A 127,643-nucleotide genomic window follows, 5' to 3' on the forward strand; every position below is an offset into this window, starting at 1 on the left:
GCCATCTTCAGTCCCTACAATACTGCAACACATAATCATATTTCTGGATGCATCACCATGCCACCCTCGGTCTCTACAATACTGCAACACATAATCATATTTCTGGATGCATCACCATGCCACCTTCAGTCCCTACAATACTGCAACACATATTCATATTTCTGGATGCATCACCATGCCAACCTCGGTCTCTACAATACTGCAACACATAATAATATTTCTGGATGCATCACCATGCCACCTTCAGTCCCTACAATACTGCAACACATAATCATATTTCTGGATGCATCACCATGCCACCTTCAGTCTCTACAATACTGCAACACATAATCATATTTCTGGATGCATCACCATGCCACCTTCAGTCCCTACAATACTGCAACACATAATCATATTTCTGGATGCATCACCATGCCACCTTCAGTCCCTACAATACTGCAACACATAATCATATTTCTGGATGCATCACCATGCCACCCTCGGTCTCTACAATACTGCAACACATAATAATATTTCTGGAGGCATCACCTTGCCACCCTCGGTCTCTACAATACTGCAACACATAATAATATTTCTGGAGGCATCACCTTGCCACCCTCGGTCTCTACAATACTGCAACACATAATCATATTTCTGGATGCATCACCTTGCCACCCTCAGTCTCTACAATACTGCAACACATAATAATATTTCTGGATGCATCACCTTGCCACCCTCAGTCTCTACAATACTGCAACACATAATCATATTTCTGGATGCATCACCATGCCACCCTCGGTCTCTACAATACTGCAACACATAATCATATTTCTGGATGCATCACCATGCCACCCTCGGTCTCTAAAATACTGCAACACATAATCATATTTCTGGATGCATCACCATGCCACCCTCGGTCTCTACAATACTGCAACACATAATCATATTTCTGGATGCATCACCATGCCACCCTCGGTCTCTACAATACTGCAACACATAATCATATTTCTGGATGCATCACCATGCCACCCTCGGTCTCTACAATACTGCAACACATAATCATATTTCTGGATGCATCACCATGCCACCCTCGGTCTCTACAATACTGCAACACATAATCATATTTCTGGATGCATCACCATGCCACCCTCAGTCTCTACAATACTGCAACACATAATCATATTTCTGGATGCATCACCATGCCACCCTCGGTCCCTACAATACTGCAACACATAATCATATTTCTGGATGCATCACCATGCCACCCTCGGTCTCTAAAATACTGCAACACATAATCATATTTCTGGATGCATCACCATGCCACCCTCGGTCTCTACAATACTGCAACACTCTGAATACAGTGGAATTCACTATTTGATGCAAGACTGACAACCCTTATAAGAAATGTGCTGAAGGCCATCTTTTACAGTCTAAATGTAATTTTAATGGTCAAATTCTTGAATGGAAAATTCTCTTAACATTAATGAACAACTTAAAATAAATATAACTTAAATATACATTAACCTCTTCAATTAAAATAAATGAACACAATCATCTATTGAATGATATAACAAACAAAAGAATCAAATTAGCAGCAGATTTTGTACATAACCAACTAGAAAATAAGCAGCTGTAAAAGTGGAAATGGAAAAGGCCTGATGGTGACGCTAGAGGAAAGGTCAGAGGAAAGGTCAAGTGTTCACCAAATCAATAGGTTTCTTCCACTTGGAGTGATGATTGTGCACAACAAATTCTATGGAAATCCAGCCATTACTTTGAGATATATCTGGTTCTCAGTCTGTTCTCAGTCTGTTCTCAATCTTGTTCCCGGCCCGTGTGTAGTGATCCAATATCCATAGCCATTATAACAGTTATCAGTGGCCCTTGCTCATCCTTACTCAACAAGAGCCCAGTGCCGAGCCTTCTTGCTAGCGAAGTCACTGATCAGCTTGTTTTTCAACATCCTGACTTTGTCTGTCTCTTTCTGTGCCCCTCCTCTCATTTGCTCCATCCTCATCATCTGCATTGGTACTGCCGGGCGCTGTCTTTCACCTCTTCCTCCACTTCCACACACTTCCCTGAAAAAACTGTATCACTTGAAGAGGGTCCTGGCTCTGTAGAGTGTACATGACGCATATGATAATATGTCCTATAATATAATGCCATTTGTAATAACATTATAACCACATTTTCAGTTACTACCATTTTGGTGACTTAAATGATCTGCATGCACCACGGGAAAAAAATGAAACAGCACTGAATCCCGCAGAATATTGACCCAAATTACCTGCAGTTGCGTATTACCACCACTAAATGTCAGTAAATGACCAACATAATTAGTGTTTTAATTCTTATCGTAAAGGGTGGAATCATTCCCACGGATCCCCTGCAATTTTGTCAAATGCCATGTCATTCAACACAATGCTGCTCACCTCCTTCTTCATTTGGGAGTAGGGCTGGTTCAGGGGTTATGGGGAGGGGGAGACAGGGGCTGCTGAGCCTGAAGCTGCATCTGTTGGGCCTGGCACCAGGCAGGGGCAGGGACAACTGATTTAGCATGAAAAGCTTGCTAAAAGTTTGCCTGCATTGATTAAATGTCGGCTGAAAGAGGAGTGAAATGGGAACACAGAATTTTCTGTGAAGATATTATGTAACTAATGTCATGGGAGCAAATGTAGCCTATTTCACTATGGACTAAGCTAACAGGTTAATTTCGACCACTCACGAACTACACCCACCTTCCTTTGTGAAAAATAGAGTGAAATACTGTGTCCTTTTCTCTCTCCTTTCTTGTCTTTCTTTTTTAAGCACACAGCCAAGACAACGCAGGAGTGGCTTCGGGACATGTATCTGAATGTCCTTGAGTGGCCCAGCCAGAGCCCGGACTTGAACCTGGAGAGACCTGGAAATAGCTGTGGAAATAGCTGTGCAGCGATGCTCCCCATCCAACCTGACAGCGCTTGAGAGGATCTGCAGAGAAGAATGGGAGAAACTCCCCAAATACAGGTGTGCCAAGCTTGTAGCGTCTTACCCAAGAAGACTTGGGGCTGTGTTTGCTGCCAAAGATGCTTCAACAAAGTACTGAATAATTCTGAATACTTCAATAAATGTAATATGTCCGTTTAATTATTTGATACATTTTCAAAAATGTCTAAAAACCTGTTTTTGCCTTGATATTATGTGGTATTGTGTGTAGATTGATGAGGGAGAAAAAACAACAACAATTTAATACATTTTAGAATAAGTCTCTAACATAACAAAATGTGGGAAAACTCAAGGGGCCTGAATATTTTCTCGAATGCACTGTGTACTGTACAGCCTAACACAATATCCACAGCCAGCAGACTCACTGCAATAAGAACATTACATAATGGATTACAACAATTACATAGAAATGATCAGACATTACATCTATTAACAAACAGCTCCTGATAACAACCTTTGGAGAGGAGCCCACATCGTGTTCTAACCCCTGGATCAGGTCGAGAGGGAGTCGTGACACATCCTAGCCTGAAAACAGGCCCCCACACTGGGCATGAGTCACTCCCCCTCCCCCCTCCAAGGACTGGATGACTTACAGACTCAGACAGATAAACAAGCAGCAAATAAAAAGACCGAATGCACACAGACTGTGCCACTGCCAAGCATCAGCTTCTGTCAAGAGTAGTACTTGGTTCAGTACTGATTTAAGAGGAAGCTGGGCATTCCTCTGTTATGGAATATGTCTGTCCTTTATAGGCACTCAATGAATGGCCCTTTTCTTGTATTATACACTTAGTCTAGATAAAATATGATCTCATGAAAATTGATTACTCTTGATGTTATTATTGGATTTGATATTATTTGATATATAAAAATAGGAAAGGATTAAAGGAGAAATCACAGCGCCGACTGTGCCGAAATGTCCTGATACTAACTGCCCTCATATTTATTGCTCTCACTCTCATTCTCTCTCTCTCTCTCTCTCTCTCTCTCTCTCTCTCTCTCTCTCTCTCTCTCTCTCTCTCAAATAAATCACACTGCTGTCGTTTAGTTTGACTGGAGGCTTAATGCACTTTTAGCCTAATGCCATTCGGCGCCAGGTTCTCACTGTTTTCTCTCCCTGCAGCAGCCCGGAGTGTTCGACATGATTGTCTATCTCCTCCCCCCCTGCCACTCCCTGCATTAGCTCCTGGCAGACAGCCTTCTCAAGGCCATAGCTCTCAACTCAGGCCCCTCCATCTCCACTTCTCTGTCCAGGCTGCTGCAGATAACAGCTAGGAGAATGGTCCGATTACGACCAATAACAGTGGAACACATTCAAGTTCGAAGCTATCAGATAGATAAGTCACTCTGCCAGAGGTACTGCACGTGGACAAGAAAATAGGATGAGCTCATAGCACCGCAAAGTCCGTCCATTTTCGGTGGAACTGATACAGTATTTCAACAACAAGCCACAGGTAAAGGCGTAGAATTCATTTCATCCACGCCCGTTTTCTCCTTCACATTACATTGGAGATGCCTAGCTGTTCATTAAAAGTCAATATTGCAGAGCACAAAAAGGGCAACAAGGACCCTCCGGATAGGATGAGTGATAAAATAAACAGATGCATAAATGGATGATTGTATGATCAGAGGGACAAAGGACTGATGAAGTGAAAGTAGGGGTATAATTCTATCAGCGAGGTGGACGGTGCAACGTTTTGGCAGCTGCCACCTGGGATGCAAGGTTGCTGGGAAATGTTTGATTGTGTTTAAAGCTGCGGTTCTGCAGAAGTAGGACACATTCATTTAAGTCAATTACAGCCCGCCTGCTGCCTGTCTGCACCAAACAGAGAGGAGTAGGAGGAAGGAGGAGAGACGAGGGAGGGAGTAGGGAGAGAGGAGACAGTGGGCGGGATCCTAACCTTAAACAGCTATAAAATAGTTGACCAGGTCAGGTGGCACCAGCTCTCTTTGTAGTACCAGTCTATTATCATATGTTATCATCATCTGTCACGCACTGTTAAACTTGAAGTCATAGCGATGGTAAACAATGAGATCCGCCATCTGCCAGTGTTCCACCTCTTCTACTCCCACACAGCCAACCCTTTCGACATCCGCTCTCCATGCACCTGTTTGTGGTGATGCTTCCACCTCTAGCAACACGTAGGATGGAATAGGAACAACTATTTCAACTATTTCAACACTCAAATCTCCTCCGGTAGCAGTTGACACAAGGCTGTAACGTAACAAAATGTGGAAAAGGTCATGGGGTCTGAATAAATCCCGAAAGCACTGTACACAAGAGTGTGCAAAACATGTTCTTTCCATGACATAGACTGACAAGGTGAATCCAGGTGATTCCTTATTGATGCCACCTGTTAAATCCACGTCAAGCAGTGTAGACGAAAGGGGAGGAGTCGGGTTAAAGAAAGATTGTGAAGCCTTGAGACAATTGAGACATGGATTGAATATGTTTGCCATTCAGAAGGTGAATGGGCAAGACAAAATACTGAAGTGCCTTTGAATGAGGTATTGTAGTGGGTGTCAGGCACACCGGTTTCTGTCGAGAACTGCGACTCTGCTGGGTTGTCCACACACAACAGTTTCCCATGTGCATCAAGAATGGTCCACCACCCAAAGAACATTCAGCCAACTTGACACAAATGTGGAAAGCATTGGAATCAACATGGGCCAGCGGCCCTGTGGAACGCTTTCGACACCTTGTTGAGTTGGAGATCTTCTGAGGGCAAAAGAGGGTGCAGCTCAATATTAGGAAGGTGTTGCTAGGCAATAGGATAGATAATAAAAAGTAACAGCAGCGTATGTGATGAGTCAAAAGTGTTGGGGCAAAAAGTGTAACGCAGATAGTTTAGGTAGCTGTCGGTTAACGATTTAACTAGCTATTTAGCAGTCTTATGGCTTTGGGGGTAGAAGCTGTTCAGGGTTCTGTTGGTTCCAAACTTGTCTACAACTTGCCTATGACTTGGGTGGCTGGAGTCTTAAACAATTTTTAGGGCCATCCGTTGACACCACCTGGTATAGAGGTCCTGCTATAGGGTTTTGAATGTAAGTCCCTGTCTCACCGTGTGAGTCTGACTGAATGAGACAAATTACCCGGAGATCCAGTCTATCTCATTATCGGTTCAACACATGAAGAGGAAGCTGTAGAAGGGCTTTCAAAAGGAGCAGGGGAAGTTCCCCGAGACGACGCTCTGGTTGCTCGAGGCTCGATAGTTGTTGGATTGCGTCCCCGTTCCCACAGCTCCGGCGGGTCAAAAGACTGGGATGTGTAGCGCACGGACACTCATTCAACTGGATGTGCCTATGGGCTGGGATGGGCTGATGTAGGCTAAATAGCATGAGGCATCGTCCATGTACAGTGCCTCAGAAAGTATTCATACACCTTGACTTATTCCATATTTTGTTGTGTTACAGCCTGAATTTAAAAAAAAAATGATCTCACCCTTTAATGACAAAGTGAAAACATGTTTTTCAAAATCTTTTCAAAATGTATTGGAAATTAAATACAGAAAAATCGCATTTACAGAAGTATTCAAACCTGTTGAGTCAATACATGTTAGAATCAAATTTGGCAGCGATTATAGCTGTGAGTCTTTTCTGGGTCGGCCTCTAAGAGCTTTGCACACCTGGATTATACAATATTTGACCATTATTCTGTTCTTCAAGCTCTGCAAAGTTGGTTGTTGATCATTGTTTGGCAGCCATTGTCACGCCCTGACCTTAGAGAGACTTTTTATTTCTCTATTTGTTTAGGTCAGGGTGTGATTTGGGTGGGCATTCTAGTTTGTCTATTTCTTTGTTGGTTCCCAATCAGAGGCAGCTGTCTATCGTTGTCTCTGATTGGGGATCATACTTAGGCAGCCCTTTTCCCACCTTCAGTTGTAGGATCTTGTTTGTGTGTAGTTGCGTTCTGCACTGCATATAGCGGTACGTTCGGTTTGCATTTTTTGTTGGTTTTTTGCTATCATTTAAAATAGAAGTATAATGTACGCCTACCACGCTGCACCTTGGTCTCCTTCTAACAATGGACGTAACAGCCATTTGCAAGTCTTGTCTCAGATTTTCAAGCCTATTTACTAAAACTGTAACTAGGCCACTCAGGAACATTCAATGTCATGTTGGTAAGCAACTCCAGTGTATATTTGGCCTTGTGTTTAAGGTTATTGTCCTGCTGAAAGGTGAATTTGTCTCCCAGTGTCTGTTGTAAAGCAGACTGAAACAGGTTTTCCTCTAGGATTTTGCTTGTGCTTAGCTCTAATCTGATTATTTTGATCATAAACTCCCTAGTCCTTTCCGATGACAACCATACCCATAACATGATGCAGCCACCACCAGGCTTAAAAATATGAAGAGTGGTACTCCGTGACGTGTTGGATTGTCTCTAAACATAACTTTGTCGTGAATACAAAGTGTTAATTCTTTTGCAGTTCTACTTTTTGCAAACAGGATGCATGTTTTGGACTATTTTGTATTCTGTACAGGCTTCCTCCTTTTCACTCTGTCATTTAGGTTAGTATTGTATTCTGTACAGGCTTCCTCCTTTTCACTGTGTCATTTAGATTAGTATTGTGGCGTAACTACAATGTTGTCGATCCATCCTCAGTTTTCTCCTATCACAACCATTAAACTATTTCACTGTTTTTTAAAGTCACCATTAGCCTCGTGTTGAAATCCCTGAGTGGTTTCCTTCTCTCCCTGAGTTATGAAGGACGCTTGTATCTTTGTAGCGACTGAGTGTATTGATACGCCTTCCAAAGTGTAATTAATAACTTCACCATGCTCGTGGGGATATTTAATGTTTGCTTTTATTTTTACCCATCTGCCAATAGGTGGCCTTCTTTGAGAGGCATTGGAAGACCTCCTTGTTCTTTGTGGTTGAATCTGTGTTTGAAATTCACTGCTCGACTTGAGGGACCTTGTATGTGTGGGGTACAGAGATGAGGTAGTTACTGTACTCAAATCACGTTAAAACACTATTATTGCACACAGAGTGAGCCCATGCAACTTATTACCTGACTGGTTAAGCATAGTTTACTCCTGAACTTATTTAAGCTTGCCATAGCAAAGGGATTGAATACTTATTGACTCAAGACATTTCAGCTTTTCATTTTTTTATTAATTTGTAAAAAAAAAAGAAAGTGAAACTAAATTCCAGTTTTACATTATGGGGTATTGTGCGTAGGCCAGTGACACAATCAAAATGTTGTCCATTTTAAATTCAGGCTGGAAAAAGTCAAGGTGTGAATACTTTCATAAGGTACTGTGCTTTCTCCTATTGGGCCTACTCACGAGAGCTATGGCTGCAGGATTTGTGTGGATGTAGTTACAGGCAGAAGGGTGTTAATCTAAAACGAATGCCAATAGGGATGGATGTTAAGCTGCAGAACAGAATTATTAACACACACACACACACACACACACGTACACACAAATTGAGATTTATATGCCAGACCCTGATTTCAGCCCCCTCTCTGTGTGTGTGGGTTTCTGGGTGTGATTTGGTGCCCCACTAGCCACGATTAAGACCTCTCAAAGCCAGCATTACCAGCACCAGTTTGAACCCCTGTTTGTCCTTAAGAGCATGTGAGGATCCGACTCCTAAGTCCTAATGTAACAGTATAACTTTAGACCGTCCCCTCGCCCAGACCCGGGCGCGAACCAGGGACCCTCTGCACACATCAGTCACCCACGAAGCATCGTTACCCATCACTCCACAAAAGCCACGACCCTTGCAGAGCAAGGGGAACCACTACTTCAAGGTCTCAGAGCAAGTGACGTCACTGCTATAACTAGCTAGCTAGCCGTTTCACATCCGTTACACTAATGCCACAACATCGTTCTGCTTGCCAAATATTCACAGGCATTCCTCTTCTCACAGCAGGCCTCTAGCGAGGTTAGACCAGGGGCAGCAGGCCATCCTGGGTGACAATGGTTGTTTCCCAAATGGCACCCTATTACCTATGGGCCCTCGTCAGAAATAGTGCACCGTGAAGGGAATATAGTGCCTTTTGGGACACATCCTAGGTAGTGCATCCGGCGTAATAAAGGGATGCTTGTTGAAACGCTGTGAGAATAACGATAACATGAAGGGCTATGTGCAGGGAAGGATCTCCTTCACACTGGTTGGTGTGGCGACCCAGTCAGGTTTTTTTATAGACTGGTGTAAAATGCATTATGTAGGCCCTACATCACTACTGCGGCGGGTGCAGACTGCAGATTGAAGTCATGTTGAAATTCAGTCCAAATGTATTCCTGAAAGTAGAAGCATGAACAAAACTGCCCAAATGAATTTCTAGGTAGCGTCTCTTAGTTGGAACCTGAAGCTCACCACAGCAGATGTCATTTTCACTGTATTTCCTCATTTCCGTGTGAAGGAATTCAAACCATTCCGAACGAACAGAAGGTAGAAAACCGAGAAGCTTTGATATCAGTGCAGGAAGTTGCTCTGCTCACGTTTGAGTGAATCGCTTGATCCTTATTAAAAGGGTGATCCGTCCCTCTCCCTTCTCTCTAAATTCCCGAATCTGGATCGAGGTGAGTTGTCTCACACCAAATGAGTACAGTATCTGATAGCATTGCTATGGAATCTCCATGAAAGCACATCTGGCATCTGCAGTGCACTCTTCCGTAACAAGGTCAGAGCAGAGCCTCTCTACCCTCTGATGAATTTAGTGGAGATTTATTTGGACCAGCAGGACGGGGCCAATTCCAACTCTGTTCTTATGGGCTAAATCCAAATCCACTCCACCTCCCTCTGCTACACACTGTGTTACCAATGGATTACCAGCACTAACATAGAGCTCCGCTCTTCCGTCTATGAAATGAGTTAAATTGGAGGCTGACAATCACAGGATTTCCTAAAGTGCTCAGGCTTGAGTCAAGTGCAGTAGGCATGGCTCCAAGGGCTCTGCACTGCGACTGACTGACCCTGTCCTCCTCTCGACAATGTGTGTCCATGGGTTTGTTGGTTATCTAGTGAAAAGTTGTTGGGATCAGAGCAAAAAGACGACTTTCCTTTGTAACCCGTGGACTGCACACAGATGCACCCACTGATGTTTATTCACAACAATTTGTCTGCATGACAACATAAGGCAAAGTCACGTTGTGTGCTTGAATGTATGTATTTTCATCACACTTTACATCATTCTCTGCAGTAAGACGTTTCGTTTACAAAAGTTGTATATACATTTAGAAAATAGTGCACGAGACACACATACTCACAAATACACACAGACATGTGAGACTTCCATAAACATATTTTTTTTGCGGAAGTGTATAGACATGGTAATTGGCACATCTGAGAACAAGCTTTGTCGAGAGTTTATTTTTTATTTTTTGCATAATTTTCCTATTTTTCAAAAAGACCAATCAAAACAGGCACATTTGCAGATGCAGGCAGCTTCAGCAGGGAAGGTACTAATAACAGAGGATGAAAGTCTACTCAGCTCCAGGCCAGACTAATAGACTGTAGAGTAGGTCTACTCAGCTCCAGGCCAGACTAATAGACTGTAGTGTAGGTCTACTCAGCTCCAGGCCAGACTAATAGACTGTAGAGTAGGTCTACTCAGCTCCAGGCCAGACTAATAGACTGTAGTGTAGGTCTACTCAGCTCCAGGCCAGACTAATAGACTGTAGAGTAGGTCTACTCAGCTACAGGCCAGACTAATAGACTGTAGAGTAGGTCTACTCCGCTCCAGGCCAGACTAATAGACTGTAGAGTAGGTCTACTCAGCTCCAGGCCAGACTAATAGACTGTAGAGTAGGTCTACTCCGCTCCAGACCAGACTAATACAAAATATCCCTTTACTGTATAAACCCCTGAACTAGGGATCCAGCTCCTTCAGCGCTTCACACACACAGCTCTCGTCATGAAAACACAATCAATCCTAAAGTAAAAATATAGAAAAACATTTGCTCTCACTGAGAATGTGTCTATGATTCCCCCCCCCCACCCAAACAAATCACATGTAGTGTAAAGCAAATACATAATTTAGTGCAAATAGCAATAGATGAATCACTTTGGAATACTACGTTGAGTGTGAGAAACTACAATGCAGAATGACCAATCTAAAATATATCAGTAATGTCTTCAATAAGACGTAGACATCCAGGTAACTAAATGTAGCAGGATACTGTAGAAGGAAAAAACAAAACATGAAAAGCTTGACCCTGAACAATGGGGACAACTACTGGCTATGACAAGTGCTATATTCAGCTCACTCTTCATTCAATAAGGCTGCGTTTAAGGCAGTTCAAAAAATCTGGTCATTTTGACCAACAACATCAGATCTTTTCACACCAGATATTTTTTCAAAAGATAAAAAATATCTGATTTGAGCTGCCAGTCTAAACACAGCCTAATGGACACAAATAAGAACATTTGAAATAAAAACATGTTTAAAAAAAAAAAAAATTACAAATCTTGTTCTTGTATTGCAGAACACGATAAAAGACCATGATCAGATGAACGGAACGTTTCAAAAGTAAACCATGGATTTGTAGTGAACAAAATCCTCTTTTGGTGGAGTCAGTTATTGAAGTGAATCCCTGTGAAGTCAATGCATGTTGGACTCCAAATCGTTCTGAATCATAAAGCTGACTTTGAGAATGGATTCCAGAAGAACATATTTAAAAACCCTGCTGTCAAGTCCCTTGTAGTTGTGTCATTAAACCATGAAGGACTCCAGTCCAAGAACGACTGTAAACCATGAATGACTCCAGATGCCCTAGACAGTACATAGCATCTATCCAAACATCCTGATGCAAAGGAAAAGTTCTACACAATTCAACAGAAATACAGTGAGAGGATGTACCAATACCCAGAGTTACTAGAAGTCAGTGACTTCTCAATTTGATCTTTAGCCATGTTTGTGCGATTACCCCCCCCACCTTCCCTGTAGCCTTCCCTCCTCTCTCTGAAGTGCTGATCTAGGATCAGGTCTCCCCTTTTTAGTCATGATTTAAGAAGGCAAAAAATGATCCTAGATCAGCATTTCTGCTCGGAGACGCATTGTGAGTACGGGCCAATGTCTCCAGACGTTATTGAGGTTCTCATATGGGTCTCCTGTCATCTGCAGGTTTGAAGTAAGGGTTATCATATGGGTCTCCTCTCATCTGCAGGTTTGAAGTAAGGGTTCTCGTGGCCCTGCACCAGGTAGGAGTAGCGAGACGGGTTCTTCCCCTTGAACGTGTTCATGCTGTCTGAGGTCAGGTCATACGACCCGGTCTGAAACATTGACAGGCGGGAATGTCAGAGATCGCGCTGGACACACACACACACACACACACACACACACAGATACATGCAGACCCACACACAAAACGCACAAATCAAACAGCAACGTACATGAAATTAAGTTGACAAAACTGACCATTCATGAACGCTTTGTGTTCCTGGTACATTTTGAACTGTTGAAACCCAATAGGAATGATTTTCCTCCTACAACAAGTGGATCACATAAAGCTACTGGGAGCTATTGACTGTTCCGTCAAGCGTTCATGAAGTTTCACTCTTTCCCATCACAAAGGACAGGGTAGGTTTAGTCAAATCGTCCAGCAGAGGTTATAGGCTTGATTAGTTACGGAGAGGGAAAGCAAAGCATGATTAGACTTAGAACCTTACCTTCTTCCCCCGTTTAGGCAGGATGTGGAATCCCTAAAGCAACACACTGGGAGTCAGGCAAGGAAGGGAGGGAGCACATACATGCTAACTAACTAGCCAACATCAACACTAGAAGAACGCTACACTCTCCACCACGACGGCTACAGTTACGGAGCAAAAAAAGCAAATCAAATGGTACGTACGATTCTGGCGCGTTTTAATATAGGAGTTAAATAACAAGTAGCAACACAGCATTTTAAGGAGACAAAAACCTCTTAAATATGTTACACAAGACAAATGAGATCTTTGAGTTAGCGCATTAGGTTTCCAGAGGACAACAGCAGGGAGAGGAAAGCAGACAGGACAATTTACAATTTGGGGAAATGTACAAGCAGGAGGTTTATCTCGTCTCCATACGGTCTAGAATCCACTGGGTCAGAAGAACACAGGATTAATCACAGGTGACTCACCGCTCCGTTGGTGTGGGGCTTCATGTCGACCAGGTTGTGTGTGCTGCCCCCCTCGGTCATCTCCATGGGGGCTGAAGCCCAGTTGGTGCTGGCCCGGGGGATGGGGGTGATGCCCTGGGAGGTGGACCAGGGGCCCCGGAAGTCCTCCACAGGGTACGGGCTGCTGAACTCTGCTGAAGGCTTCTTCACCGACTGCGACCGGTACCTCCGAGACACACAGATAGGACAATGTAAATGCACAGCCCTATATCGGTAAGTCTCTCTGATGATACATTGTGGCGAGACGCCAATATTTTGTAGGGTGGGTGTTGAGCCAGGGGTGCAGCTAACACTTGACGGAGTAATGGTTAGAGGAGGGTGGTAGACCTCTGATGAGGGGCTGCATGAATGGAGGTTAGGGCTTGGCAGGAGAGGAAAGAAGGGAGAGAAGAGAAGATAGAGGAGTGGATGGATGGAGAGGAGAGGACAGAGAGGAGTGGATGGATGGAGAGGAGAGGACAGAGAGGAGAGAATGGAGGGAGAGGATGGAGAGGAGAGGAGGTAGAAGATGGTGAGGAGAGAAGCGAGAGGAGGGGGGAGGGAGAGGACGGAGAGGAGAGGAGGGAGACGACAGAGAGGAGGGAGAGAGAGGACGGGGAGGGGAGAAGGGAAAGGACGGAAATGAGAAAGGGGAAAGAGAGGACAAAGAGGAGAGAAGGGAGAGGAGAGGAGGGAGAGAGATGACGGAGAGGAGGGGGGAAGGAGAGGACGGAGAGGAGAGAAGGGAAAGGACGGAAAGGAGAAAGGGAGAAGAGGAGGGATAGGAGAGGAAAGAGAGGACAAAGAGGAGAGAAGGGAGAGGAGAGGACGGAGAGGACGGAGAGGAGAGAAGGGAGAGGAGGGAGAGGATGGAGAGGAGGGAGAAGATGGAGAGGAGGGAGAAGATGGAGAGGAAGGGAGAGGAGGGAGAGGAGAGACGGGACAGGAGAGAAGGCAGTTATATTCTTACCAGCAGCAGTATGCAAGCAGGCCCAGCAGCATGATGAGGAGGACTCCCCCCAGTACACAGGCAATGACCACCACTGCCAACAGAGCCGCTACACAGAGAGAGATACACACATGAACAAACTTCAGATAACAAGGAAATACAAACACCACACTAACTTTTATCACATCTCTGGACCCATTTGGTTCAGTAAGAGGAACTTTAGTCCAACTTACAGTCAGTGCAGTTGAATCCAGCGTAGCCAAACGCGCATCTGGAATAGAACAATAATAGCAAACATGATACACATTTCATATAATCTAACCACAATACATTGTTTTAGGTGACAGTAGTTCCTGGTGCAATTACAGGGTAAAGGCACAAGGGGGCGCTAGTTACTTGCAGCTATCTACGATGCTTCAATGCATCCACAGCAGGGGAACTATGCCTGACTCAACTAAACAAATAAGAGATTCAATTCAAATACTCACGGCACACATGTGTCTCCCTCTGACCTTTGACCACTGGGACAGGCTATGGAGAAAGAGGAAACATAGGTGAGAGACAGCCATAGAATTACATACAGACCATGTGAATTATCGGATCTCTGACAGTGACGTCACAGTTTCACAGAGAGGAACTAACATGGGAACACTGTGATCTTAACAGCCGCTCTGTGTACTGTGGCGCCACTATCACCGGAGGGATTAGGTGAAGCTCACCAACGTTTGCTCAATACATTTGCACAATCAACCAACATAATAAACACTTGCTCTTAGAGAAGTTGATATATGGTGTAACATCAGTAAGTACAATTTTTAGATTATGTGTAGTTTAACAATGGCGCTGTGGGGAGCAGAGTCATCTATGTTTAGTAGTTCTCCCCAACCCATAACTTCGCTGCTGGACAAAACTAATCCAGCCCCTGGCTCGGCAGATAGTGACCATGATTCTTCAGCTGGTTTCCAGGGCAACGGCCCCTTTGCAGACGAATACATTAAAGAGATATCGTGTGCCATGGGATCAGAGTGGAGAAACGTCGACACAGCACTTGACCCTCTCTCTCTCTCTCTCTCTCTCTCTCTCTCTCTCTCTCTCTCTCTCTCTCTCTCTCTCTCTCTCTCTCTCTCTCTCTCTCTCTCTCTCTCTCTCTCTCTCTCTCTCTCTCTCTCTCTCTCAATTCAATTTCAATTTTAATTTAAGGGCTTTAGTGGCATGGGAAACATATGTTAACATTGCCAAAGCAAGTGAACTAGATAGTAGACAAAAGTGAAATAAACAATACAATTTTACTGTGAACATTACACTCACAAAAAGTTCCAAAATAGTAAAGACATTACAAATGTCATATTATGTGTAAGTAGTTAAATTACAAAGGGAAAAATAAATAAACATAAATATGGGTATTATTTACAATGGTGTTTGTTCTTCACTGGTTGCCCTTTTCTTGTGGCACAAATCACAAATTTCACAAATCTTGGTGCTGTGATGGCACGCTGTTGTATTTCACCCAATAGATATGGGAGTTTATCAAAATTGGGTTTGTTTTTCAAATTCTTTGTGGATCTGTTTAATCTGAGGAAAACATGTGTCTCTAATATGGTCATCCATTTGGCAGGAGGTTAGGAAGTGCAGCTCACTTTCCACCTCATTTTGTGTGCAGCGTGCAAATAGCCTTGTCTTCTCTTGAGCCGCATTTTCTCAATAGCAAGGCTATGCTCACTGAGTGTACATAGTCAAAGCTTTCCTTAAGTTTGGGTCAGTCACAGTGGTCAGGTATTCTGCCATGGTGTACTCTGTTTATGGCCAACTAGCATTCAACTAGTTTTTCTGAATTATTTCCAATGTGTCAAGTAATTATCTTTTTGTTTTCTCATGATTTGGTTGGGTCTAATTGTGTTGCTGTCCTGGGGCTCTGTGGGGTCTGTTATGTGTTTTCTCTCACACGCACGCACGCACGCACGCACACACAAAAGTATTTAAATGAACGCAAATGCATTCTTTTGATGCTAACTTTCCCATTTTGTTCACTCTGATGCTAAGCCAAGTGCGCTTAACCTTGCTCTTGAGTCTGTCTGTGTCTATTTGTATCTCCTTTAGTATTTTCTCTCCATCAAATGGAATGTGTTCAGCAGCTCCATTATACAGTAGCGAAGCTGTTATCGTGTGTCTTGTGTAACATTTCAATGCACTCTGTACGTACAACCACAAAGACTCTCCCAAAACACATGATCACCGACTCCTATCTTGAAGGACCTTTCAATGAGCATAGAACCACTGGAGACAGGTTTGTACTCACCTGTGCAGCTTTGGTTTGAGTAGAAGCTGTTGATGTAGCCAGCCTTACAGGAGCATCTGGTCACTCCATCTTCTTTGTACTCGCACGTGGTAGAGCGGACCTCACACGGTTGGGGGGTCTGATCACATAGGTCAGTGGCTGGAGAAAGGATGGGGACACACCAGTCAGGATAGTGACACTGTGCGACGGTACTTCATGTTTTATGGGACTTTCTTTAATGGCTACAAAGTACGAGAATGTCAGTATTTTTGTCTGTCAATCAATCAATCAATCAATTAATCAATCAAATGTATTTATACAGCCCTTCTTACATCAGCTGATGTCACAAAGTGCTGTACAGAAACCCAGCCTAAAAGCCTCCCCCAAAAACAGCGAGCAATGCAGGTGTAGAAACCCTGTTGTTTGGCATTACATTCTCCTCCGGTACAATAAAGTACGTGTCTATTTATTATTTTCTATGAATATAAAGTATGGTTCAAGCTCTCAGGTAGTAAGAATCTCCCTGCTGGCCACTCCTTCTACACAGGGTGAAGCAGCAAGGCACAGTGCCCACCGTTAAATGTAGCTCTCTGCAGTATGGTCCCACAGGTCGTCCCACAGGCTTGTATGGCTTTCTCTATAGCGGCATTGGTCGAAGTCCGGGTGGCACTGGAGCCTAGTTTAAACACGTTGTTCACGGTCGCGATCACACTGCCTCGCCTGTAAAAAAAACATACATAGTTACCATAACAAGCCAGCTGATAAAATGCATGGTCAAACCTATGTCCTGGTCGTCACAACAAGTCCCACTGGGCACACACTGGTTGAATCAACGTTGTTTCCACGTTGTCTCACTGGAAGTACGCTGAGCCAACGTGGAAAAGATGTTGAAATTACGTCTGGCACGGTGAGCTATACATTGGATAACAACCATTCTTGACAATGTGGCGTAGAATCCTACCGAAGCAGCACAACATCAGTTTGGCTGTATCCAGACTCGTTTTCCAAGGCTCTTCTCAGCTAAAAACAAGATAAGAGAGGATTATTGTCCCACTCCGTCGCTCTGAGAGGAGAATACACTGTAACTACTGGGCTTTGTGACTCAAGGACCTACTGCCTCTGAGATCCTGGCTGCTGTTTGCTGAAATATCCCTGATGACCGGTTGCTCATTTCAGCCTGAAATGTCTGGTTGAGATGCAGGTCTCCAGAGAAGACTTGGGCTGAAAAGGAAGGGGGAAAAAGGAGTCAAAAAAGGAGTCCTCATCATCACCACTTATCCCCAGCACCCTTATAATCCCCAGCATCATCCCCATCGTCGTTTTCGTTATAACACTAACGACTAGCACTAACCTTGTACACAGCGGCCCTCTAAGAGAAAGGTCCCAGACATACACTGGCAGGTGCCGTTGAGACAGATGCTATCATACGGACAGGGAGAGGAGGGACACACTATGGAGATGGGTGGAGGCAGGGATGTGGTAGCAGTGATGGCTGACTCTGGCTGGGTGGTGATTCCACCGGTAGGGGAGGTGGAGGTGTGGAAAGGAGGAAGTGGGCTCTCACTAGTTTTGCTAGTTGGTTGCCCAGGGGTTTCTGTGGTAAAAAAAAAAGAAGAAGGAAAGAAGACATAACAAAGATCAAATTGGAAAGTAAGTTTCAACATTGATTAACATCTCACAGTGAAGATAATATCTTTGTTTTTAATCAGTTTGCGGCATTATATTTAGTCCTCCTTCAGACACAACACAGATCCAATCATGTTTACAACATTTGACACGGACAATTACATTTTAAAGCATACCTCCTGTAGGTGTGATGGTGGGTGAGGGGGCAGGGGTGATGGTGGAGGTGTCTACGGGGGCAGCAGTGCTGCTGCCTGGGGTTTGGGTTGAGCCTGGAGAGGGTGGGCTGGAGGAAGAGCCGGAGGTGGGGGGCAAAGCTGGAGTGCCAGCTGTGGTTGTAGAATCGGTAGTCCCCTCTGTTCCAGTGGTTTTGTCTGTATGAGGGCTCCCTGTAATGGTAGCGGTGGGGGATGAGGACGTGGAGCCATCGGTCACTGGAAGAGCGGTCTCAGGACCCCTTGTAGTGGCGGAGAGGGGTATTGAAGACAGGGTACTACCCTCAGTTGCTGGGAGAGAGGTCTGACCAGTTGGTGGGATGGTGGACTTTGTGATCCTTGAACCTGTGGTCTCACTGTCTTTGGTACCTGTATCTGTGGTAGCTGTGTTGATAGCTGTTGTTTCATGTGTGCCTGTCTCTGTGGTACCTGTATCTGTGGTAGCTGTGTTGATAACTGTTGTTTCATGTGTACCTGTATCTGTGGTAGCTGTGTTGATAGCTGTTGTTTCATGTGTACCTGTATATGTGGTAGCTGTGTTGATAGCTGTTGTTTCATGTGTACCTGTATCTGTGGTAGCTGTGTTGATAGCTGTTGTTTCATGTGTACCTGTGGTAGCTGTGTTGATAGCTGTTGTTTCATGTGTACCTGTATCTATGGTAGCTGTGTTGATAGCTGTTGTTTCATGTGTACCTGTATCTGTGGTAGCTGTGTTGATAGCTGTTGTTTCATGTGTACCTGTATCTGTGGTATCTGTGTTGATAGCTGTTGTTTCATGTGTACCTGTATCTGTGGTATCTGTGTTGATAGCTGTTGTTTCATGTGTACCTGTATCTATGGTAGCTGTGTTGATAGCTGTTGTTTCATGTGTACCTGTATCAGTGGTAGCTGTGTCGATAGCTGTTGTTTCATGTGTACCTGTATCTGTGGTAGCTGTGTTGATAGCTGTTGTTTCATGTGTACCTGTATCTGTGTTGATAGCTGTTGTTTCATGTGTACCTGTATCTGTGGTAGCTGTGTCGATAGCTGTTGTTTCATGTGTACCTGTATCTGTGGTTGCTGTGTCGATAGCTGTTGTTTCATGTGTACCTGTATATGTGGTAGCTGTGTTGATAGCTGTTGTTTCATGTGTACCTGTATCTGTGGTAGCTGTGTTGATAACTGTTGTTTCATGTGTACCTGTATCTATGGTAGCTGTGTTGATAGCTGTTGTTTCATGTGTACCTGTATCAGTGGTAGCTGTGTTGATAGCTGTTGTTTCATGTGTACCTGTATCTGTGGTAGCTGTGTTGATAGCTGTTGTTTCATGTGTACCTGTATCTGTGTTGATAGCTGTTGTTTCATGTGTACCTGTATCTGTGGCAGCTGTGTCGATAGCTGTTGTTTCATGTGTACCTGTATCTGTGGTAGCTGTGTTGATAGCTGTTGTTTCATGTGTACCTGTATCTGTGGTAGCTGTGTTGATAGCTGTTGTTTCATGTGTACCTGTATCTGTGGTAGCTGTGTTGATAGCCGTTGTTTCATGTGTGCCTGTCTCTGTGGTACCTGTATCTGTGGTAGCTGTGTTGATAGCTGTTGTTTCATGTGTACCTGTATCTGTGGTAGCTGTGTTGATAACTGTTGTTTCATGTGTACCTGTATCTGTGGTAGCTGTGTTGATAGCTGTTGTTTCATGTGTACCTGTATCTGTGGTAGCTGTGTTGATAGCTGTTGTTTCATGTGTACCTGTATCTGTGGTAGCTGTGTTGATAGCTGTTGTTTCATGTGTACCTGTGGTAGCTGTGTCGATTGCTGTTGTTTCATGTGTACCTGTATCTGTGGTAGCTGTGTTGATAGCCGTTGTTTCATGTGTGCCTGTCTCTGTGGTACCTGTATCTGTGGTAGCTGTGTTGATTGCTGTTGTTTCATGTGTACCTGTATCTGTGGTAGCTGTGTTGATAACTGTTGTTTCATGTGTACCTGTATCTGTGGTAGCTGTGTTGATAGCTGTTGTTTCATGTGTACCTGTATCTGTGGTAGCTGTGTTGATAGCTGTTGTTTCATGTGTACCTGTATCTCTGGTAGCTGTGTTGATAACTGTTGTTTCATGTGTGCCTGTCTCTGTGGTACCTGTATCTGTGGTAGCTGTGTATCTGTGTTGATAGCTGTTGTTTCATGTGCCTGTCTCTGTGGTACCTGTATCTGTGGTATCTGTGTTGATAGCTGTTGTTTCATGTGTACCTGTATCTGTGGCAGCTGTGTTGATTGCTGTTGTTTCATGTGTGCCTGTCTCTGTGGTACCTGTATCTGTGGTAGCTGTGTTGATAGCTGTTGTTTCATGTGTACCTGTATCTGTGGTAGCTGTGTTGAAGCTGTTGTTTCATGTGTACCTGTATCTGTGGTAGCTGTGTTGATAGCTGTTGTTTGCCTGTCTCTGTGGTACCTGTATCTGTGGTAGCTGTGTTGATAGCTGTTGTTTCATGTGTACCTGTATCTGTGGTAGCTGTGTTGATAACTGTTGTTTCATGTGTACCTGTATCTGTGGTAGCTGTGTCGATAGCTATTGTTTCATGTGTACCTGTATCTGTGGTAGCTGTGTTGATTGCTGTTTCATGGTACCTGTATCTGTGGTAGCTGTGTTGATAGCTGTTGTTTCATGTGTACCTGTAGCTGTGTTGATAGCTGTTGTTTCATGGTACCTGTATCTGTGGTAGCTGTGTTGATAGCCGTTGTTTCATGTGTGCCTGTCTCTGTGGTACCTGTATCTGTGGTAGCTGTGGATTGCTGTTGTTTCATGTGTACCTGTATCTATGGTAGCTGTGTTGATAACTGTTGTTTCATGTGTACCTGTATCTGTGGTAGCTGTGTTGATAGCTGTTGTTTCATGTGTACCTGTATCTCTGGTAGCTGTGTTGATAACTGTTGTTTCATGTGTGCCTGTCTCTGTGGTACCTGTATCTGTGGTACCTGTATCTGTGGTATCTGTGTTGATAGCTGTTGTTTCATGTGTGCCTGTCTCTGTGGTACCTGTATCTGTGGTATCTGTGTTGATAGCTGTTGTTTCATGTGTACCTGTATCTGTGGTAGCTGTGTTGATAACTGTTGTTTCATGTGTGCCTGTCTCTGTGGTACCTGTATCTGTGGTATCTGTGTTGATAGGTGTTGTTTCATGTGTGCCTGTCTCTGTGGTACCTGTATCTGTGGTATCTGTGTTGATAGCTGTTGTTTCATGTGTACCTGTATCTGTGGTAGCTGTGTTGATAGCTGTTGTTTCATGTGTACCTGTATCTGTGGTAGCTGTGTTGATAGCTGTTGTTTCATGTGTACCTGTATCTGTGGTAGCTGTGTTGATAGCTGTTGTTTCATGTGTACCTGTATCTGTGGTAGCTGTGTTGATAGCTGTTGTTTCATGTGTACCTGTATCTGTGGTAGCTGTGTTGATAGCTGTTGTTTCATGTGTACCTGTATCTGTGGTAGCTGTGTTGATAGCTGTTGTTTCATGTGTACCTGTATCTGTGGTAGCTGTGTTGATAGCTGTTGTTTCATGTGTACCTGTATCAGTGGTACTGCTGGTTGGGATAATGTCTGCAGTTGTGTTTGACTCTGTGGGGACATCAGCTGAGGTACGGCCTGTATGTTCCATGGTAGACGTAGAGTCACCTCTGCTAAGGGCAGGTGTGGTGGTGGGTGTTGTCATGTCACTGTCTGTAGACGGACTGTCTTTTTCGGTCGACTCAGGGGAAGTGACAGTGTACGCTGTGGTCTTGTGGGAGGAAGTCAACCTTGCTGTGCTGACCGACGAGGTAGTTCTTGTTTCCATCGCAGTGGTGCCGACTGCTCTCTTAGACTCTGTCGTATCAGAAGTGGAGGTCAGGTCTGTTGTCGTAGAGACCTCTTCAGTTTTAGAGATGGCCGCTGTTGTGGGTGAGGTGCCATCATTGCTCGGGAGGACAGTTGAGGGGTCCTGGGTGGTGATGGTGGCTCTGTCTGTGGTGGTGGAGCTGGGTTCAGTAGAGTCTGGGGTATTTGTGGATAAGAGGGTGGTGGATCTATCTCCTGGGGTCATGGATGTATCTGTGAGCCCAGGACTGTCATGTGTGCCAGGAGCGGTGTTGTTGGACTCTACCCCTACAGAAAAAGACACCACTGCAAACATACAGAAAGTCATGAGCTGAGCTTCATGTGCCCCATACACACACTGTAAAACACCCAAAACGTGCAATACTGAAACAGACCTGTTTATGTTAAGGTCAAAGGTTAGGGAGTCAAAGACTGTGGTCTCAACCAGAAGTCATAAACCTTGGCCAGTTACTCTTCTGGTGTACACCCCCCCCCGATAATCAGGGGTGATTTAGATCTGAGACTGATGAGTGAATTTAACTACCAGGTAGAAACCAAAAAAAATCAGAAGTGTTTGGGCCCTCCAGATAATAAATGGAATAGCCCTGGTTTACAGCATACGTTCCAATGCCACTTGGGCGATCTGCAAAAGCACTGGAATCCAAACACCAAAAGTGTTCCGTGTTTGAGCTCCGTGATGAAAACTCATTGTGGCATTTGCTTTAGCGTTCCCTGAGCTCACCATTCCAGTTGTGTCACAGAGACGTGCAAAGGTGGGTGACGTCATAAGCGTGACAAAAGACAAGCACACGATCGTCCCCTTACTGACGTACCTCAAATGCCACTGACTGCATCACGCAATAAACAGGTCAGCGTTGTGTCTAGCCAAGTCTATTACCCGTCTCTTCGAAGAGGACTCAGCGTCTTACTTATCTTAGCATGTTGTGGTGACGCCTGTCCACGGCACTGTTAAACCCAACCTGCTCTGGTCTCTTTCTGTTTGGAGGAGAACACAGGCAGCTTCACAGCAGCTTGAGGGGCAGCACACCCAGCAGGGGGCCTTTGATAGGGTACTGCCTCGGCCTGCTTACCCCGAGCCGCGGAGCTTGGACCTCATCTGTATGCGTTGGCTGAGTACATTCAACCTCCTTTTCCTATTTTCTCCTCCAGCTAGAGTAGAGAGGGAACACACGTACAACAGGGGGCCCCATCCCAAATGGCACCCCTATTCCCTACATAGTGCACTACTTTTGGCTCTGGTCAATATAGGGTGCCATTTGGGATGCAGTGGTTGCCTACGGCCTTATACAAACCCTGTGTTGCTCCTACCATACCAGGAAGCAGAGGTGCCGGAGGAAGTGGGGAGGGACCAAGACTAATATCTGATTCGGTGTGTGATTCAATTATTTTCCAGGAACACGCCAGAGTGTACATTGCATTGTGTGACCTAATGTCTCTGTAGCTCGGTAACCAAAACCCATTTACAGATGAAGAATGACCAAAGAGCACACACACCTGTCAAGGCCGAACGTAACGTCCATCCGTATTTGAGATAGAGAACACACTTGTATCCACATAGACTCTTTCACCACACACGCACGCAAGCGCACGAGCACGCACACACACACACACGCTGTGGTATGAGGGAGTGGATTGAATAAATACAGAGCTATCTGATATGAAATGCTTTTATGATCACATTTTATTGGTTATGACGATAACAAGGCGAGGTGACCGAAACCAGGAAGCGGCTCCCGAAACTAGACCAGTGTGTGACCAATGCTGCAAAACACCGACGTAGTTTACAGTACTGTAGCAATCTGTGAGCAACTCATGTAGATTACGAATGAAAGAAGATAGCCCCAAGGTTCTTGGTTGATTACCAGAGATAAAAACACAAGATTGAATTATCCCATTTTGTCCACAGTGCAAGACACGAGAAGTCAACAAGAAGTCAACAGTATGTTCCTATAATGAGATTTCTGTCAGTTATGCCCATCCCGCTATCTTCATACGATTATATGATGACATAGCTATGAGTAAGAGTCTTCCCCCTTCATATTGTACATCCTGGGTGTATCACCACAGTGTGTCACAGTACACTTTAATCTCTTGGTAAGCAAATGAAGACATTCTGCCCCTTGGTTAGATTCCTTCGCATAGATTTGCCAGTGGACCTTGGCGATGCAGACATGCCTGAGAGGATGTGTTGTGCTCAGACCAGCGTCTTAGCAGAAACCTGATAAAAAACACACAATGATGAAACCTAGCAATGTGGTTTCTAACTAAACATCTGGCAACCTAATATATGGTCCATTGTACTGGGAAACAACCATACAGATTCCAAACATAGGACATCTCCCTGGCAACCTGAGCAAAGAGCAGGCGGAGCCTAGATCATCCAGTGTGATCCTGGACAAGGCAGGCCAATTGACTTCCTCTCTAAGATGTATCAATGCCAAGCGCAAACACGTACAGTAGTGTAACGTGTAAATGGGTGTCAAAGCAGACGGTGGCGACAGAAAGCAGGCCCTGCCCCACAACACAACTACTGGGAAGTGAACGTCGAATTTAGCATCTCCACACAGTCAGCAGTTAGCCCACTACTTCCTGCTATTCTCCACCCAACACACAGACCTTTCTGGTAGGTCGGAGGTGTCGGTTAAACGCCACAAAAATTGATTTTGCACCCTCTACGTCAGCCTTTCTTAAAGTAGGGGTCGCGACCCAGAGTGGTCTAATTGCAGGAAATTAGCTGTAAAACTAAAAAACGTTTTTCTCTCTGCCCCATTGCAAAATGAGCAGAATTGCATGAAATGTTTTATAAAATTGCTTAAATGTCCTCTCCGCCCCATGGCATGATTTGTAGAATTGCAGAAAACTTGCTTTTAAACCATGACATTTTCTATACGCCCCATGGCAAAATTTGAAATGACTGAACACTGAATTTATCATTTGGGAACCAGGCTGAAAAAGTTTAAGAACCCTTACTCTAAGTCATGAGCTATGCAAATCTGTTGTGAGAGGTGAGAACAGTTGAGAACTATTGAAAACCGTTGAGAACTATTGATAACAGCTGAGAACAGTTGAGAACGATTGAGAAGACACTGGATGTCGAATCAACAACAAACCTCTATCAAAATGATACTGGGTGTAAAATCAACAGATACGCACTATTACAATCCTTTCTAAAAACACCATTAGTAAATCTAGCCACATCCCCAATACTGCTGCCATGCAAACAGCCATACAAAGGACACCATGATATCCAAGGCAACAGAGTGGAAACAGATGGTAAATTGGTAAGTTAAAGTAATGACAGAGATATCTGATCACTTCTCTCTCAGCACTGCAACGTTGACAAAACCGCCACGATGGTGTGTGTGTTGTGTGTGTGGTTGTGCGTGCGTGTTCGTGATGGCCTTTACAGAGTCCCCCCTCTCATTCAAATGCTTCTGTCTTGGAAAAGTTTCATCTCTCTTGAAAACAATCGCCGACGAAAATGAGTAGATATAGCTACTGGGGAGCCTTGATGGCGTCATAAAATAACCCCTGCCCATCTGACACTGGACTAAGGGGGAAGCTCCGGAACTAAGGCACAATTCCCCAGGCAAGAATATCACGCCTGACACACACACACACACGCACATATGAACCCGCACCACACACACACAGGTTTTCATCAAACACGCACACAGAGGCTATCCTGTGTCTTCCAGAGTCCTCTGAGGATTGTGTCCCTGAGTACAATACTTCCACCACGGGGGATTCAGATTCAGAGTGTTCACAGTAATAGTCACATGTACAGGGTTGCTGGTGTGGTTGCAGGGTTCAGTGAAAATCTTAGGCTTCGAGCTCCAACATGCGGGACTAAGTGAAATGAAAGAATGAAAATGGCAATGAAAAAACACAATAGAAATAGCATCATATACGTAATGACAGCTGTGTCAGTGATGAATAAATACTTGGTGTGGAGGCAGAGTTAAGACTGTTGAGGGGGTGGGGCGGATTGACCATAAGGGGAGCAGCATGGCCATTGAGGGGACCAAGTGAAATAAAAAACAATAACAATTAGAATTTTAAAAAAGTTCATTGATGGTGATGGGTGATGTTTCCCAGTGTCATGAGCAACGTAAAACTAAACTGGCGAGGGGAAGTCTTGTGTTTGAAATAGCACTGCCAACAGAGGAGGCTGGTGGGAGGAGCTATAGGAGGATGGCTCATTCATTCCATTGCTGGAATTACATTTACATTTAAGTCATTTAGCAGACGCTCTTATCCAGAGCGACTTACAAATTGGTGCATTCACCTTATTCACCTTGGAATGGAAGAAATGGAACAGTATCAAATACATCAAACATGTTCAACTCCGTTCCATTAACTCCATTCCAGCCTCGTCGGCCTGCCATTTCGTTTCAAGTTCCACGTTCTTTTTTATTACATTTTTTACCTTCTTTAACATCAGGACCGGCACGTTGTCCAACTACCACTCCTTTGAAACTTTATCTTCACTAACTTAATACCAGGAACTACTGGTAATGTTGTATTGAATAAAGCATATCAAACCAGAAGGGACACTGTACAGGTAGGGTAGAGTACAGTACAATGTATATTATGTATAAGGTATATTGCAGTACAGTATAGTGTATATTATGTATAAGATATATTGCAGTACAGTATAGTGTATATTATGGATAAGGTTTATTGCAGTACAGTATAGTGTATATTATGTATAAGGTATATTGCAGTAGAGTATAGTCTATATTATGTATAAGGTATATTGCAGTACAGTATAGTGTATATTATGTATAAGGTATATTGCAGTACAGTATAGTGTATATTATGGATAAGGTTTATTGCAGTACAGTATAGTGTATATTATGTATAAGGTATATTGCAGTACAGTATAGTGTATATTATGTATAAGGTATATTGCAGTACAGTATAGTGTATATTATGTATAAGGTTTATTGCAGGACAGTCCGAAGCCCTCTTTTAGGTATTAACCTTGTGTGACAGCCAGATAATCTCAGGCAGACACAATGAGATGATGGGGTTAAATCAGACCACACAGGGGTCAAAGGACACCGATGGGACTTCACCATAGGGGACCACACACTCAGGAAGAGCTCATATTTTTGTAAAGTGGTTTGAGACTTGCGAAATGCACTGCAAATAAAGCGTGACTTAAAACACCGACAAAATGGTTCCGTTTGGGTTGGGCCAGATTCACATCAAGTCACTGCGACGGGGTATACATTAGTGTCATACAGCGCGTCACACCCACAGTGAACTGAACACCGACGGACTCACAAACAGAATGAACGAAACATGGTCACAGTCTGTTACCCTGCCACACCCCCACACTCCCCTTCCCACACAGGAAGAAAAGGGAACAGCGTCGAGAGGAGGCTGAGCAATGTGGGAGTGTGTCTGTTGCCAGGAGACATCTGTTACCAGCTGTCAAAGTTCTGATGGCCACACTACAAATCACTGAGGGAGCGAGACAAAGAGAGAGAGAGAGAGAAAAGGGGGAGAGAGAAGAGGGAAAGAGGGACAGAGAGAGAGAGAGTGAGTGAGAAGGAGAAAGAGACTACACGCCGATGACGCTCGTCTTTCACACAGCGCCACACTTCACAGGCTTTCTTTTCATGTGGCACAATGTTACCTCTGTGAAGTGCCCCTTTATGAACTCAACCGACAGCCAGATAAACAATTACCTTGCTACCTGTTGCCCCTCAAACCCAACCCCCACAGACTCTACTCTGTAATGTACTTCTTAGCTAATATGTGTCCCAAATTGAGAACAGTCCATGACTAGGGTGGCTGAAGTCTTTGACAATTTTTAGGGCCTTCCTCTGACACCGCCTGATATAGAGGTCCTGGATGGCAGGAAGCTTGTCCCCAGTGATGTACTCGGCCGTACACACTACCCTATGTAGTGCCTTGTGGTCGGAGGCCGAGCAGTTGCCATACCAGGCAGTGATGCAACCATGCTCTTGTTGGTGCAGCTGTAGAATCTTTTTGAGGATCTGAGGACCCATGCCAAATCTTTTCAGTTTCCTTAGGAGGAATAGGCTTTGTCGTGCCCTCTTCACAACTTTCTTGGTGTGCTTGGACCATTTTAGTTTGCTGGTGATATGGAAGCCAAGGAACTTGAAGCTCTCAACCTGTTCCACTACAGCCCCGTCGATGAGAATGGGGGCGTGCTCGGTCCTCCTTTTCCTGTAGTCCACGATCATCTCCTTTGTCTTGATCACGTTGAGTCATGACGGTTCCTGCATCCAGTACACACTTTCAGTCACTTGGAGTTGCCACGGAAACATGCCCAGTTTACGGCTGGGAATTAGCGAAACGCTTTCCTGAAATAGTTTTTTTTCATCACATCTACCAGCACTGTGAGAAACACAGACCTGATAACGGAATGCTCACGGAAAAACAGAGAAAGAAAGAAAGAAAGAAAGAAAGAAAGAAAGAAAGAAAGAAAGAAAAAATAAAGAAAACAAGAGAGACAAAGATAGAAAGAAATATGGGCCATCAAGTTAGCGACTGAACCCACAGAGACTGAAAACGAAAGGATTTTCTAATTAGCGTCACCACAGTAATGTGACGTCCCTTCAGAGTTGATTACTGTCTTCTAGTCTGTCTGTCCATGCTGTTCACTGTTACAAATTCGATACTAATAGTCACTAATATACTAACAGTCACTAATAGTGCTCACAAATGACATATCCAACATTCTGAAACGATAGGGGGTGTAATAGCATGTATAACATCTCAGTACTTAACAAAACATGTAAAAAACTATATGTACATGACCTAGGACTAGTAATGTAGGACTTCAGTCCATGCTAATTAGAAGTACCTGGTACAGGCCTCAGAGCCGGCTAATGAGGTGGACATTTCTAACATACTGCTTTATGAACTGGTGGTGCAATGCTTGTAGGGGCTCTGTAGGGAATGTTCCCCTTCTTACATCAGACGCACGCATGCACGCACGCACGCACGCACGCACGCACTCACGCACACACACACACACACACACACACACACACACACACACACACACACACACACACACACACACACACACACACACACACACACACACACACACACACACACACACACACACACACACACACACACACACACACACACACAGTAGCAGCAAGCAGGCCAGCTTCCTTCAGCTTCCCCTGGTGTAGGGAGTCTATCTGCCCTTGGGGCCCTGTCCATTTCTCTGTTACCACGGCTGCCACATCAAAGCCCGGCAGCTGACGCCAGTTCACCAGGGGTGACCCTATCTCATGGAAATGAGGAGGAGCTTTGATTTTCACCTCTTACGGACCAACCGCAGCCATATCCCTGTGTCTGCTATTCTCTTTCAATCACCCCCCCCTTTCTCTCTCTCATTGAAAAGGTGCCTCATACAGATAATGGTTCTTTCTGAAACCTCTTCCCTCGGATATGGGGATATAAACCTTCTATTGAACCGCCGCGTTTCTTCGTCCTTCTGCTTAGTCTGGCGTTTGTCAAGCAACTTTGGGTCCTTGAAAAGCGCTATAAAAATACCATTCACTATTATTAAGGTTGCTGATGCCGCTGCAATGTCTCTGTGACAAAGATTCCTCACATAGTAATAAACGCTGCTTGGGGGACAGATTCCTAATTAGTCTAATCAAGCTGAACATGTCCATGGTCAATGAGAATGGTTCTCTCGCACTACATTTATCCAATATCATGATGATGATGATGTCTGCTGTGCACAGTTGCTCATGGGAAAGTTGCTTGTGACAATGTATACCACATTTTACATTCAAATCAACAGGACAATATCCATGTGCATTGTCATAACTGGGTATATGTGCATTGTCATAACTGGGTGTATGTGCATTGTCATAACTGGGTATATGTGCATTGTCATAACTGGGTATAGGTGCATTGTCATAACTGGGTATATGTGCATTGTCATAACTGGGTATATGTGCATTGTCATAACTGGGTATAGGTGCATTGTCATAACTGGGTATATGTGCATTGTCATAACTGGGTATAGGTGCATTGTCATAACTGGGTATAGGTGCATTGTCATAACTGGGTATATGTGCATTGTCATAACTGGGTATAGGTGCATTGTCATAACTGGGTATAGGTGCATTGTCATAACTGGGTGTATGTGCATTGTCATAACTGGGTATAGGTGCATTGTCATAACTGGGTATAGGTGCATTGTCATAACTGGGTATATGTGCATTGTCATAACTGGGTATATGTGCATTGTCATAACTGGGTATATGTGCATTGTCATAACTGGGTATATGTGCATTGTCATAACTGGGTATAGGTGCATTGTCATAACAGGGTATATGTGCATTGTCATAACTGGGTATAGGTGCATTGTCATAACTGGGTGTATGTGCATTGTCATAACTGGGTATAGGTGCATTGTCATAACTGGGTATAGGTGCATTGTCATAACTGGGTATATGTGCATTGTCATAACTGGGTATATGTGCATTGTCATAACTGGGTGTATGTGCATTGTCATAACTGGGTATATGTGCATTGTCATAACTGGGTATAGGTGCATTGTCATAACTGGGTATATGTGCATTGTCATAACTGGGTATATGTGCATTGTCATAACTGGGTATATGTGCATTGTCATAACTGGGTATATGTGCATTGTCATAACTGGGTATAGGTGCATTGTCATAACTGGGTATAGGTGCATTGTCATAACAGGGTATATGTGCATTGTCATAACTGGGTATATGTGCATTGTCATAACTGGGTATATGAGCATCGTCATAACTGGGTGTATGTGCATCGTCATAACTGGGTATAGGTGCATTGTCATAACTGGGTATAGGTGCATTGTCATAACTGGGTATAGGTGCATTGTCATAACTGGGTGTATGTGCATTGTCATAACTGGGTATAGGTGCATTGTCATAACTGGGTATAGGTGCATTGTCATAACTGGGTATAGGTGCATTGTCATAACTGGGTATATGTGCATTGTCATAACTGGGTATATGTGCATTGTCATAACTGGGTATAGGTGCATTGTCATAACTGGGTATATGTGCATTGTCATAACTGGGTATATGTGCATTGTCATAACTGGGTATATGTGCATTGTCATAACTGGGTATATGTGCATTGTCATAACTGGGTATATGTGCATTGTCATAACTGGGTATATGTGCATTGTCATAACTGGGTAAGGCAGGTAGCCTGGCGGGTTTGAGCGCTGGGCCAGTAACCGAAAGGTTGGAGGATTGAATCCGAACCCGAGCCGACAAGGTAAAAATCTGTCGTTCTTCCCCGAGCAAGATAGTTAACACACTGTTCCCCGGGCGCCAAAGATGTAGATGTCGATTAAGGCAGCCCCCCGCACCTCTCTGATTCAGAGGGGTTGGGTTAAAAGCGGAAAACACATTTCAGTTGGATGAATTCAGCTGTACAACTGACGAGGTACAGTATGCCCTTTCTCTAAAGGTCTTGTATTGTTTGTCTGTGAGATTACATCGAGGGAATCAACAGGTTTCCTAATTCCCGAAAGATAATTTCACGCTGTTCTCAAATCAAAGTTAATTTGTTGCGTACACCGATTAGCAGATGCTAAAGCAGGTGCAGCTAAATGCTTTTGTTTAAAAGTCCGACAGTGCAGTAAATGTCTAACAGTACAATACTAATACAGAATTATAAAGTGAGGGGTTCGAGCCCTGAATGCTGATTGGCTGACAGCCGTGGTATATCGGACCGTATACCATATGGGTATGACAAAACATTTATTTTTACTGCTCGGATTACATTGGTAACCAGTGTATAATAGCAATAACGCACCTCGGGGGCTTGTGATATATGGCCAATATAACACGGCTAACTCCGCGATGCGTTGTGCCTATGAACAGCCCTTAGCCGTGGTATATTGGCCATATACCACTCCTCCTTGGGCCTTATTGCTTAAATACTCCCCGTAGTCTTCCTGTGCCTTGCCTGTCTGGGGTAGGGCCTGCCTGACACAAACAAATAAACAAACAAACAAACAAAACACACACCACTCACAGACACAAAGACACACACACTGACAGAAGAAAGGCAGTAACAGTATTTGCCAACATCGGGCACCACAGCAGGACTCAGGGTGGCACGGAAGGACACACAGAGCACAGTACTACTTTCTATATTAGGGAAAGATCAGAAGGTTTAAGTTGCAGTCATTGGTTTATTCTCTTGTCTTTTTATTCATCGTTTATTTATTTACATGCTTTTCCCCCTTGGTCTCTCTCTCAGTGACCTCTCTACCTTCAGCTTGACCCGTGCCTTGCCCTAGTTGTAAAACTTAAGGGGAGGGGAGTTGTGTGTGTCTACGTCCCCCTCCTTATATCAGCACAGAGGGCTCGTCCAGCCTTGACTATCTGTAGGTAACATATGGTTCTCTGGAGCAGCAAGCACTCCTCGCTCACTGGGCACCCTCCTCGCTCACATATCATATCCTATTAAAGCTCGGCCGGCACATGCTTTCCAATTACAGAGTGAGATTTACAGCCCCGGAGAGAAGCCCTAATCCAACTCAGCGAGAGGGAGGAAAGAGGAGGGGAGAGAGGTGACAAGATGAAAGACAAGATGAAAGAAAAAAGAAGAAGAAGAAGCAAGAGTGTCTATGAAAAGGGGAGGGCAGGCAGCAAGAGAGAGAGAGATCATGGGTAAAGTCTGAGCGGCATAGTGAGGGGAAAGGAGAGGTCTCAGACAGTCTCCACTGAAAATACTCTATGCATTAGCAATATAAGAGGAGGGGGAGGGGGGTCATTTTTGGACAATGATGTAATCCGGGTACTTTAAATGATTTACAACCCGATGGTGGTTCGACTTTCTGGAACTGGCTTAGGATCCGTTTGCACTTTGACACACAGAGAGCGAGACACTAACGAACCCATGTCACACTCATCGTACCCCTTTACTCTGACCTCGGCATAGTGATCACTCGTTGATATCTGGGCTTCATCACACTTAAAAGGGAGGACTGATGAATGTGTGTGTGTGTGTGTCCTCGCTCAGTCCACCCCATCCATCACCTCCCGTAAAGACCCTGCATGCTCTGCACATATAATATCATGACTAACCACCAAAACTATGAAGCTTCTGACATGAATAATGTATGTGGTCAGAGAGGAAAGAGACAGGGTTAAGAAGAGGAGGAGAAGAGACACTGAACATGCCCCCCTCCTCTTTGAGAGATTTCTTATCGGGGGCACACACACACACGCTGGACGATGGCGTCCATGGCGCCAGACTCAGGGGAAGAGGTGATCGAACCCTCAGGAGATCCTTCATCTGTATCTTTTTACTGCTGACTGCCTGCCTGCCGCGCACACACACACACACACACACACACACACACACACACACACACACACACACACACACACACACACACACACACACACACACACACACACACACACACACACACACACACTCAGTCATGCTTCTTGTACAAGCCTCCTTCAGTTCAGAGCCTAGCTCTCTCCCTGAGTTGCAGAGTCCTTAAACACATGACAAGTGATTGAACTATAAAAACAGCCTGCAGGGACCAGGGGACCTAACAAGGACCGAGCCACATGACAGTGTCTCCTCTCAGGCCTCTGGTGGTAACCTTTGACCTTAAATATGTCCTTCCCTATAAGGGCAGGGATAGGCAACTTTGATGGAGGTGAGGGCCACAAAAAATCTGAACTCATCATGAGGTCCTAACGTTTTGGGGGCCCTAAGCGGTTTTGCCATGGGGCGCAGAGAAGATTTTGTAATGTTATAACTCATTTCATGCAATTCTACTCATTTTGCAAAGGGACGCTGAACACGCTTACAGTTTTCCAGCCTATTTCCTGGAATTGTACACATTTTCTAATAGGGTGGAGAGAACTGTTTGCCGTCTTTTAATATGATATCTGAATGAGAGTGACTAACAAAATCAATGGGGGCCCCCTGGTCGGAAAACCAATGGGGGCCCCCTGGTCGGAAAACCAATGGGGGCACCCTGGTCGGAAAACCAATGGGGGCCCCCTGGTCGGAAAATCAATGGGGGCCCCCTGGTCGGAAAACCAATGGGGGCCCCCTGGTTGGTAATTCGCCCATGATACTAAAGGTTTAGATAGCTGGATGCTAGACTAACTTACCAATCTAAAAAATGTTAGCTGACATTGGCTATTTGAGTGATTGTCAGGGAGAAAAACTGCTGATGCACAACCAAATTTCCAAATTGCACTTTGTGTATTCTACTATTTTAACTCGCAACAGTAAGTTGAGATCCCGACTCAGTACCTAAAAAATACAAATAAAAATGTATCCGTGGGCCAACAAAAGGGGGCATGCGGGGCCACCAGTTGCCCATCCCTGCTATAGTTGGCAAAGTGATGAAGCAACCCCAGAGCAGCCCTAATTAAGAGACCGCGACCAATATAATCAACTTCCATATAGGGCAGCAGGGCTAAGCAACAGCATTGCTGAGCCTGTAGGCTCATTAAGGTTCCACAGTACACTTCAACAGTGTTGCAGGCTGAAAGAGTATAGAAGAGAGATTCTCTGAATGGTTAAGATGTGTGTCGCAGGGACTTTTTACACTATCCCCCATCCCTGACTCACACCCAGTCAGAGAGCATTAGAACCAATGACTCAGTCTTCAGTAAGCCTTGGCCTCTATTTGGAGATTTTTGGGGAACCTCCTGCTAAGAGTCTAAGATAGCTACTAGTTTTTAAGTATTAGTACTGTATATATGAAAAGATATCCATCAGAGCCTTCTTAAGTAATGGTTTCTTACCTTACATAATAATGGATACAATAAAACATACACTATATATACAAAAGTATGTGGACAGCCCTTCAAATTAGTTGATTCGGCTATTTCAGTCACACCCATAGCTGACAGGTGTTTAAATTCTGGCACACAGACACGCAATCTTCATAGACAAACATTGGCATTAGAATTGTCTTACTGAAGAGCTCAGTGACTGTCATAGGATGCCACCTTTCCAACAAGTCAGTTCTTCAAATGTCTGCCCTGCTAAAGGTGGCCCGGTCAACTGTAAGTATTGTTATTGTGAAGTGGAAACGTCTAGGAGAAACAACGGCTCAGCAATGAAGTAGTAGGCCAGAATGGGATCCGAATGGGATCAGAATGGGATCAGAATGGGATCCGAATGGGATAGCTGAGTGCTGAAGCACGTAGCGCGTAACAATTGTCTGTCCTCGGTCACAATATTCACTAGCAAGTTCCAAACTGCCTCTTGGAAGCAATGTCAGCACAAAAACTGTTAGTCGTGAGCTTCTTGAAATGGGTTTCCGTGGCCAAGCAGCCGCACACAAGCCTGAGATCACAATGCACAATGCCAATTGTCGGCTGATGTGGTGTAAAACTCGCCGCCATTGGACTCAGTGGAAACGCGTTCTCTGGAGTGATGAATCACACTTCACCATCTGGCATTCCGATGGACAAATCTGGGTTTGGCGGATGCCAGGGGAAATGCTACCTGTCCCAATGCATAGTGCCAATGTAAAGTTTGGTGGAAGAGGAATAATGGTCTGGGGCTGGTTTTCATGGTTCGGGTTAGGTCCCTTAGTTCCAGTGAAGGGAAATCTTAACGCTACAGGATACAAGGGCATTCTAGACGATTCTGGAATGAGATGTTCGAGGAGCAGGTGTCCACATACTTTTGGTAATGTAGTGTGTTTGAAAATGTAACTTAAGTGACTCTAGGGTAGGCTAGTGATGGTAAATATAGCCTAGTTTGGTTTAGTTTAGTTTAGCCTAATAATCTCCACTGCATTGCTATCCATTTGGCAGCTTTAATGTTATTACATCGTTATTCCAGTGACATTGCAAACTTATGGGAACAAAAGTATAAACATAGCCTATGGCAATGGATAGGCTAAAATGGGCAACGATTGGAGATTGATTTAAATACCCTACAGAACTCAGGATTTTCCATCTATATCCTACACGAAATGGCACCTGCTTTGAGAAGTGTATTTGGAACAATATTCCACAGAATGATCCATAGGTACAAGTTTCAACAACAAGACATTATTATCCTATAAAACATTGAAATGGAGCTTACCTGTGACAACAATCCATAGGAGGATGAAAAGCTGATGAGAAAATAATATCATGTTCACTCTGTGTAACGTTTCGTCCGAGTTCAGATAATCAAGAGCAACAAGAACAGCGGTGAAGTAACGGTCCTACTGGAGACGCAATAACTAACTCCCCTCGTCTGTCCGTGTCTGCCACAGGTGGGTCTCTCTTTGAGCCCGTTTAGAGGTCTCAGCCCTATTAAATGCTTAGTCCCTCCTCATGGGGCGGGCTCTGCTGCCTCCCTTCAACAAGCTCGGTCAATGACAGTCCTGAGTGTCCGCTCGCCAATACCGGGAAAGTAGATAAGGTGAGTTGCGCACAAGACCTCGGCCTGTGCTATTTTTGGCATAGTCTGGCATTGGCGATTATTTTATGTGCTTTTATATTACAGTATTGGAACTATTCAACAAACACTCACTTTTGGACATTGTTTGCAAGTAAAACTTATATGATGACAAATCAAGTATAAAAACGTTTTATAAGACCTGCACTAATGTCCCCATCTGAAGGAAACGTTTCGATAAGTTGAAGCCTGCTACATTTTACATAGAGGACTTGTTCATACAAACTGGGCAATTGAGCTGTAATGAATACACATTTGCGAGTCTTTATGAGCTATAACCTACTGTAGGATAATGTTCCCGTTGGGAGGATTTTATGGCTGTATCTGATCAGATAGCATTTCCATCACAACACGTGGCATTTGTTTGCATCTGGCAAGATCAACCCAATGTATAAACATTTATATGGTTCCTGGACAATGGCATTTCTAACTTTTATGCATTCAAATGTATGTGAATGGTCCTCTTAGGCAAAATGTAGAGGCATTGTAATGGTCTACTGAATAGACAGAGGCAAATGATGGACAATACACAAAAGGTGCTATCTAGAGTGTTCTCTGGCTGTCCCCATAGGAGAAACCATTTGAATAATTATTTTTGGTTCCAGGTATAACCCGTTTGTGTTCCATGTAGAACCAACCCTCTGTGGAAAGGGTTCTACATGGAACTCAAAAGGGTTCTACCTAGAACCATAAGGGCTCTCTCTACCTGGGACCAAAAATAATTATTCAAAAAGGGTTCCCCTATGGGGACAGCTGAAGAACCGTGTTGGAACACTTTTTTTCTGAGTGTACCTAACCTTTTCTATAATTGAATCAAATTAGCTTGAGGTGTTCTTGCTCTGCGGGTTTTATTGATCTGAAGACGTCGGGCATTTGACAGCACAAAAACTGTCTCAAAGGGTAACATATTCATTAATACGCACATATTTGATCTCAACACTAAACTTTCAGATGCGTCAAGTGCTTGCCTCTTGTCGTCAGATATTTGAGGAGTGCCAAGGAAAACACACATCACACCTGTAGGCTAGCCTATGCAGTATCCCCAATAGATGAACGACAACCAGAGACATCTTGCTTAATTCATGAAAGTCACTCCGTGATAGGTATATCTGTCTGACAATGCCATTTTAATCGTTCCTTAGAGTTCTGTGATTATTACAGGTGAATTAATTTAATTAATTTAATTGTCTGGATTTTATTGTTTGTGGCGGTGTTAAGACAAAATAATCTCCAATCAAAACCACCAATTGGGCCATTTATGTGCAGGCCTAGGCTAGCCTGCATAAAAATCATATCCAGTTGACCAGTTTTTTAAAAAACTCTCAAATTCAACATAAAGCTTGGGTTGTGTCTTATAAGGGGTTGCACCCTGGTCTCATAGACTAGACGTCAACGGGGTTTATGTGGCTTAGGCTTTACAGTGATTCAAATCGTGGGCACCAGCCGAGAGAGAACAAGAGACGGAATGCCATGCCACGGTGCACTTGACTGGCGGGCCTTGGGGTAATTACACACACTTAGATATTCAAACAAATAAAGCAATATTGCGCAACACTCTTCAGTGTTTTCCCTTCGTCAGTGACGGCCAGTCACCGCGCGCATGTAAAGCAGCAATGAGATTCAGTCCCTTGGGTAACCTGGCAGAGGTCATGGTTGGTATGAGTACAACATTGCTAGACTGCTGGCATCTCTTTGGGATTCTCTCAGTTCCCATCGGTTTTCAGTCGTCTTCTCATCAGACTGTTGCATAATGGTGTTTTCTCTCCATGTGATAGCCTACAGGACTTGTTCTCGGATGTATGTTCCACTTCTATTTTCATCGGTGGTCTTAATGCAAGCATTGGTCCAGTCATAAGTTGCATATTCTTTGTGATGAGTCAGCCTGGTCTCATAGACTAGAAGTAACATATTAAACATAAATACGAAATACAGAAATTAGTATGATAGTGTAACGACCCTGGGTTTATGAGCGCGGAAATCGACTCTGCCGCACGAGCGTGCTTTTGTGGCACACGCGCTGGACTTCGGGGTTCGAGACCTGCTCCCTGCCCTGTTTCATTACAATATGTTACAATTGGTATGGTTACATAAGACAGAAGGTTACTTCAAGTGGAACTGACAGCATTTCAACCACTTTGCAGATATGACACAAACAACAAAAAATGACACTTGTCATAATATCAGTCAAAAATATAAAATTCCCAGTTTATGCTTCAAAACCAACTTGATAAGAGGTTTTAAAAATAGATTATATTTGACTCAAAATTCCATGACAAAAAATATTACTCTCACGTTGTAAATCCCAGCTGGCCTGGTACATTGCTTGCTGCCGCCACCCATTCGGTTTCAATGACTCAATATTTTGAACAAAAACAGACGACTGTCTGTAACTAAGGCTGGAAATGTCAATACAATCAAACTAGCAAGGGGCAATGATCACAAGTCAGTCATAACGTAGCCAAAAGGCTTGCGCACGTGTCAAACAAGGCCTGCGTGTTGAATAGGACACACAAGCGAGTATAAATGAGTCAACAGTTGAGTCAACGGCTTTATGAAATTACAGCCTGATGCGCTCGCATCGCTGAATTCAACTTCAATTGCGCTGCTTCCGTGTGGCCCGTTTACAGTGTGCAGCGGAGGGATAGTGTATAGACACATGCCAAATTCCTAGCGACTAGGCTACTAAAATGTTGCAGTCTTGCTTCGGTTTTTAAAGCTTGACAATGAATAACCAAAAACAAAACACCATGCAAAGGAGAAACATGTAGGCCTATTGGAGCAACGTTTGGGCAGTAGTCTACGCTGGCTAATCAGCTACCTGTACATGTTCATATTATGCACATCTGCAAGCATAGCAGCAAGGCTGGATAAATATCATTGATGTCTTCTTCTGTTTTATTATGTTAAAATGCTATATACAGCATCTTAAGTGGACATTATAAAAGGGACATCTTTTATTCTAATAAAACAATGGTCACTTTGGGTCGCAGTAGCGCGTAAAAAAATGACCTGCGAATTCGTTGTTTTTTCAATACTGAGTTTTCCCCCTCTTTTCCCCCTCATTGGCTACAACTAGAGATGCAGGTGTTATTCGGTTAGTTAGCAAGAAAAGTTAATCACTTTGCCAGCTAGCTAGCTATGCTGAACTTGAATGACTATTATCCAGAGTTAGCACATATCTTAGTTGTCAGTCAAATGCATTCAACTGAGGGAGAGAGCCTACCTTTTTATGGTTGTTTGATCAATACAATTGTGAAGTTCCAAAATGTAAGAGGACCCCCATGGTATTTACATATTCACAGAAATCCATTCAGGTGTATTTTGTGTCTTTTGGCGAATGCGTTTTAATGATCTAAAGTTGTGCTACTGCCGGTAAACACACAGTCCAGTTCAAAGATAATGAGGACAGGCCTGTCTGGCAGTAGAACACAGGCCCACCGTAGCTCTGACTGGCGATGGCGCCAGTCCTGGACAAGACAGATGTTTTTATTAGATTGTATTTACTTCACTGTTAATTCATTGTCCAAACACACGGCCACTTTGCTATAGAATTTGTTGGATCTTTTTTAACAGCTTTTAATTTCCTTAAAACCGGTCAAACTGATTGGTCATTTGGAAACCTTCCCTAGTCTGTAAACGTCCTCAATTACTGATGTCAACTATACTGAAAAGAAGAAAACCAAAAAATAAAAAAATATATATATATGCAACATGTAACAGTTTCATACATTTTACTGAGTTATATTTCATATAAGGAAATCAGTCAATTTAAATAAATTCATTAGGCTCTAATTTATGGATTTCACAAGACTGGGAAAGTGCACAGCCATGGGTGGCACTGGGAGGATAGGGTCACCCACTGGGGAGCCAGCCAGGCCCAGCCAATCAGAATGATTTTTCCCCCATAAAAGGGCATTATTACAGACAGAAATAGTCCTCAGCACCTCCCTCAAACGATCCCGCAGGTGAAGAAGCCAGATGTGGAGGTCCTGGGCTGAGGTTGTTACTGCAAAATTCTCTAAAATGATATTGGAGGCGGCTTATGATTGAGAATTCAATTTTAATTTCTCTGACAAAAGCTCTGGTGGGCATTCCTGCAGTCAGCATTCCATTTGCGTGCTCCCTCAAAACATGAGACATCAGTGGTATTGTGCTGTGTGACCAAAGTGGACATTGTAGAGTGGCCTTTTATTGTCCTCATCGCAAAGGTGCACATGTGTAAGCAATGATCATGCTGTTTAATCAGCTTCTTGATATGCCACACCTGTCAGGTGGATGGATTATCTTGGCAAAGGAGAAATGCTCACTAACAGGAATGTAAACAAATTTGTGTACAAAATTAGAGAAAAATACGCTTTTTTGTGCATGTGGAACATTTCTGGAATCTTTTACTTCAACTCATGACACATGGGACCAACACTTTACATGTTGTGTTTATATTTTTGTACAGTATAGATTGTTGATGATGCATTGGTCCGTCTATAAATGTATGACATTCTTGTGAGCAAGGCTTTGCTTAGTATTCTAGACAATCATCGAGCACTGACAGAAGAGAAGCTGCATGCATCTAATTATAGACAGGTTTACTAACACACAGCCTTCAAATAGTTGAAAAAGATAAGCAGAAAACTATGTAAATGAGGCTTTAAAATATTTTTTTCTTCCCCTGCACCACCTGTCTTTCCGCCGTCCCTGAGTAATGTACGCAGGTAGCCTTCATGAAAACACAAATCACTAGTTGTGTTTATGCCACATTAAAAAGGTAGACTAATACATTTAAAAAAAAGTTAAATGACAAACCTCTTCTATTAGGCCCATGGAGATCCTATTAAATGAATAGAGATTCACGTGGGTTCCCGTGTGGCTCAGTTGGTCGAGAATGGCACTTGAAACGCCAGGGTTGTGGTTTTAAATCCCAATGGGGACCAATATTAAAATGTATGCACTCACTACTATTAAGTCACTCTGAATAAGTGTGACTGTTAAATGACTAAAATGTAAAAATAAAAGATTCTATGATTAGGCCAATAAAAAAAAGTGTGTGCAGACATCCAGTAGGAGGTCCCTGTACTGGGAATAAATTAACTCTACTTTCACCCATGTCCATACAAATGTAACATATCATACTAATTTCAGTGTCCCGGATTTACATTTACTAGGTTACTTCTACCCCAGAGTCCAGGTTGGATGTGTCCCTTTCCATAAACAAGGGAGGCCTCTAATATATCCATATATGATGTCTCAAACCGATTGAGCAAACCTTCCCAGAACAATGGTGATTTTCTTTTGTATTTTCAAATACGCTTGTCCGTTTTAAAATAAATTGGCTATGTTGAGTTGAAGAACAGAATGTACAATGAAAGCACAGACCTCAAAATGACCCAATCTCAAATTATTTGTGTAGCCAACTATAAAGTTAGTTAAAAACTATAAAGTTAGTAGAAAGATTGTAAAGTGCTGTAAACTCTCGGATTACAAAACATTTCACGTAACTCATGACTAATTATCAAGGAAGTCATTACTCAGAAATGGGGTCAATAAAATGTACCACTATGTCATTGTGTTTTCCCAAGGAGTGGTCAATATTTTTTTTTTTTTTTTTTTTACATTTGTCATACTGAGATACCATAATGCACTGACTATTTGAAGAATACCCATTAGTTTGGCATCCAAGCCTTAAAGCTGACTGGTATGCATGAAACAACAAAACTCAACCCCTCAATACTTAGTTGAGGATAAGAATGACCTAGAGTATTTATTTTTTATTTAACTAGGCAAGTCAGTTAAGAACAAATTCTTATTTACAACGGCCTAGGAACAGCGGGTTAACTGCCTTGTTCAGGGGCAGATCAACAGATTTTTTTTTTATCTTGTCAGCTCGGGAATTCAATCTAGCAACCTTTTGGTTACTGGCCCAACACTCTAACCAACTCGGCTACCCGAGTAGCCTGGTTTCCAGATCTGTTTGTGCTTTTGCCAACTCCTCGGCCGTATGGTGTGAAAACAATCTTCAGGAGCTGTCTAAAGCACAACGAGGTCTGGCGACAAGACTAGAGCTAGACACAGATCTATCTATACTATAGGGGAACGTCTCACTGTTCTATATTTGGGAGGTGTGCTGCCCAAATAACGGCCGTCCCGAGTTCCGACTAAGTGCTTGTGATAAAAGTTATTTTCCGAAAGTTATTGATTCTCTGTAGCGAAGTTATGCTCTCTCGTGTAGTATTTGGACGTATTTTATGTTGGTTCATTCAGGAGTAATATCATTTTGGGGAAAATTGTAATATAATTCCGGCTAAATGATTTTGATTTATCAGGGGGTGCTGCAGCAACTCTACTTCACGCGGCCGTGTTTGCCATATAGTACTTGTTTTCGGATGCACAGTATCACACGGCATGGATGACGGACATCCACAAATGAATACATACCATACGAAATGTAACACATCATACTAAATGGAGTATATCGGATTTACATCTATTCCTGAATCCAGGTTGGATGAGACCCCTTCCCTGAACAAGTCGGGCCTGTAATATAGAACACATCCATGCGTGATGTCTCAAACTGATTGCACAAAGCTTCCAGAACAATGGCAATTTTCAGAGTGGCATTGTAGAGTGGCCTTTTATTGTCCTCATCGCAAGGTGCACATGTGTAAGCAATGACCATGCTGTTTAATCAGCTTCTTGATATGCCACACCTGTCAGGTGGATGGATTATCTTGGCAAAGGAGAAATGCTCACTAATGCTCGCAATTTTCTTTTGATGTTCTCTTTGGAGTTTCAAATTCGCGTGCCGATTTTAGAATCAATTGGCTGCGTTGAGTTGAAGAACAGAATGTACAATGAAAGTCCTCGAAATGACCCAATACGAAAATATTGTGTAGCCAAGCAACTGTAAAGGTAAATAAAAAAGATGGTCAATATAGCTGGCAGGACTGTTATTATTTGCTCTACGTGTGCTATTGAGATGATAAAGGATCGGTGTGGTCCAGCAGGCAAATAGAGTTGATGACCACAGGATAGCTATTTGAAGGTGGTCAGCTAACCATACTGTATCTAAGTCTTTCCACAGTAAATGACTGATAGTGTTACCATTTTGTTACACTTTCAGTAAGTGTAATGTGGAAAGACCCATCTGTGCTTACGCATCGTTTGGCTAGACAATAAGTTGGAAAAACAAATGTGCTGCCTTGCACCCAGGCTACAATACTGAAGAATCCATGATGCAAAACAAAAGCTGCCAACTTTTTCAGACATCTGCCATAATTAATATAGAACTGTCACAAAACAGACCAAAAAAAATGTTATATATATATATATATATATATGTTTTAAATTAGATAAATTGACTACTTAATGACACCCTCTTGATAGCTCATAACAAAGCACAAGGAACTGCTCTCTCAGTTTATAGCATTTACCATAACTCATGACTAATTACCAAGTCAGACTCAGAAATGGAGTCAATCAAATGTACTATTACGTCAGTGTGTTTTCCCAAGGAGTGCTAAATTGTTTTTTTGAATTTGCGATACTGAGATACCATAATGTACTGACTATTTGAATAACACACATTAGTTTGGCATCCAAGTCTTAAAAGCCTACTGGTAGGCATTAAACAACAAAACTCAACCCCTCAATACTTAGTTGAGGATAAGAATGAGCTATAGTCTGGTTTCCAGGTCGGTTTGTGCTTTTGCCAACTCCTCGGCCGTATGGTGTGAAAACCATCTTCAGGAGTCGTCTAAAGCACAACGAGATCTGGCCACCAGACGAGAGCTAGACACACCCACATGCATCTATAGGTGAACGTCTCATTGAAAAGATCCAAGATTCAGCAGGTCTGACCATCATGTATCTGGGATGTCTGTCAGTCAGTTTTAGGACGACAAATGGGGTCCAACCAGAGTCGAAGGTCTCAATCTACATTTGGGCAAAATGTCCTTGAATCTCACGTACTGTTACCACCCCCAAACCAACACCAGTTCCAGTCCTGGCTGAGGAGCCTTCAGCTCCAGACAAGCTCAGCTCTGGCCTTGGTCAGTATGAATGGAGATCAACTCCCTCTCTCATTATTGTTTTACTACTCAATATCTCCTATACATGTAGCCTTTCTCCAACACATCCCAGATGTTGAGGGATGTGTAGGAGAACTCTGCTGAGTTATCTAGTGCTTTGATGAGAAGAGAGAAACAAGTTGATGAAGCCTAAAAGAGAGAAAGAGAACTGGCAAAACAGTGTTTAGAGGCCAAGGTTAAGTCCGTGCTTGGCCTCTTGATGACCAGCCAAGAACACCTCCTTGACATTCCACTCGGCACAAGCTGGGAGTCAACCCCATTGATTTGAGCTTTAATACAAACGTGTGTGTAAATTATATATTTTCCCTTGTTGCTGCACCCCTATTGGGCATATGGTTGTCTTCCTGTACGTTTCCATTATGACAGGAAATGGGTAACGCGACTGCTTCCACATATCAGTGGGAGTATGATAGGATGACAAAGCCCAGTGACGAAACCACGTATCATGTCTGATGTATTATACACTGTTCATCCAAACGCGCTCACCTGATACAACTAACACAGACATACAGTAACATTGGGGAAAGGAATTGACTAAAACCTGGATTCCTGGCCATAAATCAATGTCAATGAACAAGGCACTCCTTCATGTAGATATAAAGCAGAAACCTTTTTATCAAAATTGGCTACATATTCTTTCACGAGGGTGTAACGAAAGACAAACACATAGGCCAATGCCTGGCAACAACAATAGATATGAAATTGATTACATTACTGCTAAACACTGGTTTTGGCTAGTAATTCAATAGACAGAAGTAGGTCATTCACTCAGGTCATAAAAATTCATAAAAACACTCCAATTTGTAAGTCGCTCTGGATAAGAGCGTCTGCTAAATGACTTAAATGTAATGTTAAATGTACATCTGGAGGCTAATCAAAATGTCAATTATCAAATACATCACCACTACAATGGCAACATTAACAGAAATCAACACAAACTCCTACATGTAAATGCATAGAAATGGAATACATGGCAATGTCTGATTTTAACCTGGGGAAGCACTTTAATTCCTCGAACAGTGCCCGAAGAGGAACTGACAAAGGTGTCAACTCACCAGTGCATAACCATGGGAGAGTGCAGAGCTTTTGAAAGTAGGCTTCCTTGTGGGAACCTCTACTAACAACGCCAACATGATTGTTATTTTGTGTAGAGGACGATGCACAGTGTGGGTTGACTCATAACCAGCTATTTAGGGTCATGAAATATTGTGTGGATGAAGGGCGGGTGGGTGGCAGGTTCAATAAAGTAATATAAATCCCTAAATGTATAGCCTAAGTATTGTGTGATTTATATCTATAGGCTACATTTGTTTTTATTGTATTATTTTTAGGCTGTCATTAGGGTCATTAAAAAAATAAAGACTCTGCATGGTCAATCTGACATATGCAGTGGCCGTACAGCATTTACTGTGATGCAGCCTATGCAGAAGTCAGAGCATTAAGAGCCAATTTAAGCTTGATCTGAAAATGTGGTCAGAGACTCCGTATGGAGGGAGGGATGCAATTGCAGATCCTCCAGAGACATACAGAGGTCAAAATGAGCTCTGTACCGCATCACTGCGCCTCCCAAATTTTGCAACAGCGCAGAGGGCTCTGTATAACTCTTGCGTTGACATGATTGGCTGACGGTAGGAGGGGGTGGGAGGTCCTGTAAAACACCTTCACAACAGCTCTGCGCTGCTCTGTGAAGTGCAAGAAGTAGGAATGCCCTGCCAATGCAGATGTCGGATTGACCACGCAGCGCCTTTAAACGAGGAGTTTGTGTTTATACAGGACCTCCCGCCCCGACCTACCATCAACCAATCATGTCAATGCAGAGCTATACGGAGCCCTCCCCATTGTTACAAAATTTGGGGGTGCATGGCGATGTGGTATGGAGCTCGCCTTGGCCTCAGAAAGCCTCCGGATGCTCCGCATCTGCGTGATACCCTCTGTATGGAGCTTCCGGAATGCATTTCCAGAGCAAGCATAAATTGGTATTAACTTCACATGAGCCAAATAGCCTTTACACGCCAATCGCCAAATGTTGAATGGCAGAAAAAAATGAAGGTTCATCCACTGAGGCAAAAAGGACAATGAGATGAATTCATTAACAGAAAAGCTGCGAAACGATGAGTTGAAAAGAAAGAGAAAGGAGGGCCAGGAAAGTCATGTTTGAGAAAGATTTGGTGAAGTGGTAAAAGATGATAGCAGTACTGGCTTTGTTATGTGTGATGATTGTGAGGCGCTATACAAATTCCACAGTAGCAAGACGGGGACTTCAAATACGGCCTACGGCACGTCAAGGGAACTGTAGACTACTGTTCAGATTAGTTGAAATCTGGACACCGACTGTAGGTCTACATAACCTTACTATTAACTCAGAATTAAGCACTTATTGCAGTAAAATGATACACCAAATGTAACATTTTTTAAAATCAGGAATCAAGGTAAGACCCAGATGCAGACTGTCGAAATAACAATGTTTATTGTAGCAACCAGGCAGGCAAAGACAGGCAGGAGTAGAAAATCCAGGTTAAGGCTAAGGTACGGGATGGCAGGTGGATTCAGGGTCAGGGACGGGCAGAGTAGTCAGGCAGGCGTGTACAGGGTCAGGACAGTCAACGGTCAAAACCAGTAGGAAGAGGAAAGAGGCTGGGAAACGATAGGAGGAGCTTTCAGGAAAACCGTTGGTTAGCTTGAACGTAAAACTTGAACTGGCAACAAACAGACAGAGAGCACAGGTGTGAATACACAGGGGATAATAGGGAAGAGCGGCCACACCTGGAGGGTGGTGGAGACAAGCACAAAGACAAGTGAAACAGATCAGGGCGGGTCAATTTTGACTTGGGAACCGGAGTGGATAAATATTTATTTCCTTCAGCATTTTGAGAGAATGTGAATGCACAGTTAGTACCTCTACAGATGTCCCTATCTTGATCAGTATCATAAAAGCTGATAGTATTTGGTCAAACTGATGCAATTTAGAAATTTCACAGAAAATATTTCCTGTTTTTTGGGGGGAGCATTTTCTCCCCTGTGCCTAAATGTCTTTGCTTCATGAAAGAAGCAGAGATGACAGAGATAACCTTATCGAAGTCGACTAGGTTGAAGCATTCATTCTATCGATTTATGACATTCTGGTGAGCAAGGGTTTATTTCGTTTTCATGGGCAACTTCCACTGAGTGAACAAAACATTAAGCCCTTTCCATGGCAGACTGATCAGGTGAAAACTATGATCCCTTATTGATGTCACTTGTTAAATCCACTTCAAATCAGTGTAGATGAAGGGGAGGAGACAGGTTAACAAAGGCAAGACAAACGATTTAAGTGCCTTTGAATGGGGTATGGTAGTAAGTGCCAGGCGCACTGGTTTGTGTCGAGAACTGCAAAGCTGCTGTGTTTTTTCACGCCAAACAGTTTCCTGTTTGTATCAAGAATGATCCACCACCCGAAGGACGCCCTGCCAATTTGACACAACTGTGGGAAGCATTGGAGACATGGGTCAGTATCCCTGTGGAACACTCAACACATTGTGAGTCCACACCCCGACAAATTGAGGCTGTTCTGAGGGCAAAAGGGAGGGGGGTGCAACTCAATATTAGGAAAGCGTTCTTAGTGTTTTGTACACTCAGTGTATAATGACAAGAGAAGCTGCATGTATCCAATTATAGACAGTTGACTAAGAAATCGATAGAACCTTGTATTCCCCAAGCTATATCTGAAAAAAGGTGGATTCTGAGAATTGGCTTTAATGTTCTGAACCGTGATCGGTTTGAATGGCATCAGCAATTTTCTTGTATTCTTTTGAACTTAACATGAATTGGGGTATTGAATACTATATTTAGAGCACGTTGCACTGTGAATGAGGAAATATATGACTGTTTCTCCCTCGAGTTGTGTGAGAAACCACACGCCTGCTCCGTAAATGCACATGAGAACTATGCACATTTATCCAAACAACATGGGAGAAATCGGACTCTTGCGCTGACATGTCAGGACTGTTCACTTGGTACTTAACCATGTCTCTGGACTTCACACATCTACTGAAATATGGTGTTAAAGACTGGTGACTATGGATTGTCGTTCAAATGCAATCTATAAATCCAAAAGTCGTAACCCCCGATCTAGACTGGCCATATCTAGTTGTTTCTACTGTCTGGAAATGTGCAATCTAACCCAGGTCCTGACATTCTTACCCCTGCCAAATTAAATAGTCAGAGAGGCCTAAAGTTTCTGCATTTGGATGTAAAAAGTCTTCTGCCGAAGCTTGATTTTGTGAATATATGGATAAAAACTACCGACCCTGACGTATTTATGCTTTCTAAAATCTGGCTCGAAAAATATATTACAGACAGAAATATTGGCAGAAATAGTTAATGTTTTTTCGTACAGATCGTAAATCTAAAAGGTGGTGGTGTTGCTGTATACGTAGAAGACAAATTCTCGGCAGGCGTTCTGACTTCTGTTACTAAACCTAAGCAATTTGAATGATCCGTCTTTGAACCTAAACCTTGGCTCATCTTATTGTTGTATCTTGTTGTTATCGACCATCTGCTACTGCTGGCTCTCTGGATTGTAATTTTAATTTTATCACAGAATGTCAAAAGTTTGTCCTGATTATCTGAACAGGAGAATGTCAAGTTCTGAGTTTGTCCTGAGTGTCCAATAAACCCTCTGATTGATTTGATCTGAATCTTATGGTATTTTTGCAAATGGCTGGATTTACATTTAACATCAGCTCTGATCAACTCAAAGCATTCTATGACATCCATACCTGCATCTAATCTTTTAAGGGGGAGAAGGATTACTTTACTATCAGATTGTCAACAGTGGAACGAGGTGAGGGAGTTTGTTCCACCATAAACCCTTTTGATTGATTTTGACAGGCCAGAGGTGGATACTCAGTGCCCTTGTTTTTTAATCAGAGCCTTATGGTATAGGCAAGCACCATTTTGCAAATGACATAGCCAGTGATCACTGTGCTGGGAATTGATCACTGTGCTATTGCCTGTGTGAGAGATGGTAAAATTCCTAAGCAATCTCCATGTGTCATTACGAAAAGAAACTGGAAGCGGTTTGATATTCAAGTTTTTTTTTTATACATGATGTATCTAGCATTGAATTGAATGGAATTCATCCCTGATGTTAAACCAGCCTTTTCTTACTTCCACAATGCATTCCAAAATGTATGCAAAAGGCACGCCCCAAATGCAGGATTAAGGGCAGAGAGAACCCTTGCTTTACTGAGGAATTTACTAAAATCATAAGGGAACGAAATGCTATGTGGGCTAAAGCAAGAGGGACTGGTTCGGTGGATGACTGGATGGCTTTTAAACGTCTTCGAAATATGGGTGTGGCTATGACCCGTAAATTGAAAGCAGACCACTATCTGAAATCTACATCGGATAATTGAAATAATTTTGGCAAGTAGTGAAAGGTTTGGAGTGCAAAAAAAGATACACAGCTTCCCAAACAATTGTTGGTAGACACACAGATTGTCAGTTACAAACTCCATTCTGAAAGCCTTAAATCAGCATTTTCTAGATGCAGGCAGTTTATTTAAAAAAGTTCAAAAGGTATAATTGAGCCCCCTATAAATTTACCTGACACCCCTTTGCCAGGTTCTCCTTTTCATCCTTCTGTTTCAGACGTGTGTAAAGCCTTGAAATAAATTGATAGAAAAAAAATCCCCTGGCGATCTAGACCCCCGCTTCCTACACCTAGCTGCAGACATCATTGCTCCCCCTTAACATTTTTAACCTCACACTTCATGTTAAGGAAATCCAAGTTATGGAAATCTGCTTATGTACAGTGGGGCAAAAATGTATTTAGTCAGCCACCAATTGTACAAGTTCTCCAACTTAAAAATATGAGAGAGGCCTGTAATTTTCATCATAGGTACACTTCAACTATGAAAGACAAAATGAGGGAAAAAAAATCCAGAAAACCACATTGTAGGATTTTTAATGAATTTATTTGCAAATTATGGTGGAAAATAATTATTTGGTCACCTACAAACAAGCAAGATTTCTGGCTCTCACAGACCTGTAACTTCTTATTTAAGAGGCTCCTCTGTCCTCCACTCATTACCTGTATTAATGGCACCTGTTTGAACTTGTTATCAGTATAAAAAGACACCTGTCCACAACCTCAAACAGTCACACTCCAAACTCCACTATGGCCAAGACCAAAGTGCTGTCAAAGGACACCAGAAACAAAATAGTAGACCTGCACCAGGCTGGGAAGACTGAATCTGCAATAGGTTTAGCAGCTTGGTTTGAAGAAATCAACTTTGGGAGCAATTATTAGGAAATGGAAGACATACAAGACCACTGATAATCTCCCTCGATCTAGGGCTCCACGCAAGATCTCACCCCATGGGGTCAAAATGATCACAAGAATGGTAAGCAAAAATCCCAGAACCACACGGGGGGACCTAGTGAATGACCTGCAGAGAGCTGGGACCAAAGTAACAAAGCCTACCATCAGTAACACACTACGCCGCCAGGGACTCAAATCCTGCAGTGCCAGACATGTCCCCCTGCTTAAGCCAGTACATGTCCAGGCCCGTCTGAAGTTTGCTAGAGAGCATTTGGATGATCCAGAAGAAGATTGGGAGAATGTCATATGGTCAGATGAAACAAAAATATAACTTCTTGGTAAAAACTCAACTCGTCGTGTTTGGAGGACAAAGAATGCTGAGTTGCATCCAAAGAACACCATACCTACTGTGAAGCATGGGGTGGAAACATCATGGGGGCTGTTTTTCTGCAAAGGGACCAGGATGACTGATTCCGACTGTAAAGGAAAGAATGAATGGGGCCATGTATCGTGAGATTTTGAGTGAAAACCTCCTTCCATCAGCAAGGGCATTGAAGATAAAACGTGGCTGGGTCTTTCAGCATGACAATGATCCCAAACACACCGCCCGGGCAACGAAGGAGTGGCTTCGTAAGAAGCATTTCAAGGTCCTGGAGTGGCCTAGCCAGTCTCCAGATCTCAACCCCATAGAAAATCTTTGGAGGGAGTTGAAAGTCCGTGTTTCCCAGCAACAGCCCCAAAACATCACTGCTATAGAGGAGATTTGCATGGAGGAATGGGCCAAAATACCAGCAACAGTGTGTGAAAACCTTGTCAAACGTTTTCTGTAAGACTTCACCTCTGTCATTGCCAACAAAGGGTATATAACAAAGTATTGAGATAAACTTTTGTTCTTGACCAAATACTTATTTTCCACCATCATTTGCAAATAAATTCATTAAAAATCCACCAATGTGATTTTCTGGATTGTTTCTTCTCATTTTGTCTGGAACAGTTGAAGTGTACCTATGATGAAAATTACAGGCCTCTCATCTTTTTAAGTGGGAGAACTTGCACAATTGGTGGCTGACCAAATACTTTTTTTGCCCCACTACTGCCTCTCTTGAAAGGTCCTTCGCTACTTGACTAATCGACACACATCAAAATTGTCTCTACTGTCTAAGGTATTGGAGTCCTTAGTTTGTAGGCAGCTGAAGGCCTACCTCCAAGAAAACATCTTAAATGGAATGCAATCAGGTTTTAGGTCTGGCCACCACTGTTTCAGCAATTTTGAAGGTTTTAAATGACATCCACTGTGCTCTTGACAAGAAGTTACATTGTGTGTCTGTCTTCATTGAGTTGTCGAAGGCATTTGACACCGTGAACCATGCTGTTAGTGCAAAGCCTAAAATGTAGAATTACTGGGCATGCTCTAGATTGGTTTATAAATTACCTATCAAATCGTACACAATGTGTAATGGCGGATGGTTAGAAATCTGAGTCCATAGAGTTGTGCTCAGGTGTTCCGCAAGGTTCTATTTTGGGCCCACTGTTGTTCATTTTGTATATCAACAACATTGGGGAAAATATTGAAACGGCGCATGTTCATTTTTATAACATAATACCACAGAATATGTATGATTTAAAGCTGGTTCTGAATTCAGGTAAAACAAAATGCATGGTATTTTCAAATGCCAGACATGTCATTGCGACATTGACTGGACATACTACAGAGCAAGTCAAAGTGTACAAATATTTGGGTGTGTGGGTTGATAAGCTGAGATTCACTGTGTATGTAGAGAACTTGATAAGGAAGCTCAAACTGAGAATACGTTTTTATTACCGGCATAAGGCTGTTTTTTCTCTGGAGACCAGGAAGGAGCTGGTATGATGTACATTACTGGCGGTTTTAGATTTTAGTGATGTTATATACACTGCTCAAAACAATAAAGGGAACACTTAAACAACACAATGTAACTCCAAGTCAATCACATTTCTGTGAAATCAAACTGTCCACTTAGGAAGCAACACTGATTGCCAATAAATTTCACATGCTGTTGCGCAAATGGAATAGACAACAGGTGGAAATTATAGGCAATTAGCAAGACACCCCCAATAAAGGAGTGGTTCTGCAGGTGGGGACCACAGACCACTTCTCAGTTCCTATGCTTCCTGGCTGATGTTTTGGTCACTTTTGAATGCTGGCGGTGCTTTCACTCTAGTGGTAGCATGAGACGGAGTCTACAACCCACACAAGTGTCTCAGGTAGTACAGCTCATCCAGGATGGCACATCAATACCAGCTGTGGCAAGAAGGTTTGCTGTGTCTGTCAGTGTAGTGTCCAGAGCATGGAGGCGCTACCAGGAGACAGACCAGTACACCAGGAGATGTGGAGGAGGCCAACAACCCAGCAGCAGGACCGCTACCTCCACCTTTGTGTAAGGAGGAGCAGGAGGAGCACTGCCAGAGCCCTGCAAAATGACCTCCAGCAGGCCACAAATGTGCATGTGTCTGCTCAAACGGTCAGAAACAGACTCCATGAGGGTGGTATGAGGGCCCGACGTCCACAGGTGGGGGTTGTGCTTACAGCCCAACACCGTGCAGGATGTTTGGCATTTGCCAGAGAACACCAATATTGGCAAATTCGCCACTGGCGCCCTGTGCTCTTCACAGATGAAAGCAGGTTCACACTGAGCACGTGACAGACGTGACAGTCTGGAGACGCCGTGGAGAATGTTCTGCTGCCTGCAACATCCTCCAGCATGACCGGTTTGGCGGTGGGTCAGTCATGGTGTCATTTCTTTGGGGGGCCGCACAGCCCTCCATGTGCTCGCCAGAGGTAGCCTGACTGCCATTAGGTACCAAGATAAGATCCTCAGACCCCTTGTGAGACCATATGCTGGTGCAGTTGGCCCTGGTTTCATCCGAATGCAAGACAATTTAAACTTTTTTATAAAGGCCATCACATCAAAGTTGGATCAGCCTGTAGTGTGGTTTTCCACTTTAATTTTGAGCGTGACTCCAAATCCAGACCTAAATTTGATTTCCATTGATAATGTGTGATTTTGTTGTCAGCACATTCAACTATGTAAAGAATAAAGTATTTAATAAGAATATTTCATTCATTCAGATCTAGGATGTGTTATTTTAGTGTTCCCTTTATTCTTTTGAGCAGTGTAATATATATATATATATATATATAAATATATATATATATATGCAGGCCTCACCCACTACAGAGAGCACTTGATTCAGAATATCATGTGGCCCTCAGGTTCATTATGAATTTAAAAAAATGTCTTAACATGTGATCTCTACAGTGCTGTTTGCTGGTCGTCACTGACCTGTAGGTTTCAACACGGGTATATACTGATTTAAAATGCCATTTTATATCTGTTATGTTTTAATCAGGTCAGTAAATACATATGAATTACAGTCCCTTTCTCATTTGCTTTGAACAGTACCAAGAATTAGAACAAGTCATGGTAGAAATAGTTTTAGTTACTCAGCCCCGTGGTCCTGGAATTCTCTCTTGAACATATCAAAACTTTAATCTAGTCTCATTGGTGGAGTTTAAACACTTGATTGATGTAAATATCATAGAAGTGTAATTGTCTTTAGGACAGCTGATTTTTTAATCAAGACATGTGTTTAACGTAATATATAATTGTACTGTATGTGTGTCTATAGTTTTGTTTAATGTTGTTAGTGTATGTAAGTTGTTCTGAAATTTTGTTCCCCCTGCTGTTATTGGACCAGGTATTTTGTGAAAAAGAGATGTTCTCAATGAGAAAAACCTGTATAAATAAAGTTTAAGTTTAAAAAATATATATTAGGTAGAGACCATTGCACAGAACAAGGGTGTCAATAACTCATTCAACAAAAATGCTGATAGAACCTTCTAGTCCCAAGTTTAAAAAAATAGCCTACCAAAATGTCAGAAATAAACTTGGCAAAAAATTAAACGTCCTCTCACTGTCAACTGCGTTTATTTTCAGCAAACTTAACATGTGTAAATATTTGTATGACCATAACAAGATTCAACAACTGAGATGTAAATTGAACAAATTCCACAGACATGTGACTAACATAAATTGAATGTGTCACTGAACAAAAAGGGGCGGGGGGGAGGGAGTTTAAAAGTAACCGTATCTGGTTAAGCGCTGCAGTGCATCTCATGGACTGCACCAGATTTGCCAGTTCTTGCTGTGAGATGTTACCCCACTCTTCCACAAAGGCACCTGCAATTTTACAGACATTTCTGGGGGGAATGGCCCTAGCCTTCACCCTCTGATCCAACAGGTGAGATCCGGGCTCGTCGCTGGCAAATGGCAGAACACTGACATTCCTGTCTTGCAGGAAATCACTCACAGAACAAGCAGTATGGCTAGTGGCATTGTCATGCTGGAGGGTCATGTCAGGATGAGCCCGCACTGCGTTGAGATTGCTTGCAATGACAAGCTCAGTCCGATAATGTGGTGACTCACCGCCCCAGACCATGATGGACCCTCCACCTCCAAATCAATCCCACTCCAGAGTACAGACCTCGGTGTAACGCTCATTTCTTCGACGATAAAACATGAATCCGACCATCACCCCTGGTGAGACAAAACCGCGACTCGTCAGTGAAGAGAACTTTTGCCAGTCCTGTCTGGTCCAGTGACGGTGGGTTTGTGCCCAGAAATCTCAATTAAAATTACTCAAACATACAAGTATTTTATACCATTTTAAAGATAATCTTGTTAATCCCACCACAGTGTCCGATTTCAAATAGGCTTTACAGCGAAAGCACCACAAATGATTGTTAGGTCAGAGCCAAGCCACAGAAAAATACATTTTTCCAGCCAAAGAGTCACAAAAAGCAGAAATAGAGATAATTAATCACTAACCTTTGATGATCTTCATCAGATGACTCATAGGACTTCATGTTACACAATACATGTATGTTTTGTTCGGTAAAGTTCATATTTATATCAAAAATTCTCAGTATACATTGGCGCGTTACGTTCAGTAGTTCCAAATACATCCGGTGACTTTGCAGAGAGCCACATCAATTTACAGAAATACTAATTATAAATGTTGATGAAAATACAAGTGTTACACATGGAAATATAGATATACTTCTCCTTAATGCAACCGCTGTCAGATTTCAAAAAAGCTTTACGGAAAAAGCAAACCATGCAATAATCTGAATACAGCGCTCAGACAAACAAATACATGTATCCGCCATGCTGGAGTCAATGTCAGAAATAACAAATATTCACTTACCTTTGATGGTCTTGATCAGAATGCACTCCCAGGAATCCCATCTATAGGATGTTAACATAAATCTTCAACAATATTCCTACAGGAGAATTCCTTTGTCTTCAGAAAAGCAAAGGAACGGGAGATACTTCATGTGAAATGCGTGTGACCAGCGCGTGACTGCTGCCAGACCTCTGACTCAATCCCCTCTCATTCGGCCCCACTTCACAGTAGAAGCCTCAAACAAGTTTCTAAAGACGGTTGACATTAGTGGAAGCCTTAGGAAGTGCAAAATGACCAATATCCCACTGTATCTTCGATAGGGACGGAGTTGAAAATCGACCAACCTCAGATTTCCCAATTCCTGGTTGGATTTTTCTCTCAGGTTTTTGCCTGCTATATGAGTTCTGTTTTACTCACACACATCATTCAAACAGTTTTAGAAACTTCAGAGTGTTTTCGATCCAAATAATATGCATATACTAGCAACTGGGACTGAGGAGCAGGCAGTTTACTCTGGGCACCTTATTCATCCAAGCTACTCAATACTGCCCCCCAGCCATAAGAAGTTAATATCGACCGCTCCACAGGTGCATGTTCATTAATTGTTTATGGTTAATTGAACAAGCATGGGAAACAGTGTTTAAACCCTTTCCAATGAAGATCTGTGAAGTTATTTGGATTTTTACAAATTATCTTTGATAAACAGGGTCTTGAAAAAGGGCCTTTTTCTTTGTTGTTGTCGAGTTTACATCTACATTAGGCAACAAACCAAAGAAATCCCGCACCCCCTCTCAAAAAAATACAAAATAATTCCACCGTCTGACTGTAGCCTACAATATATTTTCTATATTTGCAGGTTAGGGTCAGGGCATCAGATTTTCGCAAAGGGTTATTAGCAGTTGCGGGCGGGTGAACAAACAGTTGACCCACACCTCATGGACTTCGTGTAAAACACCATTAGAACAAACCACTTGTTTAAGTGTCAAACCAAAATCAACAAAATCGTGATAACAGCATTTATTGTTTTTCCCTAATCCATTATAAATTCATTGGACAGGTACAGCCCTGCAAATCATTACAAGAATCTGAAACAAAATAAGAGGGAAGATAACCTCAGCTACAAATTTGGTGTGCTGACAAAAAAAAGAGCTCTACAAAAAAAGTTATGCGAATAATAATCTGGGGCAAGATTTAGATGTAGTGTTCTGTAAATTATTTTGTAAACAATAGGCATACAATATAGGAAGTAACAAATGTTACCTTGGAGACAATGAGTTGAACTGTAGACTGCAACACTGGCTGGCATGATTAGGCATTTACAGAACCCTAAAGCAATAATATACCCTCCTTGTCCAATAAATGTCATTAACACAATGTTTTAAAATAGCCACATCCGACAGCATCTCTGCTCCATACATCCAACCTTTTGTCCTGTCCCTGCTTGTGTGTTGAGATAACGAGGTATAGAAAAAGGTCAATGTCCTTATTGTTCACCTCTCAGCCACCTATCCAATAAAAACAGAGCATGGTTGTAGTGGTCAGTCATTGTTCCCTATGATATTGCAACATTACTGAATCATGAAACATGACTGAATGACTGCAAGACAAAAAAGGGGCATAAGGAAATAAAAGGATAAATAAAAATAGAATATATATATTTAAAAAAAAGAAAGAAGTGTGACAGCATTTCTAGCACAAAAGGCCAGTTGTTGCTATGGAAGAAAATGCAATTGTTTGATTTACAAAAGTACATCAAATAAATTAAAGATTCATTTTAGGACCGCAAGAAATTACATAATCAAACAATGCATTAGACACATGCACAGAGAAATGTACATTCCATTTAGACAATGTGTACATCCACAATGGCACCCTATTCTTCTATGGGCCCTGGTCAAAAGTAGTGCACTTTATAGAGTGCCATTTGGGACGCACTGAATTTATTTGTAGACAACATTTTCCAGGACTAGGCACCCCCATTCCCCATAAAATACCATTATGGTAGTGCCAGCACACCAGAAATGTCTAATGCTTTGGGTTTGTTATAGGTATATGGGTTATATTTAATCACATGATCACTTCCTTACATGGTTTCCAGGCTGTCTCAGTAACAGGGGAAGAAATATTCAGCCACTTTTATACACTTAACTTTAAATTGAAATAGTAAAGCAAAGATGCTAAACAGAGTGGTGAATTACTTAACACGTTCACTCTCAATTTCACCGTTAATACATTTCCTTAAAACACCCCCCTCCCCCATAATGACCTAAACATGATAACATCCAGGAGATAATGCTAATAAAATAAAAACTCCCCAGGCCCAAACCACCCCCCCTCCCATAAGAGACCATGTCATCCAAACTTAGGGCATCCCTTCCCCTAACAACCCATTGCTCAAGATTCATTCAACCCCACATCTGCATACGGTAGTAACCCCAACCAAATAAACACATCTCTTTAGAAAGCAAGTCAGTTTGTTTCAAAATGTCTTCCATGATCTTATGGGGTAGTTTAGTTTATTCAATGAATTAAATGGCTCAAAGTGCTAATCGGACTCTTTTAAGGAAAGAAAATAATTGAAGAGGAAGTAGAGGGGAGAAATATGAGGAAGGCCATTCCACAGCTGTCCAACAGCAACCTCTATTGGCCAAGGAATAGAGTCACTATGTTCTCCTCAAACTAACAAGGAAAACAATTTATACCCCCACCCCAATTCCTCTACCTCACCTGGCAGTTCCCCAGAATGATTATAGCTGTTATTATACATGTATATATTGTTATAAATATATATGGCCCTTATTGAAAGAAAACATGAGTTTCACATTAACAAGAAAGTACCATAATCTCTATATAGCTAAGTGGAAAGTGTTCTCAGTGTAAGTGAGCTGGCAGCAGCCTCCATTATTTGTTGCACTCATCAACCAAGGTATAAAACACAAGAAATAACCACACAAAGCATCCTCTTTGTAGTTGCAAATTTACACCTCTAAAATGAGTGCTCACTGCACTATACAATTTCCTCCGTTTACACTTTTTCCTGAGTAATACTTATCCTTGTAACAGACAATATCATTATTTATTTTTTGCTATTTCAGTTCTGGGCTATTTCCTGCCACCATCATTGTTATTCTCATTATTATGCTAGCTACAATTGTAAAGTTGATTGCTAAAACCCTTAAGCTCATGGGAGAAAAAAAACAAGTTCATTGCTACTCTGTTTGCTTTTCAAAAAAATGTACTTTTCATTCTAACGATTAACGAGCAGACCAAAAATGACAAGAAAAACAGACTAAATACATAGATATTTACTTTAAAAATATATCTTAAAAAATTGCATTTGAATAGTCCTTGAAGACCAGTCCTGGGGAGAGGGTTGAGGCATACACATAGCGGCAGTGTAATAATAATAATTAAAACTTCACTTAATAAAAATAAGAATAAAATAGGAGCACTCATTTTTTTTTAGAAAATAAAATAAAAAAATGGACAAAACACGAAACTCCAACAGAATGCTGTCCCCTCCCAGGCCCTTATCTGTAGCTTTGGCTTGTTGGGGTTTTGGAACCTGTACTTACTGCCTCATTGACGTCGGCTAACAAACTAGTATACCCTGAGAATTCGGAGACCGGTGTCCTTATCCTGTGGTCCACCTCCCCGCAAGAGTCAGCGCCGTACGACAAGGCGCCGCGGCCGGCCGACTTGAACTGGGATCCAAAGGCCTGGGCAAAGTTCTCGATCGTGTAGGAGCCCTTAGAGGGGTCCAGAGAAGCCAGGTTCTGCAAGTCCTTCTGGCTGCCCAGGTCAGACGGGTTGATCTGGTAGGAGGAGGGGGAAGAGGAGGAGTGTTGCTTCTCCATCTGGTCGGTGAGCTCCTGAGAAGGGGTAAGCTGCTGGTGGGTGGCAGGCTCCAGGCTGTTTAGGTGGAAGCTGTGCTGCGGAGAGGAGTCTGACAGCATTGCAAAGTGGGACTTTGGCACGGAGGAGGGCAGGGTGGGAGAGGCCACCGGCTGGCTGAAGCCACACTCCAGAGGGGACGTAGTGTACATGTGCTTGTCTGTAAAGAGTGGGTTGCGTTGGTGGGTGCTGGTGAAGGGCCCTGTAGCTGGGGGCACGGGGCCCAGGGGGAAGCCTGTGTTGTGGCTGGTGCGTTCCAGGGCCTGCAGCAAGAAGCGGGAGTACTCGTGCATAATGACCGTCTTGTCTCCAGACGGGCTGGGAGAGTCTGCATCGTGGCTCAGGTCAGAGCCATCTGCTGAGACAGGGTGCAGCGCCACGTGCTGGTCACTGAGGTCAAAGTGCACGTCGTGGTGCGAGCTGTCTGGTTTCTGGGTGTAGTGGTCCAGCAGGCTCTGCAGTACCTCGTCAGGGATCCCCGACCTGTCGTGCTTGTCCACGCCCATGGGGGAGGAGTCGAGCAGACTCAGGGGCGAGTCGCTGTCCATCACACCTGAGACCACCCCCTGGATAACCGACTGCTGGGATGACAGGTGACCAACGTTGACCTCATAATCGTTGGTGCTGCTCTCTGCCACCCCGGCCCCTGATGCTGCACTGTTGGCCGCGTTAAGGTAGCGTCTCTTCTTGAGGAACTGCATGGCATCATCATAGTTGCTGCTGGTGGGACCCGATTTGGCCTCAGAGCCCTGCATGAGGCCCATCCCGACCATCCCCACACCCTCACCCTGCTCCATAGTGCCCTGCTTGGCCTGCCCCAAGCCCCCCTGGTCCAGGGCCTTACGGTTGGCCTTCTTGAAGGCCATCTTAGGGGCTCGGCTTTGATGCTCGTGGTGCATACTGGGCCCTGGCGGAGTGGAAGAGGACACAGTGTGATTCTCCACGCTGTAGTCATGGAGACTGTACCCTCCCGACGGCGCCCCGTGGATGTGTGCTCCGCCCAGCCCTCCTGCTTCAACCGGTCCAGCCGCTTTCTTCCTCTTGCGCTCCCCCCCCTCAGAGTTTTTGGACTTGCCCCTCTTCCGGACCGAGGCCCCAGTGTTTCCCTGAGTGATTCCGTAGCTGCCCTGCCCCATGTCCTCACAGCCCAGGTCCAACATCCCGGGCTCCAGACCCTTCTTTATGGCTTCTCCACAGGTTCGCTTGTGCTTGAGTAATCGGTCTGTCCTAGAAAAAAACTGCAGGGCAGAGAGACCATAAGTAGGGTACAGATTGTAAACAGCAGAATGGGATAGACACGAATACACTTCCATCCCGAGAAATATAACTTGTCAGGTCATGCCTCATGCCATAATGGAAGTGGGCATATTAGGATGCATTGTCCCCGAGGGGACATTTGTTTCAGCCATTCAAAAGTGCTGCTGCTTCCACAGGTTAAAAACAGACATGCATCATAACCACTCCCCTCCCAACACACACGTCAACCTATTTCAGTAGATTTCTCATGTGGAGGTCACTACCTGTTGGCAGGTCTCACATCTGTATGGCTTTTCTCCACTGTGGGTCCTCTTGTGTCTCTCCATGTGGTATTTCTGAATGAAGCGCATGTTACACTGGTCACAGCAAAAAGGCTTCTCTCCTGTCATGGGAAACATCACAGAAGATCTAAAGAAAAATAACCATCTACAAAACATAGGTTTGCTCATTGTGTCATCGAACTATTGGTGCACAAAGGTAATTGACTGTTTGCCTCTCACGTGTCATTAGTGTGCTTGACATGTGTGTGGGATGTATGACATGCCACTCACCACTGTGGATCTTCTCGTGCCGCTGTAGTAGGTACTTCTGGATGAAACTCATGTTACACTGGCTGCACCTGAACGGCCTCTCACCTAAGGCACCACCACAGCCACACAGTCATGTTTACTAAGTTAAATCCTCTGTGTCTGCCTAGTCTATTCAAAACTAATACTGCACTGGTTTAATTTCAAGGTTTCCTACAGTGACTTTGTGAAAAACTAGGTTTTTCTAACCACACAATCTATTCCAAAATTTTCTGGAGATATTTTTGCTTTTATACTCTAGTGAGAAACTAACCGAGACCACACTGAATGCTAGAAATGAACAGACATTTTGATCAGTGGCCTAGGTACCCGTGTGAATGAGGACCTCCCATAACAATCATCTCGTCTGTCTATTAAATTCAACACAAATACTGAACTTCTTTCATTTGTGAAAGTGAAAAATGTTCCCTCAAGACATAATTTTTCAATTAAAAAACAAACATATTAAAAATTAGCCTAATAGATCAGTCAGTAGGGTCCTGGGTACCTGTGTGGATGAGGACATGTCTGCGCAGGTGGTATGAGCTCCTGAAGGATGCGCTGCAGTGCTCACAGATGTGGAGCTTCCCGTTGGGCCACATGCTGCCTCCATCTGCATCCAGCATCATTGATTGCTTTTGGACAAAATAAGGTCAATTCAACTAACAAATGCAATTTAATTTATTTAATGCATGATCGTTTCACTGAAGATAGAAACTAAGTTCAGGGGGAAAAAAAGTACTTTGATGTAATGGATCCTAAACTATTGAAAAATGAATTATATCTAAATCAAGATAACTTAGGATGCATATCAAACACATACAACTTGAATAGAAAGGACAGTTCACACACCTTAGGCTCTCCACGTTTCCTCCGGGGCTTGCTCTCTTCACCATTTGACCTTCGACCTCGCTTTCCTGAGGACTCCTTTCCTAACCGACTCGGCAGCTGGATGACAAAAGGGAGGCGCAGAGTGAGCACTTGAGAGAATGGGAAGGGCCTAGTTCAGTCATATAGCCGACATATTGCATGTGTACACAAGACAAAAACAGACTCAACGCAGCATTTCGTGAAAGCTCATTTCAGCCATTGCAGAAGGCTGCCTTGGGGAAGTGCCAGAAGGTAGAGTAATAAACCACATATTTATGGCTCCCCCTGTGCATCTCTCCAGACAGTTAAGCAGTCCTTCAAATGGGAGAGCTGCTGTTAATTTAGGATGCATATCAAAATGGCCTATATAAAGGGAATAGGGTGTAATTTGAGACACACATAGAATCCCATAGAAAAGGCCTAGGCTTATTAACTAGCAACTCAAGTGTAAATACAGACTCATTAATATTCAGCATGTTCACCCACTATGAAGAGCAATCTTCAAACAAAAGGGTCTGTGGTTTAGGAAAGGGACACTGGGATTTCAATTACACTTCCCAACACCATATGGATACTAAGAACATGGCTGTCTGGAATGGCATCCTATTTCCTATATAGTGCACTAATTTTGACCAACGGCCTATGGGCCCTTGTCAAAAGTCGGACACAGCCTATGAGTGTGGATGGGTGCATGTGAAAGACGACGGAGCTCTCAAATATCAACCAATCATTGTATTAGATCAGGGGAAAGGCTAGCCAAAACAAACCCGTCTCATTTCCGCAACACAACGAGCGCAGGATCAGTGGGCTCAAAATGTCTGCAAGCTCACATGCATGTCATTATCCTGAAAATAATAGCACCATTTGGGGTGCTCCGACTGCACTCCAAATGAAACTACTCATAATTTTAGTAGGGAATCAGCTTTTTGAGTGGAGAAAAATGATTGTCTCCTCAGTAATATAATCATACATGTGTATAGATAACGCAGTTAAATAAAAGGTTAAATAAATAAAACATCTCAAAGTTAATGTAATGTATTCTCTAAGATGTCCTTGGATAAACTAATAAACCATATTTAGTGAGCAGGAAATGATATGTCTAGCTTTTCAATGAGCATGCCAAGTGCTGCCTAGTAAACCTCTGGAGTCTGGCTATTGTTAGGCAGAGAGAGAGAGAGCATGTGTGTGTGTAAAGACAATGTGTGAGTGCAAGCTCAAACAAGACGACTGTGTCCTTGCCAAGACGTTTCCATTCACACGGAGGCCCAATCTCAATCATTTTGAGAGGGACATATTTTGCATTTGATGCCTTATATTTAGGTTACCATTACTAAATCCTCCCTCTCTGCTGCCCCCACCCTTTCACACATTCACTCAATCCATCCATCAGTCTTTGGTGAGATTGGCCATGTTACAAGCCCACACCCCAAAAGACAGGTGGACATCTGATCAACCAAACCTCCGGAGTAATTATTATTATTTATTTTTTTACTAATTGTAATGCTGCAGTAAATTAGACATTTCAATGGAGAACATCTTATTTTTTAACATAACAAAAGAGGGAAATTTGGTGTGGGTCAAGGCCAGACACCATAGGCTGAAATTATATTTTTGCATTTACCTATCAATTTTGAGATTTTTTGGTATTTTGGGACATTTAATTTGATTCTTTTTCAGAAATGTACATGTCAAACTAAACTCAGCAAAAAAATAAGCATTCCTTTATCAGGATCCTGACTTTCAAAAATCCTATTAACTTCAGATATTCATTGTAAAGGGTTTAAACACTGTTTCCCATGCTTGTTCAATGAACCATAGACAATTAATGAACATGCACCTGTGGAACAGTCGTTAAAACACTAACAGCTTACAGATGGTAGGCAATTAAGGTCACAGTTCTGAAAACTTAGGACACTAAAGAGGCCTTGCTACTGACTCTGAAAAACACCCAAAGAAAGATGCCCAGGGTCCCTGCTAATCTGTGTGAATGTGCCTTGGGCATGCTGCACGGAGGCATGAGGATTGCAGATGTGGCCAGGGCAATAAATTGCAATGTCCGTACAGCGAGAGACCTAAGACAGAGCTACAGGGAGACCGGACGGCCACTGATCATCCTTGCAGTGGCAGACTACGTGAAACAACACCCGAACAGGATCGGTTCATCCGAACATCACACCTGCGGGACAGGTACAGGATGGCAACAACAACTGCCCGGGTTACACCAGGAATGAACAAACCCTCCATCAGCACTCAGACTGTCCGCAATAGGCTGAGAGAGGCTGGACTGGGTGCTTGTAGGTCTGTTGTAAGGTAGGTCCTCACCAGACATCACCGGCAACAACGTTGCCTATGGGCAAAAACCCACCGTCACTGGACCAGACAGGACGGTCAAAAAGTGAGTTGCGGCTTTGTCTCACCAGAAGTGATGGTCGGATTCGCATTTATCGTCGAAGGAATGAGCGTTACACCGAGGCCTGTACTCTGGAGCGGGATCGATTTGGAGGCGGAGGGTCCGTCATGGTCTGGGCCGGTGTGTCACAGCATCATCGGACTGAGCTTGTTGTCATTGCAGGCAATCTCAAAGCTGTGTGTTACAGGGAAGACATCCTCCTCCCTCATGTGGTACCCTTCCTGCAGGCTCATCCTGACATGACCCTCCAGCATGACAATGCCACCAGCCATACTGCTCGATCCGTGCATGATTTCCTGCAAGACAGAAATGTCAGTGTTCTGCCATGGCCAGCGAAGAGCCCGGATCTCAATCCCACGGAGCACGTCTGGGACCTGTTGGATTGGATGGTGAGGGCTAGGGCCATTCCCTCCAGAAATGTCCGGGAACTTGCAGGTGCCTTGGTGGAAGAGTGGGGTAACATCTCACAGCAAGAACTGGCAAATCTGGGACAGTCCATGAGGAGATGCACTGCAGTACGTAATGCAGCTGGTGGCCACACTAGATACTGTTACTTTTGACCCCCCCCCTTTTGTCTGTTGTTGAATCTTGTTATGTTCATACAAATATTTACACGTTAAGTTTGCTGAAAATAAACGCAGTTGACAGTGAGAGGACATTTCTTTTTTTGCTGAATTTAGATAAATGTATATTTTCTTTAGTTTATCATACTAGTCATCAACATAATTCATTTTAACCACTTTAAAATGCACATAATCATTTCAAAGCTCACTACATTGAATTACACAATTTAAAAGTACATTTCATAGAGAATGTTACAAACTGGTCTATTTAGTAACTTACTTTGGAGATGGTGATTGGGTCTAAATAGGCATTTGACAGCCTAATTTCACTGTACTTTTCTTCAACTGCCATTTACTGAAAGTCAGACCCTTCCCACACGCCAACCAACTAATTTTCCTCAGCTTCAGAAGCATCTGGCTTCACCAAATTCTGTATGGTTATGCTTAGGTACAGACTTGCCCAGAGGAATTTTTTTCTTCTGGGTAAGATCTTGTTGGGAAACATTTGCCAAAAAAGCTTTTTACCTACATCTATGTCTTTAGTATTTTACAGATAGAAAGATGAAAAAAGTATTTACCCACAATTTGCTCTGGACAAGTCCGGTCATGGAGTGTTAAAATGAAACCAAAATATTTAGGCTGACTTCATCCAGTGTCCAGAAAAATGTATTTGCGTAATATGCAATCATGTGCATATTTAATGATATATTGCCCAATTTGCATATTTAAATAAAATATGTATGAAAATGTGTAATACCAAAAAGTCATTTGTCTACATACAACCGGTAAAGGTTGTATATAAATCAGATTTTTTAATTAATTAAAAAAAAATCCCTATTATGGTGTGGTGCCTTGCCTTGAATTCTCTGGTTTAAAATAACATTACAGTCAGGTTTTCCCAGACACAGATTAAGTTTAGTCCTGGACTAAAAAGCTATTTCAATGGAGAATCTCTGTTGAGAAGGCTTTTTAATACACAACTAGGCTTTGTGTGTGTGGGAAACCAGCCCTCTAAGTATTGATGTGTCAGAAGGCCTTACGTTGCCTAGGCTAAGGTCATGCACCAGCAGATTCTGGTGGTTGCCCATGGACACCTCCAGGAGCTCGGTGCTCTTCCCCGGGCCTCCAGGGTACAGCGGCTGACGGTAGTCATGTTCTGTCATCTTCTCCTGCTTGATGTCCATAGCATGGACATAGTCCCCCACCCCGCCATACTCCACCAGGCCGCCCACCCCAGCCATGCTGCAGTCTGGAGAGTCCCGCTCCTTCTTCAGGATCATCTCGTGAGGGCCTGGCAGGTCCTGCATAACAGACTGGGTGGCCAGCCGGGTGAAGCTGGTCACTGGGGGCAGGTGACTGAACATGATCATGCCAGGGGAGAAGTTGGAGTCCATGCTCCCATTGGAGCGCAGGAAGTCATTACCTAGTTTGTCTTGAATGATGCTCATGATGAACTTGGTGGTGGGCAGGTTCAACTAATGGGAGCCAACCGGAACCATCCTGGGAAAGAAAGAGCAGATGCTGAAGTACAATGCAACTTTATTGTCCATACGTTATAGCGAACGGAAATGTGTATTCTGCTCTAAAAATGTGTTTCTCCCACCAGATAGCACAGACACAGTTGAGGTGAGAGCAGGGTGAAGCTGCAGTGCAGCACTCCTGGATGAGTGGAAAAGAAACATTAACATCTGGGTGGCCTTTCCATCAGTGATATATGATGGTTTGTTTTTGGTTTACATGTGCTGCTGACACCAACTCACATGAAATAAATGAACTGTCCAGACAGACATTGACTGGATGGGCAGCATTCTTACAATGGGCTGTCCCTGAGGAATCAGTTTCATGCCCGCTGATCTCCCAATCAAGTGCTTAGCCAGATTAATAATAAGGGTTTGTGGGTCAACAACAAACAGCCACGGTCTGGAGTCTGACTTGTGTGAATTATGGTACCTTAAAAACAGGCTATTTTTTTTAAAAGTCTTCAGTCAACCTCAGATGTAGTTGAATTAACCTGGGTAAAAGGTATAGACTATAATATGTTAAACTCTGACGTCCTATGAGAGAGCGGAATAAACCTGAAGCGGCGTGTTAATCTGTCATCCTATTTGAGGACTAGGCTAATTAACTAAAAAAAAGGCACCAGTCCAGTTAGGTTATACAGGTAAATGGTAAATGGAAGGTCCATTTCTGTATTTTAATCTGTCACTACAGGTCGTCATCATCATAGGACACCCATCAAACATGGGCTTTAAAGTTAAAGAACCAAGCAAGAGTAGCCAGTACTAGCCACTGAAATACTATCAAGAAACAAAATAAAACTGATAACATGGGTATACTGCAAAACGTTGGCTGTTTAATATACTTGTCTATAGCTACAGGAAGATTAGGTTGATCTCACAAAATTAACACTTTTCTAAATGACCATCATAACATGACATTTGAGATGACTGAGGTTAGTCATGTCTCAGCTGCTGTGCTATTTTACAAATGTAACGAGGAATGACAGAGGATTCCAAAAGGCAAAATCAAAATGGAGTTTTTGAAATAAGAAGAACATCATCCAAACCAGTGCATCACCTCGAGGAAGATATCAGTGTCACTGATAGCTTAACTCGGTGAAATAGCGATAACAAAATATAAGCAGCAATTTCATAATTTAACATTGTCCAGACTACCATTACCTAGCCAGTTTATTGTATTCAATTGAATTCCTTTACAATAGTGTGTTTTCATTGCTAAACACAGTTAATTTGAATAGCTTCAGATTTCACGTGTAACTTAATCGTATCTCTGAACTTCATTGTCTCCACCAGCATAGCTACTAGCCTAGCTCGATTGCAATTGCATTGGATGAAACTTGCTAGCATGCTGATACCAAATAAAGCTAACAGCTAGCTAACAGATGCATATGTAACATGCTACAGTAAAATGGTATCTATTGTAAGAAAGCGTTAGTTGAAAATTAAAACTAATTCAGTGGTAAAAAAAAAAAGAAAAAAGTAATGACGTAGACGGCAAATCGGTTCCCAGTGCTAAACTGTGATTTATTCATGGTGTGTCACTCACTTGGGCTAGAAAGACCGCTAGCTAGCTACTGCTAACGTCTGGCTAGCCACCAAGCAATTAGCCATTTGGCTAACCAGCCTGCCAGGCCCTTTGTGATGCAGGATCATGCAATAATTAGCTAATATGGCCATCAGCAGAGAACAGTAATACTCGGTAAAAATTAAATTCAGACCATAGAATGAATTTAATATTACACCAACCATGTGAGGATCTGCCGTTCTCGCCTGACGTAGTCCTACATCGATTCCAAGGTATGGAATTAATTCTAAAATAATTTTGATTGACAAACTTGCGTGTCGGCGTATGCACGCGCAAGAGATTTTAGACAACACGGTGTGTCGTCATTCGTCAACATATTGTGAGCGCTTCGTTTTCATTTTCCGGTTCTGAAATACATAATATCTGGCTAACTAATTAAACCAGTTGATATAAACTACTTGAACCTCTAATAGGCATTGGGTGAGGACTGAAATAAACCATAACCGAGCATACGTGCGACGTACCCATAACAAATGGCCCATGCAACTCAAGCGAACAATTGATGATGCTCGGCTCCAGCAACGGTATGCTATCTAGCTTTGCGCTTTGTTGTCTGTCCCACACTCTTGCCTGAGTTTCACATATTTAAACTCGCCCAAAATATATATTTCCTTTTGTCTTACCAGTACATGACCACCAATAGCTCTTTCGGCTGGTTTATTTCACCTTTGGTCGTCCGTTTCAATCTTTAGAGCCCAAACATTGTTCTCCCGCAGTGGCTGTATTCCTTCATTTTGTCTCAGCGCGGTGAATTATGGGTACAGCGGACGGGTCCTGCGAAGAGTCACAGACAGACTCTTGATCCGGGAGCACTGGACCGGGAATTAACACGCAGTGCGGGGACATATGCGTTAACATTTTGAACGACATTGTTGCCTACGTACACCAAATTCAACAGAAATATAAGTGTCATTTGCATAACTGAAGGTGCTGTGCCATTTCATTAATTGTATGTTTGTTAGCATAATTGATAGGCCTAATGCCTTTTAACTACCTAAACCAGACTAATAATCAGATTAAATTTAGAATACAAAAATTGAATGTTATGAAAACGCTATTATCAGTTTATAAAAGGGTGTGTGATTGGTTGTAGTTGCATATGTGTAAATCAAATATGCAAGACACTGAAATAATAATGTGCAATGTTCCAGGACACCCATTGATTATTGTAGAATATTACATGCCTTGGGAATTTAGTACAACTGTCTATCATAAACCAACATCTTAGGTTGCATTACTCCATTCGTTGTTTATCCTATGTTCTACCAAACAAAATGGTAGGGTCAGGCTTTTGAAATTACAGATTGGGAATGTAACATTTAGGGTAGACTATGCATCCACAATATCTAATGAGTTATTTCCTGAAACCTAGGTAAAAAGAAGTCTGACAGTGTGAATAATGGTTTCTTAAAATTATGTTCCAGCCTTGAGGATATTTTGCCTCCCTCATTGTGTACACGTTTCAAAACTGTGACTGTCCCCCTGGGTCCCAATTACTGAAGAAATAGGACACCTCACCAGCTCTTAAAAGTGTACATTGACAGAGCTATGCTATTCAATGATACTGTGCTGCATGAATATTGTGGCATATATAGCACAAAGTAAATACATTCCTGAAATACCTTCGGACTAATTAGTCACAATGGTCAAGTCTCCTGTGAAGAGAGCGACCCTTAAAAACAAGTCAAATAAAATAAGAAAAGAGAATGAGAGAGGGAACAAGAATAGCCTACTAACAACAAACGTCGAACGAGCCAAGGGAGGAACAATCATTAGAGACATTTTCTGAAGTGATGCAGAATCTCTGAATTGGATATGAATAAGAGCCACATTCATTCACATGTGTGAATGAATGTGTATATATATCTCACCACCACTCATCAGACTTTATCCCCCGTTTCCTCTGGTCTCAGCTGCACTTCTAATTGCCTGTGTTAACAACCCAATTAATTCAGAGGAGAGCATAATTGAAATGGAGACGGTATGAGTTAATGCAGAGGGTCAGTGGGCTGCCTTTTCATGTGTGCCCCACTGCCCCCCCCCCGTCTTCTTAATATATTCCCGATAACAACTCATAATGCTGACAGCAGCTGTATATGTCAAATCACTTCTCATCTCAAAGCGTTTAAATATAGGACTTCTCTAATCATCAAATTCAGCAGTGTGACACAATGCTAGGCTGGGGTGCATATGGCTGCTGTGCAGAGATCTATGGGATGATCAGAGAATAGATGGTGAGAATGTACATTTATGGCCATAGATTAAACATTCCTCTCCATTAAACAGAAAATTCATCATTCATGCATAGCAAGACACCTCTTTTAACAGTATTAACATACGCTACGACCACATACTGATATTATATTGGGATTAAGACCAGTGGTCTAGTGGAGGATAACCACATGTAAATGCAGTTTACCCACCTTTTTTATGCTCAACAGTTTACCCAACCTTTGCGGAAGAATGCATTGAAAGATACAGGAAGCTTTACTTTTCAGATTTCACCCACCTAATATTTTAACACTAAATCTCTGAGAGGAGGATGTTACTTGGACACCTATACACCATTTCAAATATTCCAAATGCGTCCACTAATTCCATCTCTGTGTTGGTGCATTTTGTTCTACTTGATTCTAATTATATTGTATTGAATTTAGCCTCTCTCCCTCCAGACAGAAGATCTTGGCTGGCAGCCCGGTGGACTGTCTCCTGCTCTCTGGCTGACTACTTCTGGCTAATGTTTTTCTCACTCACTCACTCACTCACTCACTCACTCACTCACTCACTCACTCACTCACTCACTCACTCACTCACTCACTCACTCACTCACTCACTCACTCACTCACTCACACACACACACAACACACACACACACACACACACACACACACACACACACACACACACACACACACACACACACACACACACACACACACACACACACACACACACACACACACAGGACCACAATCTTTGAAAAAAGGGTTCCAAAAGGGTCCTTTGGCTGTCCCCATATGGGAACCCTTTTTGGCTCCAGACAGAACCCTCTGTGGAGAGGGTCCTACATGGAACCCAAAAGGGTTATCAGTGGTGTAAAGTATTTAAGTAAAAATTCATGTTTTTGACTACTTTTACTTTGATCTTGTACTCCATACATTTTCCTTTACACCCAAAAGTACTCGTTACATTTTGAATGCTTAGCAGGACAGAAATATGGTCCATTTCACGCACTTATCAACAGAACATCCCTGGTCATCCCTACTGCCTCTGATCTGGTGGGCTCACTAAACACACATTTCATTTGTAAAAGATGTCTGAATGTTGGAGTGTTACTCTGGCTATCCTTACATTTAAAAAACAAGAACATTTTGCTGTCTGGTTTGCTTAATATAAGGAATTTGAAATTATTTATACTTTTACTTTTGATATTTTTAGTAATTACATTTACTTTTGATTCTAAAGTATATTTTAAACCAAATACTTTTAGACTTAAACTCAGGTAGAATTTTTTTAATGTTCTAATGAGGTAGCTTTTCTTTTACTCAAGTATGACAATTCTGTACTTTTTCCACCACTGAAGGTCATACCTGGAACCACAAAGGGTTCTTCAAAGGGTTATTTTATGGGGACAGGCAAATAACCCTTTCAGGTTCTAGCACCTTCTTTTCGAATAGTTTAGTTGCAGGGATTTTATCATTGTATTGTCAGTTCGAGTGTAGATAAAGATCAGCTTTCCATCACTGTCTCCTTCCAGCCCAGCGGTTAAGTTAAGGTTGTGGTTGGGACAGAAAGGCATCAGAGGCTTCACCACCACTGCACCCCCAGGTAAACCAATCCTCTCTCTGTGCAGAGGAGACTGAGGAGAGAGCTCGTCTGTACACTGCAAGCTGTTCTTGACTACCAAGGATGAACAGGTCTGTAGGGTGGCCTAGTCCCCCCAAGTGACTCTTTACACTGTATGCAAGTATTTCCTTTGTGTTGTCTTAGATTTCCTTCTTTGTGTTGCTCTTGACGTCCCCCATTCTGTCACACCTCTATGAAGCAGAGGTTCAGTTGTCTTTACATTCTGTAGATCTAATAGCTGATTGGAGGTTAACTTTACAGTAATACTATTGGTCAACAACTCAGATTTTGAATCCAAACAACTCAGATGTTATAAAGGGGTCTTGGATTCATTGTCTCCTTTTCTTTGTTCCTGATCTGCGCTTTTGAGATACACTCTTCTCTCTTGTCCTTCCCTAGGACTCTTGGGGGCATGGCCTTTCAGGCAATGACTTCTCTCTCTCTCTCTCGCTCTCTCTCCCCCTCTCTGATCATGCCTAGAATAATGCCTTGTAATGGTTGTTAATGCTTTGTAACTTAATTAAGCTTCATGCATTGTAAAATGTATCGTTCATTTTACAATGATATTAAATCTATTTGCCTTTAGAATTATATTCTCAGACCTTTCTTGACCTTTCTATTACTGTAACTCATCAATAGTCTCTTGCACATTGCTAAATCATCTTAATGGAGTCAGATATTCAGTTTAATAGACTTTGTTAACATACAAATAACGTAGTTCTATCACTTATATATACACAGTTGAAGTCGGAAGTTTACATACACCTTAGCTAAATACATTTACATTTACATTACATTTAAGTCATTTAGCAGACGCTCTTATCCAGAGCGACTTACAAATTGGTGCATTCACCTTATGACATCCAGTGGAACAGCCACTTTACAATAGTGCATCTAAATCTTTTAAGGGGGGGGGGGGGAGAAGGATTACTTTATCCTATCCTAGGTATTCCTTAAAGAGGTGGGGTTTCAGGTGTCTCCGGAAGGTGGTGATTGACTCCGCTGTCCTGGCGTCGTGAGGGAGTGTGTTCCACCATTGGGGAACCAGAGCAGCGAACAGTTTTGACTGGGCTGAGTGGGAACTGTACTTCCTCAGTGGTAGGGAGGCGAGCAGGCCAGAGGTGGATGAACGCAGTGATTTAAACTCAGTTTTTCACAATTCCTGACATTACATGTTTTTATTTTATTATTATTTTATTTTATTTTAGATTTTTCCTTTATTTAACTAGGCAAGTCAGTTAAGAACAAATTCTTATTTTCGATGACGGCTTGGGAACAGTGGCTTAACTGCCTTGTTCAGAGGCAGAACGACAGATTTGTACCTTGTCAGCTCGGGACATTTAATCCTAAAAAAAATCCCTGTTTTAGGGCAGTTAGGATCACCACTTTATTTTAAGAATGCGAAATGTCAGAATAATAGTAGAGAGAATGATTTATTTCAGCTTTTATTTCTTTCATCACATTCCCAGTGGGTCAGAAATCTACATACACTCAATTTTAGTATTTGGTAGCATTGCCTTTCAATTGTTTAACTTGGATCAAATGTTTCGGGTAGCCTTCCACAATCTTCCCACAATAAGTTGGGTCAATTTTGGCCCATTCCTCCTGACAGAGCTGGTGTAACTGAGTCAGGTTTGTAAGGCCTCCTTGCTCTCACGCGCTTTTTCCGTTCTGCACATACATTTTTCTATAGGATTGAGTTCAGGGCTGTCACGACTCCTATCGAAGGTGGCTCCCCTTCCTGTTCGGGTGGCGTTCGGCGATCGTCGTCACCGGCCTACTAGCTGCCACTGATCACTTTTCCCCCTTTTCTGTTTATTGGTTGCACCTGTGTTTAGTTTAGGCTAATTGGTTGGGCTTTATTTACCAGCCGGCCCGCCTGCTGGTTGTGAGGGATTATTTCAGTGTACATGTGTACACGGCTGTATGTCACGGTTGTCCGTGTGCTTGGATTTTTGCTGGACTTTTTAAGTCCCCTGTGCGACCAAGCTTTAACTTCCTGACTGATGTCTTGAGATGTTACTTCAATATATCCACATAATTTTCCTCCTTCATGATGCCATCTATTTTGTGAAGTGCACCAGTTCCACCTGCAGCAAAGTACCCCCACAATGTGATGCTACCACCTCCGTGCTTCACGGTTGAGATGGTGTTCTTTGGCTTGCAGGCATCCCCCTTTTTCCTCTAAACATAACAATGGTCATTATGGCCAAACAGTTCTATTTTTGTTTCATCAGTCCAGAGGACATTTATCCAAAAAGTACGATCTTTGTCCCCATGTGCAGTTGCAAACCGTGGTCTGGCTTTTTTATGGAGGTTTTGGAGCAGTGGTTTCTTCCTTGCTGAGCGGCCTTTCAGGTTATGTTAATATAGGATTAGTTTTACTGTGGATATAGATACTTTTGAACCTGTTTCCCTCCAGCATCTTCACAAGGTCCTTTGCTGTTGTTCTGGGATTGATTTGCACTTTTCGCACCAATGTACGTTCATCTCTAGGAGACAGAACGCGTCTCCTTCCTGAGCGGTATGACGGCTGCGTGGTCCCATGGTATTTATACTTGGGTACTATTGTTTGTACAGATGAATTATAAGTGAAATAATCTGTCTGTAAACAATTGTTGGAAAAATTACTTGTGTCATGCACAAAGTAGATGTCCTAACCAACTTGCCAAAACTATAGTTTGTTAATTAACAAGAAATTTGTGGGGTGGTTGAAAATAGTTTTAATGACTCCAACCTAAGTGTATGTAAACTTCCGACTTCAACTGTAATATCATATGATAAGTATTATCCCACTATAGGTTCGACTAGGACAGCAGGAAAACAAATCTCACATAATCTATGTCCCAAATGACACCTTCTGGTCCTTCTGACCAGAGCACTAGTGCATTAAATATTGAATAGGGTGCCATTTTGGGACTCAGACATCATTACCTCAACTGGTATTTAAGGCAACTTGCTGGGTCACTTGACAAACTGCACATAGATGGTTATCAATTCTCTTTACTCATCTATAATTCAGGGCATTGCATTACTATGTCTTTCCTCAGTCTCCCTTCCTCTGTTCCGTTGTCTCTCCTCCCCCCAGATCCACCCAACACGAGAGACGATCCGCACAAAATACAATTTCTGAATATCACATTACATTCTTTGTCTATTATTGGAAGCCAAGGAGAGAGGGATGATTGACAGGCCAGGCTGAGTGGCTGGCCTTGATTTGCAAAACTAAGCTCCTCATTGAGGAGTCAAACAACAAGAGTCAAACAACAAGATAGGAAATCTCAACATGGCTGTTAAGACATTTTGAAAGGCTTTGATATTTTTTCTCTTGATATTTCAGAAATGATGATTGCGTTGACGATTTAAAAAATAATATGTTCAAGTATTTCATCAATAACCATTTTAGATGTGTGTCTACATTATTGCGGTATCTCTTCTTCTACAATATAATATTATATTGGGATTAAGACCAGTGGTCTAGTGGAGGATAACCACATGTAAATGCAGTTTACCCACCTTTTTTATGCTCAACAGTTTACCCAACCGTTGCGGAAGAATGCATTGTAAGATACAGGAAGCTTTACTTTTCAGATTTCACCCACCTAATATTTTAACACTAAATCTCTGAGAGGAGGATGTTACTTGGACACCTATACACCATTTCAAATATTCCAAATGCGTCCACTAATTCCATCTCTGTGTTGGTTCATTTTGTTCTACTTGATTCTAATTATATTGTATTGAATTTAGCCTCTCTCCCTCCAGACAGAAGATCTTGGCTGGCAGCCCGGTGGACTGTCTCCTGCTCTCTGGCTGACTACTTCTGGCTAATGTTCTCTCTCTCTCTCTCTCTCTCTCTCTCTCTCTCTCTCTCTCTCTCTCTCTCTCTCTCTCTCTCTCTCTCTCAGGGCTTTATTGGCAAGGGAAACATGTGTTAACATTGCCAAAGCAAGTGAGGTAGATAATATATAAAGTGAAATAAACAATAAAAATTAACAGTAAACATTACACATACAGAAGTCTCAAAACAATAAAGACATTACAAATGTCATATTATATGTATACAGTGTTTTAACAATGTACAAATGGTTAAAGGACACAAGATAAAATAAATAAGCATAAATATGGGTTGTATTTACAATGGTGTTTGTTCTTCATTGGTTGCCCTTTTCTCGTGGCAACAGGTCACAAATCTTGCTGCTGTGATGGCACACTGTGGAATTTCACCCAGTAGATATGGGAGTTTATCAAAATTGGATTTGTTTTCGAATTCTTTGTGGATCTGTAATCTGAGGGAAATATGTCTCTCTAATATGGTCATACATTGGGCAGGAGGTTAGGAAGTGCAGCTCAGTTTCCACCTCATTTTGTGGGCAGTGAGCACATAGTCTTCTCTTGAGAGCCATGTCTGCCTACGGCGGCCTTTCTCAATAGCAAGGCTATGCTCACTGAGTCTGTTCATAGTCAAAGCTTTCCTTAATTTTGGGTCAGTCACAGTGGTCAGGTATTCTGCCGCTGTGTACTGTCTGTTTAGGGCCAAATAGCATTCTAGTTTGCTCTGTTTTTTTGTTCATTCTTTCCAATGTCAAGTAATTATCTTTTTGTTTTCTCATGATTTGTTTGGGTCTAATTGTGCTGCTGTCCTGGGGCTATGTAGGCTATGTAAGTCTTGGTTGGTGAGCGGACCCCAGACCTCCACCATAAAGGGCAATGGGCTCTATGACTCTCTCTCTCTCTCCCATATAAACACATTGAATAACACATTCATAAAAGGCCCAAAAAATTAAAATAAAATAATAAGCAACAAGGTTTTGAAGTGTCTGTCCTATATCTGAGAGATATAAGAAAAAAATGGAATGTTTGGTCACGTTATTTTTGGCACATTTAACCCCCTATGCACTTTTTGTAATTTCTACAGCCCAGTACTGGGTTAACTTCAGATGACTCCCCTGAAGATTGTGTGTGTAGTAGAGCAAAACAACTGACACCTTTGTGTTCGCGAGAGTCTCCTTTTGATATTGGTGACATATGTTTGTAGCTCCAAAAGTTTGGTCTGGACAATCTGTTTTGTGAGAAGACCTCTTCGAAATATTGATTTGTAGCTCGGTAGCTCACGGTTTGGGTTTTACAGTCGATTTCATTATGATTTTCTTGTCCGGATCCTTTCATGTGTAAAAAAAAAAAAGCCCCATGTTATGGAATGGGCGCAAACTACACATAAAACACTAAACAAAAATGGTGTTCATGGGAGGACACCACCGAAGAAGCCACGGTTGTCCTAAAAAAACATTGTTGCACGTCTGAAGTTTGCAAAAGTGCACCTGGACTTATTCTGTGGACACAACTACAGTTGAGTTGTTTGCAAGGAACACACACCACTATGTGTGGAGAAAAAAAGGCACAGCACACCAACACCCAAAACTTATGCCAACTGTAAAGTATGGTGGAGGGAGCATCATGGTTTTGGGGTGCTTTGCTGCCTCAGGACCTGGACAGCTTGCTATCGTCGACAGAAAAATGAATTCCCAAGTTTATCAAGACATTTTTCAGGAGAATATAAGGCTATCTGTCTGCCAATTGAAGCTCAACAGAAGTTGGGTGATGCAACAGGACAACGACCCAAAACACAAGTAAATCAACAACAGAATGCCTTCAACAGAGGTAAATACACCTTCTGGAGTGGCCCAGTCAGAGTCCTGACCTCAACCCAATTGAGATGCTGCTGTGGCATGACCTCAAGAGAGCGGTTCACACCAGACATCCCAAGAATATTGCTGAACTGAAAGAGTTTTGTAAAGAGGAATGGTCCAAAATTCTTCCTGATAGTTGTGCAGGTCTGATCCGCAGAAAGCTACAGAAAGCGTTTGGTTGAGGTTATTGCTGTCATAGGAGGGTCAACCAGTTATTAAATCCAAGGGTTCACATACTTTTCCCACCCTACACTGTGAATGTTTACACAGTGTGTTCAAGAGACATGAAAATGTATAATCGTTTGTGTGTTATTAGTTTAAGCAGACTGTGTTTGTCTATTGTTGTGACTTAGATGAAGATCAGATCAAATTTTATGACCAATTTATGCAGAACTCCAGGTAATTCCAAAGTGTTCACATACTTTGTCTTGACACTGTATACAATATTCAAAATGACGTCACTCTAGGGGGGCTATAAAGGCTGGTTCAGTTCAGTTCAATATTCATGACACACACACGGAGCTGGTGGAAGCAAAACTTCCCATTATATTCATCTGCTATATAATTTCTGATGGATGCTTTTAATACAGTTTTCAACGGGCCTATCAATGAAAACAATACATCTGCAAAGAATCCATATAACTTCTTTATTTGATACCTCCCTCACTATAATTTAGAGCAAGAGAGAAAATTACACCAGTCAATCTTGTGATACTCTGTTCCAGAGGAAAGTAATAAACATTTCATCTAATAAGGTCCAACTCGTTCATTTTAAACTGTATTTCCTGCCAGTTGCTGATACAGTATATTTGACAATGACTCAATACTCTTATTTCAACATACAGTACCAGTCAAAAGTTTGGACACAGCTACTCATTCAAGGGTTTTTCTTTGTTTGACTATTTTCTACAATGTAGAATAATAGTGAAAAGATCGAAACTATGAAATCACACATGGAATCATGTAGTAACCAAAAAAGTGGTCAACAAATCAAAATATATTTTAGATTCTTCAAAGAAGCCACCCTTTGCCTTGATTACAGCTTTGCACACTCTTGACATTCTCTCAACCAGCATCATGAGGTAGTCACCTGGACTTAAATGGCAGCAGTTTTACAGGCGCCCAACCAATTGTGCTATTATGTGGGTTTTTTCACGTTATTTGTAACTTATTTGGTACATAATGTTTCTGCAACCGTATCTTCTTACAGGGAAAAACATAGCTCCTGGATATCAGGACAACGATCACTCACCTCGGATTAGACAAAGATTTTTTCTTCAACAAGCAAGACGCACAAGACATTCTCCAAACACCTGACAGGGCCATCATCCCCGTTATTTGCAAGAGGAGGCGACGCAGGTACAGAGGACAACGAGCCGGATGCCTGGTCAGGACCCGGAAAAGGCGAGTGGGAAAGCTTCCATTACTGTCAATACTACTCACCAACGTGCAATCATTGGACAATAAACTAGACGAGGTACGATCACGAATATCCTACCAACGCGATATCAAAAACTGTAATACCCTATATTTCACGGAATCGTGGCTGAATGACGACATGGATATTCAGCTAGCGGGATATACGCTGCACCGGCAACAACACACCCCGGTAAGATGAGGGGGGTGTCCTGTGCATATTTGTAAACAACAGCTGGTGCAGCGTATACGAAATCTTGCTCGCCTGAAGTGAGTAGTGATAAAGTGATAAATTGCAGGTCACACTACTTGTCTAGAGCCTGTCTATTTACCACCACAGACAGATGCAGGCACTAAGACCGCACTCAGACAGCTGTATAAGGAAATAAGCAAACAGAAAACCACTCACCCAGAGGCGGCGCTCCTAGTGGCCGGAGACTTTAATTACAGGGAAACTTAAATCAGTTCTTCCAAATTTCCATCAACATGTTAAATGTGCAACCAGAGGGAAAACAATTCTAGATCACCTGTACTCCACACACAGAGACGTGTACAAAGCTCTCCCTTGCCCTCCATTTGGTAAATCCGACCACAACTCTATCATCCTGATTCCTGCTTACAAGCTAAAATTAAAGCAGGAAGCACCAGTGACTCGGAATATAAAAAAGTGATCAGATGAAGCAGATGCTAAACTACAGGACTGTTTTGCTATCACTGACTGGAACATGTTCCGGGATTCTTCAGATGGCATTGAGGAGTACACCACATCAGTCATTGGCTTTATCAATAAGTGCATCGAGGACGTTGTCCCCAACGTGACTGTACGTACATACCCCAACCAGAAGCCTTGGATTACACGCAACATTCGCACTGAGCTAAAGGGTAGAGCTGCCGCTTTCAAGGTGCGGGACTCTATCCCGGAAGCTGACAAGAAATCCTGCTATGCCTGGGACGAACCATCAAACAGGCAAAGGGTCAATAGAGGGCTGAGATTGAATCGTATTACACTGGCTCCGACGCTCGTCAGATGTGGCAGGGCTTGCAAACTATTACAGACTACAAAGGGAAGCTGATAAGAGAGCTGCCCAGTGACACGAGCCTACCAGAGGAGCTAAATCCCTTCTATGCTCGCTTCGAGTCAAGCAACACTGAGGCATGCATGAGAGCATCAGCTGTTCCGGACAACTGTGTGATCACGCTCTCCATAGCCGACGTGAGTAAGACCTTTAAACAGGTCAACATTCACAAGGCCACAGGGCCAGACGGATTACAAGGACGTGTGCTCCGGGCATGTGCTGACCAACTGGCGATTGACTTCACTGACATTTTCAACATGTACCTGATTGAGTCTGTAATACCAACATGTTTCAAGCAGACCACCATAGTCCCTGTGCCCAAGAACAGAAAGGCACCCTGCCTAAATGACTACAGCCTAAATGACTACGGCATCCACAGGGATGCCGTAGCACTCATGTCCGTAGCCATGGAGTGCTTTGAAAGGTTGGTAATGGCTCACATCAACACCATTATCCCGACCGCCGAACGCCGCCCGAACAAGGAGGGGAGGGACCGACTTCGGCGGAAGTCGTGACAGTTGAGTGTCTAACCTCTGGGGACCCATTCTCATTTCATTTGAACACAACAGCACACCCATTCATTGTCTGTCTGTTAGATTACTGGGAATCTATCTATCACTAAATGACTAATCACAGTGAAACTGCTGGTTATCTCCTTGTGGGCCTGTTAATGGAAGCAACAGACAACTGTACTATTGCAACAGAAAATGTATTTGATCACGACTGCTCTGCTGAACGGACCTACTGTATGTCATCAGCCACGCCACACTAGTCTCTTTCTCTCTCGATAAACACAAGGTACTGCCAGAATAAGTTGCGCCTAGAATTAGCCTAAACACAACTATGACAAACCCCATGTGTGATACAGTGAAGAATTGTTTTGATACACACTGATTGTACAAAACATTAAGACCCCTCCCACCCTTTTGCCCCCCCAGAACAGCTTTAATTTGTCAAGGCATGGACGCTACAGGCTGTCGAAAGCATTCCACAGGGATGCTGTCTCATGTTGACTCCAATTCTTCCCACAGTTGTGTGAAATTGGCTGAATGTCCTTTGGGTCGTGGACCATTTTTGATATACAGGGGAAATTGTTGAGTGTGAATAACCCGGTAGCGTTGCAGTTCACACAAACTGGTGCGCCTGGCACCTATTATCACACCCAATTCAAAGACACTTACTGTCAGTCTTTTGTCTTGCCCATTCACCTTCTGAACGGCACACATACACAATACATGTCTCACGGCGTAGAAATCCTTCTGGAACCCGTCTACCTCCCCTTCATCTACACTGACTGAAGTGGATTTAAGCGGTCATAACTTTCACCTGGATCCACCTGGTCAGTCTACCAGGAATGAGTGTGAGTTTTTGTCACGACCCATCTCGTGGGAAGTGACAAAGAACTCTTATAGGACCAGGGAACAAGTAATAATAATCAATCATTTAGCTCTTTATTTAGCCATCTTACATATAAAACTTTATTTGTTTATCGAAATTTGTGAATAACTAACCACAGGTTAATGAGAAGGGTGTGCTTGAAAGGATGCACATAACTCTGCAATGTTGGGTTGTATTGGAGAGAGTCTCAGTCTTAAATCATTTTCCACAGTCTGTGCCTGTATTTAGTTTTCATGCTAGTGAGGGCCGAGAATCCACTCTCACATAGGTATGTGTTTGCAAAGGGCATTAGTGTCTTAACAGCAAAGTGTCTTAACAGCGCAATTTTCCAAAGCAGGATACTCTGAGCGCAGCTCAATCCAGAAAATTGATTAAATTCCATTTTCACAGAACCGCTTGTTGCAATTTCAATGAGGCTCTCTTGTTCAGATATCGGTAAGCGGACTGGAGGCAGGGCATGAAAGGGGTAACGAATCCAGTTTGTTTGTGTCATCCATTTCTGGAAAGTACCTGTGTAATTGCGCAACCAACTCACTCAGGTGCTTTGTTCATTTACACACAAAAAAAACATACAATGATGGAAAGACCTGTGTGTTGTCCTTGTTAATGCAGAGTGAAAAGAGCTCCAACTTCTTAATCTCCTCCTCAATTTTGTCCCACACATTGAACATAGTCGCGGAGATTCCCTGTAATCCTCGATTCAGATCATTCATGCGAGAAAAAACATCACCCAGATAGGCCAGTCGTGTGAGAAACTCGTCATGCAAGCGGTCAGACAAGTGAAAATTATGGTCAGTAAAGGTCAGTCAATTAAAAAAAAACATGTCAATACTTTACCCCATTGATGACCAGCACACTTCTTGTATGTTGTAAAAGCGTTACATGGTCACTGCCCATATCATTGCATAGTGCAGAAAATACACAAGAGTTCAGGGGCTTTGCCTTCACAAAGTTTTCACTGTAGTGTCCAAAACATATTTCAAGCTCTCAGGCATTCCCTTGGCAGCAAGAGCCTCTCGGTGGATGCTGCAGTGTACCCAGGTGGCGTTGGGAGCAACTGCTTGCACACACGTTACCATTCCACTATGTCTCCCTGTCATGGCTTTTGTGCCATCAGTACAGATACCAACGCATCTTGACCACCAAAGTCCATTTGATGTCACAAAGCTGTCCAGTACTTTAAAAATATCCTCTCCTGTTGTCCTGTTTTCCAGCGGTTCGCAGAAGAGGATGTCTTCCTTCATGGACCCCCCATAAAAGTAGTGAACATATACCAGGAGCTGTGCCAGGCCTGCCATGTCTGTTGACTCATCCAGCTGTAACGCATAGAATTCACTGGCTAATATGCGAAGCAGAAATTGTTTTCAAACATCTCTTGCCATGTCGCTGATGTGTCGTGAAACAGTGTTGTTTGATGAAGACATTGTCTGTATAGTTTTTTGGGGCCTTTCCCCCCAGCATTGTCCCAGCCACATCCGCGGCAGCAGGAAGAATTAAGTCCTCCACAATAGTATGGAGCTTGCCTGTCCTAGCCACTCGGTAGCTCACCATATAAGACTCCACTAGACCCTTCTTATTAATGGTATCTGTTGATCTTATACATGTCTTACTACTCGACAGTCGTCTTAAGTCCTGCGGCATATTTTAAAAATTGGCATGTTTTTGTTTCTAAATGTCTGCGTAAGAGTGAGGTTTCATCTAGTTGTGAGATAGTGCTTTTGCACATATAACACACTGTGGCTGTGGAAAGACACTACTCCCAATATAAGTGAACCCCAAATCAATGTAGTGCTCATCATATTTGCGCCTCTTAGAATGTCCAACGTCCCTGTCTGTTGTTCTGTCTGTTGTTCGGTGCTTTCCCGGGTAAGGGGGGCAGTAGCTCTTCGGCTGCATCAGATTCACATCTGTCAGTGTCCATGCTAGCTGGGCTAACAACAAATGTAGAATTACTGATGGTAGCATTGGATGTGCCCGTGGAAGCAGAACAACTTGTGTCGTCAACAGGTGCAGGTGTAGTACTGCTGGTAGTAGCAGTACTAGTAGCAAAAGTACCAGAAGAGCTGGTATGTGTCTCTATGGACGAGGGCCTTACTATTTTTTAACCATTCATCAATTTCCGATCAATTGGAATGAGTTAGTGGAATTCCCGCAAGAGAGTAACGGTTAATGTGATTGGATATTAATTATTTGACTAGGCTTCCTGTATTTGACATTGTGTTGTTATTTCGCTGAACACTAGATGGTTTAATTTTATTTTTGGCAGTGAAACGAGGCTACTCAGGCGAGAAAAAAACTCACCCAAATGTATAGCCCCTTTGGAAAATATAAATGGACTGTTTGAAAATGTGAAGATTTTTTGGGGGGGTATTTAATTTTTTATGAATTAAAAAACAACAACATGTGAATCACATTTTAATCTGGTGTAGCCTGACGGCATTGCGTACCCCAGTTTGTGAATACCTGGTTTATGTCATGGGTGTTTTGTACACTCAGTGTAGATAAAATGACATAACCATGACCGACAGATGGTTATGAAGTTCAATCAATGCAGAATCGGACTAACGGGAATTAACATTATAGCATACCTATGCATGGGGATTCAGCCACCTTCTACAGCTACAATACACTCTTTTCTGCTGGGCTGATTAGCAGCAAGTGCCAAGGTTGAACATACCCACCGTTTTGAAGATGTCCTCTGGGACAGTTCTGAAAACGGCGTGGAGTATGTTTGAATCAATAACAGCCACTAGACAGGAAACTAGAGGAGAGCTACTCCATTAGCAAGGGGGTTGAATTTGGAGCTGTGTAGAAATAGAATGCACGGAAAGTTGCTGCAAAGCAAATTGGACTATATTAAAACACTGTTTTTATTTGACTGTTTTAATAGAGGACATCAAAGAAAAGTATAGGCTCACTAAATCCCTGACAGCTGCGCTACTCTCATACGACTGTACGTGCGTTTTCTGTCCGCAAGGTGGCATTGCCTGACGGTTGTGAGCGGTTAGCGGAGGGCTGCATGGGGTACAACCGTCCGGAGTTTCATTAGGCGACAGTAGCCTGGTCAAGTGGTTGTTTTTTTGTAATGATCCTATCCGCAGGCCTACCTCTCCTCAAGGAATACTGTTTTTGAATGACATATATATTTTGTATTTATTTTAATATTTAAAAAAAAATCTGCTGATAAATTATATTGAATAACCCCACCTATCTCTCTTGCACACACACACACACACACACACACACACACACACACACACACACGCAGTCTCTCAGTGTGGGCATGTCTCTTCAGGAGACTGTCCACTCGGAGCGCACTCTCACTTGAGCAGAGGGACAGCGAGCGAACAACCATCACCTCCTTATGGCACACCAGCCCATCATATATTTTTTGGTGTGGAAAATGTTCAACTAAAGCCGGTGAGAGTAGGATTTTTGTAAAGAGTGCACTGTTTTGGGGAGTATACACAGATCCTTGCGCAGCCCGTTATTGGCCATGGAGTCCTTTACGCACTGCAGATAACAAGTCTTTGTGAAACAAAGAAAACAAAGTAATGGATCAAAACTGCAAGTGATTTTTTTTTCACACTCTGCTAAAGTTATGGCCGCGCTACGGAGGAAATTTGGGGAGGACTATCAGGTAGTGAATACAAACCGTGACAACACCGCTTTTTCAGCACCTGTTAAAAAGAAACGCCAGCGGTTCGTGGAGAAGAACGGTCGTTGCAACGTGCAGCACGGGAATCTCGGCGGGGAGACCAGCCGATACATCTCCGACCTCTTCACCACCTTGGTGGACCTCAAGTGGCGATGGAACTTACTTATCTTTGTTCTGACCTATACAGTAGCATGGCTGGTCATGGCTTCTATGTGGTGGATCATCGCCTACATCAGAGGGGACATAAATCATGGCCACGACTCGTCCTACACCCCCTGCGTTGCCAACGTCTACAACTTCCCCTCTGCTTTCCTATTCTTCATAGAGACCGAGGCCACCATCGGCTACGGCTACCGCTACATAACGGAGAAATGTCCAGAGGGCATTATTCTCTTCTTGTTCCAGTCGCTGCTGGGGTCAATCGTGGACGCCTTTCTGATCGGCTGCATGTTCATTAAAATGTCCCAGCCTAAGAAGCGCGCAGAGACGCTTATGTTTAGCCAGGACTCGGTGATCTCACAGCGCGACGGCAAACTGTGCCTCATGTTCCGCGTGGGCAACCTGCGAAACAGCCATATGGTGTCCGCGCAGATCAGGTGCAAACTCATAAAGGTAAGGTAAACAAGCATCAGATGCGCTCTGCACCACAGGGGTATTTAGGCAACTAATCATAAAAGGACCCACGGTGATAATTCTCTACTAAAAGCCTTCAGGGACAGTGGAAAATTAAACTCTCGAGCATAAAACGCCAAGATGTTGTGTGCTAATGTCATATTTAATGTGCGTAACTAATTGTCATGTATTATATTCGCATTCATTATTTCACATAAAGTATGTACTTCTCCGTCACCCTGTCTGCATTTGGGTTATTAAAATGCTGTGGCAAACAATCAATTAAACTTGAAAGTGGCGAACAGACAACACAAGAAAATGTAATAAATGTAATCAAATTGAATAGAATAAACCTATAGGAGTCTAGCTGCACTATGATAGCAGTTGCATATCACATATATATATATATATATATATTTTCTAAGCTTAATTATAAGCAGGTCTTAGTCCACAGTGTGTGCCTTGTTAAACAAAAAAGGCTTAAAATTGTAATCCTTAGTAGTGAGATTGTATTTTGGCTGAGTGGCAGATGTTTCCAAGACAGGGTCTGATAAGAGGGAGAGAGAGAGAGAGGAGAGAGAGAGAGAGAGAGAGAGAGAGGGCTTGAGAGAGAGAGAGACAGGGGCTGAGGGGCTGAGAGAGAACAACAGAGGGAGGGGCTGAGATAGAGGTAGCTGGGAGGAGCAGAGAGCAACAACAGAGGGGGCTGAGAGAGAGAGAGAGCTGAGAGAGAGGGGGAGCTGAGAGAGAGGGGGAGAGGGGAGAGAGAGAGGGGTTGAGGGGTTGAGAGAGAGAGAGAGGGGGGAGCTGAGAGAGAGAGAGAGAGAGAGAGAGAGAGAGAGGGGAGCTGAGAGAGAGAGGGGGGGGAGAGAGAGAGGGGGAGCTGAGAGAGAGAGAGAGAGAGAGAGAGAGAGAGAGGGGGGAGCTGAGAGAGAGAGAGAGAGAGAGAGGGGGGGGGAGCTGAGAGAGAGAGAGAGAGGGGAGCTGAGAGAGAGAGAGTTCTTTGGTGGCGCAGCCACGGCGTGTCCAAAATCAGTCACCCTTCAACCACTGACATATAGAAGAGCAGGTGGTTTAACTGCGGGGCACGGTAGTGTATCAGTGAGCTGCTCTGACAGAGACCTGGGCTCTCAGGCTGGGGTTTGACAGTTACAACTCCAGCAATGAAACACAAAGAATAAAATCATCATCAGCCATGGAGCAGTATACATGCTGCTCCCTCCGATCAAGCATGACGTCAGGTCAGAAGTGGCCCTGGACTTAAGACCCTGGAGTAATGGAATAAATCATATTTATAGTGCACGTGGATACATTTTTCATCTTCACTCTCATGTTGTCAGGTCTGGTTCACATCACAATGTGATGTTTGAGTAGGACTTTTGTCAGAGACACTCCGATATGAAACCAAAGAGAGGCAAACACATTGGTTTCTGAGAATACACACACACACACTCACACATGCACACATACACACACACACACCCAGTGAGGCACTTTGAGCTTGTTTAAGTATGTGTTCCACCACCGTGAACACATCGGCACAGCACATTGAACATAGTGTGGGTCAACTTAACAACACATACTGTACATCCAGTGTGGCTCAGAGAGAGAGAGGAAGGGAGAACCCCACCCCTCAGTCATAGCCAGGCAGTCCCCAAAGAGAACAGCCTCCTAGGCACACAGGCAGAACAGCCACAATCGATAGCCCCAAGCAGGGTGTTTCTCTGGGATGAACCCCATCCTCTCGCTCAGCCTCCCAGGCAGACCATTTACAGCAGCTGGAGGGTTGCATCACACCGTTGACAGGGTGCCTGGTGCTCTAAATGGCTGGTCATTTACTAAGAGGGCTGTTGATGAATTTATCCTGTGCAATAATTGAATAAGGCTCAAGCACAGACCCAGGCACCTTCACAATATAAAGCTGGCTACAGTGGGTGTATTTTGAGAGGAAAAAGGAGGACGGGAGAGAAAGAAAGTACCCACTGGGCACAGACGTCCATTCAGCGTCTGTGCCCAGTGGAGTGACGTGGAAACAACTTTGATTCAACCAGTGTGTGCCCAGTGGGTAGGCTACGAGTGGCACTCACAGAGATTGCTTCATGAAATATGTGAAGTGCAGGTAGGCACTTTGAGCACAAGTAAGAAACTCACACTCACCTTTTCTCTCTGACTACAAAAGGAGGGGGGGGGGGGGAATGAAAGAATAAATATCACCCCCCTCCCCCTCTCCTGCTCTCTCTTTCTCTCTTTGAGGTACCATCCATACAACCCACACTGTGCTCTGGGGTCTTTAGTAATTGTTGCTCTGCTGTCAGGCTTCACAGCACAGCCTTGTGCTACTTTCACTTCAAAGACCCTTTGGCCAGCACAGTACAAATAATAATATATAATAAAATGTAACAAATATATGCCATTTAGCAGACCTAGTTTTGTGTGCATACATTCTACATATGGGTGGTCCCGGGGATCGAACACTACCCTGGCGAAGCGCCATGCTCTAAACTGAGCTACAGAAGGACCATGATAGCCTCTAGTTTTGGGAAAACACATCTGAAATCAAATTACTCAGAGATGAATCGTGTTAAAAAAGTTGTAAAAGTTAACATGATTTATAGTCATGCAAAATAAATCATTACTTCACAGGAATCATGACATTTTGTAAATTAATGTTTGTATTTTGTCAGTGCAGTACTAGTAGAGGGATGATGGTGGTGCTGTTGAATCATGCCCCTCTTCCACCTGTTCCCCCAATCCCCACTGCTACTCACAAATCTGTACAGGTTTTTCAATAGTCCTCTCCACCTTCCATTTAGGTATTGACTTGCCATATGTTCATAAATATACACTGTAACATGACCTGGCATGTGTTAGAACCACTTAACACCAATCAAACTAATAGAACACATATTGGTTGGAGAAAAGCAACGTCCTGATGAACTCCTGTAGTCATTCTTCAGTTAAGTCCCATCATTCATACATACATACTGTATGACTGTAGAGAATTTGTGTACATAGGTGTGTGTGTGTGGCAGTGACAGCTGCTCATTCAGAGGCTCATAAAAAACAGGAGAGGATGGGCAGGCAGTATTGGCATGACACCTGTTTGGGTTTACAACATGGTGTAGTTAAGGCATCTGCTCCTTGTGACCATGTCTGTCAGTCACAGTCCACATCTCATTCTAGCCAGGACGGCTCACTTCAATCAAACCCACCAATCGCACAGCCAACCACAGAACCCACATCCAAAAAGCAGCGGCGCCAATTCTGCAGGCAGTAACCGTGAATAGAGGCCTATACAAAGATTTCTTTCATAAGAAAGAAATTGCTGGATGATTTTACTGGCACTGTGAGCTGGCTGAGCCGAGCGGCAGTCCAGTCCTTGTCGAATTCCGGCCTGATTGCTGGTAGCTAGGCTGCTTGCTTGTTGTTTGGGGGGGGGGTGTTGTGTTGGCTAGCTGGGTGTAGCCTCGCGTAATGCAGCCCTGCTGATGTGGCGTGGCTGATTACTAGAGGGGAGCAGACAGCAGAAGGGCCCAGCTCCATCTCACAGGGCACAGAAACAGACTAATCAGAGCCGACAGCCATCCGAACCCAGAGCTGGTGCTGGCAGGGCCAGGCAGACTCAGTAAGCCTCCGAGTGCATCTTGCTGGAACGCTCCTCACTCTCACACCAAAATATAAGAGAGGCGCAGCTGAATGGAGAAAGAGAAGAGAAGAGGCTGTAGTAGAAAATACAGAGAGAGCGAGAGAGAGAGAGAGAGAAAGAGAGCGAGAGAGAATGGGTGACAAGTATACAGATGAAGGATCTTCATTTGTAGTGTATTTGAGGTTTAAATAGGCATTTGAAATTTCAATTTTGATGTTTCAGAATTTATTTTCCCTTACAAAGAAATGATCAACCCATACAAAAATGTCCATGAATTATAATCCACATTTTTGTTGTTGCTGCAGCATAATGTTTCTGTTGTAGCAAACTGTTTCAAGGTGGGAGATGTGGTATAGGCTAGACAGGCAGGCAGCTACTAGCACTGGGATTGATTTCCATTTGACTTACGAGCCCCTAACCAACAACACAGTAAAAAAAAAAAACAGAATCAGAATAAGAAAGTAACAAGTAATTAAAGAGCAGCTGTAAAATAACAATAGCGAGACTACATACAATGGGGTACCGGTACAGAGTTAACATGCTGGGGCACCGGTTAGTCGAGGTAATATGTGCATGTAGGTAGAGTTATTAAAGTGACTATGCCCAGATGATAACAACAGAGAGTAAAAGTGGTGAAAAAGAGGGGGGAGGGGGGTGCAATGCAAATAGTCTGGGTAGCCATTTGATTAGATGTTCAGGAGTCTTATGGCTTGGGGGTAGAAGCTGTTCAGAAGCCTCTTGGACCAAGATTTGGCGCTCCTGTACCACTTGCCGCGGTAGCAGAGAGAACAGTCTATGATTAGGTTGAGTGGAGTCTTTGACAATTTTTAAGGCCTTCCTCTGACACCGCCTAGTATAGAGGTCCTGGATGACAGGAAGCTTTGCCCCAGTGGTGTACTGGGCCGTACGCACTACTCACTGTAGTGCCTTGTGGTCGGAGGCTGAGAAATTGCCATACCAGGCAGTGATGCAACCATACCAGGCAGTGATGCGCTCGATGGTGCAGCTGTAGAACCTTTTGAGGATCTGAGGGCTCATGCCAAATGTTTTCTCCTGTCTCCAGTTTTCTCCTATTTTCTCCTGTCTCCTCAGGGGGAATAGGTTTCGTTGCGCCCTCTTCACAACTGTCTTGGTGTGCTTGGACCATGTTAGTTTGTTGGTGATGTGGACACCAAGGAACTTGAAGCTCTCAACCTGTTCCACTACAGGCCCATCGATGAGAATGGGGACGTGCTCGGTCTTCTTTTTCCTGTAGTCCGCAATCATCTTTTTTGTCTTGATCACGTTGAGGGAAAGGTTTTTGTCCTGGCACTACACGGCCAGGTCTCTGACCTCCTCCTTATAGGCTGCCTCGTCGTTGTAGTTGATCAGGCCTACCACTGTTGTTTCATCGGCAAACGTAATGATGGTGTTGGAGTCGTGCCTGGCCGTGCAGTCATGAGTGAACAGGGGGTACAGGAGGGGACTGAGCACGCACCCCTGAGGGGTCCCTGTGTTCAGGATCAGGTGGCGGATCTGTTGTTACTTACCCTTACCACCTGGGGGCAGCCGTCAGGAAGTCCAGGATCCATTTGCAGAGGCATGTATTTAGTCCCAGGGTCCTTAGCCTAGTGATGAGCTTTGAGGGCACTATGGTGTTGAACTCTGAGCTGTAGTCAATGAATAGCATTCTCACATAGGTGTTACTTTTGTCCAGGTGGGAAAGGGCATTGTGGAGTGCAATAGAGCTTGTATCATATGTGGATCTGTTGGTGGTGAGTGAGTAATCGCAGTTCTGATGTCCAGAAGTTATTTTTGGTCAGAAGAGACAGTAGCAGCAACATATGTACAAAACAAGTACCAAAATAAGTTACAAATAACGCAAAGAAAATAACAAAAAAACACAATTGGATAGGAACACTACAAATGTAGCCTTCTTCTCCAGCACCATCTAATAATACTTGTTAGCTTCTTCAGGGTTGCTGGGGCTCTGAAGAGTACATATTTATGTGGGTGCGCGCACACACACACACAGACACACACAGACACACACACAGATACACACAACTATATCATCCGATCCAAGGCAGTGGAAGGGTTAAACACTATCACCTGGCCTCTCATCCCACATTGTTATCCGAGGCAATAAAGGAAGCCACGCGCGAAGTGTATGTTTGAGATGTGTGGCGGAGTATGTTTTATTCCTTATATCACTGCCAGAGACCATGTGACCCGTGAGTGATATAGAAGTGGAACGCGGAACGCAGATGGACACGGTGTGTCGGCGGAGATACACCGGAGACAAAAATAAAGCAAGAGCATTTGACCGTAAACCATGATGTTACCTAACAACTGTCGGTTACAGTACAGTGTATTCACAGAGCCACATTAGACTAGGCTCTTATTCCTGCTGCTCCAATATGAATCCCTCTCAGGTTTTAAATTGAACTTGTGGGTGGGCACTGGCAGCACTGTCACATTACGCCCTATTTTGGCCATGGCAGTTGGAACCGGAGTCGTTTTCAACCGCTCCTGTGACAGTCTATGAGCATTACACTGCACATTAAAACACTGGTTCAAGACAAGAGACAGAGAGAGCTAACTAAAACCTCCAGTTTAGCATGACAGAACAGCCTATTTGAATTTCAGAGTGGATTATATTATTTCCAAGAAAACAGTGATTTCCGTTTCCCCTGCGTCTCCTCCCTGTGTGAAGCGCTTCCAACCAGCCTCTTTAATTTCCCCAGCAGCCAGTGAACTAGAGACCACTCCAGTACCTAATCAACACACGCACCGTCTCCTGCCTGCCGCTCGGCCTGCCCCCTGATTAATGAGAGCTTTGGAGAGCCCCAGGCACGGAGTGTGGCGATGACTCGGATGACCAGGCATCTTTAGGCCCAATAAATGTCATGTAGTGCCTGTCCTCAGCCATGAGTCACTCACTGCAGAGATACGACTCAGAAGACATGGCTCCAAAGAGGAAAATTCTCTGGGTGGACAAAAAAAGGACTGAAAGGCTGTTTGAAATGTTTATAAACGGGTGATTGTTTAGAGTAGTTAATGGAAGAACACATATACACACACACACACACACACACACACACACACACACACACACACACACACACACACACACACACACACACACACACACACACACACACACACACACACACACACACACACACACACACACACAAGTTTGTTTTACTATATTTTTCGGAACCAAACAATTGATTCCCATTCAAAATCCTATTTTCCCGAACTCTTACTCTTAACCTGACACTAACCTTAACCCCTTAACCTAACCCTAACTCCTAACCCTAATGCTAAACCTAACCTCTAACCCTAATTGTAAGCCTAATTGTTACCCAAACCCTAAACTTAAACACTACGCCTAAAATAGCCTTGTTCCTTGTGCGGACCGGCAAAATCAAACTAAACTAAATTGTATTTGTCACATGTGCCGAATACAACAGGTACAGTGAAATGCTTACTTACCAGCCCTTAACCAACAATGCAGTTTTAAGAAAATACCTACAAAAGTGAGAAATAAAAGTAACAAATAATGAAAGAGCAGCAGTAAAATAACAATAGCGAGGCTATGTACAGGGGGTGCCGGTACAGAGTCAATGTGCGGGGGCACTGGTTAGTCGAGGTAATTGAGGTAATATGTACATGTAGCTAGTATTATTAAAGTGAATACACATAGATAATAACAGAGAGTAGCAGCAGCGTAGAAGATGGGGGCAATGCAAATAGTCTGGGTAGCCATTTGAATAGATGTGCAGGAATATTATGGCTTGGGGGTAGAAGCTGTTTATAAGCCTCTTGGTCCTAGACTTGGTGCTCTGGTATCGCTTGCTGCGGTAGCAGGGAGAACAGTCTATGACTAGGGTGGCTGGAGTCATTGACAATTTTCAGGGCCTTCCTCTGACACCGCCTGGTGCTTCCTGCTTTAATTTTTAGCTTGTAAGCAGGAATCAGGAGGATAGAATTATGGTCAGATTTTCAAAATGGAGGGCGAGGGGAGAGCTTTGTACGCGTCTCTGTGTGTGGAGTAAAGGTGGTCTATAGATTTTTTTGCCTCTGGTTGCACGTTTATCATGCTGATAGAAGTTTAAGTTTGCCTGCATTGGAGTCCCCGGCCACTAGCAGCATCGCCTCTGGATGAGCGTTTTCCTGTTTGCTTATGGCTTTATACAGCTCATTGAGTGCTGTCTTAGTGCCAATGCCAGAGTCGGTGGTGGTATGTAAGACAGCTACGAAAAATACAGATGAAAACTCTCTAAATCAAATTGCTGTCTTAGTGCCAGTGCCAGAGTCGGTGGTGGTATGTAAGACAGCTACGAAAAATACAGATGAAAACTCTCTAAATCAAATTGTATTGGTCACATACACATGGTTAGCAGATGCTAATGCGAGTGTAGCGAAATGCTTGCGATTCTAGTTCCGACCGTGCAGTAATATCTAACAAGTAATCAAACAATTTCCCAAGAACTAGCTTATACACACAAGTGTAAAGGAATGAATAATAATATGTACACATAAATATATAGATGAGCGATGGCCGTGCGGCATAGGCAAGATGTAGTAGATGGTATAGAGTACAGTATATACATGTGAGAAGAGTAATGTAGGGTATGTAAACATTATATAAAGTGGCATTGTTTAAAGTGACTAGTGATACATTTATTACCTCCATAATAATAATTTTTTGTAATTATTAAAGTGGCTAAAAATTTGAGTCAGTATGTTGGCAGCAGCCACTCAATGTTAGTGGTGGCTGTTTAACAGTCTGATGGCCAAGAGATAGAAGCTGTTTTTCAGTCTCTCGGTCTCAGCTTTGATGTACCTGTACTGACCTCGCTTTCTGGATGATAACGGGGTGAACAGGCAGTGGCTCGGGTGGTTGTTGTCCTTGATGATCAATTTGGCCTTCCTGTGACATCGGGTGTTGTAGGTGTCCTGGAGGGCAGGTAGTTTGCCCCCGGTGATGCGTTGTGCAGAACTCACTACCCTCTGGAGAGCCTAACAGTTGTGGGCTGAGCAGTTGCCATACCAGGCAGTGATAAAGCCTGACAGGAAATTGTCGATTGTGTATCTGTAAAGGTTTGTGAGTGTTTCCGGTGAAATGCCAAATTTCTTCAGCCTCCTGAGGTTGAAGAGGGACCATTTCAGTTTGTCCATGATGTGTACGCAGAGGAACTTAAAACTTTCCACCTTCTCCACTACTGTTTCGTCGATGTGGATAGGGGGTGCTCCCTTTGCTGTTTCCTGAAGTCCACGATCATCTCCTTTGTTTTGTTGACGTTGAGTGTGAGGTTATTTTCCTGACACCACACTCCGAGGGCCCTCACCTCCTCCCTGTAGGCCGTCTCGTCATTGTTGGTAATCAAGCCTACCACTGTAGTGTCATCTGCAAACATGACGATTGAGTTGGAGGCGTGCATGGCCACACAGTAATTGGTGAACAGGGAGTACAGGAGAGGGCTGAGAATGCACCCTTGTGGGGCTCCAGTGTTGAGGATCAGCGGGGTGATGTAGTTTCCTACACTCACCACCTGGGGCGGGGTCGAGACCCATGGTCTTGAGCTTAATGACGAGTTTGGAGGGTACTAACTATGGTGTTGAATACTGAGCTCTAGTCAATGAACAGCCTTCTTATATACGTATTCCCCTTGTCCAGATGGGTTAGGGCAGTGTGCAGTGTGATTGCGATTGTGTCGTCTGTGGACCTATTGTGGCGGTCAGCAACTTGGAGTGGGTATAGGGTGTCAGGAAGGGTGGAGGTGATATGATCCTTGAATAATCTCTCAAAGCACTTCATGATGACGGAAGTGAGTGCTACGGGGCTATGGCGATAGTCGTTTAGCTCAGTTACCTTAGCTTTCTTGGGAACAGGAACAATGGTGGCTCTCTTGAAGCATGTGGTAACAGCAGACTGGGATAGGGATTGATTGAATATGTCCCTAAACACACCAGCCAGCTGGTCTGCGCATGCTCTGAGCACGCGGCTAGGGATGCCATCTGGGCTGGCAGCCTTGCGAGGGTTAACACATTTAAATGTTTTCCTCACGTTGGCTGCGGTGAAGGAGTGCCCACAGGTTTTGGTAGAGGGCCATGTCAGTGGCACAGTATTTTCCACAAAGCGAGCAAAGAAGTTGTTTAGTTTGTCTGGGAGCAAGACGTCGGTGTCCGCGACAGGGCTGGTTTTCTTTTTGTAATCCATGATTGACTGTAGACCCTGCCACATACGTCTCATATCTGAGCCGTTGAATCGGTACTCATCTTTGTCTCTATACTGACGCTTAGCCTGTTTGATTGCCTTGCGGAGGGAATAGCTACACTGTTTGTATTCGGTCATGTTTCCGGTCGCCTTGCCATGATTTAAAGCAGTGGTTCATGCTTTCAGTTTTGTGCGAATGTTGCCATCGATCCACGGTTTCTGGTTGGGGAAGGTTTTAATAGTCACCGTGGGTACAATATCACCGATGCACTTGCTAATAAACTCGCTCACCGAGTCCGCGTATACATCAATGTTATTGTCTGATGCTACCCAGAACATATCCCAGTCCACGTGATTGAAGCAGTCTTGAAGCTTGGAATCCGATTGGTCAGACCAGGGTTGGATAGACCTGAGCACGGGCATTTCCTTTTTTAGTTTCTGTCTATAGGCTGGGAGCAACAAAATGGAGTCGTGGTGAGATTTGCCAAAAGGATGGCAAGGAAGGGCTTTGTATGCGTCGCGGAAGTTAGAGTAGCAATGATCCAGAATGCTTCCAGCCCGGGTCGCGCATTTGATATGCTGATAAAATTTAGGGAGCCTTGTTTTCAGATTAGCTTTGTTTAAATCCCCAGCTACAATAAATGCAGCCTCAGGATATATGGTTTCCAGTTTACATGGAGTGCAATGAGGTTCTTTCATGGCCTTCGAGGTGTCTGCTTGGGGGTATAGACGGCTGTATATAATCGAAGAGAATTCCCTTGGTATATAATGCGGTCGGCATTTGATTGTAAGGAATTCTAGGTCAGGTAAACAAAAGGACTTGAGGAATTCTACGTCAGGTGAACAAAAGGACTTGAGGACTCTAGTGTGGTCTACAGCTTATTTTTTTATATATTTTTTTAATTTTACCTTTATTTAACCAGGCAAGTCAGTTAAGAACATATTCTTATTTTCAATGACAGCCTGGGAACAGTGGGTTAACTGCCTGTTCAGGGGCCGAACCTTGTCAGCTCGGGGTATCTTGTCAGCTCGGGGTTTGAACTCACAACCTTCTAGTTACTAGTCCAACGCTCTAACCACTAGGCTACGCTGCCGCCATGAGATACTCTACCTCAGGCGAGCAAAACCTCAAGACTTCCTTAGATATCGTGAACCAGCTGTTGTTTACAAATATACATAGACCGCCACCCCTTATCTTATCTTATACTGCTGATAGAGTGTATAACCCAGCAGCTGTATGTTATTAATGTCATCGTTCAGCCACGACTCAGTGAAACATAAGATATTAGTTTTTAATGTCCTGCTGGTAGGATATACGTGCTTTTAGTTCATCCCATTTATTTTTTGTACATTGGCAAACAGTACCACTCGTCGCCTGATCCTGACAAGGCACCCCGATCACCTTCCTCGAAATCTCTGTCTTTTTCTCCTACGAATGACGGGGATGAGGGCCTGTTCACATGTCTGGAGTAAATCTCTCTCGTCTGACTCATTAAAGAAAGATGATTTATTCAATTCAAGGTGAGTAATTGCTGTTCTGATGTCCAGAAGCTCTTTTCGGTCATAAGAGACGGTAGCAGAAACATTATGTACAAAACAAGTTACAAACAATGCGAAAAAACAAACAAAATAGCACGGTTGGTTAATTAAGAGAGATAAAACGGCAGCCATCCTCTCCGGCACCATTACTACACAAATGTGCCCAATTTTCCTTGTTTTACTATCCTTGAGAGGACTTCTGGTCCCCACAAGGATAGTAAAACAAAAAACAGACACACACACAGAAAAAAAACAGACACACAAAAAACACACAAGTTAGCGTCTTTTTCATCATGAATCTTGTTCTGGAGGCTAGCTTCCACAAAAGCACAAAGTCATAACATCATATTTTAAACCTAACCGTAAATCTAACATTAACCACATTGTTTACCCTTATTCCTAACCTTAAATTATGACCAAAAAGCAAATGTTTGTTTTCATTAATTTTTACAATATAGCCAATTTTGTCTTTGCAGCTGGCCTATCTAAGGGGAAATAGCTCTGTTCTGCCTCCAGGACAAAACTCAAGACAATAAATGTTAACCTGCCAGACACATACCCATCCCAGTTAGCACATTTGGTTCCTCAGAAGTTGTAGGAACAAACATTTTTGGTTTCCCATTGGTTCTAGGAATAAAGCCATACGATTCCTGACCGGCACATTTTTAAAAATGTTCTGAGCATGGGAGTGAAAATGTTGCCATTTATGGGAACGGCCTTTTTTTGGTTGCAGGGAGGTTCTGAGAATGGTTTACTATGGTTCCCTGAAGGTTTTCCTCTGAGGTTTTATAGCGCTGTTCATTACATAAATAATCTCAAAGTGCTTATTAACGCTCTGAGAATGGAAATTCTAGGTTATTGGGAGCTTTTTGAATAACTTCCTTAAAACTTTCACTGAATGTTTCAATAAGACTTGTAATAAGACTGCTAGTTTATTTTTTTAAAACTATTTTAAACTCAAAGCACAGATAGGACACATGTAAATTATTTTCCTTGGGCATTAATCATTGCAAACATGTTTTTTATTGTGACTCAGAATGGGTGAGATTTAAACCTATAATCTCATTTTTTCAATCCATGGAATTAGTCCACTGAACCACCAGGATGGCACTAGCATAAAAGCTGTACTTTTTAGTCTATTCAAACAGACCACATTTCAAAGGAAACAAGCACTCATTGAGATCAGGTGTGGCCAATTAGCAGGCACGGCCAATACACCTGTAAACACTTAACAAGGCAGAGGACATAAGAGAGTTTTGTTGATGCTGAGAACGGAATGTATATGTTTTTAAATAACATTCTTAGAACATTCTCTGAATGTTACTCAAGTTCTCTTGTGGTTTTTATGGGAATTTTCCTTAACATTCTCGGAACAATTTGAGAACATGACTTTTAAATAGAACCACGAGGAAACATGTAGGAAACTGAAGTACTGAAATTCCCACAATTTTTTTTCCCCTTAACGTTATCTGAACTATTTGAGTACATTTCCAATGTTAAACCAGTTGAAGAACATTGCTATAACATTTAAAAATTGAAATTAAATGTAACCATGTTTGAACTTTTTAGGAAACGTTCTATTAAAGTCATGAAATGCCAAGAAAATAATGTTCTATAAATGTTCCAAGCCAAACAACTATCGTGCACCATTCCCAGAAAGTTGTGGGAAAGTTGTATGCAAAATAACCATACACTGTAGGACAACAAGGCCCTCACCAAGCTCTAAGAAACATCTGGTTCTCAGAACGTTATGTATCATACCAGCAGTTTGGTGCTGCCTTCCCCAAAACATCTAAAATTGACAAGTTAAAATGTCCTGTCTGTCTGGTTATGTCAGTGGGAAGGTTAGCGTGTTTGTTTGAACAGAGACAGAGATGTAGAGAGAAAGACTGTGCACCAACAGCTATCTCTGATTCTTCCGCTTCACAAAGAGAGTGGAGGAGAGTGCCACAGGCACAGGAAGATTTGCTTGTCAGCGTTTGCGATACAGTCATCCGTCTTTTTAATCTTAACCGACAGAGACAGCAAGTAAAAAGCAGTAGTGCCCAGAACCAATTTGGTGCTAAACCACACACAGAAGAACAATAGCCAGCACATGTCCAGTATTCACTGGGCTGTAAACACCTGATAGTAGACATTAACAATATCCCCTCTGAACACAGAGAGAGATGAGTTTATCATAACACAAACCCCACCGTGCCGCTCATTGAGATTCAGTGTGTGGTAAGACAGTGGTGATATTTCCTGGCATCCCAGAGGATATTAACTGATGCATCATTCCCTGTTTGGCACCTCAGAGGACTAGACCACAGGCCAATGTCATGGGGAGGTCAGTATCAGACCAGACTTGGCATTTTTGTCATTTAGCAGACGGTCTTACACAGAGCAACTTACAGGAGAAATTAGGGTTAAGTGCCTTGCTAAAGGGCACATCAACTGATGTTTTTATCTAATTGGCTCTGGGTTTCGAGCCAACGACCTCTTGGTTACTGGTCCAACGCCCTTAATCGTTAGGCTACCTTTACACACAGGATTGAGAAGCCTCCTCTATCTATATGGATGTATGATCTTTGTGGATCCTTGTATCTGTACAGGGTGAACTCTGAATTACTCTTATGCAAAGGGAATTTACTTACATTGGTCTCATCCCACACACAAGTTCTATGCTCCTGTGACATCCTGTGGAGATTGGGATTTAGTGGTCAGATTACATGGTTAACTTGGTATCATTTCATTGGCCAATGGTGCTTGGTTTTGGGTTGAGAAGGTTACATCGTCAGATGTTATAAATGGAATTAAATGCCTTTCTTCTCTCTCTTATCCTCTATCCCGTCCATGGAGGAAGGATTGTATGATCAATTCTCATTCCCTAGATTTTTAGGTATCTGGCCTAATGGGCATCTCTTTGTTCATGCAGTACCAGTCAAAAGTTTGTACACACCTACTCATTCAAGGGTTTTTCTTTATTTGTACTATTATTCTGCATTGTAGAATAATAGTGAAGACATCAAAATAAAGAAATAACACATCATGTAATAACCAAAAAATGGTTAAACAAATCTAAAATATATTTCATATTTGAGATTCTTCAAAGTAACCACCCTTTGCCTTGATGACAGCTTTGAACACTCTTGGCGTTCTCTCAACCAGCTTCACCTGGAATGCTTTTCTAACAGTCTTGCAGGAGTTCCCACATATGCTGAGGACTTGTTGGCTGCTTTTCCTTCACTCTGCACTCCAACTCATCCCAAACCCTTTCTATTCAGTTGTGGTCGGATGATGTGGGTGCCAGGTCATCTGATGCAGCACTCCATCACTCTCCTTCTTGGTTAAATAGCCCTTACACAGTCTGGAGGTGTGTTGGGTCATTGTCCCGTTGAAAAACAAATGATAGTCCCACTAAGCTCAAATCAGATGGGATAGCGTATCACTGCAGAATGCTGTGGTAGCCATGCTGGTTAAGTGTGCCTCTCACACATGCAGAGATCCGTTCACCTACTCTGCGTCTCACAAAGACACAGCGATTGGAACCAAAAATCACAAATTTGCACTCATCAGACGAAGGGACAGATTTCCACCAGTCTAATGTCCATTGCTCGAGTTTCTGGGCCCAAGCAAGTCTCTTCTTCTTATTGCTGTCTTTTAGTAGTTGTTTCTTTGTAGAAATTTGACCACGAAGGCCTGATTCACACAGTCTCCTCTGAACAGTTGATGTTGAGATGTGTCTGTTACTTACTTGAACTCTGTGAAGCATTTATTTGGGCTGCAATTTCAGAGGATGGTAACTCTAATGAACTTATCATCTGCAGCAGATGTCACTCTGGGTCTTCCTTTCCTGTGGTGGTCCTCATGAGAGCCAGTTTCATCATAGTGCTTGATTATTTTTCGCGACAGCATTTGAAGAAACTTTCAAAGTTCTTGAAATTTTCCCGGATTGACTGAGCACTTGTCTTAAAGTAATGATGGACTGTAATGATAGAAAGTAATGATGGACTGTCATTACTCTTGATTTATTTGAGCTGTTCTTGCCATAAGATGGACTTGATATTTTACCAAATAGGGCTATCTTCTGTATACCACCCCTACCCTGTCACAACACAACTGATTGTCTCAATCGCATTCAGAAGGAAAGAAATTCCACAAATGGATTTTTAACAAGGCACACCTGTTAATTCAAATGCATTCCAGGTGACTACGTCTTGAAGCTGGTTGAGAGAATGGCTAGAGTGTGCAAAGTTGTCACCAAGGCAAAGGGTGGATACTTTGAAGAATCTAAAATATAAGTATATTTTGATTTGTTTAATACTTTTTTGGTTACAGCATGAGTCCATATGTGTTACTTTACAGTTCTGATGTCTTCACTATTATGCTACAATGTAGAAAATAGTAAAAATAAAGAAAAACCCTTGAATGAGTAGGTTTGTCCCAACTTGTGGATTATATTCATAACTTTGGAACTACGGTAAATGGCGACTGGATCATTTGGAGATATATTGATTACTTTGACGGTCCGGTTCGGGTGAGCCAGGCCCAGCAAATCGGAATCAGATTTTCCCCACAAAAGAGATTTATTACAGACAGAAATACTCCTCAGCACCTCTTATCACCTTCCTCAGACGATCCTGCAGGTGAAGAAGCCTGATGTGTAGGTCCTGGGCTGGCATGTTACGCCCGTCGTTAAATGAAGACCAAGGTGCAGCGTGGTAGGCATTAATTTTCTTAATTTTTTAAAATGTTCCACCAAAAACAATAAACAACTCAACGAAAGCTAGGAGTGCGACATATGCAACACAAAAGACAAGATCCCACAACTGAAGGTGGGAAAAAGGGCTGCCTAAGTATGATCCCCAATCAGAGACAACGATAGACAGCTGCCTCTGATTGGGAACCATACTCGGCCAACAAAGAAATATAAACATAGGTTTCCCACCCTAGTCACACCCTGACCTACCAAATAGAGAATAAAATGATCTCTAAGGTCAGGGCGTGACAGTACCCCCCCAAAGGTGCGGACTCCCGGCCGCAAACCTGAACCTATAGGGGAGGGTCCGGGTGGGCATCTACCGTCGGTGGCGGCTCCAGTTTGGGGACATAGCCCCCGCTCCCTACACTGATCCCTCCGCTTCTGTGGAACCGGACTGTGGATCGTCGCCGGAGACTCCGGACCGTGAATCGTTGCTGGAGGAACCGGACCGTGGATCATCGCCGGAGTCTCTGAACTGGGAACCACGGCTGGAGGCTCTGGACTGCAGATCGTCGCTGGAGACTCTGGACTGTAGATTGTCGCTGGAGGCTCTGGACTGCAGATTGTTGCTGGAGGCTCTGGACTGCAGATCGTCGCTGGAGGCTCTGGACTGCGGATCGTTGCTGGAGACTCCAGGCTGCGGTCTGAACCCTAACTCCTCCAATATCCCTGTGTGCACCCCCCTTGCCTCTCGTGCTTGCTTCGTTGAGCTATCTCCTCGTATCGTTGCCGTTCCTCTTTCGCTGCCTCGATCTCCTCCTCCTCCGGCCCTTATCCAGGGTCCTGCTCCCTCCAGGATTTCCTCTCAGGTCCAGTCCTCCTGACCACGCTGTTTGGTCTGTTGGAGTTGGGACCTTTGTTACGCCCGTCGTTAAATGAAGACCAATGTACAGCGTGGTAAGGCGTACATTTTCTTTAATTTTTTAAATGTTCCACCATAAACAATAAACAACTCAACGAACGTAAAGCTAGGAGTGCAACACAAAAGACAAGATCTCACAACTGAAGGTGGGAAAAAGGGCTGCCTAAGTATGATCCCCAATCAGAGACAACGATAGACAGCTGCCTCTTATTGGAAACCATACTCAGGCCAACAAAGAATTAAAAATAGATTTCCCACCCTAGTCACACCCTGACCTACCAAATAAAGAATAAAATTATCTCTAAGGTCATGACGTGACATGGCGTGGTTACATGTGGTTTGTGGTTGTGAGGCCGGTTGGATGTACTGCCAAATTCTCTAAAACGATGTTGCTTATGGTGGAGCAATTAACATTGATTTCTCTGACAACTGCTCTGTTGGACATTCCTGCAGTCAGTCAACTCCAAAATAGGAAATTGAAGTGAAATATAGGCATTTTGGAATTATTTTTCGACGAGATGCGTAAAAAACTACTTAGAGTGAGAGCTGATGCATTTGAAGCCGCAATGTAAAGTGCTAGAAAAAGAGTGTCAAGACACTGGAGCATTCAGGCACTTGTGACGTTTCAGATACCGATAGTGGTGTTGGCTTTATAGATGGCTGCTAAGAGTGCAGCCACACTCCAAAACGCACGTTATACTGCAGGCATATTCAAACTCCTAGCTGATGTCGCACTCCTCATAGACGAGCAAGTCCATTTAAGGCAGTAGCAGCTCATATTTCAGTCATTGGGACATTTACAATTAATGCAGACGCATAGTCTCATTTTGCGCAGGTTAACATGCAGTGAGGCCATCTCTTGCAAACTGGACTAGGTTCATGGCTTGTAGGCAGGGCACAACATAACCTTTTGAACGGCATGCAGCGCGACTGTGGAAACTTTTCTATTCATATAGACACCATTCTGTGTACCTCTGGCCCTTCCTTGGACACTGTGTTAACCATCCTCCAGATGAGCTTCTATGCCATACAACTCTCCTTCCGTGGTCTCCAACTGCTCTTAAATGCAAGTAAAACTAAATGCTTCAACCGATTGCTACCCGCACCTGCCCACCCGTCCAGCATCACTACTCTGGACGGTTCTGACTTAGAATATGTGGACTACACTACAAATACCTAGGTGTCTGGTTAGACTGTAAACTCTCCTTCCAGACATCAAACATCTCCAATCCAAAGTTAAATCTAGAATCGGCTTCCTATTCCGCAACAAAGCATCCTTTCACTCATGCTGCCAAACATACCCTCGTAAAACTGATTCTCCTACCGATCTTCGACTTCGGCGATGTCATTGACAAAATAGCCTCCAACACTCTACTCAACAAATTGGATGCAGTCTACCACAGTGCCATCTGTTTTGTCACCAAAGCCCCGTATACTACCCACCACTGCGACCTGTATGCTCTCGTTGGCTGGCCCTCGCTTCATACTCGTCGCCAAACCCACTGGCACCGATCATCTACAAGTCTCTGCTAGGTAAAGCCCCGCCTTATCTCAGCTCACTGGTCACCGTAGCAGCACCCACCTGTAGCACGCGCTCCAGCAGGTATATCTCTCTGGTCACCCCCAAAGTCAATTCTTCCTTCGGCCGCCTCTCCTTCCAATTCTCTGCTGCGAATGACTGGAACGAACGGCAAAAATCACTTAAGCTGGAGACTCTTACCTCCCTCACTAGCTTTAAGCACCAGCTGTCAGAGCAGCTCACAGATCACTGCACCTGTACATAGCTCATCTGTAAATAGCCCATCCAATCTACCTCATCCCCATACTGTATTTATTTATTTATCTTGCTCCTTTGCACCCCAGTATCTCTATTTGCACATTCATCTTCTGCACATTGTACCATTCCAGTGTTTAATTGCCATATTGTAATTACTTCGCCACCACGGCCTATTTATTGCCTTACCTCTCTTATCCTACCTCATTTGCACATGCTGTATGTAGATTATTCTACTGTATTATTGATTGTATGTTTGTTTATTCCATGTGTTGTTGTATGTGTCGAACTGCTTTGCTTTATCTTGGCCAGGTTGTTCTCAACTAACCTACCTGGTTAAATAAAGGTGAAATTAAACAATGTAAAAAAATATTCTGGCCATGAAACCCCCTCATGTGAAATGGCATACTACAGACAATGCTAACATGCAACTCACCTGAGTAAAGCATTCGATTGGGGGTGGGGGGTCCTGTAGATTCCAAGGAATTATTACATGGGCCACTAATATATAATATATAATCTAGGACAGCATGTTCTGTTGAATCTAACTATGTTATATATAAACAGCATACTAAACAGTGTACTCACTGCAAACAAACAGGACATGGTAGTGAAAATTTGTTGGGATCTGGGGAGGGATCCCCCCAGGCATTTCAACCAAGATATAGGATGGGTCATCTAGCATCGAAGTGTTGGAACCTTGGAATTGGGAATCCCCCTTTCTTTATGCGTCTTAAACTAGACACAGAGCAAATGTTTCAGACTTGAATGGCACTTGTCTGTAGCCTCCCTGGTGTTGCCTAAATCCCGTCCTCTCCTCATCAACCAGACAGGTCAAGCTACAGAGCTCAGCCATTTTTCCTATTCATTGAAACTCTAAATCGTTAAGCTTTCCTTGTTTTAGAACATGAATAGTACGTTTTAACCAACAACGTGATCATTGGACAGACCGCTTTTTTGGAATACGGGGTGTTTATTATGGTGCGTTTGACTTGGTTGCGCATAGGACAGGATTCAACTTTAGTCAATTACAAGGTATAGACATTCTCTCAATGTATGGTGTGAGCATGTCATTGTAGAGCAAATTATTCAGAAAACCCTCTTTTATAAATCTTTTATAAATATCCTGACTTGTTTGATAAACGGCTGCAGACTCTACCCCAACGCTTTAAATTCAAAATGCAGTTGCCTGGAGCTCAGATGCTCAGACTAACTGTCATTCTAACATAGCCGGGAGACTGCTACAATGTAGTCTCAAACATATGTTTAGAATATTTAACCCTTTTAATCTGGTATGGTAGTCAGTTGTGTTAGATTTCTGAGGGGGATTTCTATTCATATGCGTATTGTGCATCTGGCCAAGTCCATCTGATATGTGACAATGCGTGTGTGAGTTATGAGTTTGTCCCACCCCTCCGATAGCCAGTGGCTGGCTGTTTGTTAATAGGCTACACAGGATGGTCTAAGGTATTGATAGGAGTTTCCTATGTTTACATTTGTCTGCGTGTTACAATGATGATTGACTCTTTCCCCTTACACAGTAAATATGACATGTCCGACTGATTAGATTTCAGATTTGAACTTTTTATGATTCAACCTGTGGATGTTGATTATTTTTCTATCATTTTAGCTAATCACTGACACAATGGAAAGCTGATTACTTAGATACATTTCTCAGCTTCGGCTCGACGTCCCTTTTATGTGCACGATAAAAGGGAATCGCGTTCGGCTGGTTGGTTTTCCATAACATACTCAGCTCTCAATGTGAAACAGTGGATTTTATTACATTTTTAATGGCAGATTATGATTATCCCACTTTTGAACGGACTCTGATAGAAGACCTTGGCCCAGGCAACTCTTTCACTTTGTTCCATATAGGCATACGTTTGTCTACATTACACAGTTGAAGTCGGAAGTTTACATACACCTTAGCCAAATACATTCAAACTCAGTTTTTCACAATTCCTGACATTTAATCCTAATAAAACATTCACTGTCTTAGGTCAGTTAGGATCACTTTATTTTAAGAATGTTAAATGTCAGAATAATAGTAGAGAGAATGATTTATTTCAGCTTTTATTTCTTTCATCATATTCCCAGTGGGTCAGAGGTTTACATACACTCAATTAGTATTTGGTAGCATTGCCTTTAAATTGTTTAACTTGGGTCAAACGTTTTGGGTAGCCTTCCACAAGCTTCCCACAAAAAGTTGGGTGAATTTTGGCCCATTACTCCTGACAGAGCTGATGTAACTGAGTCAGGTTTGTAGGCCTCCTTGCTCGCACACACTTTTTCAGTTCTGCCCACAAATGTTTTATAGGATTGAGGTCAGGGCTTTGTGATGGCCACTCCAATACCGTGACTTTGTTGTCCTTTAAGCCATTTTCTCCCCAACTTTGGAAGTATGCTTGCGGTCATTGTCCATTTGGAAGACCTATTTGCGACCAAGCTTTAACTTCCTGACTGATGTCTTGAGATTTTGCTTCAATATATACACGTAATTTTCCTTCCTCATGATGCCATATATTTTGTGAAGTGCACCAGTCACTCCTGCAGCAAAGCACCCTCACAACATGATGCTGCCACCCTTGTGCTTCACGGTTGGGATTGTGTTCTTCAGCTTGCAGTCCTCCCCCTTTGTCCTCCAAACATAACGATGGTCATTATGGCCAAACAGTTCTATTTTTGTTTCATCAGACCAGAGGACATTTCTCCAAAAAGTATGATCTTTGTCCCCATGTGCAGTTGCAAACCGTAGTCTGGCTTTTTTATGGTTGTTTTGGAGCAGTGGCTTCTTCCTTGCTGAGCGGCCTTCCAGGTTATGTCGATATAGGACTCGTTTTTACTGTGGATATAGATACTTTGTACATGTTTCCTCCAGCATCTTCACAAGGTCCTTTGCTGCTGTTCTGTGATTGATTTGCACTTTTCTCACCATAGTACGTTCATCTCTAGGAGACAGAACGCATCTCCGTCCTGAGCGGTATGAAGGCTGCTTGGTCCCATGGTGTTTATACTTGCGTACTATTGTTTGTACAGATGAACGTGGTACCTTCTGGCGTTTGGAAATTTCTCCCAAGGATGAACCAGACTTGTGGAGGTCTAAAAAAATGTTTTATGAGGTCTTGGCTGAATTCTTTTGATTTTCCCAGTGTGTCAAGTGAAGAGGCACTGAGTTTGAAAGTAGGCCTTGAAATACATCCACAGGTACACCTCCAATTGACTCAAATGATGTCAATTAGCCTATCAGAATCTTCTAAAGCCATGACATCATTTTCTGGAATTTTCCAAGCTGTTGAAAGGCACAGTCAACTTAGTATATGTAAACTTCTGACCCACTGGAATTGTGATACAGTGAATTATAAGTTAAATAATCTGTCCATAAACAATTGTTTGAAAATGACTTGTTGTCATGCACACAGTAGATGTCCTAACCGACTTGCCAAAACTATCATTTGTTCACAAGAAATCTGTGGAGTGGTTGAACAACGAGTTTTAATGACTCCAACCTAAGTGTATGTAAACTTCTGACTTCAACTGTATGTTCCATGTCTTACTGTTTCTGTCCTGTCTGGAGAATAACCCAATGTTTTGCTCAACAATTATACTGACAGGCTTACTAACACACAGCTAACTTGTCTTGTTTTAGGTTATCCCGAAACAATTTGAATCTTGTGTGGTGACCACATTACATTTAACTGTTCTCCCTTTGTTGTCACACACAATGGAAGACAAAATGGCTTATGTTGGTTTGCAAGGGATCAGATTAATGTTAATGTGGACGCATGGTCAAATCTTCCTGTTGACCACACCCACCTCTATGGATGTGTGTGTTTTCAAGATGGGGCTCAGATTGGGTTTACAAATCCAATTATTCATATTTGATTTGCACAAGCAGTGGGTGAGCTTTGGATCTCTCTCCCAAGTTGTATTTTGAATTTTGATAGGTGACTTGCTAAAGATAGCATAGTTTTAAAATTCATATTTGAATGTGATTTTGTCAGGTTGGAAGTACATTTTGTTACATACGACAGCTCTGTCTCCAGAGACAGAACACGGAGTTAGTCACATACCAATTATTACATGTTTAAAGATGCAGGTAAATATCTACTTCCTGATTGGGAGAAAAAAAAAACATTTCAACAGATTTACTTTGGTTGAGAAACCAGTTCGAAATTGCTTTTATGACCTGTCGGCAGAGAACTTTGAGATAATTCAGCAACCAAATACATTTGTTTTTAAAATTTGAATATTGATTGATGCTAAATCTTACTAGACATCTGCTTGTGTTAATACCTTTGTTGTTATCCAACTGTTTTACAGAACATTTTATTGCTTTTTGTTTTTGACATGCTTCTTTATTGATCTTGGGGTGATTTGTTTTCATGATTATGGTTTTCATATTTTTAAGGCAAACTTCCTCCCAGAGGGGAGAGTTTTAAATTTATTTTAAAACCCCTTTTTCTCCCCAATTTCATGATATCCAATTGCGATCCAATTACTTGTCTCATCGCTGCAATTCCCCAACGGGCTCGAGAGAGGCAAAGGTCGAGTCATGCGTCCTCCGAAACATGACCCACCAAACTCCGCTTCTTAACACCCGCCCACTTAACCCACAAGCCAGCTTCACCAATATGTTGGAGGAAACGCCATTCAACTGACAACTGAAGTCAGCCTGCAGGCGCCCAGCCTGCCACAAGGAGTCTCTAGAGCGCGATGAGCCAAGTAAAGCCCCCCCTGCCAAACCCTCCCCTAACCCAGACGACACTGGGCCAATTATGCGCCGCCCTATGGGACTCCCAGTTACGGCCGTTTTGTGTCACAGCATGGGATAGAACCCGGGTCGGTAGTGACGCCTCAAGACTGCAGCGCCACTCGGGAGGCCTGGGGAAGAGGCTTTTTCAATTGATTGTTCTGTCTTTCTCAAAGAAAAGTACAATTTGACACTTGTAATAGTGTAACTTTAATTACAGTGCATTTGGAAAGTATTCAGACCCCTTGACCTTTACCACATTTTGTTACGTTACAGCCATATTCTAAAGGATTAAATACTTTCCCCCTTCATCAATCTACACACAATACCCCATAATGACAAAGCAAAAATAGGTTTTTAGAAATGTTGCAAATGTATAAAAAATAAAACACTGAGAGTCACGTCTGGATCGGGTTCAAGTCCGGGCTCTGGCTTGGCCACTCAAGGACATTCAGAGACTTGTCCTGAAGCCACTCCTGCGTTGTCTTGGCTGTGTGCTTAGGGTCGTTGCCCTGTTGGAAGGTAAACCTTAGCCCAAATTTCAGGTCCTGAGCACTGTAGAGAAGGTTCTCATCAAGGATCTCTCTGTACTTCGCTCCATTCATCTTTCCCTCGATCCTGATTAGTCTCCCTGTCCCTGCCGCTAAAAAACATCCCCACAGCATGATGCTGCCACCACCATGCTCCACCGTAGGGATGGTGCCAGGTTTCCTCCAGACGTGACACTTGGCATTCAGGCCAAAAGGTTCAATCTTGGTTTCATCAGATCAGAGAATCTTGTTTCTATCTTGTTGATCATGAGGAAAAACGTTATTTAATGCATTTTAAAATAAGGCTGTAACATAACAAAATGGGGAAAAGGTCAAGGGGTCTGAATACTTTCCGAATGCACTGTATGCATGTAATGGCCTTTCATTTCTGTTTTTATCCATCTAATTCATTCTTGATAAACTTTAAGGATACCATTGACCAGACCAACCAATCTGACAACATGCAAAGCCAAACAGTGACTAGTAACTCTTGATTGTATTAATGCTTCACAAATGTTGAGAACTGATTGGGGCTCCCGAGTGGCACAGCGGTCTAAGGCACTGCATCTCAGTGCTAGAGGCGTCACTTCAGATCCTGGTTTGATTCCAGGCTGTGTCACAACCGGCCTTGATTGTGAGTCCCATAGGCTGGCGCACAATTGGTCCAGCGTCGTCCGGGTTAGGGTTTGGCCGGGGTAGGCTGTCATTGTAAATAAGAATTTGTTCTTAACTGACTAGCCTAGTTAAATAAAGGTTAAATAAAAAGATAATAACTGATGTAATCTTTCTGCCGTTAACAAAAAATGATGTTTTATTGAACTTAGTTTAAGGAATTTGTACTTAGGGACATTGGCATGTCAAAAGCACATTGACAATGCTCCCATGTAAGAAACTCCTGATGTCATGAGCCCAAGGACTAGAAGTGAGGTATACATAATATACTGTACATACACGTCAAATATTACTGCCCATTACAGGTTCTATGGTTTGGTCTGGAAGTACTGGAAATGCTCTCGGATTCATATAGCAGGGGTTGGAGGCAGGATAAGAGGATCCTAAAACAGCAACAGCAGTGTGTGTGTGTGTGTGTGTGTGTGTGTGTGTGTGTGTGTGTGTGTGTGTGTGTGTGTGTGTGTGTGTGTGTGTGTGTGTGTGTGTGTGTGTGTGCGGTAGAAAAGAGTTAGAGGTGAGGTGTGTGTAGGCGGTGAGGCTGACACATCATCCCAATTATCAGGAAGGCTGAGATAAGAAACAGAGATGAGAAAACTGCAGTAAGAATCATTCCCTCCGTTTTGGAGACTTACTGTACAGAGAGAGAAAGAAAGTTTTTTAAAAAAGAAAAACATAAAATAATATTAAGATTGTGTTCTTCAATGTGAATAACAACACTCCAAAACAGTGGGAATAGAAACAATTCTGTGACTCTCCACACTCAGTTGTCCTTCAATTTGAACCACAAAACCTCCATTTCTGACAAAAAGCATGTCTCAAATGGCCAATCAGCCGTTGCTACATCCATTTGTGGACATAAATGAATTATATATTCCCCTTGATTCTTGAAGAATACAATTTATGAGCTTAGTTTAACTGCCGTACCCCATCAGAACCTAAAATATAAGCTTGTTTTACTCCAATGTTTGCCAACCAAATAAATGTAAACGAACACTGTATAGCCTCAAAAATGGGTTAAAACTATAATTTTAATATCATGGATGGCCAGTCCCTGCATCAATTGCTCTGTCTATGAATTTGAAAGTGAATCCAGCCCAATCCCTCAGTTTTTACAGAAACAGTGGTGGGGAGCCGGCTTTGTTATTGTTTCTGCTGATTGGCCCATTCACGTTCATTATCACTCTTATTTTCCTCTCAAAAAATCCCAGCAGGTGTATTGTGCACAGACTTACAGCGAGATACAGAGAGTGGTGTAAGGAAAAGAGAGGGGAGTGGAGGGAGACACAGAGAGAGAACTATTAGAGAGGGCTTCAGAACGAGTGAGAGAGAACGAAAGAGACAGAGAGAGTTAAAGAGAAGAGCCCAGTTCAGCTTAGCTCAGACAGCTGAGAGCCCAGCTGGGCAATGAAATGCTTCCGCACCAGTTAGCAAGCCATAGGTTGGGTCTGTCTAAACAGGGTTTTCTCACCACCTCCTCATCTAATCCTCGACAGGCCCACTGCAAATGAATATGAAGGGCTAGGCTTGCTACCGACCCGGGTTCTATCTCAGGCTGTGTCACAACCAGCCATGACTGGGAGTCCCATAGGGCGGTGCACAACTGGCCAAGCGTTGTCTGGGTTAGGGGAGGGTTTGGCCGGGAGGTTTTACTTGTCTCATCGTGCTCTAGCGACTCCTTGTGGCGGGCTGGGCGCCTGCAGGCTGAGGATGGTTGTCAGTTGAACGGTGTTTCCTCTGACACATTGGTGCAGCTGGCCTGCGGGTTAAGTGGGCGGGTGTTAAGAAGCGGAGTTTGGCGGGTCATGTTTCGGAGGATGCATGACTCGACCTTCAGCCTTGAATATTCAGAGGAAGCAATGCCGTCGGGCGCTCCCACGTGGTACGGGGAAGGAGAGAAAGACAGAGTGTGCATTTATGTGTGTGTGTCTCACCTTGGAGAGTGGTGAAACTAGCAGAGTTTGGTGGTTGTTTCCTTGCACAGATGTGTAGTGCTTCCCTGGGTTGTAGATAAGGCGAGGAGGATGGGATGGTGTGCTGGGCGATAAGAGAAAATAGGTACATTGTGCTGAAGGCCATGGCACCTGAAACATGAAGGTTCTATCATATATATCGATATATGGACCCCCATGTCCTGAAATGTTCCTATATTACTTTTGCCTGCCTACTTTGTTCTGGTTTATGTGCTGTCCACTCACCCACCTCCGGAAGGGAAGAAAATAGGAAATTAACAACAAGACAAACAGCATGTGGTGGTGTAGAGAAGATTGATAGGCTCCAGGCTTCTTTGCTCCAGTCACACTGTTATCTACAATCATCTTGCTAGCACTGCAAAGTGACTCCAACAGAAGCCATGGTAGAGTGGAAAAATGCAAGTCTACAGTTTAAATTAATTTAAAAAAAATCTTTCTCTCTCTATCTCTCTCTCCCTCCCCCTATTTCTCCTTTCTCTCCTCCCCCTCCCTCTCTCGCCCTCCCTCTCTGCCAGTCTCGTCAGACCCCGGAGGGAGAGTTCCTACCCCTGGACCAGTGTGAGCTGGATGTGGGTTTTGGGACGGGTGCGGACCAGCTCTTCCTAGTGTCACCTCTCACCATCTGCCACGAGATCAATCCTAAGAGTCCTTTCTTTGAGCTGTCCCAGCGCTCCCTCATGAACGAGCAGTTTGAGATTGTTGTCATCCTGGAGGGCATTGTTGAGACCACAGGTGAAGAACCACGACCCTCTCTCTTCCTGTTAACCCTTTACTCTCTTCTTCCTACCCTTCTCTCCTGGTTATTAATTGATTATTCTTTCACTACCCTTTCTCCTCATTTTAACCCCTTACTCTCTTCATCCTAAAGAGGCTGCTCCTTTTCAGAGGCCCAATGCAACAATTTAATTTCTGGGTAACAATTAAGTACCTTACTGTAATAGATTTCCATTCAAATTGGCATAAATATTTTTGGGGCAAAAAACTGTTTCACAAGCAAGTTTCACGATGGAAAGCCAGAACTCCCGCCCATTCAAACCTGCGGATTAGAAGGTCCTATGTAGATTGTATTTTAACCCTCCTGCTGTGTTCCGGTCGAATTGGACCGATTTACAAGTTTTCTCTCTGAAAAATGTAGTTCATTTAATCTGATTGTCATAAGGTTCCATGACTTTGTCCACACAGGGTATCCGAACACACTAAATACTTTTGGATGATTTCCATAAAATGCTATTTAACTTATGTACCTGTGGTGTTCCTGGTCAAAAATGAGCAGTCATTAGAAATGAATGGGTGAGACTACAATTAGTGTATAATATTGAGTTCAGACACATGCCCATTCATCAGATGGACACACTTCCTCTCCCAGACCCCCACATGCGTGTGGGTTTGAGCACACACACGCACACCTCACTCCCTTTCTTGGCTTCCATGGCAACCCGCACGGGAACCTTTCCCCAATAGAATTTTCCCCCACGGGAACCACACCTGTTGGCCTTCTCACAAACAATCGCAACATTGTTTCAATAATATATACCTCTGGTATATGAATCTTTTTTGAGGCCTTGCTCACAATTCTTTCTGTGGCAGCACAATGACCAAACTATATACTGTATGTGAGGCTCTTGATCATATCTTTGATCATGACACTGGTGAGGAGGAGAGAGAGTCTGTTAAACTTTGACACAAAGTAGTCTGTGATAAATAGCACAATATATTTAATCTGAGTATTTGTTATAGTCAAAATAATTGATACATTACGCTTTTTTTAAACTCAAAAACAAGTTGTACGAGCTCAGGTTAATGAGGCCTACAGGCCATAAATAGCAAATAGAAGTTCCAAACTTGTAATGTTCACAAGAACTTAAGTTGATAAAAAGATCTAACACAGCATTAGGTGATAATATATGTATTATTATGGATTTATAATCAGCTATAATGGCGGTTATTTTGGACCGGGAACACAGAATTAATTAACATGAAACGAACACAACAGGAGGGTTAACCAGCAACTATCAGGAAATAACACAGATAAAAAAATGTCACGTATTTACAGTGGTAGTTTCATCAGCTGTTGTACAATATGATACAAAACACAGGAAAAAAACAGAATTTTGACGAAACATAATTTTTTAATTAGTCCTTTCCTACCTTCACCCCGACTGTAATCTCTTTCCATTCGGTGGGTTGCTATTTCCCTATCTCCACCCTTTAGCTTGCAATTCTGTTATTCCTCTCTCTCTCCTCCTTTATCTGAACTCGAATTAAACTGTATTCTTAGATGCTCATCAGTCTTACTTCTTCATGTCAACCTGCCACATATCCCCATGCAATATCTCCATCCAGGTTCTGGAGATAGTCAGACTGACACATCTCTCTGAATCTCCAAAGCCCTGTAAGAATGTAGCAGATATCAGGAGGCGTTCAGTGGTAAACAGAGCGAGCAGTGGAGAGGTGGACGTTGGGTATTGAGGACAGCACCAGGGAATGGCTTCCTTGATGTAATTATGAAGGATGTTTAGATGCGAATGTCACTTAGATAAATAAGATGGGGGTTCAGCTGAAGCTTTACTATATTTCTCACTGGGCAGAATGCAGGGTTAATTCTGGGATCATTCTGAAACAGTAAGAGACGTTGAACACAACAGCTGTACTGAACTACAGGCAGGCTGCAGGTGTGCTGGGTCGCCTACGGCAACAAAAGTGTTTTTCTGTCTTCTACATCGAACAATACGATGCCTCATCCTCATCCTAATACTCATACATAAATAACAAAGTCTGTCTTCTCTGGCATTATTTATTTATTTCTCTGCTCCCTTTTCTTTTTCCTTTCATCTCTCCTCTGTTCTTCTCCCCTCCTCCCTTCTCATTGTCCTGGGCTTAGAGGAGGAGGGTGGGATGAGCAGGCAGGGAGCACGGTCTGTGCTCTGTTGATAATGTCATTAAGGCAGGCTGCAGCCAACCGTTTAGCCCCTTTTAGCCCCTTCTCTCTCACTCTCACTCTCACTCTCTCTCTCTCTCTCTCTCTCTCTCTCTCTCTCTCTCTCTCTCTCTCTCTCTCTCTCTCTCTCTCTCTCTCTCTCTCTCTCTCTCTCATTCTCACTCTCATTCTCACTCTCATTCTCACTCTCATTCTCACTCTCTCTCTCTCATTCTCTCTCTCATTCTCACTCTCACTCTCATTCTCATTCTCACTCTCACTCTCACTCTCACTCTCACTCTCACTCTCTCTCTCTCTCTCTCTCTCTCTCTCAGCAGGACTGTGGTTCTCTGAGTGGAGGAGCAAAGCAGGGGGCAGATGAGTGGGGGGTCTGTTCTGTATGAATGAGTTGGCCTTCAGCTTTGGGTTGAGGATAGTCAAAGGTTTGGGTATAAGCTTAGGCTTAGGTTGTGATAAACCCTTGGTGGTGATATTACTGTGTCTGTCACGATCTTGGAAATGAGTGGACCAAGGCGCAGTGGAGTTCCACATATTTAATTCAAAGAGAAACTTAACCAAAACAAAATATATCAATAAACAAACAACTAAACATGACTACGTGATGCACAAACACAAAACAATATCCCACAAATGCAGGTAGGGAAAAGCCTACCTAAATATGATCCCCAATCAGAGGCAACGATTACCAGCTGCTTCTAATTGGGAACCACACAAACCACCAACCTAGAAACCTATAAACTAGATAACCCCCCTTGTCACGCTCTGACCTAAACACCATAGAGAACCGAGGGCTCTCTATGGTCAGGGCGTGACAGTGTCAGTCAAATGTCAGGGAAAGGATCAGTTTCTCTTTCTGCAGTCAGCCAGCTCTGTTTAATAGAGTAATACAGGGCTCATAAGTGCTTATTGATGAAGTGAGGGCCCTCGATACAGATATAATCTGTATAATGTGAGTGCTATGGGGCGATAGTCATTTCTAAAGTTTACCTGGGTATTTTTGGGCACAGGGACTATGGTTATCTACTTGAAACATGTAGCTATTCCTTTTTAAATAGGACCAGGATGTAATGTAACCAACCACTGGTATAGGGACCTTTTCATATAGGACATCATGCAAACAGAAATACCAGACTAACCTTTCCTCCGCTACAGGTGCTACATGTTTTCTATTTATTGTTGCATGGATGCTGCAATTTCTGCTCTAATGTTACTGCTCTTTACTTAGGATTATCATGTTTTGTTCATGGTAGATTAGATTCAACTAATTGATATGAATAAGGCTATTAGTACCATTGATAGGAGTGATGTTAGGCGAGGACCCAAGGCTCCTGCAGCATCAAAGTATGGATCTGGTAAAGGTGATGTTAGGAGATTCCTTATTAGCCTGAGCAGAAATAAACAACAGGTAATTATCATTAAATGCCTTACAACACTGATCAAAGGGATGAGTCACCTTTGATTGCCATGCATACAAAAGAACAGCTGTAAGATGAGATTTCATTGAGACAGAGCTAGATATAAAAATAGAAAAGATAAGTATCTAGCTATGACTCTAAGCCTCGAAAGACTTGCAGCCAATATGTCCTTTAGTCAGCTGTTTCCATCTAGCTCATTTGAGCCAATGGCCCCACACTCTGCAGAGGCAGAGGGAGGTGAACAGTGAATGAAATATCTCTGCTGTTTTGTCTCAGGGACAGCCTCAGCCAAACCTATTAGTTGAAATGGTTCGACGAGTAACAGTGCCGTGGCCATTTCTACACGCCGTCAGAGGAACGGCAAAGGTCTTCCGGCTAGATTTACGGGCGCATCAGTATTTAAATCTCCCCTTTATGGCCGGAGTGAGGGAGGTCTGTGTCAGGAAAATTGCTCTTTTCTCATGCTGTCAGACAACAATTCAAAGACGGAATTGTTTCCACACATGATGAGAGCGGAAGAGAGAGAACAAGTGGGATGGAAGCAGAGGATTTAGATAAGCCGGGGCGATTATTTGCTGCTTCATTTTTTTCCGTTTACGTCTTTAATTCTCTCTCTCTCTTTCTACCGCTCTCTCAGGTATGACGTGTCAGGCGCGGACGTCGTACACGGAGGATGAGGTGTTGTGGGGCCACCGCTTCCTGCCCGTCATGTCTCTGGAGGAGGGATTCTTCAGGGTGGACTACTCCCAGTTCCACAGCACTTTCGAGGTCAACACCCCACCGTACAGTGTCAAGGAGCACGATGAGAAGTCCTCCCTGCCTTCACCCCTCTCCACCCCCACGCTGGGCGAGAGCCACGGTGCCGCCCGACGTGCCCGGGTCTTCTCTGTGGACTGCATTAACACTACGGACCGGGAAGAGCGGGCGGGGCAGTCCAGGCTGCCCAGTAAGCTTCAGAGGATGAGCTCGTCTGGGAAGGAGGACCTACAGAGGAAGGTTCTGATGCTGAGCTCCCAGCACTCTGAGAAGGCCTGCAGTACCGGAGACCTGCCTCTCAAGTTGCAGCGTCTCAGCTCCTCCCCCGACCCAGAGGCTGCAGATCGGCTGCAGCTCAAGGCCTTAAAGGTGGGCTTTGAACCCATGACCCAGTCCACTGGAGACCTGCAGCTGCCCCCCACCCCAGCCCCCGTCTCCGCACGCATCCACACCCCTCTGCCCTCAGGAGGGGGCCGACCAGAGGACAACCTGCCGGCCAAATTACGTAGGATGAATGCTGACCGCTGAGGTCATCATGACCAGACTTTGCATGCATCCCAATGGAACCCTATTCCCTATATAGTGCACCACAATAGACCAGGGCCCAGGGGGCTCTGGTCAAAAGTAATGCACTATGTAGGGAAGAGGGTGTCATTTGGGACGCATCCCCAGAGTCTAACTTCTTTTTGACCACACATCAGACTATGGAGACAGAAAATGAAATGTGACTGAATATACTGAAAGACAATGATATGGAAGGGGGAAAAAATGATGGACGGTGGACGGTGTCACTATCTCTGTTTTTTCAAACACAATCTTTACTGGAATTACTGTGATTTATGGGTGTTTTATAGCAACAGTGTTCATACTGGTCAAACACATACACGTTCTTCATCTTTCCCTCATCACACACACACTCTAAATAATTGTGCATGTATACAATCGATCCATTTGAATGCACTACATACCCCCTCTCTTAGTTTTAAACAAATAAAATATATTTAAGATGATAATATGTGGTGTACCTGCAACTTCCTTTGTCTATATTCTAGTTTCCATCAAAGGGAGCATCTACTTAGCTAAGAATACAGTTCAAATGCAATCACACTATTTTGTTATTATTCATAATTTGGGCAGTATGTTATAGTAATCTGTTCCTCATTAGTTTACATGATAGCTTTGGTTTTTACATTCAACGGGCTGTTGATGGCCTAATCTTAGCTCCTGGCGAGGAACACTTCCCATAACAGTTCCATTACTCCTTTGAACAGAATGTGTGGATAATGGACTCTGCTGATACCAGAGAGAAAACACAGTCTTCGTCCCAAATGGCACCCTAATTCCCTCGATAGTGGAGTGCACTACTTGCTTACCTGGGCCCGTAAGGAACAGGCTCTCATTTGAGACCCCGACAGAGGCTTGTCCTTGGTGGTGATTGGCTGGTGTTTGGGAGTGGAGGATGGGGAGTGAAACAATGGAGGAAGTGTCCACCCCCTTCAGACGGGCAGAGACAAGCAGCATGGCTAAACAGACAAACAGACATACAGACACACAAACACACACACACACACTCTTTCAATTGACTTGTAAGCCCATTGTAGCTGACATGGATTATGATTATTATATAGAATAGGACACACATTAGTCACAAGACTTTTCTCTCACAATGAAGTCTCCCATGATGAGGTCCAACGGCAGACTTTTAAGGACAGAAGCTTTGAAATGGACACAACCTTTTACTCACCCAAACAAATGGAGAGGAAAATGTGGAGAGGGAGAGAGCAATGGAGGACTGAGAGAAAAGAAAGAGTTGAGAGGGTCACCTGAGCTCAGGGACAGAGAGCGAAGTAGGCTTTGGGATGATTTGTCCATGGTTGCATCCCAAATGGACCATAGGGCCCTGTTTAAAAACATTGGAATGTGGAATGGGGTGCTACGTGGCACGCAGCCAATACAGGCCTCAGTGGGATTTAGCACTCCTATGAGTAGAGGGTTCAGAACCAACGGATGTATGATAGTTACTCCCACCCACCCACCAAGCTCTAATTTCTCCACCAATGCCACAAAGGGAGGAGAATCGATCTGGGGAATTGGATTTTCCCTACTTGAGGTGCACGCTGACCTGCGTGGAGCCATCTCTAGCCTCTGGTAATGAATTCCTCACTGCGTTCGCCCACTCTAGGATAGAGCCTAACCTGATCCAAACACTCCAACCTTTTCATTTAGCAGCATAAAGAGTCCGTAAGTGTGTGTGTGTGTGTATTAAACACTACACTCCTTCCACTGGCTCAGCAGAGGATAAGTCACCCAATCACACGACAACAATGAATATAAATAGCCTCATTACAATAAGAGGAAAGGGACGAGTGACCGGGACTGAGCTCAATCTACACCTCTTCAGAAGATGATTACAATACACTAATATCATGGTCGCAGACCGTATGCTCTTAACAAAGATACTGTGTGAACGAATAGATGCACCACACAAGAGCGTATTACTGTCATATATAGATGTAGTCTCTTCATTTGTTGCAGGAGAACTTTCCTGCAATGAAGAAAACATTGAACTTGTAGTGGATTTGAGATTTAAAAGGTTTCTGGAAATAATTCTCACTTTGAAGTTTCAGACTGAATTTTCCATTATGAAAAAATGATCAACCCCTACAAAAATGTTGATTAATTATAATCCACATAATACTGTGATTCACATTTCCTGTTGATGCAGGATTATTATCCTGCTGTAGACAACTGGCTCAAATTAAGATCCTTCATCTGTACATCACTTAGTCAATGTCACTATTAGAGACTGATGTAAACGCTCTGGCTGAAGATACATGGTTGGCATGACAATGAGTGACGTGGAGTTGGCAGTGATAGCATGAGCAGACTGGAAATCAGGCTAGAAGATACGCTGGACCTATGGACATTACTCCTTCAGTTCTCAAAGGACCGATTTAAAGGTCCGTCGGGAACTCGCTACATCCTAAAAATAAGGATATTGAAGACCTTTCCTGTGCTCCATCATTTCCTGCTCCATATTTTGATGTCTTATTCAGGAGTGTCAGAGGTTATTTAGGTAAAGATCTGTCTCAGAGATAACATGAAGCATGAATAATTGGTTTGCGTACCAAATGGCACCCTATTCCCTATGGTCCCTGGTCAAAAGTAGTGTAGTACACTACTTTTGACCAGGACCCATAGGGAATAGGGTGCCATTTGGGACACTCATTTGGCATGGTGAAGTACAGCACAGTGAGATTAAAGAACAGTCTCCCTTTAAAGTGTCTGTTCTGTTCTGCCCCCGAGTATTTTTGTCTGGCTCACTGTCGATATCACCGTCTTCCTCCCACAGCTTCAGTCCTTGGCTTTGATCATGGAGAGAATACAGTGCCTAGTGAAAGTCTACACACCCCTTGAACAGTCTTCACATTTTGCTGCCTTAAAATGTATTCTAAAAAGAGATGACATTTTATTTATTTCCTACTGATTTCCACAACCTACTCCACATTTCCAGGGAAAGAAAAATTCTAGAAAATGTTCCAAAATACTAAGAAATATAAAATGATGATGTATTGGATGTGAATATCTTCACACCCCAGAGTTAATACTTGGTGGAAGCAAGAATCTCAAATATAGAATATTTTGTTCAACACTTTTTACATTGTATAATGTACATTGTATAATTTATTGATGGTCACTAATTAGCCACATAGAGATATCCAACATCGAACTACCTTTACCACGGTCAGTGTGCGTTCCGAGAGAGAATTTACGAACTAACACCCACTTGTTAGTGGGAATTACTTGAAATCAAACCCAACCCTCAAATATGCCATGGAAAGCAGAGACATCATCGATCCCCTAAATCTCAGACATTCTCATATTGTAACATGCTGACTTTATGACCAAAGTTATCCTATTTTCACTTTTCAGTCAATTTTGGGACTAGAATAGACTTCTACCAATGCCACAAAGGCTGTTTTCATCCAGGTTTTTGGTTTTCCGGTTTAGTTCCTTTTTAAACAATTGCTTGCTGAAGTGTACAGCCTGTCAGTGTGAGTCTGAATGAATCACGAGTGTAAAGAAGTGGGAGGAAGGGAGAGATGTCACTCATAAACATCATACTAGTGGAGGCTCCTCAGAGGAGGAAGGCGGAGGACCATCCTCCTCGCTGTAAAAAAAGTTCTGATAAAACTATACTAAGATACAACTATACTAAATATATTAATGTCACCAAATCATTGATTAAAAACACACTGTTTGCTATGAAGGCCTGCAGTAGCCTCAGCTTGCACTCTGTAGGGTAGCACCATGGTGTAGCCAGAGTACAGCTAGCTTCTGTCTTCCTCTGGGTACATTGACTTCAACACAAAACCTAGGAGGCTCGTTGTTCTCCCCTTTCCATAGACTTCCAGAGGACATACGCCAAATTATCAGAGTTCACCCATTCAGAGAATGAATCTAGTACTGAAGGCATAAGCTACAGCTCTCTAGCACTGCAGTGCATAACATGTGGTGAGTAGTTGACTCAAAGAGAGAGAAAGACAATAGTTGAAACTTTTTTAACAAAATCATTTAATCCAAAATTAAGGAGAAGAAGGAGAGAGATAGCAATAGTTGGTTGTAATTTTTTAAAACTTTCATTTTCACTTAGCTAATGAATGTAGCTCGGTAGTTTCGCCTACTCAAACACTCGGCTCAAACTGAGAGGGATGCAATGTTAGTTCGCTGGCTATGGCTATCCAACGCTGGAACTCTCCCATGTCAAGGCTTTATTAATTTATTGCCACCTGGGCCAACTGCTAAACTGCTTGCTGATTATACACTGTACTACATGATTGTAGCGTGTTTACTAACGCATTAGCTCTACTAGCTATGTTGGCATGACAACGATATAGGCCGTGTGTAGCGGTTAGTGGTCATGATATGAAGGTTTGGTCACAGACAGCTGATGTGTTGTGCACTGAAGTCCACCAGCGAAGGGAAAATGTAGATAGTTGCAAGAAGGAATTATATATACAATGATGAAAGTGATCCTGCTGTTTTTATGTGGCTGCTTTGAAAGAGAACCGTGTTTGTGTTTTATGAGGGGTGTATTAATTCCTCCAATTCTGTTGAAAAAGTTTCTTAAACTGAAGCAAACGTAAAGGAACAGGGATAAAGATACCTGAATTTGTCCAATAGAAACTCACATTTGCAACTGTTGGACTAATGATTACACACTAGATCAGCTAGATGCAGGCAAGACTGTGCAAGGCGGTATTGAATGTGTCAGTCTGTCACCTTGATTACTCAAAATTCTCTCGCCCCGTTCACATACGTTGTAAACTCTCATTCATAGGCTAGGTTGTAGTAACCTCATGATGGATACACAAAAATTTGACACAAAAATTGTAGTAGTAGTAGTAGCCTAAACCTATCAACGTTACATTGAGCTGGGTCAATGGAATATGAATGGCAGTCATCCAATATGCTGTAATAGAAATAAGATGTATCATCCTCCCACATAAATGGCACCGACCTCCAGTACTTCACACACACCATATGGGGGGAGGAAGGAAGAGAGCTCTCTCTCTCTCTCACACACACAAACAGGCACACACATAGGCACACATAGGGCCAATTATGTCAACCTTCACCACAACAATTCTAGCTAAAACTTTCCTCAAGCGGACACAAACGAAACGACAGCTTCCCTCCAACAACACGACAGTCACCAAGGCAATCTGTGATGGAGGCTTATCCCTTGCAGTTAGTTTTAGAATGGTTTGCCAGTAATAAACTGTCCCTGAACATCTCTAAAACTAAGAGCATCATATTTGGTACAAATAATTCCTTAAGTTCTAGACCTCAGCTGAATCCGGCAATGAATGTGTGGCTGTTGAACAAGTTGAGGTGACAAAATTACTTGGTATTACCTTCGATTGCAAACTGTCATGGTCAAACATATTGACTGAATGGTTGTAAAGATACACTTTCTATCCCTTGCTCCTCTTGAACTTGACTGAACCTCCCATACATCTCTGATTAGTGCTAGATGAAGAACCTAAAGCTAAAACAAACCCAATGGAAACAGCCAAGAAATTATCAGTAAAAAAAACATATAAAGCAGATCAATGCAAATCTACTCTTCCAGAGAAAGTAGTACTGCATTACTGGTCTCATTGATTAGACAATGAAAATCTGGGAGACTCTAATTAGTTTGATATGTTACGTTTGGTATGGTTACATAAGACAGAAGGTTACTTAAGGCAAAAATGAAAGGAGGGTGGTTGATCGAGGTGAATGGGTAGCTGTTTAACGCTAATGTCTAGAAACGCTAACGTCTAGAAACCCAAAGGCTGCGTGTTTGAGTCTTACCAGAGACAAATTTGGCATTTTAGCTAATTAGCAACTTTTCAACTACTCTACTTATTACTTTTAGCTACTTTGTAACTACTTAGCATGTTAGCTATCCCTTCCCCTTCCCCTAACCCTAACTTTAACCCTTTAACCTAACTCCTAACTCTAACCTTAACCCCTAGGCTAGCTAATGCTAGCCACTGAGCTAACGTTAGTGTTTGCCACCTAGCCAACGTTAGCCACAACAGATCGTAGTTCGTAACATATAATTCATATTGCAAAATCGTAACAAAATTATACTTATTACAATTTGTAAAATAACATGTGAATTGTAATTCGAAACATATCATACGAAATGGATGATGGACATCCACAAATTATATAATACAATACATACCATACCAAACATGACATATACCACTAACGTGAGTGTCCCGGATTTACTCCTGAGTCCAGACTGATATATCTGGTCAAAAGTAGTGCACTATATAGGGAATAGGGTGCCATTTGGGATGCAATCTGTGTATATCACACAGGTCTCTGGGGATGTACATATCCACTCAGTGTAACTAGACCACAGGTCGAACTGGCCAATCAATACCTGTCTTACTGACACACCTCAAACCCTGACCGGCACGCAACACCACCGGAGAAGGGTAGGGGTGTATGTGATTCTGGCAGAATTTTTATGTGAGTCAGGTAGAGTTGACCATGGCCTCAGATCACCTCACAAAATCCTACAGACCAATAAAACTACTATCTCAAAACACAGCAGCTTTATACCTGTTATCTATTGGAGAGATCTCTGGGCATATTCTTTTCTTTTTCTGACTTACATAACATCCTGCAGAGCATCCTCGACCAATGCTGTGGACGGACTCTGTGGCCAATGAAATGACAGGAAATTCAACAAGCTTGCAGGTAGCCCCACTTGAAATTTTCACACGGAAAAGGAAGGAAAACAACACCAGGGATAGAACAGAGATGACTTGACTCACACTCACACAATCCTTCCTGCCTCACACACACTCACGCACACAATCCTTCCTGCCTCACACACACACATGAATACATGCATGTGCACACACAAATTTGTTTTACTATCCTTGTTGGGACCCAACAATTGATTCCCATTCAAAATCCTATTTCCCGTAACCTTTAACCCTAAGCCTAACTCTAACCCTTAACCTAACCCCAAAACTAAACCTGAACCTGAACCTAACCCTACCTCCTAACCCTAACCCTAACCCCGAACCCTTAAACCTAATTCTAACCTAACCCTAATTGTCTCCCTAACCCTAAACCTAACCCCTAAGCCTAAAATGGTGTTTTTCCTTGTGGGAACAGTGACATTTTCCTTGACAACTTGAAAGGGAATGGTTTGGTCCCAACAATGATAGTAAAACCAAACACACACTATCCTTGTGGGGACCAAACAATTCCCATTCAAGTTGTCATAATTATTGTGTAAGTCTATGAAAGCGGATGAGAGCCACAAGCCTCCTAGGTTTGGTTTTCAAGTCAATGTACCCTGAGGTGGAGAGAAAGTAGATTTTTAAAGATTGAAATTCACTGAGGAGGATATGCCTACCTTCCTGCTCTGAGGAGCCTTCACTGCCCTAAACATAACCCTTAAGCATAAAATTGCCTTTTTCCTTGTGGGGACTGGCGAAATGTCCCCACTTGTCCAAATGGTCCTTATTTTACAATCCTCGTGAGGACTTCAGAACCCCACAAGGATAGTGAAACCAAACACACACGCATACATGCGCGCACACACAAACAGAGCGAGAATCTCTCCTGCCTCACAAACACATACATTCAAACATGCTCACAATGAACGAGAGAACAAAATGTGCTGTTATCCCAAACACTGGTATTAGCAGCAGGATTTCCAACAGCACACAGAGAGACATGAGTTACACCTCAGCTGTCTTACTGGACGGTACCTGGACCGTCATCAGAATACCAACCCTTACAAAAAAACAATTGTTGAACAATTATAATCTAGATGTTCCACATAATGACATTTTCACACGAGTCAGACGAGGTTTTTGGAAACATGTGTGAAGTTTCACATGTAAAATAAAATCCCCACATGACATTTTTTTCACGTGACATTTTTCACAATTTCCAGCTGCTTCTGGTCTGCCATCCAGGGACCAACCCGACTTAGCTTCAGAGGCAAACCAGTAGTGGGATGCAGGGTGCTGTGTTTCGGGATTGCGTGTGCCCATACTTGCTGCTGGAATCCATATAATGCATCATGGACTGACCATCCATGATATCACAATTATAGTTTTAACCCTATGTTTAGACATTACAGTGTTTGTTTACATTTAGTTTGCCGACAAACATTGGAATAAATGTGGAGTTTTCTATCACGTGAAACTGCCAATTAGATTTGCAGTGAAAAATAATCCGGTGTGATTTAGTTTTAGGCCTAGATTCAGTCAGATGAGGCGTTAACTGACGATAGCATCAAGCAGCATAGCAGATGTTTTGCAGGTGTTGGACGTGGAACTGTGTTGGAGCCTTCATATTAGTGAGCAGCTTCTCTCGTCATCGTTGTCACGAAGCCACATCCACCGCGCTCGCGTTAGAAGTTCAGAACGAGAAAGTGTGGGCTGTGTAGAAATAGTTATGCTCAAATTGAAAAATCATTCATTAAAATAATAATCCTAATCGAGGTCTCACATTCCAGGGATCGAACTTGTAAACAAGGCTGCATAGAATTTCTGTTAGTGACAATGTCCCCTTCGGGTATAATGCCGGGAGCCACTCGTGGATTTGACAGCTATAACGCAGTTCCACCTCCGACACCGTCAAAACAACTGCTATGTAGATGTCGGCTAAAGCGGATCTCATTGAATAGAGCCCTTAACATGTGAACTCGATACGATTCTCACATATGAACCTTTTTTAACATGTGAAACCGCAAATTTCACATGTGAAACTGCAATTCACATGTGAGGTGGAAACATGTTATTCTCCTCCTCTGAAAAGGTGGTGTTAAGACGTTAACTCAAAATGTAATACATGTGAAAATATGGTTTCAAATGTGAAATTTCAGCTTAACATGTGAAAACAGCCATTTCTCA

General features: G+C 43.1%; 3 protein-coding genes and 1 long non-coding RNA gene across 53 annotated transcripts in view; 1 reads left to right on the plus strand and 3 right to left on the minus strand.

Annotated features, from left to right (window-relative positions):
- LOC127914416 (uncharacterized) overlaps positions 1–1,244 on the minus strand; it is a 1,508-nt gene extending 264 nt beyond the window's left edge. Inside the window, exons 1-2 of the long non-coding RNA XR_008088248.1 lie at positions 891–1,244; positions 65–123 (exon numbers count right to left, since the gene is read on the minus strand). This is a non-coding gene — a long non-coding RNA (uncharacterized LOC127914416). The remainder of the gene's footprint in view (positions 1–64; positions 124–890) is intronic.
- A 10,605-nt stretch (positions 1,245–11,849) lies between these two features.
- Positions 11,850–36,235, minus strand: LOC118365226 (mucin-2). Of its 50 annotated transcripts, none has more exons than XM_052490775.1 (22): positions 36,062–36,235; positions 21,377–22,240; positions 21,062–21,166; positions 20,794–20,853; positions 20,075–20,164; positions 19,925–19,984; positions 19,556–19,885; positions 19,205–19,510; positions 19,034–19,159; positions 18,899–18,988; positions 18,080–18,853; positions 17,629–17,871; positions 17,392–17,498; positions 17,239–17,297; positions 16,852–16,997; positions 16,299–16,436; positions 14,491–14,533; positions 14,236–14,273; positions 14,024–14,111; positions 13,036–13,240; positions 12,587–12,619; positions 11,850–12,190 (listed from the first exon to the last, which is right to left on the minus strand). In XM_052490775.1, exons 1-22 carry the CDS (start codon positions 36,111–36,113, stop codon positions 12,059–12,061), a joined length of 4,089 nt encoding a protein of 1,362 aa, XP_052346735.1. In that variant the 5' UTR covers positions 36,114–36,235; the 3' UTR covers positions 11,850–12,058. The 50 variants fall into 50 exon arrangements, with proteins under 50 accessions (XP_052346735.1, XP_052346720.1, XP_052346733.1 ...); XM_052490760.1 differs by lacking the exons at positions 19,925–19,984; positions 20,794–20,853 and adding exons at positions 20,396–20,440; positions 20,538–20,627 and having other exon boundaries at positions 19,556–19,924; positions 19,985–20,164; positions 20,897–21,121; positions 21,227–22,240; XM_052490773.1 differs by lacking the exon at positions 19,925–19,984 and having other exon boundaries at positions 19,556–19,924; positions 19,985–20,164.
- A 22,115-nt stretch (positions 36,236–58,350) lies between these two features.
- Positions 58,351–69,531, minus strand: LOC118365227 (zinc finger protein 281-like). The gene is made up of 7 exons (XM_035747257.2): positions 69,321–69,531; positions 66,633–67,092; positions 62,602–62,697; positions 62,258–62,384; positions 61,735–61,818; positions 61,447–61,565; positions 58,351–61,164 (listed from the first exon to the last, which is right to left on the minus strand). The coding sequence occupies exons 2-7, from the start codon at positions 67,038–67,040 to the stop codon at positions 59,563–59,565; spliced, it is 2,436 nt and encodes an 811-aa protein (XP_035603150.1). The 5' UTR covers positions 67,041–67,092; positions 69,321–69,531; the 3' UTR covers positions 58,351–59,562.
- Positions 69,532–85,367: 15,836 nt separating this feature from the next.
- Positions 85,368–119,213, plus strand: LOC118365228 (G protein-activated inward rectifier potassium channel 1). Its single transcript, XM_035747258.2, has 3 exons — positions 85,368–86,393; positions 113,607–113,823; positions 118,082–119,213. Exons 1-3 carry the CDS (start codon positions 85,725–85,727, stop codon positions 118,726–118,728), a joined length of 1,533 nt encoding a protein of 510 aa, XP_035603151.1. The 5' UTR covers positions 85,368–85,724; the 3' UTR covers positions 118,729–119,213.
- Positions 119,214–127,643: the final 8,430 nt, after the last annotated feature.

This window comes from Oncorhynchus keta, chromosome 32 (genome assembly GCF_023373465.1).
Source record: "Oncorhynchus keta strain PuntledgeMale-10-30-2019 chromosome 32, Oket_V2, whole genome shotgun sequence".
Classification (NCBI taxonomy): domain Eukaryota; kingdom Metazoa; phylum Chordata; class Actinopteri; order Salmoniformes; family Salmonidae; genus Oncorhynchus; species Oncorhynchus keta.

Bases quoted from the DNA above. Each gene is read 5' to 3' on its own strand.
- LOC118365226 (XM_052490760.1), bottom strand. From the start codon at position 36,113: ATGATATTATTTTCTCATCAGCTTTTCATCCTCCTATGGATTGTTGTC. The intron at 20,628-20,896 runs GTACACATGAAA...CCACAGATACAG, and splicing joins CACAGCTACCATAGATACAG to GTACACATGAAACAACAGTT. The intron at 20,165-20,395 runs GTACCACAGAGA...CCAGAGATACAG, and splicing joins CACAGCTACCACAGATACAG to GTACACATGAAACAACAGCT.
- LOC118365227 (XM_035747257.2), bottom strand. From the start codon at position 67,040: ATGAGCATCATTCAAGACAAACTAGGTAATGACTTCCTGCGCTCCAAT. The intron at 62,698-66,632 runs GTAAGGCCTTCT...TTTGTCATCCAG, and splicing joins ATGACCTTAGCCTAGGCAAC to CTGCCGAGTCGGTTAGGAAA. The intron at 61,165-61,446 runs GTAGTGACCTCC...TCTGCCCTGCAG, and splicing joins GATGTGAGACCTGCCAACAG to TTTTTTTCTAGGACAGACCG.
- LOC118365228 (XM_035747258.2), top strand. From the start codon at position 85,725: ATGGCCGCGCTACGGAGGAAATTTGGGGAGGACTATCAGGTAGTGAAT. The intron at 86,394-113,606 runs GTAAGGTAAACA...CCTCTCTGCCAG, and splicing joins TCAGGTGCAAACTCATAAAG to TCTCGTCAGACCCCGGAGGG. The intron at 113,824-118,081 runs GTGAAGAACCAC...CCGCTCTCTCAG, and splicing joins GGGCATTGTTGAGACCACAG to GTATGACGTGTCAGGCGCGG.